We start from the raw sequence: 144,179 nt of genomic DNA, 5'->3' as shown, positions 1-144,179 counted from the left end.
CAACTAGGCTAATAACACTCTACATTTTAAATTTAATACAAAATTTGATGAACGCAGAACATTTTTAACTAACTAATATATATATATATATAATGATACATAATTTTGAAAATGTCCAGATTGTCGGGTCGAGACTGTGGTTAATTTGGATATATATGTGAGAGTAAATAGATACTTGGGTCGGATTATGGGTTGACCCGCCCATAAACTTAAAACGGTTAAAAGTAAAATTAAAAATACTATAAGTATGTTTCGAACTCGCAACCTAACAAAACAAGTACAACTCTTTAACCAACTAGGTTAATAACACTTTATATTTTAAATTCAACACTAAATTTTATTAACGCATGACATTTTTAACTAACTAATCTATATATATATAATGATGCTTAATTTTGAAATTGTCCGGATTGTCGGGTCGAGAGTTATGGTTAATTTGGATATATATGTGAGAGTAAATGGATACTTGGGTCGAATTCTGGGTTGACCCACCCATAAACTTAAAACGGTTAAAAATAAAAATAAAATTGCTATAAGTATGTTTCGAACTCGCAACCTAACAAAAATAAGTACAACTCTTTAACCAATTAGGCTAATAACACTTTATAGTTTAAATTCAACACCAAATTTGATTCTGTGTGCATTGCACGGGGATCTTCTTAGTTTAAATATTTATAGCTAATACTTTTTCTTTCGTCTATAAAAAAAGTCATGGTAATAACAAAAATAAGATAAATAAATATTTTTCAATAAAGATCAATTGTGTTCACCTTTTGCTTGTCATTTGTATAAAATTTTAAAATACCAAAAATTAAAAATTAATTTGGTATGATTTATCGTTAAATTAACTTGTATAGCTTGCCTTTTTCATATACAAAATCGATAAAATTTTATCTACATTTATGATTTAAATTATGAAAACTTTAATATATTTAAATAATCTTTACAAATTAAAAGAGTAAAACAATAAATTTTAAAATTGGTCAAACATTTAAAGTAGATACAGTCATTTTGACGGGCACATAGGAGTAAGCGCGAGAGTCATTTTTACGAGTTGAACTATGTCCCGAATCAAAATATAATATCTAACAAACGTTTAATTATGCAAGATATTTTCCTAATTTTCTAAAAAAATAGATGGTGACTCTATTTTAAGAACTAAAAATCTACACATCAATTTATAAAATTAAAATAATTATTTTAATTTATTTTCAAATAAATAAAATCGAAATAATGAACCCCAAGGACAAAACTAAATTAAAACAATTAATTAGATTAATTATTGTGATAATTAAAGCCTAATTAATTAAGGAAAATGAACAAAATAAAAAAAAAATATATTTGGGATAAATATTGTACTCATTTTATCTTAAAATAATTTTAAAAATATAAAGGGAATTAAATAAATAATTAATGATGTAATGTGGTACCCATTTCATTTCCCAAAATTATTTATTTAACCATAAAATATACCCCAAAAAAATAAATGGTAAAATATTTCCCTTTTTTATTTTAATATTTTGTGTATTTAAAAAGATCAAAATTAAAGTCAAAAGGGTGAAAGAAAAATCAATTATAAACAATTCTTTAAAGTTTTAATAAGTTGGATATTCATCAAACACCCTAGACACGCCCATGGAACCCCCTGCAACTGAAAGATTGTGTGCCCGCGAAGCAGCGAACCCACTAACGCGGAAGTTAGCTTAGTCACCTGGAACGCGACGGAATGGACAAAATGCTCAACGTCTGCGTTTACACTCCAAATAGCGTCGTTTTGACATCGTTTTCATCGCGGTGCCGAAGAAGATAAGAACAAAGTCTCATCTTTGATTTTTCAAAGATGAAACTTTCACCACAGGCCATCTTTGCGGTTGATTCAAAAGGTGAAATGATCACTCTGTTGGAATTATTTCCAATATTTAGGTACATATATTATTTAATAATTGTATATTATTTGTTATTATAATAAAGATTAAAGCCCAATTAAAATGATATATTAAAGTATAAAGATTATGGGTTTATTTAGACATCTATAATAAATGTGGGGATATATTTGTGTAGAAGTGGTAATATCATTTATTATTTCGTTGATGGGCCGAATAATAAATGGATATATTAGGGCTAGGTTCTCAACACATATAGATAGTCTACCAATTTGTTTCTCTCATCAGACAATAAGGTTTTTGCTCATTTCTCAAGAACACTCAAGAGGGCTATCAATATAGGGTTGGAAGACTTAAACCCCACTCACAAGATGTTAGATAAAATTGGACCGGTTCACAAAACTTAACAAATAAACCTTCCATGCAGGAACAAAGGAACCGGACCGGTCAAACATATAAACAGGCTAAAGAAGAATAACCGGTCAAGTAGTAAACCGACCAGGACATTCGGAACATGACCACACAAAGGAAGGATCGGCCAGAACTAAAAACCGGAAACATCAGACAGCCGATCAGCCATAAGGCGAAGGAATAACCGGAAGCTGTCCAGTTAAACCAATCACACCGGAAGCCATTCGGTTAAGACAAATGACCGACCAGTATAAGAAGACAATTCGGGTATCTGTTGAGAATGATACCAAAGGAACAGACTGAACATTTCCATATTCATACAAGTCTGAGGAAAGTCTGCAGGCTGCAAAAAACAGGCCTACAAGATCTTTCCACTTTCAGGATAAATTAGAAGCAATCTTCCAAGTACAGACAACTGTCTAGCCAACAGTTACCACATTGAGTAAAAGACAAACCTAGCAGGTTTGTCTTACACACCGGAAGAACAGACTGCAAAGTCTGCAGAGTTGACCGCCAGGTCTGAACAGATTACCGGCAGGTCTGAAAAGGTGATCGCAGGGTCTGAATCACTGAATCACTGAACCTCTGCTCAGCCAATCAAATTCAAGGAAGTGAAATATGACCGTTGACATATTTCACCTATAAAAAGGAGCAGGTGAAGAAGAGTAAATGCGGGACAAGTGAGATATACGTGACACACAGCGAGACATAAGTGATACAGCGAGCATTTAATTCACAAGTGATAAGATTGTATTCCATCTCTAAGAGAAAGCCTAAGGGCTAAAGTTAAAGTGTGTATTTTACAATTTCGGTGTAAATTATAAGAGTGTTATCGAGCAGAAAATAAGCCTCGATCAGTTGTATTTGTATTCCTTAGTGAATATCCTTCTCGCGGTTTCGAGAGGAAGGGGTGACGTAGGAGTTTTATCTCCGAACATCCATAAAATCTGTCTTGTTATTTACTTTCTGCCGGTTCCATTCTCAAACCAACCTACACTAACCTACTTACACCGCTCTAATCTACCTAACTATATCCAAACCGGATCACCAGGTTACAAGAACCGACCCATCAATTTTCAAACCTTCATCATCCAAAACCGATTCTGTGTATCATACAAGTGTGCAGCTTCAAACTGAAACAAACCTCTTCAGCGCTTGAACCTAGTTCAAGGGTTTGTGACAGTTTGTGTAGTATTGAAACCCCGGTGTTAATCTCTAACAGGATTAATCACCACCCTTCGAGTGAGACCCGCTAACCGGCCCAACCCCGGTCCTCCAGCGGCTACCTAGATCCTAACAATTGTTATCAGAGCAGTTAGTTTCAATACTCAAGCAAGCATGTCTTTCGATAGGCCTCCAATGCTAGAAGGTGATGACTTCGTCAACTGGAAGGCACGCATGCACCTACACTTAATCACCTTGGATGATGAGATGGAGTCCATTTTGGCCGAAAGACCGATTATCATTGATAAAGACAGAAAGGAATGGACAGCTGAAGATAGGAGAAGAAATAACCTGGATAACCATGCTAGAAACCGGATCTCCAACAGTGTGGATAGAAACACATACTGCAAGATTAGAGACTGTAAAACCGCAAAGGAGACATGGGACACGGTTATTCAGATCTTTGAGGGAATTGAAAGAACAAAGGAAAACAAGGTGATGGTAGCTACTCAGAAATTTGAAAGCATCAAGATGAAACCGGGAGAAACAATGAAGGAGTACAGTGACCGGTTCACTGGTGTGTTAGATGAGCTAACAACTCTTGGCAAGAGGTATGACAACAAGGAGGTCATTATGAAAGCTTTAAGATCTCTTCCAAGTGCATGGGACATAAAGACAATGGTGATGAGGGAATCAAACTGCCTAGGTAAGATGAAGCTACACGATGTATTCGAAGATCTTAAAGCATATGAGTTCGAAATGAGATCTAGGAATGAAGAAGAAGTCTCGGCCTCAACCTCAACCAGAGCACTGATCACGTCCACAGAACCGGCTATACCTGCACCAGCACCTACACCGATCAGAACCGCCGAACAGTTCACCGAGGATGCCATGGCAATGCTTGCACAGAAGTTTGGGAGGTTCATGAAAAGAAGTCAGCCAACAAACTACAACTATGGTGATAAATCCATTATAAGGTGTTATAACTGCAACTGTTTGGGACATTTCAAGTGGGAATGCAGAAAACCGAGGAGGGATGACCGGAAACCGGACTACCAAAATAACCGAAATAACTATCAACAAACCGGTGAAGGAAGTGAGGTTCAGAAAGCACTGATAGCCGATGATGGAGGAAGTCTATGGGCTCACAGTGACAGTGACGATGAACTCACATGTCTCATGGCAAATGAGGAACAGGTATTTGACTCTCCCTGTGAAGAATTTACTAAAGATGAGTTATACAATGCATTAAATGATATGGTAGAAGAGTATAAGAACCTGTTAGCCTTACTGCCTAAGCAACTCAACATTAGAACCGACCTTATAGTACCCATTCCGACAGAACCAGAAGTACCCGTCATAACCGAACCAGAGGTCATAGAACCTGATGAAATCCCTACCGTAGAAACCGAGTCAAAACCTGAACCACCATTTACGACCGAACAGTCTAGTGAACCAGCTAGAGAACTGACCAAGGAAGAAAATGCCCGACTCCAGTATAAGTTGGCCGCATATAAGAGATCTAGTGACATGGTAAAGAAAATGTGTAGTCATTACAGACATCCTTTTTGCATGTTCGGCTTAGGATACACAAAGGATAAATCCAAAGACCAAAAACCCGTAGAGAAAGTAAAGATTACAAGGAGTAAACTTCCTCTTATAAGATTCATTAAAAGCTCCTTGACCGCTGAAGAAGAGTTGACCGCATATTATACGGAAGAAAGACTAAACTACAACTATGTTGGTCCAACTGACTTTGAGAAGTGGCTAGACCCTGAGAAAAGAAACGCCGAACTGCTCAAAAATAGGAGAACCAATCCTCAACCGCATAGGTCAAAACAAAGATCACCCTCATGTAAGACTTTTGTAGAAAAACCGAGTCACCCAAAACCGAGTGCCAAAAGAACGGCTAAAACCTTAGCAAAGAAGGCCGTCCGGTTTGTCAAGGTTTGGATACCCAAGGGACTAATCGCATGTGGACCCAAGTGAATGTGGGTACCAAGTAGTTTTAAATATGTACTTCTTGCAGAATTTAAAGAAACGGCTAGGAAACTCTAAATGGTACTTGGATAGCGGTTGCTCCAGGCATATGACCGGGAACAACAACCTGTTAACCGACATCAGAATAGAAACCGGTGCTCTAATCACCTTCGGTGACAACTCAAAGGTAGAACTGTGGGCAAGGGTAAGATTGTCCATGGTAACCTAACTATTGATAATGTGCTCTTAGTAGAAAACTTACGTTTTAACTTGTTAAGCATTAGTCAAATGTGTGATGCTGGATACACGGTAGAATTTCTCAAACATGCATGCTTAGTTAAGAACTCCCAAGGTACCATACTACTAACCGGAAATAGGCTAGGAAACATCTACAAGGTAGACTGGAAAACTAAGGTAGAATATCCTGTATGCATGATAGCTAAGACTGATCAAACCTAGTTATGGCATAAGAGACTAAACCATCTGAACATGAAAACATTAAACTACATTCGCGGTAAAAAGCTAGTTGAAGGTATTCCTGACATAGTATTTAACAAGGATAAGGTTTGTTCAGCATGTCAAATGGGTAAACAAACTAAGCCAACCTTTAAAAGTAAAGGAAATATTCAATCTAGCAGATGCTTAGATCTTCTTCACATGAATTTATTTAGACCGATTCAGGTCATTAGCCTAGGAGGTATGCTTTATACCATGGTAGTTATTGATGATTATTCTAAGTTTACATGGGTAATATTTTTACCATCCAAACGTAAAACTGCATCAAACTTGATTACACTGCTTAAACGTTTGCAAAATGAAAAACCAACTCGCATTAACAGCATTAGAAGTGATCGAGGTACCGAATTTACCAATAGTACCTTAACCGTATTTCTTGATGAATCCGGTATTAGACACGAGTTGTCTAGTGCTAGGACTCCTCAACAAAATGGCCTGGCCGAGAGAAGAAACCGGACTCTCAAGGAAGTCGCACGGTCCATGATAGCTGATTCGGGTATTGCTCAGAAATTCTGGGCTGAGGCTATCAATACTGTATGTTACACACAAAACCGGTCTTTGATTAACAAATTTCACAACAAAACACCTTATGAGGTTTATTTTAACAGAGTTCCCAACCTTTAATACCTCAAGATCTTCGGTTGTAAATGTTACATTCATATAAATGGTAAAACCTATCTTTCTGCTTTTGATGCAAAAATCGACACTGGGATCATGTTAGGTTACTCGGCAGTAAGTAAAGCATATAGAGTGTATAACAATAGAACTTTAACCACGGAGGAATCACTTCACGTGGTTTTCGATGAATCGGTTGAAAGTAACACTGCATCACGCTTTGATCTGCACAATAGATTGGAAAATACCAATATCCATTCTGATAGTGAAGATGAAGCTCCGGTTTTTAGGCGGTTTGTCCATGACCAAATGGGTAATAATGAAACCCAATCGGATCAAGCTGTTCCACAACAGGAAGCTAACACTTCGGTCCAAACCGAGGAAATCGGTCAGTCTGACAACCCTGTTCAGCCTACTGATATGTCTAGCCTTGATCAAGGAAACGGTAATTTGGTAGACACCGCTGAAACAAATTTCAAAAGGAACACTAAGCATCCTCCTGAGAAAATTATAGGTGACCCTTCGGAACCTGTTCGAACTAGGCGTCAAATTCTGGAGGAATACTTTAATTCCGCTTTCATATCCCAGATTGAGCCGAAAAGAATAGATGAAGCACTGTCAGATCCGGATTGGATCTTGGGAATGCAAGAAGAGCTAAACCAGTTCGAGAGTAACAAAGTCTGGTACCTAGTCCCTAGACCGAAAGATCAACCGGTTATAGGAACAAGATGGGTATTTAGAAATAAACTCAATGAAGACGGTTTGGTCACAAGGAACAAAGTCAGATTAGTGGCACAAGGTTACAAACAGGAAGAATGCATTGATTTTGAAGAATCATTTGCCCATGTAGCTAGAATTGAAGCTATTAGGATTTTTCTAGCTTTTGCTGCTTTAAAAAACTTTAAGGTTTTTCAAATGGATGTAAAAAGTGCATTTTTGAATGGTGACCTACGTGAAGAGGTGTATGTTGAACAACCATCCGGTTTCAAAAGTGCTGAATTTCCAAACCATGTATACCGGTTAAACAAAGCTTTATACGGTCTAAAGCAAGCACCTAGAGCCTGGTATGACACGCTAACCGCATTTTTGTTAAACCATGACTTCACCATCGGTTCGGTGGATAAAACTCTTTTTAAATTTAAAAAGAAGGAACATATACTACTTGTTCAAATCTATGTAGATGATATCATCTTTGGTTCGACCGATCCTAAGTTGTGTGATAAATTTTCAACCTTGATGACTAACAAGTTTGAAATGAGTATTATGGGAGAATTAAGTTTCTTCCTAGGTCTTCAGGTTAAACAACTCGAAGAAGGAACGTTCATAAGCCAACCTAAGTACACCAAGGAGCTCCTAAAGAAATTTGGGATTTACCGGGGCATCATCGGTTCTCTTCTCTACCTGACAGCAAGTAGACCGGATATTCTATTTGCAGTCGGTGTGTGTGGAAGGTTCCAAGCCAATCCAAAACAATCTCACTACACAGCCGCAAAGAGGATCTTAAAATATCTAAAGGGAACACCTGACGTCGGCCTATGGTATCCAAAGGATTCATCCTTTAACCTAACGAGTTATTCAGATGCAGATTATGCAGGTTGCAATGTTGATAGAAAAAGCACCAGCGGAACATGTCAGTTCCTAGGTGACCGGCTTGTTTCATGGCATAGCAAGAAACAAACATCAGTGGCCACATCCACCGCAGAAGCTGAGTACCTGGCGGCCGGAAGATGTTGCTCACAACTCCTTTGGATCCAACAACAACTAACGGACTTCGGTGTAATAGCCGAAGAGTCTCTGATCTTTTGCGACAACACAAGTGCCATAGCAATCACTTACAATCCGGTTCTACACTCCAGAACCAAGCACATTGACATAAGGCACCACTTCATTCGGGAACATGTCATGCTGAAGCATATCCGGCTGGAATACGTACCGACAGATCAACAAGTAGCCGATATCTTCACCAAGCCTCTACAGGAAGCTAAGTTTTCTCAATTCAGACTTACTCTCGGTTTAACCGATATTAGTCAGATCCTTCCTAAGGATGCTTAAAGGAAACCGGTTCGGACAGACAAAACCGGTAGTTCTTCCTAAACTGTTGGATTTCAAATTTTCAAGGTATCTATGGAAGAACCGCCTGATATATCAGAAAAAGTAAACCGACCGGTTATTTAGTGCATGCACCAAATAACCGCCTCGGGACGAACAACTGATAACTGACCGGTTCGGAAGTAGGTTATCTTAGATTATTTGAATTTCAAACAAAAGTGGAATAATTATCTATGTTTAAGCTTATATGTTCTGCAACATTTCCTTTTCAAAGTAAAATGGTCACACCTAAAAAGACGTGAAGATTTGATATCTTTCATGGTCCAGGTCTATGACCAACACCCCTAGGCTGTAGACATGCTTATTTTATGCAAAACTTTTTCCCCTTTGGATAATAGACATCATCTCCTGTGATACTTGGATAATAGAGTTCTCTCTCCACTAGTATAAGATGAACAAATCTTAATCAAAACAATCACAAGTCATAACCTCTCCTCTCACTAAGACAAAAATGTCTAAGTTTTCAAACATCTTCCAAGTAGACTTCAGATCTGCGAAAAACACTGAACACTATGATGTGTTCAAGATGATAAAATCACTCGAAGACACAGGTCTTTGATACTTCTTGGATGACAAGCACGTCATCTATCCAGATTCTGTTCTGGAATTCTTGTACAATGCAAGGATCTTCAGAGGAACACCGCATTTTGACACTCACATCCAATCTCAGGTGGGCGGTGTAGTATTCGACTTCACGGAAAGCGACTTTGGGCGGTGCTTTGGCTTGCCAAAGCAAGGTTTGACAGATCTCAACGTTCCGGCCGACTTAAAGGCCGAGATCTCCCTAACTTTTGCCCAGTCTAACGAACCCGTTAGTGACCATGGCACAAAATCACTTCTGAGGGCTAAATATCAGCTCCTCAATGATGTCATAGGTCGAAGCATCCTAGGGAGGGATGTGACGAATACTTACTGCACCGCCTCTTTCAACATGATGGCAGCAATCACCACTGGGACCCCGGTTAACTGGTCACGAGTACTGTTCGACGTTCTAATCTAGATGATTAGCGTTCGAACAGTCGGCCTCGTTCCCCAGCTGAGTTGTCTGCTCGTTGAGCTTGGTGTACCGACCTGTCCAGGCGAGGGTCTAAATCAAGCTCAGGTGCTAACAAAGGAAATAACTGACTCCTTCTACGAGCGGTTTGAAAGAGATTAAAGGAGGAGGAACCGCCGCAACAACCCCAACGGTGCTGTCTCCTCCAGCGGTCGTTAAGTCACTCCTTCCTACACCCGGTCATTTTGCTGCACGCACCGGGTGTATCTTCACTCAACCTACCTATGATCGCTTCGGTTTTATCAATGTTCTCTTCGGCTTTATTTACGTTCTCTTCGGCTTTATCCATGTCTCTTTCGGTTTCCCTTGATTACTTTCCATTGTGTTGGTGCATTAATGAAAAAGGAATATTTAATTAATGAAGTAACTCCCAACCACCTGAGTAATCAATACCCAACTAACTTGGTTACTTCTCAACCAAATCTCACCTCGAGCTCCGCAATAAATTAAAAGTAACTCCTTTCCAATGCGTTTTGGAAACATAAATATTCTCTTCCTTAATAAGACAAAACTAACATTCAATGCTAATATTTTCCCTCCAAAATCGACCATATATAAAGGGACATTCTCTGATCAAATCAACACATCCTGAAACATATAAGTCTCTTGAAATCTCTTGAACCTTCCTCCCCATCTTAGCAAACGTTATAATCATGCCGAGCCGAACCTTAGGAAACTTTTTGAGCATTAACTTCGATTCATGCATGGAACAATGGGACGGAAATAATGCAAAGAAATTCATATTTGAATCTCTAATTGACACCGGACTTCGAACATTCCTCGAAGAATCCGGTCCCATTCTGATTGAGGATGTTAAGACCTTCTTTCGAAGCGCTTGCATCAGGGGCAATTAGATCGTCTCTACGGTAAGAGACCATACTTTCTGGCTCGATGAAGCCGAATTCGCCCACCTATTCAACTTGCCCACAGAAGGGTTTTCTGACTTTCCAACCCAGGAGGGAAGTGCTGCATTTGAACACGCACTATACCTCTCTGGAACCATTGTTCCGGTGGAAAACTATGGGTTAAAAACCCGCCTCGGTCATCACGCCCAACTGCTTCTTGAGATTGTGACCCGGTCTATCTTTTGTCAATCTCCAAATCAGCGGTACTCCAAGAACACTTACAACATGATGACCCATATTGTTAGCAAAACGGCCATCAACTGGTCAACGATCATCTTTCAAAACCTGAAAAACATGGTGATAACCAAGAAAGGTCTCGGTTATGCCCCTTACATCAGTAAGCTCATTCTCAAGTACCGGCCAGAATTTGGACCGGGCACACCGGCATCCCCCTCGAACATCCTTGACATGAATGCAGTGGAAGACAGGCTTTCTAAAGTGGTTATTACATAAGCTGTATCTTTCCTTCTTATGTATGTCTGTTCTTACACCGATCTATCTTTCGGTTTCTAGTCTTTTATGTCTCTTCAATACAATTCTATTTCAGTTTAAATGACCGGGTCATCTTAATATTTTGATTATCTATCTAAGTAACCGGTTAACATTGTCAAAATAACCGGGATCCTATCCGGTCTCAAAGAAAACCGCTTAAACTCAAAAGATTGCAAATAGTCTGCTTGTTCAAAATAACCGGTTAACTTTCGATAATCAATCTCTCCGGTTAAGTTAAGAAAACTGCAGCATCAAACGGTTTCAAAAGAGAGATCACGTCATCAAAGTCGAAATCAATAGTTTTGGAGGGAAATTTCCCGCCCAAAACTTCCGCTCAAAACTTCCCACCTCCTGACATACCACCTATTGAATTGCCGCCTTTTCGATAGCCGCCCTTTGGCTTCCCGCCCACGGTTTACCGCTCATTCGGCTTGGAGGGAAAACTCCCGCCAAATGTTGATGGGATGGTTGGGTTTCCAAACCGCACCTATAAAAGGGGCTCTTGGCCATTTCATTCCATTCTCACGCGAAAAGGCTTTCTCTCTCTAAGCTCTCAAATTCTCTCAGCGGTTATTTTCTCTCGGGTTTTTCAAACTCTCTCAATCATCTCAAATGGGGCGCGATTCGGTTTTGTTCAAGCACATAACTCAGGTGGATTTCGAGGAAATCCGACAGAAGGGTACGCCTACAGCAAAGGGAGTTATTGACCGGGTAACAGAAGCTGGTCTTGAGTATTTTCTCGGCGGTCCCCATGTCTTATACAAAGAAGCGGTTGAAAAATTCTTCAACACCGCAACTCTATCCGGCGACAAGATCACCGCGACTGTCAGCGGTACCGAATTCGAGCTAACCGAAGAATCAGTTGCGGAGAGCCTACGCCTTCCAACAGCCGGCCGAGATGCAGCGGCGGATCTAGAACTAAAAACATTCGAGGCAGCATGCCAGATTCTCTCAGCAACCAAGGAACCGGTAAAAGTATTCGGTAACAAAGCAACACTACGACCGGAGTACATACCGCTTTGTGACATCTTCACAAAGGCGGTTCAGGCGAGAGGAGGAAATTACAATAGTCTCACCAAGGCCAAAATCGGGATGCTAGTCGGCTTAATAGAAGGTACGAAAGTAAACTGGGCGAAGGAAATATTCAACAACCTGAAGGATATGGTGAAACCGGATTCAACCCGGTCATGGGGATACGCCATTCCCCTTGGAAAAATCTTGCTCCATCATAACATCAACACCGGTCCTGGTGTCACTATCCGATCAAGATGGTTAATCAGATCCAAACACTTCCTGGAGAGGAAGCAGCCGGCACCCGGCTCCACAGGTGGCCGAAAGAAGACATCCGCCAAGAAATCGGCACCGGCAAAAGAAAAGACCGGAAGCAAGGGTAAGGAGAAGATAGTCTTCTCGGAACCGCCATCACAAACAAGGGATGAGGAAGAGTCGGCTTCCACATCCGAACGAACCGATTCGGAGAAAACCGATGAAGAAAGACCGAATGATGAAGAGCATTCGGGTACAAGTCCCATCAATACCGGTGCGGCCGGTAGCCCTGAGAACGTCGAGGCCGGTGGAGAAAGCAGTGAGGAAGAGGAGGCCTCCCCTGAAGATGATCAGAAGAAGGCCGACATCATAGCGCGCAATATCCTAGAGGCCATTGCACTGCGAGCTGAAAAGGTTGGCGAGTTATACCGGGAATGGCACGAGCACTGATTCGACAGACGTTACAAACACATGTTACCGGGCCTAACCGACGAAGAATGTTTCCAAAGGGTGAAGGAAATAGAGGAAATAGTCATGAACCTCACAAACACCGAAATTATTCACGAAGCCTTGGGGCGAACCGCCATCATAAGACCGCGAGCACGGCTACAGAAGTTAACCGTACGGATCCGGAAGATTAAGGAAAAGTACGAAGAGGGAACACCGGAAGCCAACTTAACGCTCTTGGTGTTAGAAAGACTTGAGAAAGCGAGAGGAGAATTAGAGGAAAAAATAAAGCGGCTGTAAGCGGTGTGCGGACAGCGAGGAAAACAGCACTCTCTAGCTTCTGAGACCGATCATGGGGCAACCCCTCCTCGGGCGGATTCGGTGATAAACGAAACCAATGAAGGGACGGAGACTCCTCTCACCAGGCAACTTCAAAATGAACAACCTGGGGTTTCAGAACTGGGCATTACAGAAGAAAGGGTTAGGTTCCTCTTTCAAGAATTTGCAGACTCAACGGTTCACCCATTAGAGGAGAAAATGAAGAGAACCGTAAGCCTGGCACTCCGGTTCGCCAACAATACAAGGCATACTCTGTTAAGGGCAGATGACCGGATCTCACAATTCGAAGTTGACTACCGGGAAGAAGCGGTTTTGCGCAGCAACCATCTTCAGCGAACCGAGGCTCTGGAAGAAAAGACCTCCGAGATAAAGGATGACTTGGATCAGCTTGAAAGGGAAACCGACCAACGATTAACAGAGGTCACTAAGGATCTGGTCGGCACAACACTTGATAGGGTCTCGGAACTTGAAAAGAAGAATGCGGGTCTTGAAGACCGCAACGACAAACTCGAGGCCGACCTCAAGGCGCTCACCGCACAAGTTGATGAATTACTCAAGGCTAAGATGAATGCGGATATTGCGGTTGTGGAAGCAAACGAACGAGCGGCTAAGGAGGTCCAGGATGCGCTGGACGAAGAAGCAAGATTAGCAAAGGAGACACCGCGACTAACTGAGGAAGAAAGAGCCGAGCGCGAACGAAGGACAGTGGCCAAGTATTCGGGACTGGCAGAGTTCATAGCCGCTCAAGCTGTAGAGGATGAAGAGCGGTTAAATACTAAGAGACAAAGGCTTGAAGGATTTGCAACCGCTCACAAGAAGAAGACAACGGCGGCCCCTCCCTCTTCGGTTCCGGCAAAAAGGAAAAGAAAAACATCAAAGAAGGCTCAAGTGGCCGGGGTGCTGGATGGGATCACTGACATGGTTATAGAAAGTCAACCGGACCAGGCTACTCACACCGACGATGAAGAGGAAGAACATCTGGTGGGGCGTTCCACTAGACAACGAGTCTCCACTACGGCCAGTCAACCGCAACCGGTTAAGAGAAAACGGACCAAGGACATGATGGCCGCCTTCGACTTCTCCGACTCAAATTAGGGGCTTACCTTTCTTAACTATGTTTATTTCAGTGTTTATATAATATTTCCCCTTTTCGGTCATTTCTATATATATACAAAGTTATTTTTGAAACCGGCATACGTTTGCAAACTTACATGGTTTTGATAATTTTAAATAAAATAATCAAAAAGGGAGAAATTGATAAGATAAAAGATAAGACTTTTCCAAAAAATTTCCTCAAAACTTCTTTCAAATTTTTCGAAAAATTCTCCCAAGTCAGTTTCAAAAATCCGGTCAAAACAAAGAACCGGCCTACGTCTGCAAACTTACATGATTTTGATAATTTTAAATAAAATAATCAAAAAGGGAGAAATTGTTAGATAAAATTGGACTGGTTCACAAAACTTAACAAATAAACCTTCCATGCAGGAACAAAGGAACCGGACCGGTCAAACATATGAACAGGCTAAAGAAGATTAACCGGTCAAGTCAGTAAACCGACCAGGACATTCGGAACATGACCACACAAAGGAAGGATCGGCCAGAACTAAAAACCGGAAACATCAGACAGCCGATCAGCCACAAGGCGAAGGAATAACCGGAAGCTGTCCGGTTAAACCAATCACACCGGAAGCCATTCGGTTAAGACAAATGACCGACCAGTATAAGAAGACAATTCGGGTATCTGTTGAGAATGATACCAAAGGAACAGACTGAACATTTTCATATTCATACAAGTCTGAGGAAAGTCTGCAGGCTGCAGAAAACAGTCCTACATGATCTTTCCACTTTCAGGATAAATCATAAGCAATCTTCCAAGTACAGACAACTTTTTAGCCAACAGTTACCACATTGAGTAAAAGACAAACCTAGCAGGTTTGTCTTACACACCGGAAGAACAGACTGCAAAGTCTGCAGAGTTGACCGCCAGGTCTGAACAGATGACCGGCAGGTCTGAACAGATGACCGGCAGGTCTGAAAAGGTGACCGCAGGGTCTGAATCACTGAACCTCTGCTCAGCCAATCAAATTCAAGGAAGTGAAATATGACCGTTGGCATATTTCACCTATAAAAAGGAGCAGGTGAAGAAGAGTAAATGCGGGACAAGTGAGATATACGTGACACACAACGAGACATAAGTGATACAGCGAGCATTTAATTCACAAGTGATAAGATTGTATTCCATCTCTAAGAGAAAGCCTAAGGGCTAAAGTTGAAGTGTGTATTTTACAATTTCGGTGTAAATTGTAAGAGTGTTATCGAGCAGAAAATAAGCCTCGATCGGTTGTATTTGTATTCCTTAGTGAATATCCTTCTCGCGGTTTCGAGAGGAAGGGGTGACGTAGGAGTTTTATCTCCGAACATCCATAAAATCTGTCTTATTATTTACTTTCTGCCGGTTCCATTCTCTAACCGACCTACACTAACCTACCTACACCGCTCTAATCTACCTAACTATATCCAAACCGGATCACCAGGTTACAAAAACCGACCCATCAATTTTCAAACCTTCATCATCCAAAACCGATTCTGTGTATCATACAAGTGTGCCGCTTCAAACTGAAACAAACCTCTTCTGCGCTTGAACCTAGTTCAAGGGTTTGTGACAGTTTGTGTAGTATTAAAACCCCGGTGTTAATCTCTAACAGGATTAATCACCACCCTTCGAGTGAGACCCGCTAACCGGCCCAACCCCGGTCCTCCAGTGGCTACCTAGATCCTAACACAAGATATTCCAGATTCAGATATTCCGATCCAGGTTTAGATCTAAAACAAGAAAATCCAAGATCAAGAGAAGATCAAGAAAACGACTTAATGAATCATTCTTCATTCTAGATTCAGGTACGTTTCCGCAATTGCAGTTTATCTCAATTTATTGACATAGAGTATAATGATTATAGACTTAAGAAATAAATATCTAGATTAAAGAATTCTAACACACCCTACCACGATGATCATTTTTTATACAAAAATGAGATGAATCATCCATATTCCGGTCAGTTGACTCAAGAACTGCCAAAACATCATTAATAGTTTTTGACTGATTTGATCCACTTGGATGGATGAACCAAATCCTCACTGAACAAATCTGAAAAAAATATATCCACTCTTTAGCTTCAAATCAACAAAATTTAGAAATTCGACATTAAAGTTTCAAGTTTTCGAATATTTTAAAATTTTCGTTTAAGGCATTAAAACTTGGATATGAGCATCCGAAAACTTTCCTAAGGTCTTAGGAGTGTTCTCCAATCCTTAGTATAATTCCAATCACACTCTAATTCATATTTATAATTAAATTAATTTTTTTATTTCAAATTTCATAAGCTTGTATGTTATCTATTTTTGGTGTTTTATGGTTAGAAGGCAATCTTAAGATCATTTATAAACTTTTTATATAGGTAGAGACAATCAATAAACTTTAAACAGAATAACCCAAATTTGAATTTTAAAAATCATAAAAACGGGTTTGTTGTTCTTGGGCTAATGTTTGAAGATCACAACCCATAAAGCTTTCCAACATGAGTGTAATCATGTTGAGCGAATGTTTGGATCATGTTTGATTAAAATCAAAATAATTTTAAAAAAAAAATAGTTCTTAATTTGGTCAAAATGAACCGCTAGAGTTCTTGATAGTTGATAGCTTATTTCTCCTCAAAACAGTTTTAAAACCAAAAATCCAATTTTTGATCACAAACTGTTTTGAACGATTTGATTATCATCCAGGTCGATTGATACCTTGAGATGATGATCAACATGTATTTGGGAGCTTTGTGAAGCTACCCAAGCTCTTGGATTAAAAAATCCAAGCTTAAATCAAATTATAAAACATGCAACTTTTGTGTTCTTGATGACCGAGAGGTCCAAGCTAGGACCGAGAGGTCCGACCGACAATTATTTGTTCGGACTGAGACCTAGGACCGAGAAATTTAAACTTAGGACCGAGAGTTCTGACCGATGTTCTTAAGTTAAGACCGAGAGGTCCGACCGGTCTTCTTCACCTAGGACCGAGAATTTCTATATTTAGAACCGAGAGATCTAACCTAGGATCGACAAGTCTAAACTTAGGACCGATGAATTTTGACCTCGACCGAGAATTCCCAAACTTAATATTGATGAGGTTAGACCAAGGCGAACTCAACACTTGTGGGTTTATGCACCCCGACCGATTAGTTTAGACAAGGACCAAGAGTCTATATCACCTCGACCGAAGGGCTTCGGCACCCTGACCGAAAATCCCGAGCCCCGACCGAAAGGATCCTTGACCTAGACCGACAAAAAGGAACCTAAGGCCTAGGACTCTGGTCCTAAGGCATGTTTGGTTCCACTTTTAAAAACCCAAATTTATTTTTGTTATTTTGGAACACCAAACCATTTTTTAAAAATTCCAAGTGATTAGAAAATGATTTCAAACTATTTTTGGAATATTTCCACAAAATAATATTTTGACTAAGACATGTTAAAACCCTAACACCCTTAAAATGACTAATATTTTTCAAGTATACTCCTCTATAATTATCATCAGCAACAAGTACCAACATTTGAATATTGTTGTTTCAATATTTTAAATAACGCTAAAACTTAGAAGCATGATTAGGATCGAAAAAATAATCGGTTAAAGCTTAAACATTATACAATCGATTTTCAAAAAGCCAACTTTATGAGTAGAAACCGTTTTTAAAATGGGTACGAAGGATGAAGCGCGAAAGTCCTTTTCCGAGTATCACCAAACTACAAACTATAAGAAATTCTGATCAATACGTTTTTCGACTCTATTTCAAATAAATAATCTTTTAAATTAATTATTTTTAATTAATTTAAATAAAGGATTTCTAAAAAATCAAATTGTAATTTGATTATCGTAAACCCCCATATTATTTAAAATTGAACACAAATTAATTATTTTTAATTAATTTCAAAAGCTGTTAGGGATCATTTATTTTAAATTTTTATATAATGTTTTATTTTAAAAGAAGATTACTAACACGTAAACCGAGGTTGAAATTCTCGAACATTGAGCTTTTCCGAAACCAAGAATTTTCCGGAAGTTACAGGTTATATTCTGAAATGGTCGATATGAGAGCCATTATAACCCAAATAACTACTTTGTTGGTTGCGCTAACAATTAAATTTGAGTGTATTGCCAAAATTAACACGTTTTCTCAAAATCCGAACAAACACAATAAAATAACAAAGGTCAAGAGACATTTTGAATATGACATTCGGGTTATCACAAATACAACAACAAAAAAGTCATATCTAGGTCAAACAAAATTTTGTACTACAATATAAGTGTGGGGAACCAAAACTAATGAAATGTTCCCGGTCTAAAAAATGTATTTTGTAAAAAAATATTTTTATAAAAGTTTTACCTAACGTAACTACATACCGACTTGATTCTTCCATAATCGAATATACGTAGACTGGTTGTTCTCGTGTTTAGTTAGATATTTATAAAACTTTTAAGTTTTATAAGAAAGATCGAGACATGACCCCTCTTACAATAAAAAAAAGAATAAAATAAGAATTTTAGAAAACAAATAAGATTAGAGTCAAGATTATTACTTTAAAGTGAATGTCTCAAAAGAAATTCGATTTTTTTACTAAAACTCGATTAAATGATATCAATTTTAATTATTTCTCGTGTTTAATAAATATTTAAGAAAAGTTATTTCTTGAAGGAAATTTTATAAACAAGATAAAATAAAATAAATAAAGACCGAACTGAAAACCAGAGAAAGATTATTTCATCTTTTTTAATATAAATATGTTTAAAATCTCAAGGCTTTTAAGGAAAAAAATAGCAAAGTACTTTTGTTGGTTGAGATATTGAAATCACTGCATCTTGTTCACTTAGACTCTAGTCTTGATTGCTAGGAAAAGAGCATGAGTAAATTGATTGTATCATATATACCCTAAAGTACAATAAAGGTTCTATGTAGGTACTTACATTTAAATATTATTTTATCATTTAAATCCAAAAAAATCATAAATGTTTAAAATTTAAAAAATAATTGATTAAATATAACTAAATAAAACCAAATTATAAACAAATAGACAAAATTTTATAAATTAGAGAAGGTTCTTCAACGGGTAAAGAGGATACAGTGCGCGAAAACTTTTTCCCGAATATTATCAAATATCGAACTTAACAGAATCTCTATTAAAATTATGTTTTTAAACGTATACAAATATTTTTATTTATTTTTTAAATAAAAATCAATTGAGGACTCTTTAATAAATGAATAATTCTTTAAAATTAATTATTTTAATTAATTTAAAATAAAGATTTATTTTAATCAAATTTTAGTTTGATTATTTCAAATGTAAAAGATCGGTTAAATTTAATAAAAAAAATAATTATTGTTATAATTAATTTTAAATATCAAAATACATTTTTGTATAAAAAATTTTAAATAAAAATTTTTTCTCACAAATCAAGGTTAAATAAATTTCGAGATAAACTCTTTTTCAAAAACTCTCTAAGAACATAGTCAATTCTTTTATATATATATATATATATATAATTAGTTTATATTATTTTCATAATTTTAGCTATGTAGGGATGTCAATGGGACGGTTCGGAGCGGGAAATGCATGTAACATCCTTGTTCCGTTTTTATTTTGGGATTTTTTTAATATCATTCATGTCCCGTTCAGTTTTGTTCGGTTTTAAGGAATCCTCGCGGGGTACCGTTAATTAAATATTAAAAAAAAATTATAAAATAATATTATATAAACGAATTTTTTTATATAATATATATTGTAATATATTAAAATAAAATTTTATATTAATATAAATAAATAAATTTACCACTCTTATAAAATATAGTAAATAAATAAATATATTGGTAATTTGATATATTTAATTATATTTTATAGTGTTCGGGGTGAGATCGGGGCAGGAGACATAAATATCATCCCCGTCCCGCCCCATCCCCGTTTGGTTTTAATGAAAAATCGTTCCAAACGGTATAATTCGGTTCGGTTTTTGAATGGCGGTTTTAAATTGTCATCCTTAATTATATGTCACAATTTTAAGAAAATTTATTGTAAATTATGTTGAATTGGTTTTGGAATATTTAAAATTATTTAAATTTAAAAAATAAGTTAAGGTTTATTTGATTAATTATTTTTATTAAAGAAAAGAAAAAAAACATATTACAAGAACTTCACCATTATGAAAAATTGGTCGACTGTAAACATGATATCATTTTTGTAATCACACATCACACATTTCAATTATATATCATTATTTTGATTGTGATTTTGTAAAAATTGGTTGAGTGTAAACATGATATCATTTTTGAAAATTGGTTGATTCGTCACATTATATATCTCAATTATATATGTGACGAATTAGTTATAAAAAATTGATACAAAGTTTGTAAATAATATGATATACATTTTTGTTAACTTGTGACAAAGTTTTGTAATTTCTTATCTTTATAAATATATATTTTTTAAAAGTAAATAGTTTGATTGTATTTGTTAAATTAATTTTATAATCAATGTATACAAAATTCCTGAAAAAATGGTCCACGCACGGAAGATTTAATATTTTTACATTTTTAATGACATTTTGAAGGAAAACTTACAATTCCATATTTCAATTGCCTTAAGCTAACAACTTTCACATTAAAATTATCATTATCATTAGTTTATACTATGATACTTTTCAAGTATCAAGAATTTTACTTAAAAAATCAAAGATCTAAAGTTTGAGAACATTAATACTATCTTTCTATATTATAAAAACAATAGATAAAAAATAAAAATTTGATATTACTTTTGCTTCCTTTCTTGACATGGTGAAACAAATTTATGCCACCAATAAAGGACATACTCATGGTCAAAGTCATCATATGTACTTAGTTTTGTTTGCTTCATATAAACTTCTAAATAACTTTTTGAATAGCTAAGATCCATGTTGATTGCTATAGACAACAAATTGTGATTTTGCATCATCTTGTGGGTCCTTAAATTGCTGCAATCTTAAGACTTCTTCTTCCTAAAAAAGTGAGAATTCTAATTATGATCATGTTGGGGCTGAATTTCATTCCTAACAATATGATGATAAACAAGACCAAGAAAAAAAAATAAAGTTATAAGTCATTGATGGTTACTCCAAAACATCTTTTTAATACAAATATTGAAATTCTGAAATCATGGGATTTTGAGAAGCACATATATATGATGCCTCAATGTAGATTGACCAAATTCAGTGAATCAATTTTTTATGTATTATTTCATTGTTCATCTACTTCATTTTCGGTTGTTTATCATGTTTTTTATTAAATATCTTTTCTAAAAATAAATAAATAAAAGGAGAAAGATGAAGACTAAAGGTGTAGGTTAGGTCAGCAAAAAAAGTGATTGAAGGTTTCATATTCTTCTCCATTAAAAGTAAAGACTATCCAAAGTGCTATTATTATTGATTCCATATTAATTTTTTATTTTTATTTTTGTTTGTTATTTTTATCATTTTTTGTTTTCAATATTTTTTTATCAAGATTACCTACCTTTCAACTTAAAATGTTATAAATGAAAGTAGAACCATAAATTTTGATCTTTTATTCTTATTCGTACTTGACCTAACTTAAGTTCTTATTATTTTCATAATCGAAATTAACATCTTTTACCAGTTATTTTCTTATTATAGCTACATCATTTAGTTACATTATTTTTATTACAAATTATTATTTTTATTGTGATTTATATTTATTTTCGAGATAATTAGTGTGAACTATTTTAAATATAACACTATTATTATTTGTTTTATTAATTTTTTTAATAAAAGAAATTAGCATAACAACACAGTCATACCATTCACTTCAGCTTAAAATGTTCTAAATAAGAATTGAATACGTGATATTTGGTTTCTTAAAAATTACTATTCACACGTGAACTTCCTTAATGAGTTTTTATCATTTGTTTTAATATAATTTATTATTTTATAAAATTAAAATTTGAAATATTTTAATTTATTTTTAAAACGCTTTACAGTTGTATATTTAGAATCAATCTATGTCTTAGTTTATTTCCCACTAGATTAATTTAAATTTTGGAATCAATCTAAAGCCTACTTTACCTCCCACTAGTAATACTGTGCAGCAGAATTATTTGTTTCTCATTAGTTACGATTAAATATAATAATAATAATAATAATAAGTCTATAAAATTTTGTATATATTTATCATATATTTTAAGTATTATTTTAATTATTTGAGATTAATTTGAAATAAATATAATTGTAGAAAATTTATAATTCATATTATTTATATAATCAACTAAATTAAAGATCAAATATTCTATTTACAAAAAAAACAATATTTCATTATATATATTTATATCAATTAACTTTTTATTTAAATAACTTATTTATTATAATATATTCTATTTGCAATTGAACTACTTCCATTTTACTCAAAATACACTAAAATCAAGAATATTTGGTAAGCATTAATTTTTTACACTCACTTTCAGCATTAATTTTCACTATCATGCAGATTTTAATTCTTAAATCACCATATTATTAATTTATATTATAATTTACCGAAGATCAGTAAATAAATAAATATACATTTACAAAGTGATTATCCATACATACTTTATATTCAGTGAAAATTCAAATTACCAAGAATTGAAGAACTATAAAATATATATCACCCAAATACAAAAATGCTGAAATTTTTACTCATTTTTCTTTCTTTTTTTTACTTTAATACTGCTACTCAAAATAAAATAAAAAAACTACAATCTTTTGGTTTCCTAATTCCAAACTAAACTCCCAAACAAAAAAACATTTCAGTAAAGAACAACATCACTATAACCTATCTCATCGGAAATTAACGCCGGCGTAGATTCCTCCGGCCATGCATCCCTAACTAACTTCAACAACATCTGCGCTTTCCTCTTCGCCCTCTCTGTACAATCACTCTGTACAAGTAACAAAAGTTGCGTCCAAACTCCGGCAATAATCGCCTCTTTCCGACAAATCTCCGACGCCGAACACAACGACAACAACGCCCCCGCCGCATATTCAGTCGCCCTATCCGATATCTTCAATATAATCTTAACCAATATAGGAACAGTCATCATAGCATTCCTCTCAAAAACAGAACATCCATTAGGTATTCTACATAATAGTTCAACCGTAGCTAGTGCTCTTTCAGAATCACATTTATCAAGATCAGGTAACCTACCCACAATAGCTTCCGCCGCACCCGCCTCCACCGCCTTGAATCGATGTTGTTTTACTAAACACAAAGCGAATATCGTTTTGATTCCGATCTTAATCGCACGTTGATTCGCTTCTGTTGAATTTAATATCCCGATTATTCCTCTGTATATCTCGTCTACTGTAATCATCTCTGATCTTGTTCCTGCTACAACTGTTTCAATCAATGCAGCTGAATTCACTCTCACTTCGAAGCATGAATGGAATAGAAGTGATATGAGGTACTCTAATCTGTTACAATCGGAAAGGATGAAGGCGGTTTCGGATTCGCCAAGAGTGAGATGGGTTGCGAGAATGGCAATTGATTGGTGAATCAATTCTGATGAGGATGACGACTCATTATCGAAGATGATTGAGAGGAGAATTTTGTGGGTATTGAGATGGGTGAAAACAGTTCGATTCTTTTCTGATTCTTTAACGAGGGTTTTGATTCGTTTGAGTGCGGATAAACGGGAATTGAAGGAATTGGTTTTGTTTGAAATTTGGTTAAGAAAGGAGCGAACGGCGGCCGGTTCTACTGGTTGTTTGGGTGTTGGAATCCGTTGGATGCCGGAAGAGTGGTTGGCGACACACCATTGTTGAATGAGGCGGCGGAGGGTGTGATTTGGGATTAGGTTTAAGTCGGTTATGGGTGAACGGGTAACGGGACAAGTTGTGGCGGTGGAGGTGGAGGTGGAGATCCATGATTCTATACTTGAACGGTCGTAGGTCTGACCGGTGGAGATGGTGACTGGATCTTGCATGAGTTCTAAGGAGATTGGACACCTGAAATGATATGGGATTTGGATGGTTATGTCAATTTGCATATTTCTTTCTCTCATTCTCTCTCTAATGTTTTGCTAAATTAGATGATATGCTTAAGCTCTTCTATGCAAATCAACTCTCTTATAAGAGAAAATATGAAGAAAAAAAAATATTTACTTTTTAACTTTAATTCAATTTAATCATAGATTCTATACTAAATACTAGGAGGGGCTGGAATGGGGATGCATTTAATTTTATATAAAAATTTATATTATTATAAAAAATAAACTTGAAATTTTTACAAAATATATTTGTAATTTTATATATTTAATTATGTTTATAGTGTTAAAGGCAGAATTAAGGTGAGGGCGATTACACAAATATCGTCCCTGTTAACTACCGATCAAATCTAGATAAAAAACCTCTCAAACAGAGAATTCGGTTTGATTATCGTGGGGCGTTTCATATTGTTATCCTTACTAAATATAAATAACATCATTTTTACTTTATAACGTTGTGAATTTTTAAAAGAGAAATGATATGGGTGTAACAAAAAAAACACTTTTATGAGTAAATTAAAAATTTTAAAATTTTATTTTTATTAAATTTTAATTCACTTCTCAAATTTTCTTGTTTTTATTATTATTATTATTTGGAATGATTATTATGATGAAATAAAAACATATGAAGAGTTATTTATACGTGTACATATTACTATGTCGTATTTGTTTTATACGAAGATGTCAAAAATTATTTGGTGCTTGGATGGTTTGTTACTTGTAAGAATCTAGAAAATAATTAAATTAGATCTTAAACTATATTAATTGTTATGATAGTTTGTGTGTTATTGGATGGTTTATTATTAGTTTATTTGTATTACCTTTATTTTCATTTTATGTTTTTGTTTTTATTGTTACACTTGTTATTTTTATTATTTCAATGATTTTGTTTAGTTCATTTTACAATGAGGTATTTTTTTTCTATAGATTTTTAATAAAAAATACAAATAAATTATACAAAGAGAGGCCAAGGACTAGAGTGACAATTTTGGACCCAACAGGAAAATACGGTCCGAATCGAACATAAAAAATATTATGTTGACTGGTTTAACTTGATTAATTAACCGGTCATAATCGAGTCTATCTTATAGGATCGAAAATAGACAATGAATCTTCGAAAAAAAATAGGTTGACCTATTTACCATTTGTTTTTGATTGAGTTTTGTGTTTTATTTTAATATTCACTCACACATTTTTTTTATAAACACATTTATAATTTAGTTTATTTTTGTTTTACTTTGTTAATTTAAAATAGAGAAATGTGAATTAATTACCTCGGGTTAAATTGAGTCGGGTTTGGGTCAATTAAACATTTCAAATTATGTTAGATATTTTGGTCCGAAATATTTAACAAGTGGTTTAGGTTAGTATTGGCGGAAAATTGACTCATTGTTCAAGTGCCCACTGGACTCCCCTCTCTATCACTCAACTCGTTAACCAACAAATCTGAAATAAAAAATAATAATAATTTATTTGAATCAAATTTCAAATAAACTTATCTTTTTATATAAAATATTTTTATGATTTTTTTTTAAAATTAATTTTTTTTTTAAATGATATGAGATCTAAGTGGCGCACGTGTGTTAGTGTAAACCCTAACCATGGTTAATTAGGAGGATAGATAAGGGTTAGGTTAAAAAGATGGTGAGAGAGAGTTTTCGGTCAAAAACGGAGACTAGCTTTAGGTTTAGGTGGGGACCCACATGACCCGGGGCATATGAAATCTTGTTCTTGTGCTTATCCAAGCTGTCAATAATATTGCTTCTACTCCACCCTACTATTTTCTCTTTTTTCATTCATTACTTTACTAACCCCATTTTTCTTATTCCTTATCTCAAAATTTCTAATCAAATAAAATACATTTAGAAATAAAATAAAACTCTCACTAAAAGCATTATAATTAAGATTATATGGAATCATGTAAATTTTCTACATAAAATATATTAATTTTAAAATAAAATTAATTTATATAAATCTCAAAAAAGTCAAAGTACATCATAATATATAGATAGAGTAAACTCTACCAAAATAGCCCAACGGTAAAAGTCGATTTAAAAAACCAAAATGTTATAAATTCGATTTTATTTGGAAATGTTTTGAGTTTAAGCGGAGAACCAATAATGGTGAGGTGTTATGTTAATTTTTCTTTAATTCCAAAAAATATAGATAAGGAATAAGGAAATATTTTAATATGATTAAATGTTGGAATTCTATCAATAAATATTTAAGTTAAAATTAGAAGATCAAATTAAAAAAATAATTTTTCCTAATTAATAATTCTACTCTTCCTACAGCTTATAAAAAAATAACTAATTAAAAAAAATAAAATTTACATGAGTCCCCAAAGATACCAAACTCTCAAGGCGACCCTAAATGAAGTAGGGCATAGGCTTATTTCATGGACCGTGATAACTTTTTTTGAAAAAAAAAAAAGAATAAATAAATTACTAAAATATCAAATATTTCAAAGTCTTGCTATTTCACCTAACAATTAATTTGATCACATGATAGAAAATAGTATCATAACACTAGGAGAGTCAATACTATTGATCTTATCTCCATTGATTTGTCGTGTTTTAGCTTTAGTTTCTCTTTATCTGACTTACAATTGATTAATTATAATTTAGAATTAACTCGTTAAAATAATTGAAGTTACAAGTTACGAGTTGGATTTTCATTAAAAATAACAAGTTATGTTAGTTTTTTAAATTAGAAGAGTGCTTTTTAAGATTGAACATAAGTAAATGAGTTTAAAATATTTTGTAAATATACGAGAGGGGCCAAAGAGTTGAATTTAATTAGTAGCATATATATTGAATATATAGGAGATTGAATTAATTAATTACGGTGGCAGTAAGAATAAATCCAAAATGTTTACTATATCATCAAGCCTTTGTCCTTTCGCATATTATACAGCAAAACTGTGAAAGACATAACTCACCGATGAAATTCCAACAGTGAGGGAATTCAATTCTTATCCATTCACTTTGTTTTTTTTTGGTCAAACGTGAACAGATCAAACACAACAACAAGTTCTTGTTTGATATCACATTATTCATCATCGTCGTCATTTGGTTCTCATTCAAAACCGTATTATTTAAAAGGGTTATGCTAACCTATACATGTGTATTCAATATCTGGTCTAAATATCCGACCAAATTAAAATTTCATTTTTAGTTCGGTTTTTGAATTAATTTATAAAAATAAAAATTCGAAAAGCTCAAATAACTCGAAAACTCAACGGATGAATGCAAAATTATAATTTTTTAAGTAAATCAAGATCTCTTAAAATTTGTCTCTCTGCATCATGCATTTGGGAATGGATAACACATGACTAGATGCAATACTACTATATTATATTATAATATCAATATATTAATTTAATCAAGATTACTGCTGTGGAAAATTAAAAGAGTCCCACCTCAACAGAATTGTTTTAATTTTTCATGAAAATGGAAAAATATTTTTTTTATTTATTTAATGTCTTCACAGTATTTTGTTAAAGTTATTTGCATGGTGAATTAATCCCATGGTTGAATCAAATCCATTGGTTGACAGCTGTCTGACTACTATTGATCAGAATCTCTCATGACGTGGCGGCCTGTGTCCCATTGAAGACACTTTTGAGGGTTTTATTTTTGTTATATATATATGGACGGTGATTTATTTTTAGAAATAATTTAGTTTAGTGAAGATTATTTTTCACTTAAATTTGATTAATTTTAATAAAAATGAAGTATTTACATTGAAATAAGTATGGATGATCAAGTTCGCCTAGATGGTTCACTTAATGGACAAATCATTGCATCGTTATAGCAATTTGGAAAGCATTTCAGGGTTTTAAAATGTTTTCTGGATGAGTTTGGGCAATGCAATATTTGTATAGAGGCATTGGTCGTGAAATGTTTATCTATACGAGTCAAAACTTTAATAGTAATTAATATTAGATATATCAAACGTCTCAAAATCTTCGAAAATAAGTCTCACTCTAATATCGTTTTTTTGGTGAGCCGATTAAGACTCAACGCGAACACTAAGACACGTTAGATGGAGATATACTAATTTTTTCATAAGTTAATTTACATACATAAAAGTTATTTATAATTATAATTATTTTAAAATATTATCATTGTTTCAAATATTCTAATAAAACAAAGATATTAAAAAAATGTAATTTAGGAAAAATAAAATGTGGCCACAAGGAATTAAGCATGTAACCCGACAAAAACACATGATCATGACGTAGAACTTGTCAAATAATGGGCTCGAATTCAAGACCTCTCTTATTGAGACTATCGATATTCAACTCCTCTTGTTGCCGCTAGTATAGAGGAGGATAAGAAAAAAAAGGTAATTTAAAAATGAGCATTTCAGGGTTTTAACATGTTTTTCGGATGAGTTTGGCCAACGCAATATTTGTATAGAGACATCGGTCAGTGAAATGTTTATCTATACGAGTCAAAACTTCAATAATAATTAATATTAGATATATCAAACGTCTCAAGATCTTCGAAAATATGTCTCACTCTAATCTCGTTTCTTTGGTGAGCCGATTAAGACTCAACGCGAACACTAGGACACGTTAGAGGGAGAGATACTAATTTTTTCATAAATTAATTTATATACATAAAAGTTATTTATAATTATAGTCATTTTAAAATATTATCATCGTTTCAAATATTCTAATAAAACAAAGATACTAGAAAAATGTAATTTAAAAAAAAAAAAAATGTGGGCACAAGGAAAAATAAAATGTGGACACAAGGAATTAAGAATTAAGCACGTAATCCGGAAAAACACTTAATCATGACGTAGAACTTGTCGAATAACGGGTTCGAATCCAAGACCTCTCTTGTTGAGACTATCGATATTCAACTCCTCTGGTTGCCGCTAGTAAAGAGGAGTGATAAAAAAAATTTAATTTAAAAATTTGGATTTAGTATTTTGTGTCGGTTAAGGGAAAAAGAAAGAGCAAAAATTAACCATTCCTCCACCGGCGACTGTGCTAGCTGTCTCCGGTCAACCATGCATTCTTTTTTGGCCGTTCCAACCTTTGCAAAACCAACGCACGTGTTGTTGGACTATCACCGCACGTGTTCCCAGCTAAGAACCAAAATTTCCTATATTGTTGACTTGACCGGTCTTCATTTACTCTGCCATCCTTGGTTTGGTTTCAAGTGAACAAAATAACTTTTTTATATTTACAATCTATAAATAAATAATTATCAGAATGCTCTTTTTCTTTTCTTTTTGTTTTATAAACTTTTTATAAATATTTAGATATTTAACGGAGATTTAGAGCGACAAATCAACTGTTTCAGGGGAGTGTATTGTATCGTTAATGTTTAGAAAGATTTTTGAAAAAAATAATAGATGGGTAATGGCTAAAAGTTAATATTTTGTGTCATTTATTTTGATGTTTTCTTATTTTGTCATATTATTTTTATGTTTTTTTCCTTTCATTTTTGTTATATATATATATATTATTTATTATATTCATTAATACCTTAATATTTATAATTCACTAAGACAACTCAAGTGACAAGAGTAATTCTTAAGACAAAAAGTTACGGATTCAATCCACATTTAAAATAATAACTCAATCTAATAAAATATTATTTCACATTAAAATACATTTAATTTTAAATTATTATTTTTATTTATTAAATATTAATATATTTTAAGTTTTAAAAAAAAAATAATAATCTTACACCCTTTAAAATTATCAATAATAATTATGTTTTAGATAACACAAACTATTTAAAAATTCAAAAAGCCCCATATGATTGTCTAGGACTAATTCATTTCTTTCCAAACAAATATATTTAGAAAATAAATACTAATGATATTTGATCATTTTTCTTATTAAACCAAATACATTAAATTATTTTTTAATGTTATAATATTATATAACATATTATTTAATTTTCCTATAAAATACAAAATTATATTACAATTTAAATAAAAACAAAAGATCTCTTAAAAATATACCCAACCATAGGGTGATACTAAATTTTAACAAGAAAGAAATGTTTTTTAAGTCAAAATTAAAATTAATAAGCTAAAAAGTTTTTTTTTTTTTATTATTACTACAAGATATAACATTATGATTAATCAAGTGAAAAAAATATTAATTAAAAAATATGAAAGTCATTGCTCTTAGAAGTCATGTTAAATTAAAACATGATTGAAAGATTAAAAAAAAATAATAATAAATAATAATCAAATGGGTGACGTAGAATAAAAAGGAAATTAAAGAATGAGAATATAACTTTGAAGTAATACGTATGATTGAAATTGATTTGTTGAAAAATATCAAACAAAATTGATGCCAAAAAAAAAAAGAAAAAAAAAAAGGTGACAATGGAGGGAGAAGGAATAAATTCTTGATGTTAACAACAATATCCATTAAATTAATTAATATCTTTATCCACATCGATCGGATGACAAATTAATAAGTATATTATAAAGTTTAATAATTATGGCATTATGCTACAATATAATAATTAATGAACAACATTAAAAGATTAAAAGGTATATGCCGAACGAATCTTTTTTAGTGGAACAAATCATTTGACTTTTTTCCCTCATTACCCAACCAACTTATGTCTTGTTTAATGTAATTATATTTGTCTTCATTTTATTATTTTTTAAATTAATTATTTTTGTTTGTAATACTTATGTCTTTTTAGACAATGTTCACTTAGATTGAGGTGATTTTTTTTTTTAAAAAGTTTAAATGAATAATATATATATATATATATATATATATTTTAAAGAAAATAGAAGATAATTTAATATTTTGATCAGTGAATTAAATAATATAATTAATGAGAAAATTAATAAAATAAAAAACATCTAGACTCAATTATTTCAAAATCTATTATCATTTTAAGTGCTTGAAAAGATGATAAAATGGTGTGTTATGTATTCTCTTAAAGGAAGTTATTGATATTAAATAGTAAAAATAAACACGAATGCCCTAAATTTAAAAATAAAATAAAAAGTTATGTATTTAGATCTAGCCTTATTTTATTTAGAAAATTTACACACTAATATAAATAATAGTTTAGAAAAATTAAAGTAAATATTATTTAGCTAGAATTGAATCACTATGATAAAGTGGTTAAAAAATTAAAAATTTAATTATTTATTTAAAACATCATTAAGTTAAAATATGAATGATAATAAAATTTCAAGTTAAATTTTAAAATAAATAACAAAATGATATTGGAAGTAAAAAAAACTAATAATTGAGCGCCTTCCACGTGTGCTGTCTCCAAATAGGGCACGTTTTGCAATAGGTCTTGTTTGGAATCTAAATTATGATCATAATCATATTTCAAATGAATTTGAGTTTTAATAAGAATGAAAGAAAATATATGGATAAAATATGGTAAATATATATGTATATATTGAATGGAGTTTTATAAACATTTTTTTTTTAAATTGAGTAACTAGCATAACTTTTTTGAATTAAGTAAATCATGGTTATATTTATTATCATATTAGTCTCAAATATAAAAACAAGAACACACTAAAATTTATGCTAAATTATAAAGAACATGCATTGTTAAAGAAATTAGTGGAAAAACTCTTGTACATCCATTATTAACATTAAGAAGTGGGAGATTTTACAAGATATTAAAACTTTTGTATGAAAAAAAGGAAATTAATTAAGTTAGTAGGTATATCTTTAATGAGATCTAACTTTTTGACCAAATAGCACTAAAAGGCTCTTTAGAATTCAAAGTTGAAACCCACCAACCTAAATCAAATTCTATCACCAACATGCTTCAATATTAATTAAAGTAGTTTATAGAGTGTTTGCCTTTATTTGGAAATGATTATTAACTTTACATAATCTTAATTATTATTTTTCTTTTCTTAATAGCTCATATATAAAATTAAAAATATTGAATTCTCAAGAACTTGCTTAATGGTTTTTTTTTTTTTTTTCAAAAAACATTTTTTAATAGTATATTGAAATTGACTTGATATGAGGTGATTTATTTTAGTTATTTAAATTAAATAATTAAAATTTCTTTTGAATTTCAAAAGGTCAGTGTATTAATATATGAAAAGGGAAAATTACAGAAAAAAAATGATTGCTAAGGTTTTTTATTTTTAAATAAGTAAAGTTTAGTAGTAAAGTAAGTTATTGCTTATTAAATATATCACATGTGAACTCAACCAACAAGATGAGAATCTAGCTCAAGGTGGACATATCAAGAATTGTTTGTAAAATCTCTACTACATTTCAAACAAATCATTTAACACAAGGTCTAAACTACTTTATTTCAAACAAATCATTTAATCCAAGTCTAAACGGTTTGGTTGGTCGGTTTGAGAAAATCTTGAATCATTAATTTCGGTTTATTGATTAGTTAGAATATCAGTTAAGTCAGTTCGAATGTCGTAAAAAAAATATTATTCAATAATATAATTATAAATTAATTTTTTTTTGAAAACTTATATCAACCATCTATATTAATTTTAGAATATAAATAAAATTAGTTAAAGAGTTGAATATTTAATTATTAAAAAATATTTAGATACTAACTATAAATTTGTAACTAAATTATATATATTTTTTAAATTTTAATTATGTTTGGTAGATTGGTTTGACGGTTTGACCGTTACTAAACCAAGTAACTAAACCGTTGGATTCGGTTTGTCCTTTTTATAAACCGTTGATTATTCAATTTAGTCAGTTTGGTTCGATTCTGTTAGTTTTGCTTATTTTCTCGCAATGGAGTTCATGCACTTTTTATGAAATAATTGAAATCTTGTGTAGACCTATAATAGATGGAGACATTAAATTGTTTCAAATTGAAAGTTATAGTTCCAACCAAAAAGTTCAATAAACGATAATTTGAATCATGATTCATTTTGATATCGATTACAAATTTTGTACGAAACTCGAATAGATATTTTACAATGTAACTAAAAAAAATAGATGTGATTCAAATTTTAAAACCTCATCACAAATGTGGCAACCATTATGACTCCCTTTTTTTATTAGTTGGGAGAGTACTATTGGAGGCTCGAGGCAATCACAAGGGTGTGTGTTAATTCATATGATTGTCCAATGGGCATCTTATAATTAATAAATAATGGAGTGGTGATTTGAATTTTGTGTTCATGAATTAACACAAGATTCCGCAGGGTTAATTCATGTGGGTGTATAAAGTAATAACCTCTCTAAACCCTAAATCTTATATAGGTGGCGGACGGCTTCTTGAGCCTTGAACTTTTCATTAATGTTTATTTAGCTAGTCTTATGAACAAGAATAACTTCCTTTTCCTTTTCTAACATAATTTTTTTCTTATCCGAGACCTCACTTCAATTTATATGTTATTATTGAAAATTGAATTTAAATCTTTAACTTTTTTTTTAGACAAAAATATTTTATTTGAACTACCCTATTAGACTAGAATAAAAGAAAATCGAAACATTACTTAACTAACATAAGTTAACCGAGTCCTATAAAAAAATGTAATGTAAATTAAACTAGAAATATTGGAAGTTGTAACTACAATTTGAAGTTCCCAAATGAGAACAGGTGAAATTAAGTTAACCAAGTTCTTTTTAAAAAATTACCATCTTAGATGGGAAATTTGATGAAATGGCCCTGATGAAGGGCCTAATTCCAAAAAAGAACCCGCCTGATAAATTTTGCAAAAAGGATTTTTTTGCCCTGCGAAATATCTGTATTGATCCTCGCGCGCCCACTTTACCGCTCAAAAACGCGACATACTACTCTTGCGTTTTCATCTAAAACGCATGAGTGATATTTCGCGTTAATAAAAAGACGTGAAATATTACTCTTGCGTTTTTATCTAAAACGCGTTTATGAACTCACGCGTTTTAGAGAAAAGTGCGAGAGTGATATTTCGCGTCTTTCATCGTATATATATATATACATAATTTGCCCCCTCATTTAAAAAAAACTCTTTCCATTCACGACTCTCGACTCTCTCACTTTCCATTCACGACAATTCAACTTCCAACTTTGTATTTACAACTCTCGACTTTCCATTATAACTTCCAACTTCCTTCATCATCATCATCGTTCGTTGTCCGCCTCTTCGATCATATATTCAGGTGAGTTTATGGTTTAGAGTTTAGGTTTAATCTGTAATGTTCTTATTATTCTGTCGTTTATATTGATGTATAATCCTTAGCTTTTAGGGTTTATGTGTGTATATGATATTGATTATCCAATGTTCTTCACTCACGAGTATTATATTAGTGTTCTTATTCTGCATGCATGGTTTAGGGTTTATAATAACAGTGAATTATTATTTCACGAGCATTGTACCTATATACTGTTTATTCAATTTCCTCGTGTATTCTTTGATGTTGCTTACTTGAGTTCTGGAGTTGCTTACTCCAATGTTGTTCCTCTTTTATATGAAGTCCACCATAATTCCTGAGTTTGCTGGTATGGTCTAATGGAAAACCAATTTCTCAAACATTGTCACGAAGTTTGCTGTAATGGATCTAATGGAAAGGTAGAGCAAACTCAATTCCGATTTTTATTTAAAGGATCCACGTTACTGCGGTTCTTAGTAACGATAATACATCGAATGCTCCTCATGAAAAGCAACTCAAATTCTATGGAGATGAAGTTTCTCGTGAATGGAGAGGAGCTGTGCTTCGGGATGAAGGAGTTTGCCTTGGTCACAGGCCTCAATTTTTGGAGATTTCCTGCGGTGGAAACCATTTTCAATCAAGTTGAAGAATGTTCACCTTTGGTTGTCAAATATTTTAAAAGTAATATGATTGTTAGAACAATAGACCTTCACTCAAAATTTGTGTCCTGCTCTGATAAAGAAGATGCATGGAAATTGGGGATGGTATACCTGGTTTGCCAATATCTCTTCGCCTTTGACCAAAGAGGATAATAAATATCAAACTCCTCAGCATGGTCGAGGACATCGATATTTTCCTCTAATTTCTATGGAGAAAGTTGTCCTTTAGAGCAACCCTGAAGGGTTTGAACAGGGACCTGAAACACTATAAGTCGCTATATCTGGAGAAGAAGAAAGTCATGGGGAAGAAGAACAAAAACAAGAATATCGATATTTCTTATACCGTATATGAGTTTGCACTAGCCTTACAAGTGTGGACCTATATGAGGCTATCAAAACTTTTGTCCCCAAACTTGCAAGGAATACGATGCTTCAAGCGCATGAGCTTGTCTACCCAAGGATAATACAACACAAATCCAGCAGGAAGAGCATCGCCTTTGATCTTCACACTGCCTTGCAAGGCAAGATTGTCAAGAAGATGAAATTGTCTGAAGAGGAGAAGATCTTATATACTGGGGAGAACTTTGAAGATATAAGAGGTAATTTTTATGATTCCTTATTTGAACTTGATTGCAGAAGGAGGAAATTTGGAGATATTGAAGATGCAGTTCCTCCTAAACCTGACATGAGGAAGAAAAGACAAATTACTCACCCCAACACCTCTCATTATGTTCCTGCCAAACTTCCACGAGTAGAAGAACCCGCATCCCTACCCTCAGCCCTAACAACTCTTATTCTGTCGAGAGCGCCACCAGGACTCAAGAAGATGATGATGCCTCTAAAATGACTCCATCATCAATAGATCTCCATGATGATGATGGCCCTCAAATGACTCCAACAACAACAACTCCCCAAAATAGATGTAGATTGGATCAACTGACGAAAGAGCTAAATGAACAAAAAACTAAAATGAGAACTGAAATAAATCTCATAAAAGAGATGTTAAACCAACTACAAGAACAGTTTGGCATATTATCAGCCACACTAGGGTAGGAAGAGAGAAGGAGAAGATTGGATGAGAATATGTGGATGTGCTTGTGGAGAAAAAGAAGTTGAATGAGGAAGATTTGGAGAAGGTGAATGTGTTGATTGAGGATCTGTGAATGAGAATATTGAGCTATGTCTAATTCAAGCATTTGTCTTTTTTTAGGATGGGCTTGTGGAGTTAAAGAATGAGGATGTACTGGTGTAGAGGGAAGACAAGTAGAAGAATGAGGTATGTTTAATTCGAGCATTTGGTCTTTTTTTTAGGATGTGAATGAGAAGGTGGAGGATGTGAATGATATAGACAAGAAAGACAAGCAAGGAGTGGAGGAGGATGTGTTTGTGGAGAAGGTTGAGAAGAAGGAAGACACTGTACAGAAGGTGGAGGAGGATGTGTTTGTGGAGAAGGTTGAGAAGAAGGAAGACAATGTGTTTATGAACTCACGTGTTTTAGATGAAAACGCGAGAGTGATATGTCGCGTCTTTGAGCGGTAAAGTGAGCGCGCGAGGGACAATACAGAAATTTCGTAGGGCGAAAATGCCCTTTTTGCAAGATTTATCAAACAGGGTCCTTTTTTGGAATTAGACCCTTTATTAGGGCCATTTTATCAAATTTCCCTCTTAGATGGTTGATTCAATTCACAATTTTCATTTTTACAAGATGTGTCATATATTTGATATATTTTCACATGTTTTTGAATGAGATACAACACTTAAACACGATCTTATGTACTTGAATGCTTAGACGAGAGTAGATTGCAAGCCTGTAAATGAGTAAAGTTGATCGTGAACGCTCGTGAGCCGCTCGGTCAAAACTCGACTTGAGTTTGACTTTGACCAAGTTCGACTCGAACGAGCCGACTCGTTTAATATTCGAGTCAAACTCGAGCTCATATAATATCTGTTCGTTGACTTCTCTCGAGTTTTTTCGAACCTGATAATAAATAATTTTTTTATTTTAATAATAAAACCTAAAATTTAAATAATTTTTTTTTCTTTACAAATATTTGAAAATTTAATTTTAGTTTAAGTTTTTGAGTCGAACTGCTTATAGGTAAATAGTCTAGTCCATCTTGAGCTCGAATTTATAACCTGTTCGAGATCGAAATCACTATACGATAGTAGTGATGTATGAAAATGCCCTGCCATCAAGAAGTTATGGGTGAAAAACTATGGCCCAAACCAAACAACCTGTCATCGGACCGGAATTATATGTATGACCCAAGCCCATAGTATTAATATAACGGCAGACAAATTAAAACACATTCAATATATGGTGTGGAAACATTCATATATGCATAAAATTAAAACGTCATTAAATTTATGAATATATGCATAATTAATTTGTGTTTTATAATGTTAATTCAAATAGATTAATATCCATCGTAAGACATCTCACAAATAAAAAAATTGATTTCCATTGATAAATTCTTTATTACAATATTCTTTTTTATTATGTTAATCCTTTATCAAATTTATGCTCATTATCTTTTTGATAAATAAAAAATATGTTAGTCAATAAATTTAACAAAAATAATTAAAGTTAATATTGGAAATGAAATTCAATGTATATTCATATAGTTTAAGGGTAATAATCTTAATTTTTAGTCATTTTAGTCATACGTGTCTGTCTATATATGAAAAAGATTAAAAGTTTTTTAGATTATATTTCATTTTTCTATTGGAGTTTTCCAACATGGGTTTCCTTATAGGGAGGGCAATGGTACCCATATGCCCGATACCCGTGGGTACCCAATAGTCGGGTTCGGATATTTTAAATCGGGTATGTGGTCGGGGTCGGGCATGGGGTATGAGAGAAGATACCCGATCGGGTACAGAATCGGGGATGAAGAGTGTGTGAAACCCAAATCAGAGAACTAATTTATGTCCTATCCACCTTTTAAATTCACTGATTACTTTATTTTATAAATACAAATATATATAATTAAAATTAATAATATATATTAAATAAAATATATTATATAAATATTAAAATAACACATATATTTTATTTTTACTTAATTTTATAAATATAATATATAATTAAAAATAAACATTATAAATTAAATAATACAAATAAATATTATAAACTAAAACAAAAATCATTACTTACACCTTTAATATTATATATTAAAATAAAATATATTATATTATATAAATATTAAAATAACACATATATTACATTAAATATTAAAATAACACATATATTTTATTTCTACTTAATTTTATAAATATAATATATATAATTAAAACTAAACCTACTAAATTAAATATCAAAATAAATATTATAAACTAAAATTAAATAAATAACATAAACTTTAAATAAAATAAACCTTAAAATAAATTACCTAAATCGTAAAATATTTATAAAAGTATTAATTTAAAAAACCTTAAAATTACAATAAACTTTAAAATATACATGTTATTTTAATATTTATGTAATATATGTATTATTTTAATATTTATATAATATAATATGATATATTTTATTTTATTTTAATAAATAATATAATATTAAAATTTTATGTAATGTAATTTATTTTAATGTATAATATTTTATTTTAGTTTATAATACTTATTTGAATTATATTTATAATGTTTAATTTTAATTATATATATTAAAATATATATATATATATATTTATAAAATAAAGTAATTAGTGAATTTAATATTAAAAGATGGGTAATTAAAAAGTTGATTAATGATTTAGAGAGAGAAAGGTGGGTAGTTTAGGAATGTGAATGAAAGGGTGGGTAGTTTGGGAAAAATTGTTTGAAAGGTGGTAGGACAGGAATTGGTTCCAAACCCGATACCCGATTATATTAATATTAAAAATAAAATATTTTTTATTATAGTTTAATGTGACATTTCAAATATCTCATTATTACAAATATCATCATTAATATTTTGCTCTTATCCATACTCCACTCAAACATTATTTCTTTGTATTTCCCAAAAGACATTATTTTCTTTATATTCCCCAAAAAGTTATTTCTCTTATCATCTTTAAATTTTCTTTTAATAACAAGATGTATTTCAATCTCAACACTCTTCATATTCAATCTTTAACTTTCTTTTAATATTCATTATATTTTCTTTACTCTAGCACAACCAAGTTCTTATTTTTTCAAGATTTTCAACATAAATAATAGGTAAGTAATGTTTTTGTTTATTTTTTTAACATTCATTCTAATTTTTCTTCACTTTAGCAACAACAAAGTTCTTATTTCTTTCAAGGTCTTCAACATAAGTCAATATTTTTTTTACATTTATTCTAACTTTTCTTCACTTAGCAACAACAAACAACAAAGTTTTTTTTTATTGTTTTTCAAGATCTATAACATAAATACTTATATAAGTAATGTTTTTGTTTATATTTTTAACATTTCGTTATTAATAATTTTATTATTTATTATTATAGTTATTATGTTTCTTTTTCTTCAACTTCTACAATTTTTAAGTTTTTAATCGGATAATGGGGTACTCGTTGGGGATCGGGTACCCGATGAATCGGGGATGATGATAAAATTAGATATACCCGTCGGGTTCGGGGTCGGGTAGTAAAATAAAAATCGGGTTCGGGGATGGGTACTTTACTACCCGACGGGTAGAGTACCCGTTGCCATCCCTATTTCCTTGTAATTGAAATTATTTGAATAATTCATAAAATTGTTTAAATAAATATATATATATTAAAAAAATAAATAATATAACCCAATGAATTGATAGATGATTAATGAGTTGTCCCATCTCATTGTGGGCATATCATTACATGGACCCATGGTACACTTGGGCATAGTTTGGTTATAAATATTATATATTAATTTATTTGTTAATATTCTCACTTTTTATTTAAAATTAATTAAATTATTTTAATAATAATAATAAATTTGTGATAATTAACTTATTTTTTTATTCTAGATAAATCTATCAAACACTATTACTAATATGATGGAAATGTAGACATTTTTTTTAGATATCACTATGTCACTTCAAAAAAATCAATATCCTTAAACAAATTTTATATATTATGAATCATAATTAAATTTAAATAATAAAATAAGTTGATAATATTTTATATAAAAAAATAAAAATAATTATATATTTTATTATGGACGTCATTTAATCAATGTTATTTAAATTAAATAAAAAAAGATAGTATCATAAACTTCTAAAAAAAACATTCATATTTGTAAAAATAGTTCCAAATTTCCAACTTTTGTATTAATCAATATTTAAACTAATTTTCATTGTTGCAATGAAGATTTTAACTATAATTTATAATTTTGACTAACAAAATATTAATTAGTAGAAAGTGTACATATTTTGTAACTTTTTTTTTTAATTTCCAAAGTTCAATTGAAACAACTTTTATCTCTTAAAACCCTTTTATTTTATTATTAACAACTAAATGTATGCTGTCAAGTATGAGACTAAAAAATAATTAAACTAAAAAAGCACTCAATTAATATATGAATAGCTTAACACATATTATTAATAAACTATACATCTAAGCAATAAATATAGTATGTTTTGACCTGTTATTAAAATTCTTACCAAGAGATCACTTAAAAAAGTATCAATAATAATAGATTGATTATAAAGATATGGTAAATTACTTCTTTTGGTATAGCTATATATTGGTCTTATAATTTGTAAATTTTGATCTAACAACGAGGTTGAGTACGAGGTTGAGTCGATACAACTCTAATATGAACAAAGGTGTTTAAGTGCTGTTTGAGATAGTTAGCCACTAAAAATTGAAAAGTTGTGTTAACATTAATGAGCTTGTTTTGAGTTTATGAAAAATAAAATAAAATAGTCCATTAATATTTTAAGATAATATTTAGTCTCAAATTTGTTTACATGTTATCTAGAATACATAATTTAATCTTTAACTATTTTAATATTACTTTTAATTTCGATTATATTGTTTTTAGAAAACACTTATTTATCGATTTTATATTAGAAAGCAAACTTAATCTAAAAAATTAAAAAGATATTTTGAATAAAAATAAGTAAATATGAACATGTTTCTTTTATATGGAATTGAATTAAATAAAAAAAAAATACATTTCAAAGTGGCAGGTTAAGTCAATATACATGTTTTTGACTAATATGAATGGTAAGTTATTGAACACCTTTATTAATGACTCATTAATGTAATTGAAATTGTTTTTGTGACATTTGAAAATGTATTGTATAGATTTTTAATAAGACGAAGTTTTAATTTGTTTACTAAATAATTATTGTAAGCACTTATTCTTTACCTTTTCTAATTTATAAATTTTAATTCAGACATATTTTTATTGTTTAATTATACTTGATAAAATTTTAAATTAATTTGGATATAATGTATTAACAATTTCCTACGTTTCAATTAATTATCAAACATTTTTAAAAAAAAAATATTTTTTAAATAATATTACAAAGAAATTGAATAAAATACAATATATGAAGAACGGTATCTCCGAATAAGAACTTGATTCGAGACATGTGCTAAACACATTTTTCTTAAAACAATTTCACCGTCTCCCTTAATTTGTGCTGGAACTTAATTATCGCAGATGATTGTCTCCTGGAGTATAATAAATTTAGTAGTGATTCAGCACTAGAATCACTACGCAGCGAACTTGACAATGATCGAAAATTTCAAAGAACACTCCAAACAAACAAAGAAAAGATTATTCGAATTCTAGAGATTTAATTAAATGAATGAATAAATGATTAACTTAGTGGTGAAATGTTGGTTGAATCCTACCTATGATAAGTAAGGATAACTCTTTGAACATTCGTTTATTAAAATATATAACTTCACTAACTGTAGACTCGATGCCCTTGAACTATTATGTCTTTTGTATAAATGTTTACACACTTTCATATAGAATTATTTCTGATACATGTCTAACTCTCATGGTTGTGTCCGTTTTAGCCATAAAACACGCGCTTGATTCTGTGAGAGAGTCTAAATTTGAGTATTGTAATTTTTCAAAGCGTCTCACTTCTCTCCGCTGCTCGGAAAAAGTCATTAAAAATGATATGACTATCTTTATCATAATATATATTGTTTGTTATAAAATTAATCTTCAAGAAATAATCTTCCAAATCAGTACAATTAGATTGTCTCACTGAACCTAGTCTCGGGATCTCCAGTCTGCATAATTTGGGGAATCCTTCATACCAACTTATAGTAGGCTCGTGTCTTAAAAGACTTCAAATCAACTCTCTATTCAATAGTTTGACAATAGATTAACAATGTTATCTTTGACTAATATAATCAAATGGGACAACTCTATTAGAGAGTATAGTCTAATAACATTATGTTTAAGACGTCTATGTTTAAATTTGTCATTCACTTTAAACTTGTCCAATTTCAAATTACCAACACAATAATTAGAAATTTCCACTAGTACATTCTTAGATAATTTTGAAATATTTTCTAATAAAAAACATAATTTTTCGTAAATACTTTTCATTTAAACATTTTTATGAAAAATATTATTTGCTTGACTAACTAGTAGACAAAATGTCTTTGAACTATTCTGTCACCGTGTAAACAATTACATATTTTAATAAAAAAATTTTTTTTTCGCACAAATCAAAATTATAAATTATATCGTTTAATCTATCAATCATCATTTTTTAAAAGATTTTATAAAATGATGTTACAAAATATTTAAATAAAATACAATATATATGAATACCGATATCACCGAATAATAGATTGATTAGAGGCATGTGTTTAATACATTTCACTTAAAATAATTTTTCCGTTTATACTTTTGTTGGAGTTTATTTCAAATAACTATCTCTTAGGGTACAACGAATCTAATAATGATTCAACACTGAATCATTGCGCAACGAATTTGATAAAATACCTAAATTAATCACATTCATTTGAGTAAACCACTCAAAAAAAACTAGGTTGATCGAAGATTTAAAAAACACCCGCAACAAATAAAGAAAAGACTTTAAAAATTTAGGGAGTTAATTAAATGAATAAAGAAATGATACGAGATTAACAATAGTCAGGTAATATATATATATATATATATATATATATATATATATATATATATATATAACTAAAAATTAAATCATTAAAAACAATTATTTAAGAATCTAATTGTTAATAATTAATTCAATGAGTAATGATATTTGTAATAAAAATGAGAGAATATATTTAGCTTTGCAAATTAAATCATTACAATAAATTAATTTAAGAATTAATTAATTCAATGAGTAATAATATTCGTAGGGAAATGGTAGGATATGAAATGATGATTAGATTTGACTAAGTATAATTTAAAATATTTATTTTTTTCTTTTATCTTTATTAACATTTGTTTTTATTATTTATAATTTATCTCTTCTCTATTAATAATTTCTCTCTTTATCTATTAATTTATAAATATATATTTATATATTTTTCTAATTAATTTATTAATTTATAACTTTTTAAAAATAATAATAAGGAGAATAAATAAATCAAATAACAAAATATATAAATATATATATTTAAAAATATATATTATATTTTTCAAAATAATAACATTCTTAATGAATAATTCAAATAATATATATATATATATATATTATATTTAATAAATATATATAAGAGAATAAAAAATTAAATAAAAAATTATTATTATTGTTTTAATTCAATTAATTATTTCTCTCATCTATTAATTTAATTAATTATATATATATTAAGTTAATAATTAATTTAATAGATTAGAGAAATAATTAATTGAATGATTCGTGAAAACTACTGGAAGATGATTAAGTGAAGATGATTAAGTGAAGATGATTAAGTACAATTTGTTTCGATTATATTATATAAAAGTAGATTTGATGATACACTTTTAAACTATATGAATGTATAATATTTTTGTAAGTTTATTTCATTGGATTCTTTAATTAGATTGTACAATTTATAACTGCGGCATGGCATGTACGAGGAAATTATTAAGTGTTTTTTTAATAATAAAGTTTGAGGAAAGAGAAATTATTAAATAAAAATTAAAGAGGGAAATTATTAAGTGTTTTTTTAATAATAAAGTTTGAAGAAAGAAAAAATATTAAATGAGTGGGTGACATTTACAATTTTAAATAGAATATAGAGAAAATAATATACATCTTATTTATAAGGTGATGTACTATAAATATTTTGCTCCCCATATCATTAATTTTAATTCAATAATGGTCCTTCTTAGTCTTATAATATTTATAGACTTTGACATTTAATTTTATACATTAACATCAAAAATTTATTGTGAATTTATATTTATTTGAATTAAATTATATTTATTTAAATTAAATTATTTATTTAATTAATAAAATTATTTTAAAATTCTAAACATAGAAATGATTGGAAAAGAGAATTTGAGGAAGAAATGGGGGAGAAAATGATTTGCCGTAATTTGATTAGCCAAAAAAATAACAAAATTTCTCTCTCTTCTCTCTTCTCACTTTTTATCTTTTTTCTAATCGCGCAGTGACACATCATGTCCTCCCTCATTCCCTTTTTCAAATTCTCTCTCTATCACTTCTCCATATATAAATAAAGAGGAATGATAGAGAGCGCAACTCTGAGACAGCGACTCTGAGACAGCGACTGGGACAGCGATGCCTACGTGGGTTGACAGGTGGAATTAATAAATAAATAAAAATATAATAATAATTAAAACACGTTTTGTAGAATATTATCTCTCCTCTTATTAATTAATTTCTCTCTCCTTTTATTAAATAATTTCTCTCTTTTATTAAACCCTAAATCCTAAATCCTAAACCCTAAACCCTAAACTCTAAACTCTAAACTCTAAAACTTAAATCCTAAATACTAAATTCTAAACCCTAAACCTAATTAATATAACTGATTAGTGATATTATGAATTTATCTCTTTTATTTTTATTTTATTTTTATGACTTTTCAATTATTTTATTTATCAAATATTTTTTATGACTTTTTTTTTCTTTTTTTAATTATTTTTTTTATTGACTTATTAATATATTTTAGTTTTATTACTTATAAATAAATTATAAATAAATGTTTATTTAATATTTTTATTCTCACGATTAATAAGAGAGAGAAAATAATTAATAATAAGAGAGAGAAAATAATTAATAATAGGAGAGAGAATGTTCCACATGTCAACCCACGTAGGCATCGCTCTCCCAGTCGCTGTCTCAAGTCGCGCTCTCTATCATTTTTCATAAATAAATAAGGCACGAAATATGTGAAATACTAATTAATAGGACAATTATCTCAAATTAAATTAAATTAATTTTATCTTAAATTAATTAATTTTATCTTTTGGAATGACTTGATACCAAAATATTGTTTGAAGAAAGTTTGGTCTCTTAGAATTTAAAATTTTAAAAAAAAAAATAGTATCTACAAATATTTTTTGTTGGATGAACTCTAATTTGTTTGTAGTTTTAATCATTATTATCATTAGATTAGAACTTTTTAATCAAACAAGACAAATATTGTCAAGACATGCAAATCAAGTGTTCTAAAGATAATAGAAGTTTATTAGTCAAATGATGAGGGTAGAGTTGCTTAGTTCATTATAACATTATTTATTTTATCCATTAAAATACCTTTAATATTTGTTTTCTCATTTTTTTATTTCATCTTTTAAGAGGGTATAATAGTCATTAAACTTTAATATTTTCTCTTAGCATGCTATGACTATGTGCAAAGAGTGCAAAATTGTTGCATATAATATATGACTAAACAAATTACATGTAACTATGTAAGTATCAATAAATATTTTCCCCAAAATACAGCCTCAAAAATAGTTGTTTTTATTTCAAATGTAAACTAGTATGACAATAAATATCTTCCATTTCTTTAGTTTGTGTTTTTCTTGGACTTCATTACTGCAATATTTTATTTGATCGTAAAATCTTGACGGACTTGTTCTCATCAATAGACACAAGAAGATTGTTATATATTGTGCGCAAATATTTCAATTTTGTGAAAAGTTGAAGAACTCGAGGATTCACAAAATCATAGAAACAACAATCTCATTTTTATTAATAACAAGATGTAGAATAAAGGAATGAAGATCAAAGATTAATTTTTTTAATAAGAAAACTAAATCAATATATTACATTGTCGTTTGAATATCCTACAAATCTTCTTCCAATGTATAAAGTTTCTCTTAAGATAGTCGACATCTAACCTAATATACCACAATTACAATACACACTAAACTCAAGGATGAATCTATATTGTGATTGCGTTTGAGTGACACACAAAAAATCATATTAAATCATTTCAAAATTAATAAGAGTTCATTTGAAAAAGTTATGAATATATTAAGAAAAATTATCATGACACCTTAACGTCACACCCTGATTCAACTCAACTAATAACAACGAGATAAAAAAAATTATACAAACCTTAAACTTTACCAACCTTGAACATTTTGTAAATGTATTTATTTTTAACTTTAAATACTAATCTTTAGCCTAATTTTTAGTTAACAAAAGTAACCAGCTCAGTTGCAAATTCTAACTACCCAAATCAATAGCAAATTCTAATACTACCTAAACAAAACTAAATTACCGCCTTAAATGGAATTAACAATTTTGTAATTATAATAACCCAAACTTGACAAACTAAAAACACTAAATTCAATTTAAAAAACTAAAATCATGATTAATTTGACAAACATGATAGTAATAGTGATTTCACCCCGAAAAAGTAACAATTTTAGAAATCTTTATTTCACCATGACTTAAATTAGTGACATATATATTTTATTTATTTATTTATAAATATACATAAATAATGTTAAATGCGTTTTATATATATTTATTTATTTATTTATAAATATACATAAATAATGTTAACTGCGTTTAAAACTTTAAAACCGTTAAAACAGTTTTGACCAATGTTTAAAAAAAAACTCAATACAAAATCAACTTTCTAATCAATCACTTATAATCAAACACATCACTCATTTTATTAACCAAAATAACACTCTATATTTAAATTATTATTTTTTATTTTATTTATATATATCAACACCCTTTAAGTTTTTTTTACTAAAAATAATCATCACATTCTAAAAATCATCCACCATCATTATTTTTTTCTCTTTCTAAGTTATTCAAATAACCCATTTCAAACCGACCTTAAGATGTGAAGTTTGAAAAAACACTTCAAATTTACTCCTCAATTTGACAATTTGGTCAATTATTTGTTGTCTATTAAAATAACAAAATTATTTTTTTTATCTAACTCCTAAAAAAGAAAAAAAAAATATAAAAATATTTTAATACATTAACCAAAAATAATAATTTCTTTTAAACTTTTATCTTATTCTTTTTAAACAAAAAACTTTAAAAAACCAAAAAAAATATCACTTTCTTAAACGAATAGAAATTTTGACATTCAAATTAGAATCATATTATTATTGTATGTTTTTGAATAGACATAATCATAACAAAATTGATGAAAACAAAGATGATTGTGAGTTCAAAATGATCCATTCAAAAAAGAACTAAATTTGAAGAAGAAGAAGGTGGGAAGACAATTTAAATGAAAAAGGTAGAAATTTGAGTCTTCTGACATCAAAGCACGAAAAAGAACCCACCTTTTTCTCTCTCACACACAACAGTATAAGATTCATCAGTCCACGTGATCTACAGTGTATATTGAGTAGTCTAGTTCAGTCGTGCCTTCCCATTTTCCAAAACCCCCATGCTAGTTTCTTCAGTTTTCTCTCAAACTAAAAGCTTCCATCTTCTTCTTCTTCTTCCTCTGAACCCTCCTAGATCCTACAGTCTTTACTCTTCAGGATCTCCACCATCATGATGATTTCTTACTGAACAAATCAATCCACCCAAAAGAAAGAACATAGTAATCTCCGGCTTCTTCTTCGATCTGTCCTCCCAGGCCAAGGTACGATACCCTTTGCCTGTTTTTACTTCATCTTCTTCCTGGGTTTCTATTTTCAAACTTCTAATTCATGTCGTACCAATTCCTAAACGTGATTCATCTCTTACATTTAGTCCATTTCTCTTGATCCCTTTGTACGAACAGTAAACTATGGGTGTAATTTCAAGGAAGATATTCCCAGCTTGCGAGAGTATGTGTATATGCTGCCCTGCACTTAGGTCAAGATCTCGACAACCCGTCAAACGCTACAAGAAATTACTGGCTGAAATTTTCCCCAAATCAAATGTGAGAGTTTTTTTTGTATATATGACTCGTTTCTTGTTCATTTTACTGACACTGCTAGTTTGAATGACTCTGATTATGCAGGATGAGCTTCCAAATGAGAGGAAGATCGTCAAGCTTTGTGAATATGCAGCCAAAAATCCTTTTAGAATTCCAAAGGTAGTTCTTTTTTTAAGCCCATTAGTCCTTGCACCCATTATTTGAATTACACATTCAATGGATCTGTTTGTATTATTTCATAGATTGCAGAATATCTTGAAGAAAGGTGTTATAAGGAACTGCGAAATGATCATGTTAAATTTATTACCATTGTTGGGGAAACTTATAACAAGTTAATTTCCATGTGTAGAGAGCAAATGTAAGTCATCTTTATTTGGAATTTTACACTTAAAAAACTATTGAATATTCATATTAATTATCTTTTTTTGTCAGGGTGTATTTTGTTGTCAGTTTGCTGAATGTTGTAACCCAACTCTTGGATAGCCCTAAACAAAATGTTGTAAGGATAATTGGTTGCCAAACCCTAACCAGGTTCATTTATAGTCAGGTAATGTTATAGTCTTATAGATAAATGTCAAGCTTATTCATGCTCAAGAAATAGTTGGAAGCACTCTTTTCTGTTGCAATGTTCTTGATTTTAATATCTTGTCTATGAAAAAAGACCATGATCGGTTGATTAGAGGAGTTTGTGTTCACTCATTTTCATTTGATGTAGATTCTGGATTAGAGGTCTAGTTTTTACGTTTTTCTATCATTTTCCTATATCCTCATTCTTTTCAGGTCTCACTGTTACATTTGAGTTTTTTCGCTGAAATGATTGTGTTTATTTATGTTGATTAGGGGATTTTTGCTTTTCAAAAAATCTATGGCTTGTATGATCTGGTTTATTTGGATTTACTATCCCATTATCCACCAAATCATCTACCTTACTTTATTCTTTATAGTATTTTAAAATGTTCAATATTAAGAAAATTTGGTCATTTTACCTAAATAACCACTCTTTACATAAGACAAGCTCAATTAAATGTGGTGTTTCTTGTTAATGCTAACTTTTCAAAATTGTTATTGCATCCACATCTATGTTAAACAGGTGGATGGAACTTACACCCATAATATCGAGAACATGGTTCAAAAAGTATGTATGCTAGCTCGTGAGACTGGGCAAGATAGTGAAAAATGCAGCTTGAGAGCCTCAAGCATGCAATGCCTTTCAGCAATGGTAATTCTATTTGATTCCACTTCTCGATTATTCATATTAGTGGAAGTCGGCCTACTTATTTGTTTCCCCTTGTATGTTCTTGCAGATGTGGTTCATGGTGGAGTTCTCATATGTTTTTGATGATCTTGACGAGGTACATTTTTCTTGTATTTGTTAACAAAAATTTAAACCAGGGTTTATCCATGAAGGAAACTATCACTAACCCCCACTTCCAACAAAACGTTTTTAGTGAGAATCAAACCTGAGACCTTTAGGACTTTATTTATTTATTTATTATTATTATTGTTGTTGTTTTCTCATTTCTGCTTGTTTTCTTTATGGAATTCGATGTGAGGTTCGTTTCATGTTGTAGATTGTGTCTGTCACTTTGGATAACTATGAGCCAAATACGCAAAGTGAAAATGACGATGAAAAAGGTGAACCACATCACAATTGGGTGGATGAGGTTGTGAGATGTGAAGCAAGGAATGGCGGTGTGGCTGGTAGTGAGTTGATGATCACTAGCTCTATAATCACCAGACTTCGACCTGAAAAGAAAGATGCTTCCCTTTTAACCAGGTTATTTTGCGATTATTCAAATGTAAAAAAGAAATCCTTCCCTTTAATTCTACTTTTTAAATAATGGAAACAAAAAGAAAATTTTGAATATGTATCTGACTGAATTTAGTTTTCAAATGTTTCTGGATCTCAAAATACAAAAAGCAATAAGTGTTTTCAAATGGGTCAAATGTTTGTTGTTATCTATTGTAGGGAGGAGATTGAGGATCCTAAAGTATGGGCACAGATATGCATACAAAGAATGGTGGAATTGGCGAAAGAAAGTTCAACAATGCGTCGGGTACTAGACCCGATATTCGTTTGCTTAGATACTAAACGACAGTGGATTCCTCGTCAGAGTTTGTCTACGACGGTTTTGTCTGACATGTGCTATTTTACAGATAATACAGGTGACTTTCTGTACAGATTCCATTTAGAAACACTTATTGTTTCTGCATATGTACAAAAATAATTTTTTGATCTCTAACTAATTTAGTTTCTACGTTTTAAAAAATAATAAGTGTTTCCAAATGAAAATTTAATATGGATGCTTAGAATATTGCTGACTTTCTTTTTTGTTTAATTTTGATTTCAGTGAGTAGGCAATTAGTTCTAGCTCTTCTTGTTCATCACTTGGACCACAAAAATGTTTACCACGATCCACAAATTAAGTCGAATATAATCCAAATCGCCACTGGTTTGGTTCAGCAAATCAGATCTGAGGGTGTGATAACCGATATTGGATTTGTCAGCGATCTCTGTAGGCATTTGAGAAAGAGTCTTCAAGCAACGTCTGACTCTGTTGGAGAGCAAGAACTAAACATGAATATCACACTGCAGAATGCTATTGAAAATTGCTTGCTGGAGACTGCCAAAGGGGTAAAAATAAGTACATTTCATTTATCTTCTGTTAGTTTTGTTGTAGCATGGATGACTTGACACCTTTTCATTTGGTGTTTAGATTGTTGATGCACGGCCTCTCTTTGACATGATGGCGTTAACTATGGAGAAACTCCCATCCGTTAGAGATGTGGCCCGATCTACCATAGGATCTATGATCATTCTTGCTCACACGTTTTCTTTGGTGTCTTCCAACTTACTTTCTCAGCAGGTATGCTGATCATGGCTCATTTGGAAACACTTTTCTGTGAGATATCGTATCTGGATGTGAATTCAGATGAGATCATGTTTGGAAACAGAGCTTTCGAACACAGATTCAGAAATTTAGTGGCGGGTTTTTAGAAAGTGTTTCCATTTTCTTATAATAAATTTGTACTTGTTTCTAGATCTTACCGAGAATTTGTCAACTTTTTTTCTTTAGAGAAGGAAATTCCTTTTATTAAAATTGGCACAAATGAACATTTTAGAACATTTGAAAAGGAAACTATAACTTCTAATTACATCCACAATGATTTTGTATTTAGCATTTTTTTTTCTTCAATCTCCTTTCTTCACATCATCATCTTTGAAGGACAATACTCAAGTTATTGCATAATGACTCATTTTGGAACAAGTTTGCTATTTTGCTCCTGATTCCACTTTGAACAATAACATATTCTTGGACCTCTTTCCATATTTCTTTGTTGTTTCATTCGTGCTCCCAAAAGCTATTGAGTTCCTTTCCTTCCAATTTCATAAGTGCATGCTGCAAACTTGCACTAAATAGATTTGAAAGAAAATTTTCCTTGATATTGATCCTTTGTTTAAGGGCACCATTAATTTGTAGTTGTACCAAGTTAAATTTGAACTAGATATTTATCTGATCGTTTGGCATTCTGAATTTTGTTGATAAAACACAATGACATTCTACAGGTTTTTCCCGAAGCACTTCTTGTTCAACTTCTGAAAGCGATGTTACATCCAGACCCTCAAGTATGTGCGGGCGCTCATCAAATATTTTCTGCTCTAATCATCCCGAACTCCAATCATACAAAGAAATGGCAATCACACGAAACATCTGCATATGCCTCCGTCACCGTTCTTCTCGAAAGGCTTCGCAAAGAAACAGATGGAACCAAAATCGAGAAACAAGGGATAACAACCCAAGATGATTCTAATAAGGACATTGAATCTGCCGAGGAGGAATGGAAGAACGGTCGAGCTCATAGAAGTTCGCCTAGTTTTCTCAAACTAAGTTCAATTGTTGACAAGACTAGCGGAATGACTAACTCGACTGAGGTTGGTTGTAGATTCGCTACCGTTTATGTTTTTGACTATTGTTACTTGTTATTGATTTTTTACACGATTGGCCACAGGGGGGACCATCTGTTATGAAATTTAATGAAGACCAGATAGCCCAGTTATTGTCTGCCTTCTGGGTACAAGCTAACTGTCCAGATAATCTTCCTTCAAACATTGAAGCCATTGCTCACTCTTTCTGCTTAACGCTTATTTCAGTGCGGCTTAAGGTAACAAACTATCTAGTATTGCTGTTCTTCTTTCATAAACCCTATTTCTCTAAAGGGAACCAACAAACTACTTTTCTTTTCTTTTTTGGAAAATACCCACAAACTACTCTCTTTTTTTTTCGAGAAAAGGATGAACCTTTTATTAATAAAGAAAAGAAAATAAATGTTGTGCACAAATAAATAAAAACTATTATTGCCTAGTTACATTTCTCAAATAAAAGAAAACACTAGAAACTAAACTCATGCAACAAAGCTAGTTAAGCAACATTTTTGAATCGTTGATACCCCATTTCATGCAAAGTAACAAACTTTGAGTGGAGTTAGCAAATTTGTTCCATATTCCATTTTGAGTAATTGCACATTCTTGAATCTCCTTTCAAACTACTTTCTCGTTTCTATGTTTGGAACCAATAAATCTTGCATTTCTCTCCTTCCAGATTTCATAAACACAAGCTGTAAGCCTGTAAACGGATATTTGTATTGAGTTGAAAAAGTTTTTTTTCCGTTTGTACTTGTAATCATTCATTCTTTAACATACTTTACATGTTGCAAAAATTGCAGAGTCCAAATAACAATTTAGTTGTTCGCTTCTTTCAACTTCCTCTGTCACTTAGGAACATGGCACTGGACCCTAACTATGGTAAGTAAGCAATGATTTTCCTTTAAGAGCGGTTATCATAAAGATGGAGAAAACTTCGAATGTTCTAAACATTATTTGGAACTTGGTTGTTTGCAGATACTTGGTCTCCGTCATACAGAAGACTTGTTCTTGTATTATCAACTGCAATGTTGATGTTTGCAGCAAAAAATTATCAGATTTCTGACTTGCCTTTGGTGGAATCTGATGTGAGTTTTGAAATTCTTGCATATTTTTCTTTCTATTGTGGCACTCAACCTGTGTCTACGGTACAGATTGATCCGTATGTTGGCATCAGTGGTGATTACCAACTATACTTGAAGCCTCGAGCAAATCTGAAGAAATTTGGCTCTGATGCTGATAATCAAGTAGCTTTGGCTTCGTTATCTGAATTAGGAGATAAATTATGTGATTCAGACGAGGTTCTTGTGAATGCAATAGCTCAGAGCTTGTCATGCACATTTGAGGTATGGTTTTGTAGGTTCATTGATTGATTGATTGATGTCCCCCCATTTATAAACACTTTTTTCTATCAGATATTTCATGTCGATGTGGATTCAGATGAGATCACGTTTAGAACATATTCAAAAATTCATTGATGATTTCTCATTTGGATCCATAAACATGAAGTGTTTCTAGATGGGGCACGATCTTTATGTTTATACATTTTAAGCTAAAAAGTCTTTTGTTGTTACCTCCTTAAGCTGGAGGTAAGTGATCTCGTTGGACAACTTTTGGAGGCCTTCACACCCGACGATGCTTTCGTGTTTGGTCCACATTCCTTGGTTGATTTTAGTTACCTTGAGGATATTATGAATTCTAGTGAATCTCTGTCTTCTGACATGGTATGGTTTCTAAAATCTTCATAATTTTTTTCTTTAAAACTTTTCTGTTCTTAGTTTAGCAATTGAGAAACCCAAAAATGGTGTTAATTTTTGCAGGATTTTGCAACAAATTCCGCAATTGATGACGCACAGAGTGAATCCTCTGTTACTGATCTTTCTCGCTTCATTCCCAAATTGCCTGTATCCCCTTTGACGTCTCATGTCATTGGCGTTGGGCAGCTTTTGGAATCGGTTAGGCTTTGTTTAATCCAAATAACCCTTTATCTGATCATCATTCAAATAACCTCAATCCATGCCAATTTGCACTTAAATGGTTGTTTGCTTTTGTGGGGGTAGGCACTTGAAGTTGCAGGTCACGTGGCTGGATCATCTGTTTCAACTTCCCCACTTCCATACAGCATAATGGCTAACCAATGTGAGACTTTCGGCACATGTTCAAGGCAAAAGCTGTGTAGTTGGTTGTCCTATGAAAGCAATCACTACTCGACAACTTTATCTTCAAATACAAACTCGGAATCTATGAAGGTAATCCCTAGTTTCTAACTTACATATAAAAAACAAGAAAAGAAATGTAGTTTTTACTATTTGGTGACTGATATTTTGTTGGTTGGATCTAGATGAGCGACGGTGGTGATGACGACGACGAAAGGGAGAGTGGGCAGCCAGCAGAACCGTGGTTGGCTCTGAGGCTCCCGCCAGCTAGCCCGTTTGATAACTTCCTCAGAGCAGCCAGATTCTAGAATGTAGCCATTATTGTATGTATTTGTATTGCAGAAGACACCACTTATTCGGATCTTTAGGTTTAGGTTTCTTGTATGTTGTACTCTAATCTTCTTTAGTTTCTTTGTGTGGATTTTGAATATGAAATTAAGCATTTTGATGTTTTTTAATTAAATTTAACTACGGATATATTTGTAGGCGGGATAATGTATTAATATGGTTTTATTATGTTGGTTATACTGTATTTACATAATTTATTTTATTGAATAAAGACACAATTATCAAATTTAAAGATTTTGTCTTGTTGATTAAAAGACTAAACAATAATTAAAAGATAAAGAGAATAAAATATTTAAATTATTTAACAAATAAAGTATTCAACAATAATCTAAAAATAATTAAAAGTATAATATTTTATATAATAATAAAAATCTAATATTTAACCAGTTAAATAATATGAATATTAATTGAAAATTTAAATAAATAAATAGTTTAGTTTTTGAATAAATTTTAAGAAATGGGCTTTTATTATATTAAAATCATATACCAGACCTATCATATTAAAAACAATTCAAATTGGATCATACAGCAATTGATCAATTAGTAGTGAGGATAGAAATGAGGACGACAACTATAATCCTCGAACACTAAGAATATTGATAGGAGAGAGAATTTAAGAAAGAAAATAAGAGAATAAATGATGTGATATTATATTATTTGTGGAAAAATAAAAAAATGTGAAAAAAAAATTATTTTTTCAACCAATTAGATTATATTAAGTCATTAACAAACTACCACAACCAACCTCATATTCCCGAGTTTCGGATTAAGGGAATCTTTCCGAATTGTTTTGGGTAGCTAAATTGGCCAAGGGTTTTTTGAACTAGGATTAGGTATGAGTTTGAACAAAATGACTAAATTATTCTAACCGAATCAATTAATTTTTTGTTTTTATTTTTTTTTTCTGAATGGACTAATTATTTATATAAAATTACAACAATAACTCAATTTTTAACTAGAGTTGATAAGTCTTATATTATGACTATTAGGATACAACAAACATTTTAAATAAAAATAATGTGGAAGGACCATAAGCATAAAATTATTGTTAACATCTAACACATATATTAACCAACTTAATGTCAAGATATTTAACTAATATGTAGGTTGATATTCAGCAAGAAAAAGAAGATTAGTGTAATCTAATTGTACATTGGAGAGTGAAATTTATTTTAATTTACTAAATCTTATAATTTATGACATTGATCATATAAATATTCATGAGATTTTACATGAATGAATTGTGTTTAGTACATCTTATTCATGATAGATCATGAATTGTTTTATTATACATGGTTAGATATTTTTTTTTTATATAAAATAACAATATATATATATATATATATATATATATATATATATAATATTACAAATAAATTAAATAAACTAGAATATATAAAAAATTACCATAATACAATATTGATTCGGCATGTGTTTAACACATTTTCTTAAAACAGTTTTACCGTCTCCCCTTGTGCTGAAGCTTATCGTAGATGGATGTCTTCTAGAGTACAACGAATCTAGTAGTGATTCGCACTGGAATCACTCATCAGCGAACTTGACAAAATATTTGAATCGATCATCGGGTTTTAACGGAAATACGACGAGTCAAGAACTCGAAGAACACTCGGTTGAGTAAAATCACAATAAATTCATTTATCAATTCAACGGTTGATAATTCATGGTTGATAATTCATCTAAATGCGGTTATTCCTAAACTCTTAACATTTCTAGATTCTTGACATTCGATCTTATCCATTACCATTATATTTCAAAAAAAAATTTAAATTTAAATTTGATATGAATTTATATTTATTTGAATTAAATTAAATTAAATTTATTTATTTAAATTCTTATTTTCATTTAATCATTGGAGTTAGTTTAAAATTCCTACCATTTGGTTTCTAATATATCAAATTTTACTAATTGAGTTATGTCCTAATATTATTATTTGTTTAATACATCTTATTCATTATTGACATGGAATTTTACTATTTGAGTTACTATAATGAGTTATGTACGGATTGTTATTGGTTTATTTTGTTTGATAAATTTGTCAGCGAATGAATCTGATAAATCGGCGATATAAAATTTAGTAACTCGACATCAACAATTTAGATGTGCATTTCGGTAAATCAACCAAACTAAATCACTTATATTTTTAACTAAGTTGTATTTTGTAACACTATTTTATATAAATCACTGTTACTAGATTTTTCAAGAAAAAAATATTTTAAAGAAACTATTTGTAAAAAATGTCTTGTGGATGTACAATAATAATAATAATAATAATAATTCCTAATGCAATGAAAAATAATTATAAAATTACTTTGTTAAATAGCAAGTTAAGATGGAATGTTCGAATCAACAAGGAATATTCTATTGACATGCTTTAGTGTGTATAAGAAGGTCCTTCACTCCCTTAATATTTTAAAAAAGAATAAATATTTATAATAGTACATTGTTAGATAATTTTGAAAAGGAATATTACATTGTTAAATAGTGAATTATTTAATTGAATAAGATAATTTTTTTTTGTTGTAATAGTTTTTAAGATTAACTCATTATTGAAAACATGAAAAACAATTCAAAATTCGATAATTTTGTCTCATTTGCTGCTTAAAATAGACGAATACAGATTTGAAAAGCATCACCAACACAATCGGAGGATATGAGTAGAAAAAAACCTACCGAAGATTAAGAGAATTATTGAATCACAAAAATTCGGGATAAAAAATTCGATCCGACAAAATAACTCAAATCTGAGTGATGACACCTCCAATAATAAAACCATCTGAAAAATTAAGAATAATATCTTTTCAAATCTTTGAATATTTTTTTACTAAAAATGTTTAACTATTTGTTTAATTAATTTGAATACATCAATTATTTAGGAGTTATTTGTCTCGCCTATTGCTAAATTTGTTCAAATAATTTCTTTATAAAAATTATTATTTTGCATTTTTGTTTACATTTGCTGAATTTAAGCAAAGTTACATAAATACCTTTAAAATGTTCAACTAATTGTTCAGTATGGTTGTGGTTATTTACATTTAATAAATTTGATTGATTTGGACTATAGTTGAGTATTCCAAAGATATATGAATATTTCAATTATTATACCAATTCAATTTGAACTGAAAATTGATCGATTATATGGTGGAACGTATGGTCTAGATTAAATACTCGCAAGATGACATAATATAGAGTTTATTCAAATAACATTCAAAAAATAATAATTTATTACTTATTCTACCCCAATTGTTTTTGGAGCAACCGTAATTCTATTTATTAGATTTGTCCCTAACGACGTTGGGTAAATTAAGGGTATGTACTCATTAAATATTTTACGCTTTTTTAATAAAAGAATTGTTTGAAATTTTTATTATATTAATGTCCTCTACTTGATTTTATAAATTAATTATTTTAAATTTAGTTAAAAAATGTCAAATTTGATATATAAAGTTGAATATTCAAATAATTTGTCAAACCGACTCAATATTTGATATATCAATTTTGTTGGAATATAAGTTCGATGTAAGATCTTAATCGAATTTAAATTCATTTAAAGGCCCACACAAACCACAATCACCCAATACTGGACTATGCATTTTTAGTTATCTGATAAATTGATTGTAGAAACTTTATTAGATTCAACAAATATGGCAAAACCAATGAAATATTATGGGAAAAATGTTTAGCTAAATACATAATCAATCAAACTTGATGTGGCATAACTTATTTTGAATATCTTTTTTATGATTCAATAACAAATTTACTAAATCTCATTTTTAAATAGACTCAAAAATTTTCTGTTCTGTTTTTATGATGTCTGTCACATTTCTATTGATATTTAGTATTATTATTATTTTCACAATTTATTTGATTTTGGGTTATTTGAAATAAAAGAATTATGAAACTGAATTTTATTTATAAAAATTGAAGTATTTGAGTTAAATTATTAAATTATTTTATATATATTTAATAATTTTTTTAAAATCTTCATTTATTATGAGTGACTTGATTATTAAAAAAATTAATATGACAAGAGATTATTTAAAAACAATTTAAATAATGAGATCAAAGAAGATCTCAATCAAAAAGCTAAAAAAAAAATGAGTTATTATGGGAAACAATCTCATTTTAGTTGAAAATATCTCAAAAGTTTTTGAATGAATCAAAGTTTAAATAATATTTTATTTAAATAAAATTACATGTATTAATAAATTATGTATGAAATAATAATAAAATACTAAAAACAAAAAAGAAAAAATAGGAAATAAGGCCGTTTCTCTTTCCGCCAAATGCTGATTTACAAGCGGGTATTCTCGTAAAATACGTTAACTAATTCCAGCTCTGCCACGTCATACATTACCCCAGTCGTCTACCATCTCCAATCATATTTCGCCACGTATACTCCATGACAAAGTAATCTGACATGTACATTTCTAATTGGTCCATGTCATTAATAAGTCCAGCTCTGACGTCTGTAAACTCTTAAATTACAATTTTATCCCTCTTCATCAAATTGGTAACTATATAATATATCTCCATTTCGTCTCTTCTTCTCCAGCTTCACTCTCTCTCTCTCTCTCTCTACAGCCATGGGTCGAAACCCTACTTTGATCACTCTCTCTCTTCTCTCTCTCCTCTCGATCGCCACTGCTGCAGTGTTCTTTGAAGAACGATTCGAAGGTATGTAACAGTGTTTGATGAATCACGTTCGATTTTCATGTTTTTGTTTGTTAATGTTGGATTGTGATTGAATTTATACCGTATGATCCATTTTCATGGCGAGATTTGATCTTACGTTGTAGATCTGTTCATCGATTAGTGAATTGGTTAATTGTTGATAGTTTTTGTCTGAATTACTCAACATTACTGCTTATGAAATGTAACGAGATGTCTATTTAGGTTTGTATCGCATTTCTTAAGTTTTTAGCATATGACGGTATAGGTTAAGATGTTATAATCATATTCTTTATTAATCTAGCTATCGATTAAGTGAATTGTTATTTGTCTGAATTACTCAACATTATAGGTCTGTAAAGCATTTCTTATGTTTTAAGCATATGACGGTATAGGTTATGATGTTATGATTATCTTCTTTAATAATCTAGCCATCGATTAGTGAATTTGTAATGCATTTCTAATGGTAATTCGTGTTTTGTATTTGACTAGATGGATGGGAGAATCGTTGGGTGAAATCTGAATGGAAGAAGGATGAAGGAGTTGCTGGAGAATGGAACTTTACATCTGGAAAATGGAACGGTGATGCTAATGATAAAGGTGAAAACATATGTTGATATTTTTCATTTTGTGTAAGATGTTATAAAAAGAAAAATAACTTATATGAAAAGAAAATGTTATATGATTCTAGGTATTCAAACCAGTGAAGATTACAGGTTCTATGCTATATCAGCTAAGTTTCCTGAATTTAGCAACAAGGACAAGGTTTTAGTTTTCCAATTCTCAGTTAAGCATGAACAAAAGCTTGACTGTGGTGGTGGATACATGAAATTGCTTAGTGGTGATGTTGATCAGAAGAAATTTGGTGGTGAAACCCCATATAGTATTATGTTTGGTCCTGATATTTGCGGTTATACAACCAAGAAAGTTCATGCTATTCTAACATACAATGATACTAATCATTTGATCAAGAAGGATGTTCCATGTGAGACTGATCAGCTTACTCATGTTTACACATTTATCCTCCGCCCTGATGTTACTTACAGCATCTTGGTTGATAATGTGGAGAAACAATCTGGTAGCTTACATGCTGATTGGGATCTTTTGCCCCCTAGGCAAATCAAGGACCCAAACTCAAAGAAAGTAAGAGATTATGGTTTGATTTGTAGTATAATTAATTTGTTTTGTATCAATCAATTGATGAATATTTGATTTACAGCCTGAGGACTGGGATGACAATGAGTTCATTGCTGACCCTGAAGACAAGAAACCAGAGGTAATAATTAATGAATTCATGGATACTTTTTTTCTTACAGATTTCTTATTTGTATTTTGAATTTGAATTGTTCTTTCAATCAACAAAAGGGATATGATGATATTCCCAAGGAGGTCGTTGACCCTGAAGCCAAGAAGGTATGTATGATCAGAAATTCAGAATTAAACACAGAATCCTTACATTTTTAACCCATCTAAAGAAACATTTTTAAAATTTCAGCCTGAAGATTGGGATGAGGAAGAAGATGGTGAGTGGACAGTCCCCACCATTCCTAACCCTGACTACACTGGTCCATGGGAGGCAAAGGTTTGTAATTTATAAAAGCACTCTCTGAATGTAAATTGTAAATTGACAGTTTGGGATTTATTTATAAAATAAAATCCTATTTTTTTCTTATTGCAGCAAATCAAGAACCCTAACTACAAGGGCAAGTGGAAGACACCAAAGATTGACAACCCAGGTTGGTTATAATTATAATTTTTTATGTTTAGAAATTACATTTGGAAACCAATTTTTAAAATGTTTTCCCTTTTCTTTCTTAAACAGACTTTAAGGAGGATCCTGATTTGTATGTTTATCCTAAGTTGAGCCATGTTGGAATTGAGTTGTGGCAGGTACTAAAACACTAACTAATGGAGCTTTCATTAACTAAACTAAAATGGGTGAATGAATGAATGTTAACAACTGTGTTTCGTTTTGTTTCTGGCAGGTGAAATCTGGAACTCTATTCGACAACGTTTTGATTACCGACGAACCTGAATATGCAAAGAAAGTGGCTGAAGAAACATGGGGAAAACAAAAAGATGTAATCAATTTTGGAAACATGGATAGAACTGTTTGAGTCTTTTATATATCATAGAACTGATTGTGGTTTGTGATCTGTTTGCAGGCTGAGAAGGCTGCATTTGATGAACTTGAGAAGAAGAGGGAAGAGGAGGAATCAAAGAATCCCCCAGCTGATTCTGATGTAAGTCATTTATAATCTTTAACAATAATAATAATAATACAATTAATTGAAATTTGTAATTTTATTAATTGAATTGAAATGAAATTAGGCCGAAGGAGAAGATGGTGACAGTGATAGTGAGGAAGCCAAAATTGATGCTGATATTAACAAAGATGTTGAAAGTGAAGATGAAGGTGATGCTGCTGCTTCACATCATCATGTAAGTTTAATTTTTTATTTTTTTTATTTCTGTATTATTTATAATAATAATAATAAATAACTTGGGTTTTATTTATCTATTTATTTGCAGGATGAACTATAAACTGGAGAAACAAATACCATGTTTGTTTTTATTTAGCTTTTATTGAGTAGCCAAAGATGGGGGGCCATATTATTAGACCATAGTTTTTTTTTTTTCATTTATGAATGACTATTATTACTCTTTTTAATTTTTGTTCTTGGTGAAGAATTTTGTCTCCAGAATTGACATTATGAATCTTAGAAAAGGCAGGCAATACATGGTCATTGATTGAGATCTTACATTATGGTGTTATTATTTGAAAATTAATATCTTCAATTGGATTATTTTGTGGTCATCTTCCTCTTGACAACTAAAACAGGGCATTTGAGATTCTGTGCACAATGGTTGCTCACACTCCCCAACAATGTTCTGCAAATATTATGTTTTCTTATAAAAATTATTTGAAAATGCATTATACATATATTTATATGAATGAAAACAAACCTCTTGATGATGCCATAGCCATGGCTACCCATGACCACCATGTCTACTTGCAGCTTCTCAGCAGTGTTGCAGATCACATCCCTTGCATCTCCAATTTCCCACATGGTCTCTACTTTCACCTTCAATTGATAAATCAACAAAGAAAAAAGTTACCTATATCCATGAATCTAAGGATGTCAACAATGCGGGTTCGGAAAAGGTAGTGGTTCGGTTTTAAGGATAACAATGAGACGGTTTGAAATAGGAAGTTAAGAGACTTATTAAGATTTGATTAGAGTTGTAATGCAAATAATATGTATAATGATATTATTGTAATTTTATACATATATTCCACATGTTTATATTTTAAAATAAATAATCAAAATAAAATAAAATATAAATTATCAACATAATAACAATTATTCTTATTAAACAAAGTTAATTAATATTAGTAAATAATAATGGTTTGAAATAAGATTTTTAATTAAAAATAACGCAAAGGAAGAACAAAATAAAAGAAAAGTGTTTTATTTTATATTTATAAAATACTTCTTCTCATATTTAAAATAATTTCTTTTATAATATAATAATAAAAAAAAATATTTAACAAATTAAAAAAAATGTTACTATTTTTATTTAAAAGAAAAAATTTAAACTTCTATAGTTTATATCAAAACTTACAAAAACTTCTTTAGGTTTAAGTTTGATAACAATTTATTTATAAAATTAATTAATTAATTAATATATTTATGAGTCTATTAATTGAATATAATCCATAATACACCAGAAATCTCAATATAATGAACTCATATTAATTAAGTAATTTGTTTTAAGATTAATATAACAATTTTAAATTCAAAACTCAATCTATGAGTTCCTTGTTTAAAAAAAGAAAGTGAAATGATCTAATAAATTCATAATATAGATTATTTGAAAATCTTACATTTTGAAGATCCTTGCAAACCATCTTAGCCTTTTCTATGACACTCTTAACCATCTCCTTTTTGTGTCTCTCCATTATATGCATGATGTCCGATGATAACAAATACCCTATAGGACAAACAAACAAATAAGAACATATATTATAATTCAAAATGTCCAAAATACCCCTCCCTTAAATTTAAGGGTTACCTGTTCCATCCATGGCCCCATACACAACCGGAGGAGGACTAGCATAGAGAAGGACAAGGGTATCTTTGGAACCATTATTCTGATCGTTGACAATGTTCTTTAAGCACCATTCTAGGGCATAGATGCTCTCTTCTCCATCATCAACGGCCACTAGAATCTTCCTTTTGGGTTGTTCTACGGCTGTCATCGGAGTTAATAGTTGGTCGGAAAGTTGTAAGAATTCTGGTCGGAAAAATTATATCAAATATAATTTATTGATAACTCTACCAAATGTACAAAACCAAAAAGCTATATTTATTGACAAGATGGAAGGGTAATAACGTAATTAGCTGCTGTTGAATTGGCTGATCTGATTAAAAATAAAAACAATTGGCTATTCCTGTTTTTGTATACTGATTTGGCCTATGGTTTTTAAAGATTAGGGCTTGTTTGTTTAGTTATAACTATTTTAGGAGTTGAAGTTATGGTGAATTTAAAATTTATTTGGAAAATTATAAATAAAACGGGTAGATTAATTAGGGTTTTGCTTAAATATTAGAATAAAATGAATAAATAATGTATTAAATTAAAAAAATTAAAAATTAGGAGGTTATGTAAAATTTTTTTAGCATAAATGTAAATATTATCGGGATGAGTTTGAGCCCACCTCAGCCTAACGTAAATCCGCAAATGGTTACAACTTTGTTTATTTTTAAATGTATTATTTTAAAAAATAAATAATTAAAATAAGACAAATATGATAAAACAAATAAAATTTAATTAGAAAAAAAATATCATTTCTTCTTTTGGACAAGTAAATTAAAAGTATATTATTCAAAACTTAACTTGATAAACACTCATTCCTTACTGGATGATTTGTCTTGTCCACGTTGGAGATAGAATCTATTATTTTTTTAATATTATTAATAAAAGACTATGAAACAAAATTGATTTTAGATAATGATGTCTTTGTATAATGTTTTCAATGTATATTTTTAAACTTAATTTAATCAAAAATTTCATACCAAATATGCAATGTCAAAGTTACCTTTGACTTCTTGTTTGGACAATTTAAAAAATTGACTGTGATTTCAAAGAAACTCGTTATAATATATATTTGGATGTATTCTTTAATGAAAAAACTAATTCAATCAAACCATACATATCTCTACATATTTATTCTCTTTTATCGAACACTTCTTTAATTTTGTGATGATTTTAACTCTAAGAAATTGACTGAATAACTCAGATAATATGAGTTTTTTTTTCTTCTAAAATATTAGACATGTTAAGTTCAATTTTTATTAAGAACCTTTTAAAAATTACCTTCAATACTGAAAAAAATTAATAGACTTTCATATAACTAGGAAGATCCCTGTGTGATGCACACGGATAAAAATATATTGTTATAACGTCTCGCGTTCATCAAATTTGGTGTTGAATTTAAATTATAAAGTGTTATTAGTTTAGTTGGTTAAGAAATTATACATATTTTGTTAGGTTGCAAGTTCGAAACATATTTATAACATTTTAATTTTATTTTTAACCGTTTTAAGTTTATGGGCGGGTCAACCCAGAATCCGACCCAAATATCTATCTACTCTCACATATATATCCAAATTAACCACAACTATCGACCCGACAATTCGGACACTTTCAAAATTAAACAGCATTATATATATATATATATATATATATTATGCTATATTTGTTTCACATTTATCATTCTTTTCCTCAAAATAGATTATAAGACGAGAAATAATATAGAGCGATAATATAGGGGAAATTGGACGAAATGACCCTAAAGATGGGGGCATTTGCCTCCGTGGTCACCCGATAATTAAAATTGATCTGGTGACCACTTTATTTTTTTAGACGAAATTACCCTTTTCGCGTAACGCGAAGTGAATTAGGTTTAATATAAATACTCAAATTTTTTCATTTCTTTTATTTCGTTTCTCTCTCTTCTCTCTCTTCTCTCTCTGTTATTGTTCGTCGGCGACGGCGAAAACTTTGGCGACGGCGACTACGACTATGCCCTGAATCTACAAAGATAAGAAAACCTTAACCCTGAATCGATGTTTATAATACAGATTTATGTTCTTATTTCCATATCTTCATTTCAAACCCTATTCCTAACTCAAATCGATTTATGTTCATGTTTCAAGTATCTCCATCTGAAAACCCTAAATCAATTTATGTTCTTATTGTCTATTATCTTCATTTCAAACGATTTATGTTGTTCTTAATTAAACCCTAACCCTAAATCAATTAAATCTGTTCATATTGGTTCATATTGGTTCATACTGGTTCATATTGGTTCATTTTTTTGTTCATCTTATTGTTCTTATGTCGATGATGATATTTGCAGATCATATGGGTTCCGTTTCGCGAAGGGCTTCTCGTTACGCGAAGGGCTTCTCGTTACGCGAAGGGCTTCCCTTTATGCATTCATAGAGTATGTGCACACAAGAGACATGAAAGGTCTGCCTGTAATTTGTATAGATCGATGTTATATTTTATATATGTGTGTTTATTTCTTTTCCTGACTCCTAGCCCTACATGTGTTTCCTATAGCCGCATATAAACAAGCTGATGGAACAAAAATTGATAACAGAAGAGTGCTTGTCGATGTTGAACGATGTAGAACAATTCCACACTAGAAACCTCGTCGACTTGGTGGGGGTCTAGGAACAACCATGATTGGAGGTGAAGATGTAAATCAAAAACAATTGGGGAGGTAATTGATTAGGATGCCTTTTACTTTCACAAGCCTCTTTAGAAACTCTATGTGAATTTTTTCCTTATATGTTTCCTTCTCAATGTATTTGCTGAACAACTTGAGTTAAATTTTGAAGAGGAAAGAATGCAATGATGATTGTATATCTAATAGAGCTTGCATCCACTACCTATAACAAGTAGACAATAGGAGATCTTTTAATCTGCATAATTTTTATAATTTTCTTCACTTTCATTTCCTGAAATTTTACTAGGCGTCCCCTAATTTCATTGTGTTAGCCGAACTGCTATTAAACATGCATATATGATGAATAATTTTGAAATATGTCCTGTATCAGAAGATTCATAACATTTTTTTTCTTGCTTTGTTTTCCCCTTCCCCCTCTTCAGATTTCTTTTGTTTGTTACTTTACTATAGATCAATTCATAGGTTCTGGATGGAATACCTTTTATCTTGTTTCTCGATTGTATACTTTTACTACATCGGATATTGTGAGTTTTAGAGAAAGATTTGGTGAGGGATTTTAAAGTCCTCTGATCTTTTTTTATAAAAACTATGAAGATAGTACGTTTATATACTAAAAATACTAAATACTAGTGGGTTATTACCATTGTCTAGTTTAGTTTGACTATTTCCATCGATATTGTATTATTTTTCTAGTTAATTACTATATTTATGAACAGTTTTACTGATTTGCCTGTTTCTCACAATATCAGAGAGCAACAACTGCAATCTGGAGGGCCACCAAGATCAGAGGAGCCACCAAGGGCACGCGATGATCGTCATGCAGACCGGTAATACTACATACACCCTTGGTGCTTTCATTTGAATTCTTAGTTATAAATTGTTAAACAAACAAAAGAATTGGAATTGTACCTCTCCCAAACACAGTTAGTGTTTTTTGAATCTGAATTTCATTTTGTGCATTTTGATATGAATGATTCTGATGTTCACCCTATCAAGTGTAGGGAAAAATCCCGTGAAAAGGAAAGAGATAGAGAGGGTGATAGGGAGAAATCTCGTGAGCGATCTTATGAGAAGCCAAAGGATCGTGATGAACCGGAGGATGAAGTGGAGAGATTGTATGAACATGAACGTCGTCGACGACACCATAAGCACTACGAAGAAGACTATGAAAAGATTAGGTGAATGATTAGGTGAATGAGAACAATTCTTCATTTCCATAATAGACTACCACCAATATCCAAAAAAAAGATATATCTTGTTATTTGTTCAAATAATAACTAAACTGGTCCTCCATTTTTTGTTTTTTTATAGCTATATATATGATAATTCTCTAGTTTAGTTTGAAACTTCTTGGTGAGTATGAATGATAAAAACATTCCATTTTGGTGAGTTTTGTCTTAAATTTCTATCCCAAATTGTAAATAACAAAAATATGTTTATCATTTGATTTCTTTAGGTGACAAGATGAAAGTACAATATTACATTAATAATTAGAAAAGCTTCATGTATATCTGATTATAAAAATAAAACAGACAAAAGAAATGAAGCTTCCTTTTAATTAGAGAATCTGAGGAAATACATTATTAATTGTTCAAGAATTCATATAACATTGGTGCAATTTTCAAATTTTATTTGCCACGGCAAAGTATTTAGTATGACGGACCTGAGCAATAATCTTCCCACTTTGTTTCTTTCTGAACTCAACAATAATGACAACAATGGCCTTCCCAACCCGTAATGTCTTCGCTTCTATCTCAATCTCTTCCTGAAACAAATGTGAAGCAAAGTCGTGAAAGAAAATCTTGTAATTCTATTAACAATAGACCAATTGAACAAACAAATTGAACATTATCTAGTAAAAGATTATCAAACTAGGTATTAGAAGATTGCTAACTTAGAATCAATGAAAGCAAATGACACCTCTAAGCTTTTCTACTAACAAGAAAATAAGAGTTGATATGAAATAGAGATTATGGTTTTGATAGGTCGATCATTAGTAGTACTTAGGATAATTATGTTAGTTTTATTATAGCTTATTTTAATTTCCATTAGAATTAGGTTTAATAATGCAAATTGGATTAAAGTCCCTTAATATGAAGGGAAGTTTATCCAAGTCCAATCTCAATTTCTCTATGTCTCCCCCTTTCAAAATGCAATTCTACAAACAAACCCTTTAACATATAATTATAGAACACCTAAATGAAAACAATTCAATTGTATTGACTATTGAGAAAACCCTATCTGCAAAATGAAATCAAAAAGGAGAAAAATCTAACTACTCACATCAACATAAGCAAAATCCAAGTATGAAACACTGATCTCAACAGACACTCCGGTATGAGATGTACCGATGGTGCATATAACAGCTGAACCGACCACATCAACAAGAGCAACAATAGCTTCTCCGTGCAAGAAATTCCTAGTGTTTTTCATTAATAATAAATGAAGAATCGATCAATCTAAACGGAGATAAGGAAACACCAAATTACATATTTAAGAAGTCGTACCAACAAATGAGGGAATACTTTCTTGGAGCAGACGATTCATCCGGCCTCTACAAGATCGAGATGGAGACCTTGCATAATGAAGAGCTCGATGAATTTTGGTGGGACACCATCTATAACGTCGACACTTAGCCGGTTTCCGTCTTGTTGTAAGTACTTCTTCACTAAATCTAGACCCATTTCTTTCAATATCTTCACCCAAGATTGGATTCGTGAAGCCCTTCGCGAAACGTGAAGCCTTTCGCAAAACGTGAAACTCTTCGCGAAACGTGAAGCCCTTCGCAAAACGTGAAGTCTCATCGGATAAACAATAAACAACAACAGTGATTCGAAAATGCAGAAACAAACAACAATAAACTTCAAGTATCATATGATACTTACCAAGTGGAACAGTGCTCGTGCTCGTTGTGGAGCTCATTGTGTGTATCGCCGCCGTTCGCCGCCGTCGCCGGCGAGTTTAGAGAGAAAGAGGAGAAGAGCGGGAGGGAAGAAAGAGAGAAGGAGAAGAAAAGAAATGAAAAAAAAGGCCGAGGTTATATTAAATAGTAAGAGTATTCTGGACTTTTCACACTGTTCCACTTCGCGAAACGCAAAGTCTCTTCACGTTATGCGAAAAGGATAATTTCGTCCAAAAAAATTAAAGTGGTGAACAGTACAATATAATTTTGCCAGTGACCACGGAGGCAAATGCCCCCATCTTTAGGGTCATTTCGTCCAATTTCCCTAATATAGTGCAAGAATATTGACGAAAATGACCTAACAACAAACTTGTCAAATGTTTTAGAAACTTGTTTAAGCTTTGAGTTTGTCCAAAAAAAAAATTTCAATTTTATTTTTGTCAGAAATAGAAGTTCAAAGTATTAAACACTCACAATGTGATTCTTCCCATCTTCAACCTCCGCGGGTCACCTCTAAATTTATTCATGTCTCCAACCTCCTTCATTTGCTCCTTCACAATTTAACACTCAAAAGTTTATCTCTTCGTCAACAACCTTTGTCGTTCAACCCTTCACAATTTTGTGTCTCGATCTTCCGCCGTTCTCGCGCGGATCGCTTTTCTTGTTTCTCTCGAACCTCTGTCTTTCGACTGTATGATACCCGTCATCCACCTGAGCCGGTATTAGGCCTGCCCTAAGAATTAGGGATCCCATTCAAAAACAAAATTTGAGACTCACAAAGTTAAAATAAATGATACTAATCATAATTTTAATACAATTAAAATATATAAATAAATTAAATATATAATTAGAATATCTACTGTATAAGAAAAATATTCAAATACAAAAAAAAAAAAAAAGTATTAATGAAATTGAGAGAAACATATATTAATTAATTTGTGATATAAATTTATAAATTAATTAAATAACTAATAATAGTATGTTTTAGAGAAATTTGGGGCCTATAAGGTTCCCTTACCCTCAGGTTGTGCCGGGCCGTTCTCCCTGCCCAATCTGAAATGTAACATTTTATTTTTATTTTTTAGTCTATTTTGAAAAATTATTTTATGTTGATTTTTTTTTTTAATCTGAAATGTGTTATGGTAATTTTTTTTTGAATAGATTATAATGTATTGTGATATTGTTGTTGATTTGGAGTAGATTGTCCAGATTTTTAATCTTGATTTGGGGAGTAGAACAATTTTGTTCATGTGAAACTTGAAATAACTTTGTTTTATATATTTTGATAGATAGATTGCTCTGTGAATTTATTGGGATTTAATATAAAATTCTTAAATATTCTTCGATCCTAGTGTATTTGGAAGCAATATTTCTATTGTGAGCTAGATCTTATTTATTTATTTTGTGTATTATTCTAAAAGATTTATTTGTGTTAATGTGTTAATTCCATCAAATTCAAAACTACCAAATCAAACGTTGATGAATCTCTATTTTTGTAAACGTTGTTGAATCTCTATTCTTGATTTGGTGCCAATATTTGTAATATGTTATTTTGTTGTAAAAAATGTAGCAAAAGTAGGTCTTTGGTACATGTAAATAGCATAAACAAGTATCAAGGCATAACTTTTTAAAATTCACTGCAAATTGTAGTCTCTAGACATTTTGAATTTGAATATGGATTTTGAACCATATCTAAAATAAAGTAGGATTTGAATTTGGATCAATGACTCGCAACATTTGATATTTCAAAGTATTGTAAATCTGAATTTTATATTTCATAGTATTGTAAGTCTGAATGTTACCGTTCTAAATCATGACTATCAAAATTATTGCATTAATGATCCCAACACTGCATTATGAATATTCATGTCTCATATTATCATATATAATTGAGTGGATGATTATGAGTGATACCTTATTAAATGTGTTTTGTGTTTTCGTAATTATGTTTGTGAAGTAATGAATTTGTGTTTTCTACCGTCAAAATATTTCATTGGTAAAATGTAGTATGGACTGTTATATAACTTTTATGGTGAAAACTATCATTTTTAGAATGAAAGTGGAATAATAGTAACAATAGTAGAATGCAAAACAATTAAATAAAAGTAAGAAAGAACGGAATAACGACACAAAAGTTTTATCCAGTTTCGGACCAACAATGTTCTACGTCTTACTTTAGGAGAATTAATTAAATAGAGTTATAATAGAGATTACAAACTCTAACTCTCTATTTGTTCTAGATTTAGTCTCACACTCTTTTCTCGTTTACAATGTATATATAGGCTTTTAGAATTCATAATTAGGGTAAAGATCATGTGATATCTTTATATCTCCACAATGATATGATCTCGTGGCGATTTAGTTGACATTTCCATAGTAATACAATTTGATTGACATATTTACCATTATGTGATTTTATGCATTTTTGAATCCAACAAATAATCGCATATATCTTCCTTCCTCTTTTTGTACCTAACATTGAGGCACACCAAATGGGCCTCAAAATCCTAGGGCATTTTCCACAAATTCTCCAAATTGCCTATATGTCTATTGTCAAACGAATGAGCCTCATCACCAAGAACACCCTAAAATTGATCCTCTTACTTCTCCGATTATGTTCCAACCTTTATGACGTGAATCAAGTCGCAAAATTTTTGAAACTTGATTCTCGTCACCACCTTCGTGGCCATATCTACGGAATTTTCATCTATGTGAATTTTCTCCACAACTACCGCTCCACTCGTTATGACATCTCGAATGTAGTGAAGTCAAATGTCGATGTGCTTTGTGTTCTAGTGAAACATCGAGTTCTTGGACAAGTGTATGACGCTTTGGTTATCGCAAAACAATTACACTTTATCGGGTTTCACCCCAAATTCACCCACGAGACCCTTCAACCAAAGTGCTTCCTTGACGCCCTCTGTCACAACGATATACTCAACCTCCGTGTTGTTGAAAGGGCAACTACTGTATACACTCATTTTTTGATCCATAAATTTTATTATTATTTTTTAATAATTTCGAGTCTATAAAAATAATTAAAAATAATCCGAAATTTAAACGTTGAAAAAAATGGAAAAAAAAATTGATAAATATATCCATGTTATTTTGTTTAAAATATATATATATTGGAGAATAATATAAAATTAATTAATGAATTTAGTTTAAATAAATTAAACTCATTATTAATTAGGTATTATTTAGATATTTTTGGAATAAAATAATAATAAAAATAATAATTAAGGTAAATGCACCGATTGTTATTTATTATAGTTTAATTTATGAAATAAATAAAATCCAAACAAATAATATATATTGATATTATTATCATGACTATTTTATTTTGCAGAAAAGGAAAGGGATAAGTCCAAACAAAGCAAGTCCAGTCAGAACAGTTCAATTCAAAAAGGTCCAGACCAAGATGAAATAACCTAGCGTGAAAGATAATTAAAAAGGATTTTTTCTTTTATTCTTTGATTTCCGCTCCAAAGGGAGAGCGCCTTCCAAAGGGAGAGCGAAGAGACTCTCGCCTCTCTCTAACATTTTCTCAAAAATGTTCGGCGACAAAAAAGGCAGAAAGATCTCTCATGTTCGTCGACTGGATCTGGTCTCCCAATGCCCGCCGAGAAGACCGCATCGTCCCCTGTTCGTGGACTGGATCTAGTCTCCCCTATGACCGCCGAGATGATTAATATGATTATTACGTCTAAACATGTTTGAATGACATCTCTTAAAAATTATCGGCGGTCATAGGGGAGACTAGATCCAGTCGACGAATAAGGGACGATGCGGTCTTCTTGGCAGGCATTGGGAGACCAAATCTAGTCGACGAATAGGGGAGATCCTTCTACCTTTTTTGTCGCCGAACATTTTTGAGAAAAATGTTAGAGAGAGGCGAGAGTCTCTTCGCTCTCCCTTTGGAATGCGCTCTCCCTTTGGAAGGAGTCAGTAGTGAAGGGGCAGAAATCAAAGAATAAAGGAAAACAAATCATTTTTAATTATCTTTCACGCTAGGTTGTTTCATCTTAGTCTGGACCTTTTTGAATTGGGCCTATTTTGACTGGGCTTGCTTCGTTTGGGCTTATCCTTTTTTGCAAAATAGTCATGATAATAATATCAATAAATATATATATTATTTGTTTGATTTTATTTATTTCTCAAATTAAACAATAATAAATAACAATTGGTGCATTTACCTTAATTATTATTCTATTCCAAAAATATCTAAATAATACCTAATTAATAATGAGTTTAATTTATTTAAACTAAACTCATTAATTAACTTTATATTATTCTCCAATATATATATTTTAAACAAAATAAAATGATATGGATATATTTATCAAATTTTCTTTTCCAATTTTTTCAACGTTTATATTTCGGATTATTTTTAATTATTTTTATAGACTCGGAATTATTAAAAAAAATAAAATGAGGAGTGATAGAGTGAGGGAATTTGGTGAGGGAATTTGGTGAGGGAATTTGGTGAGGGAATGACGTGTCATCACCTTCATTGGTTGGAAAATGTAAAAGTGGGAGGAAAGAGAGAAAATAGAGAAATTATTTGATTTTTCAGCGAATAAGATTATGCCACGTCATTCCCTCACCAAATTCCCTCACCAAATTCCCTCACCAAATTCGCTCACCTAATCATTTCTCAAATAAAATAATAAAATTTGGGGATCAAAAAATGAGTGTCTACAAGTATGGTGCAATGACTTCCTCACATAGAAGAAAAACATGTATGCGAAGGATGTGCATTTGGAAAGCAACATCGACTTCCTTTCCCAAAAGGAGTATCATGGAGAGTTAAAGAAAAACTAGAACTTGTCCACACCGATGTTTGCGGACCATTGGACTCCCTTTCTCATGCTCAAAATAGGTATTTTGTTCTATTCATCGATGACCACACTCGTATGAATTGAGTCTATTTAATGAGACAAAAGTTCAAAGTATTTACGATATTCAAAAAGTTCAAGACTCTTGTTGAAAAATAAAGTGGATGCTTCATTAAAACCCTACAAAATGATAAAGGCAAGGAATACACTTTTAAGGAGTTTCACAAGTTTTGTGAAGACGAAAGAGTAGAATGACAACTAATAGTGAGGTACACTCCTCAATAAAATGGTGTTACGAAGGGGAAAAATCAGACGTTCGTTGAAATAGAAAAATCAATGATTCACGAGAAAGGTTTACCCAAAACCTTTGGGCTTAAGCAGTTTACATCGTCGTTTACGTATTTAATCGATGTCCAACCATAGTCATACCAAATAAGACTTCGTTTGATGCATTGAATGGTATAAAACCATCGGTAAACTATCTCAAAATATTCAGAAGTATGTGTTATTCTCAAATTTCAAAATTGAAACAAAGTAAATTTGACGAATTGAGCGAAAGATGTATTTTGTTGGATACAGTACCATGCGTAAAGGCTATAGAGTGTTTAGCCTAAAAGAATGTTAAATTATTATCAACCAAGATGTCCAAGTTGATGAATATTCTTCGTAGAATTAGGAAGAAAATAAGGTTGAGAAAAATGACATTTTAATCAGCACTAACAATGATGAACATATTTCATCAGTGTCAAGTATACCAGATCCAAGTTTAGATCAATTCAATTAAGAAAGTCATAGCTTAACTGATCCGACTACATCAAACTCTTCATCCATGAGTTCAACTCCAAAGAGGTACAAATCAATAGAAATGTATATGATATAGGCAACTATTGTTTAGTTGAGCCTGAAAAATTCTTCGTAGAATTAGGAAGAAAATAAGGTTGAGAAAAATGACATTTTAATCAGCACTAACAATGATGAACATATTTCATCAGTGTCAAGTATACCAGATCCAAGTTTAGATCAATTCAATTAAGAGAGTCATAGCTTAACTGATCCGACTACATCAAACTCTTCATCCCTGAGTTCAACTCCAAAGAGGTACAAATCAATAGAAATGTATATGATATAGGCAACTATTGTTTAGTTGAGCCAGAAAACTTTGACGAAATAATCAAAGAAGAATCGTGGAGAAAAGCAAAAAAGAGGAGGAAAATCATTTGATCATGAAGAATCAGACATAACATCTCGTTGACAAGCCAACCGATAAAAAAGTTATTGGTGACAAATGGATCTACAAAGACAAACATCATTTTATTCGACAAACAATAGAATATAAAGAAATTCAACATGAATTATGTCGATCTAAAGAATATTTATCTGACATTCTCACCAAAACACTTTAAAGAGAAAGGTTTCAAGAATATCGAGCTAAACTTGAAATCCGACAACATATTAAGGGGGAGTATTAAAATTAATGTGGTGTAACCTCCACCAAATTGATTAAATATTATTAGAATATTAACAATCAATTACATTATTTCTTTCTCTTTTATTTTAAATCAAGTATGAGCAAAATGTTAGAATCCTCATATTGATTAGTAAGATTGTTCAATTATTTTTTAACGTATAGAAGGCTTTGTAATTCAAGTCAAATGATAAAAACAATAATAAAATACCATTCTATTAAAGCCTCTCTTCAAAATATTGTAAAAGAGTTCGACCTCCCATGCATATCAGCCACAATTTAAATAATCAAATAAAACTTTATGAATCTTATTTCAAAATCAAAGCACAACCAAGTAACACAGATTCATCATTGATGATTTTCATGTAAAGAGAAACGAAGACAAAAAGAAATGAATTGCTTCTTAAGCTTGCTCCAACAAATGTAACAAAATGAAAATCATATGCATTAGTCAAAAAGTAGTATCAAATGTACTAACATATGAAAAATACTCATATATAACCCTACATCTTGCATCAATCAAAAATATATTTAACATTCGACTATCATCAACTACATCAATCCTATTAAATTAATTTGAATTTTTATTTTGCATACGAGAAAAATAATTATTCAAGAATTCCGCATCACCATGCCTAAGTCTCAATCGACATTCTTCAATCACATGGTTTTGACACTTTCTCTTCATTTTAAAATCTGGTAATTTATTATACCTAAAATGTCTTGACTTCCTTGAACTTAATGAATGATTGTGTTCAAGTTGCATAGTCAATTTTAAATAAGTCATCTCTCTTGAGCGTAATATTAACATGTACTTTACAATCCATTCTATTAAAAGGTATATGATAAAAAAGATTTTTTTCCTTATTAACAAACTTACATTGTTTAGAGCATCCTAAGCATAAATACATCGGTTGTTCATCATCTTCTTTTTGAAACTCTTTAGAAATTTAAAAACCAAGACTTTGGGTGTAGGACTTATAAAAATCACGAACTTTTTCTTTGAATGAATAGAGCATCCCAAGTTGTGGAGTTTCAACTTGATTTGTTGTCGACGAATCACCTACCTTGCGCATCACTTTCATTCAATGTCATGCTTGAGTTGTTTGTTCCTTGCTCCATAGTAACTTTAAGCCTACACTCAAACACAATATTTTTATTTGCAAAGATAAAAAAATAGAAAACAAAAATATAAATGGGTGAAAAATGTGAAAAGAGAATAAGACTGTGGATTCATTTGGGACTGCATTTCTCAAAGCAACAAATACAATCATCATTCAGGCTAGTTTGTGAATTTAGTTTAAATCGGGTAGAACAAAGGGGAGAGAGAAAGAGAGATTTACATCGTCTGATGAATAAACTTGCACTTTAGTTTGTAAATTTACTATGAAATATAGTTGCATTCTAATATATAAAAAAATATATATAATTATAATTAGTACTAGTGCACCCAAGTAATGAAAAGTAATGAAAATGAAGGTAGAACATGCAAAATGGAATGATATAAATCCATCAATTTTTCTTACCTAAGTAATTGCACACTTTTGAACATATATCATGCATTTTTGCTCCTCTAGTTTTCATAGCATATTGTCACGGCCCATTGGTATGGGGTGCACATGGCAAGCCCACAAGGTGCATTTTCTAGAATATTCTGGGGTTTTGTGGTCATTTCTGGAACTCTCTAGAATCCTCTAGGAGTTCCTGGGTTTTGGTTGGTCATGGAACTCTATAGATTTCTCTAGGAGTTCCCTTTTTGTAAGCGAGGTCATGGAACTCTCTATAATTCTCTAGGAGTTCCCTTTTGTAAGTGAGGTCATGGAACTCTCTAGAATTCTCTAGGAGTTCCTCTTTTGTATGTAAGGTAGGAGAACTCTTTAAAATTCTCTAGGAGTTCTCAAGTATAGGTGTTAGTAGAATTCTCTAGAAGTCTCTATGAATTCTTAGGTCTATATTAGTAATAGAAGAGTCTAGAAATATCTAGGACAAGGAAGATCTAAAATGATCTTTCCACTTGTATATAAACAAGTCTTGACCATAAACCAAGACACTCAACCATGTACAATACCTCACTCTTGTAAGCAATAAACAAGATATTCTTCAAGTTCTTTCTCTCTCAAGTATTCCATCTTCTTGCATACTTTAAATAGGCTGACTAGCTAGGATTGTGGCAATCTAGCCTAGTGTCACGCGGGACGAGAAAATATTTGGCGACCGATTTTCTGCCCATGATAAATGGTATCAGAGCCTAAGTGGTATCAGAGCCAAAGTGGTATTAGAGCGAAGTGGTATCGCATCCACGTTTGTGCTTCCGCATTTGAAAGAAGAGATGGATTCAAATTCCAAAGTCACAAAGGTTTTAACCGACAAACAAAAGGACAAGAGGTTCAAGAGGGACAAGTCTGTCCAGAAGAGTGTCGACATGGAAGCGCGAGTGACCCGACTTGAGGAAAGCATGTGCGAGCACCAGGAGGCTCTCGAAGTGTTTAGCACGATGGCCGAGAGGGTGACGACGTTGGATGAGGCTAGTGAAAAGTTGGAGAACGAGGTGATGGGGATCATTAACAATATGAATCGGAGCATTCACGACGAAGTGCTGGGATCGGTTTAAGGGGAGGTTAATGATATCCTCCATGAAGTGCTCGAGACAATCCGGGGAGAAGTCCATGCGATGATCGAGGCCCTCAGGAGGGAGATCTTGGGGAGATTAGAATCGATGGAAAGGAGGATTGGGAGAAATGGAGGGGAACATAGAGGTGTGGCACCTCAACGGATGAATGTTCCTAAGCCAACTCCATTCAAAGGCTCGAGGAGTGCAAGGGAAGTGGAGGACATCCTTTGGAACATGGAGAGGTATTTTCGGGCATCAAACATACTAGATGATCGTGGCAAATTGGAGATAGAACCTTTCTTCCTGCAAGAGATGGCACTACTGTGGTGGAGGAGGCAAGAAGTAGACATTGAACGAGAGACCTTGAGGATGGAAATATGGGAAGACTTCAAGACCGAGTTTGAGGCTAGGAAAATGTTGAATCAACTTGTGCACAACAGGAGCATCAAGGAGTATGTGAAGGAGTTCCAAGAGTTGATGCTCGAGTTACCTAGTCTAACGGAACAGGAGGCCCTGTTTGCGTTTGTGAATGGCCTTAAGAATTATGCTCAGTTAGAGCTACAAAGGGCCAAGTTGCGGGACGTCTCCGAGGCAATCACGGTTGCAGAAAGACTGTTAGATCTCAAAGTGTATGTGGATAGGCCGAAGATCCTCAGGGACGAGGAGGAAAATCGTGGGGAGACCGCTCACGTGACCAGGAGAAAGGTGGGGGAGACCGCCCACCTAGGAAGGGAATGCACATAACAACTCTGTGGGGACAACCGACGACTCGGGTAAGCCAAGAGTGTGTCATATTTGTGGTGCCCATAATCACATAAAGTTTATGTGCCCATTCAAGGGGGAAAATGTTGTAGCAGTTAAAGAAACTGAGTCTTCCGAGGAAGAGGAAGGGACTCGAGTGGGATCCTTGAGACTGCTTAACGCTGCGAAGACTAGTGTTGCGAAGGCGATCAATGAAGCAAAGAGTGGCTCTTTGTTCGTGGAAGCTTGGATCGGGGGAAGACGCATTAAGGCACTAGTGGATACAGGGGCTACACACAACTTCATGCGAGAAGGAGTAGCCAAGGCGTTGGGTCTGCGGATCAGCCCAACAAGAGGGACGGTGAAGTCCTTCGATGTAGCTAGGTCGGTGGCTGGGGAGGCTAAGAAAGTGCACACTAGGATCGGAGACTGGTATGGGACAATCTCGTTTACCTTGGTCCCAATGGAAGACTACGACGTAGTGTTGGGACTATAATGGTGCGATCAGGTACGTGCTTGCATAATTCCTTATTCTGATTTCTTAATCATTTTGGATCACGGAAAGTCTAGCGTGATTCCAACAAGGAGAGAATTAGAGGGAATATGCATGGTCTTGGCAATGCGATTAAGCCGAGGTCGCAAATGTGATAACGGGGCTTTTACCACTTTTGCTAGGGTGGATGATGGGGACAATTCCAAGGGGAAAGGACAAGTACCTAAGGAAGTCCAAAGGAGGTGCAAGGTCTTCAAGCGGCTCAAGACTAAAGACACGAAATCATCAGATCCACAAGACTTGGCCATAGACAACGAGGGCCAAAGTCAGTCCGTCTTCACTCGCACCAAGTCCGTGGGAAAGGAAGCGGGGCGTGCAGTCAGGAAAGGGGACGGTGGAAGGGGGAAATTGCCCCTATAATGGTTGAAGTCTCTATGGTCTGTGCTCAAGGGGCTTGTGCACAAATTCGAGGGACCGTTTTCAATCGAGAGACGTGTGAGAAACGTCTCATATCGGTTGGAGTTGGCGGCCATAAGCGCACCCAATGTCATGCTATGCAAAGAGGAGCAAGAGCACTCAGGGGACGTCGGGAAGAAGATAACCATGCATCGTTCTAAGGTCATGTTGAGGTCGGCCACGACTTGGGTGGGGGAGAATGTCACGGTCAATTGGTATGGAGTGCACATGGTAAACCCACAAGGTGCATTTTCTAGAATATTTCGGAGTTTTGTGGTCATTTCTGGAACTCTCTAGAATCCTCTAGGAGTTCCTAGGTTTTTGTTGGTCATGGAACTCTCTAGATTTCTCTAGGAGTTCCCTTTTTGTAAGTGAGGTCATGGAACTCTCTAGAATTCTCTAGGAGTTTCTTTTTTGTATGTAAGGTAGGAGAACTCTTTAGAATTCTCTAGAAGTTCTCAAGTATAAGTGTTAGTAGAATTCTCTAGAAGTCTCTAGGAATTCTTAGGTCTATATTAGTAATAGAAGAGTCTAGAAATATCTAGGACAAGGAAGATCTAGAATAATCTTCCCACTTTTATATAAACAAGTCTTGGCCATAAACTAAGACACTCAACGAATGTTCTAAACACTCAACCATGTACAATACCTTACTCTTGTAAGCAATAAACAATATATTTTTCAAGCTCTTTCACTCTAAGTATTCCATCTTCTTGCATATTTTAAAGAGTCTGACTAGCTAGGATTGTGGCAATCTAGCCTAGTGCCGCGCGGGACGAGAAAATATTCGGCGACCGAGTTTCTGCCCGTGACAATATTGACACAAATGAAGCTTTTTGGACAATACACAAAATCAAAACCGAAAATATGATTTAGCTCACAACAGAAATATTGCTTTCGGAGTACACTAGGATCAAAGAATATTTTAAAAAATTATATTAGACCCAAAAAAACTCAAAGACCATGCCTAAGTTAATTCCATTGATACTCCCAATCAACAATAATATCATATCACCTTATACTACATTCAAAATAAAATTACTAAGACACTTTTCAGATTCACACACAAAAAAAAACAAAAGATCCACACAAAAAAGATTTCTCAAAATGGACAAAAGAAATACAAATAAAATGTTACCTTTCAAATCGGGCAGCTAAACGGCGAGATCGAGCTCAGGTGGATGACGAGTTTTATCCTGTTAAACAACGAAGGTCCGAGATAAGGGAATCATTGTTTAAGTATCAACGATAGATTTAAAGAATTTACAAAATTGATGATTGAATTTTTGTAGTGGAATTTCCAAATCCATCAAACCGTTTCAATTTTTCACCTTAGATGAAAATAGAAATCATCATTTTAGATAATCATGTTAGTTTTTTATATTAAAAAAAAATGGTTCCAAACTTTTATATCATTTTGTGGTGTTTGATTGTAAATCAAACAAGACCCACGAATTGGTAAAATGAAAAAGAAAAAGAGAAATGCCACCTGCTAAGCTTTTCTTTCTCTCTAGGGTTTGCTTTCACAATATTATAAAGAAACAATCAAATAATCTCTTCATCGAGAAATTGCGAGCGAACCTCTTTCTCTTTCTCTCTCTCTCTTTGTGGATCGATCAATTCGTTTCTTGCTTCAATTCGATTTCGCCATTAAATTTATTCGGATCGGAAAGCTAGATTAGTAATCTACAATCATGTTTTTGGTTGATTGGTTCTATGGAGTCCTCGCATCACTTGGTTTATGGCAGAAGGAAGCTAAGATCTTGTTCCTCGGTCTCGATAATGCCGGCAAGACAACTCTGCTCCATATGTTGAAGGACGAGGTTCGTTTCCTCTACCCTTGTTTCTCGTTAATCTTTTACGGATCTCCTTGTGTTATTGATGAAATCAATGAAACGCGAATCAATTTTATTAGGTTGTTAGTCAATTTGAATGTAGAGATGCAATTGATTGTTTTTCTTTGTTCAATCTAGCGTAGCTTATTGATTGTAAATTTTTAGAGTGGAATTCTTGTTCATCTAATCAAATGTATATCTGTTTATGTTGGATTTGAACAGAGATTGGTTCAGCACCAACCTACTCAATATCCAACATCAGAGGAGTTGAGTATTGGTAAGATCAAGTTTAAGGCTTTTGATTTGGGAGGACATCAAATTGCTCGAAGGGTGTGGAAAGATTACTATGCTAAGGTAAACTTTCTCTGTCATTTCCAGACTTCCTAAGCTGTTTCAATCCTAGTTAGATGAGTTTGAATCTTTCATTAGTTTATAGAGAGAGTTTACTAAACACATCTCTTGATTGTCAATGATGGCAATATTGAAAACAAATGTAGTAATCCTACCAGTTGCATATGGGAAGTGTTGGTTTGTGGCCATATTTTTGCATGAATTAGAAAATAAGTGCAATTGTATATCCTTCAGTTTGTCTTCTTTGTTCTTGTGCTCGCTGTTTAAGGTTTAGCATTTCTTTTTTGAAAACAAAAACATTGTATTATATGCCACAGTTAAAGGTCTTTTCAACTCTTGTTTCGGTAAACTCAAACTCATCTTCATCGCCTTTAAAACCAAGATAAAACTTCCCACCCAGATGAATTTGTCTTCACAATGCAAATGTCTCTCATTCAATAAGCAACACATGTATCTGCTCATATGAGGTTAATAATACTTGGCAATTAGCATTGTAGTCTATATTCTCTTTGAATTTGAATTTCTGTTCAGATAATTGGGTTTGTCTCCACCATTAATTACCTTTTGGTTGGACATATTTAGTTTGGTATCCACCCTAAAGGTTTCCATATTTTTCCCACCAAATTTGAGATCTGAGAAACAACTACAAATCTAGTAAATAATATGCATTTACAAAATGTTTTTCCTTCTGCAATACATGTACACTGGTTTTTTTCTTTGTAGGTTTTTAGTGTTATTAATCACAATCCCATTCAATAATCACTAAAGTGAACTTTTTATTACCATGATCCATGTTTTGCTTAATTTTGTATAAAGTTTATTTTATGCAATATGATAATATTATAGTGTATTATTGGCTGCATTTGTTGCAAACAGTACTCTTTTTAATCATAATCGAGATTATACATAGTTTTTTTCTGGATCATGAGACAAATGTGAATGTGATAGAGAAACAACAACAAATTAGTAAAAAGTGCAGTTAAGAAGTGTTATTTTGTCACTATTTCTGTCATATTCACGGTCCCAGTTATTCCTTTTCGTATGGTGTAATAATTTCCCCCCCTAATCTTTATATAACTGCAATATGATTAGATTATAGTGTAATTTTTTGGCTTCATTCTGTACAAAGAGTACCTTTTCAATCATAATCCAGATTATATTCCTGATCATGTACCAAAAGAACTCAATGCATGGTTAGTTTGTTGATGATTTTCGATATGGTTGATACGAAGGTTGATGCTGTGGTGTACTTAGTGGATGCTTACGATAAAGAGAGATTTGCTGAGTCAAAGAAGGAACTAGACGCACTCCTCTCAGACGAGTCTTTAGCGACTGTACCTTTCTTGATTTTGGGTAACAAAATCGATATTCCTTATGCTGCTTCGGAAGAAGAGCTTCAATACCATATGGGTCTGGCTGGAGTCACGACTGGCAAAGGAAAGGTAAATTTGGCAGAGTCGGCTGTTCGTCCATTGGAGGTTTTCATGTGCAGCATCGTTCGTAAAATGGGGTATGGCGATGGATTCAAATGGGTTTCTCAGTATATCAAATAAGAAGAAGAAATGGAATAAATAATAATAATAGAGTAATATCTTTAGATCATTCTTGTTTGTTAGACTTTGCATTGATTCATGTTTTTTCGTTTCTGTTATTCGATATAGAACCGATATTTTCAGTCTTGTAAGGGGAATTGATCGAGTAATGAACATGATGACGAGTTCATACTCTGTTTTTCGTGTTTTGTTGGTGGACTGAATCGATCATGCTCCTAATTGCTCTTTAGGTTTTGAATTGTCTTATATAACCAAAAAACAATAAATAATTTTGAAGATTTTTCTATAGAATTGTAATTGTCTAAAACATGGTGATGAAAATATGAAATGTTGTTATTTATTTTTACATATCAAAACATTATTATAGTTTTATTTCCTTGAAAAAAGATCAAGGGTATATTAGTTTTAAATATAATATACCACCATTCTTTTAAATTTAATGAAAAAAAATTCAATTAAATGAGCTTCTAATTAAGATTACTTTTAGCTAAAAAGTCAATAAGTTAATTGTTTATTATTTTAATTTTTCTTATTTTTCTCAAAAAAATAAATAAATTTAATCATTAAATCACTTTATTTATCAATTAAAACATAGAAATATCATTTTTATTTTATAATTTTAAATCATAAAAATATGTTAATAAAGTAACTTAAAAGAAAACATTTAAAAAAAAAAAAAACATCCCAACTAAGTTTTTATTTTTAAACCATAATCAAATAAGTTTTGTTTGATTTTTTTTAAAACTTTTTTTATATATTTTTTTTTAGATTTTACTAGACATCAACAAATGGATAAATAATAAATTAAAAATTAATTATCTTTAATAATCAGTCTTAATACAAATACAATTTTATCATCTCTAAATTTACTATAAAAATCCTTATTTAACAATGAATTTATTTTAAAAAATAAAATGATTTTATGAGTCAATTTGTTGACAAATTTGGAAAAGTTGATCACCTACTAAAAAATAGAATTTTATTTTATTTAATCTAATATAAAACAATATTTTTTAATTAAGTCTTTTGACTTATTTTGAATATTAGATTTGTTTTATCAATGTGATAATAATTAAATAATACTAAAGACAAATTTAAAGAAAATTCTTGGAAATACATGTAAATTCTAAATTTTAAATTAAATAAGTTTTTCTAAAAAAAAAAAAAAAAGTCCCACTATAAATTGGAGATTTCTCTTTGAGCTCTGAACTTGATAGAATCGGAGCTACAGGGGAACTGAATTTGGAAAGAGATAAACATGGCGAATCCATCGATGTATATAATGATTGCAGTTTTAGCTATGATCTTGGCTTCATTGGCCTCCGCCGATGATGTTATCGTACTCACGGAGGATAATTTCGACAAGGAGGTTGGTCAAGATCGTGGTGCTCTTGTAGAGTTTTACGCTCCTTGGTACGTTATTCTTGTACAATTTATATTTATATATATCTGATTGAAGTGACAGTTTGTTTACTGGTTCAATTATCTGTATGAATAGAAACTGGATCTAGTGATTAGTGTCGCCACTCGCCACTAGATCTCTATTTTATCGATATTGATGTTTGGATTGTTCTTATAATTTAATCGATCTGGATCCTTAAATGATAGGTTATATGCTTAGAAACTGTTTGTCAGATGTGTGATTTGTATGGTAATAGGTAGAAGTTTGTCGACGGTTATCCTTGTTGTTTACTGCTAGATCTGTATTTCTGGACGATGATGTTTGAGTTGTTTTTGTATAATTTGATAGATTTGATGAGAGTACGATAGATTTACTTCCAGATCTACATTTAGCATTACTGATTTCTTTGATCTACAATTGCATTAAAATCTTGCTACAGGTGTGGCCACTGTAAAAAACTAGCTCCTGAATATGAGAAGCTTGGTGCAAGTTTCAAGAAAGCAAAGTCTGTGTTGATTGGAAAGGTTAGTTTGTATATCTTGAAAATTGGAGAATCATTATTCATATTGCACTATTGATAGTTTTATCAGAAGATAGTTTACATTTGAAAATAAACTTGCTACTGTAGGTTGATTGCGATGAACACAAGACAGTTTGTAGCAAATATGGTGTTTCTGGATACCCAACAATTCAATGGTTTCCCAAGGGTTCTTTGGAACCAAAAAAGTAAGTATGTTCATTTAGAAGCTGGTTGATAATTTATCTATCTGATAAGGAGATGCATATCTTCTTTTGAACTTTATTGAACCATGTGTACTATTTGCTAGGTATGAGGGTGCACGAAATGCTGAAGCCCTTGTTTCTTATATTAACAAGGAGGGAGGTAATCTTGTTATTTCAAAACTTGTATATAGCGATCCTTTAGTGGTTTTTGGGCTGCCTTATTTTGTAGTTCGGAAGTTTTTCTTTTAATATTAAAAACTTCTATTAATAAGCGAGTTATATAATATCTCGCTAAGAAATACAATAAAATTTGATAAGTTAAAGAGTAGAAATCAAGAAATTATTACAAATCCAAAGAAAAATGAAATCATCAACTTGACCAAGAATAGATAGATGTCAAGAGCTCATTTGACAAGAAAACTGCTACGAAGAATTTCAATCTTAACCTAGAAATGAATGAATTTGTTAGCCAGAAGTTGACGAGAATGTTGATTCACACTTCCAACTTTATAAACCCTTTCGTAATACTAATCTTCTATTATTTATACTTCTATTATCTAACTATATGTTCTTAACTTTCTTGGACTAGGTTCTGATACTACTGAAATGAAGAATTTCCTTAACCTACAATTTAAGGAATTCATAATATCCAGAAGTAGATGAGGATGAAGAAAAACCCTTCCAACTTTATTCACCCTTTTCAAAATATTTAATCTTTTACTATTTACACTAATATTGTCTAACTATCTTCTTGACTTTCTTGGACTAGGCCTATAACCACATAACCAGTCCAATTCAATTTTCAGCCCACTAAAATACTGAAAATATCATAACATTGTATCATAAACATTGTTCATTGAGGATATCCACTAACAAAAACCAGAACAAGTCACACTATCTATCCTCCAAAATCATCACCAGCTAACTATTCAAATCAAGGTTCTTGATATGATCGCTTTAGTTTTCTCCGTGACGTTCTCATCAAAAGATCAATTTCATGCTCTTCTTATTCTAGTTCTGATGTATCGTGTTACCATGTTTATAGTAGGATACATATGGTTATTAGTAAGCTTTAAAAGTTCAAGGGTATAATAGTAAATGTTAGGTATTTGAAGTTTATAAATAGTTAGAGATCATGTAATTAGCATTTATGAGTTCAATATTGAATGGAACAGCTACAAATTCTGATTCTATTTTTGAAAACCCGAAATACTAATCTATTTCTTATCATATGGGTTCAAGATGCTATAATATATTTTGAAAATTTAAATGTAATCTTCATTTGAGCTCCTTTAAACATGATGTTTTGTCTGGTTTAATTGATTAATGAAATTAATTTTTTTCCCTTTCCATCAGGCACTAATGTGAAGTTAGCTGTTATTCCCTCCAGTGTTGTGATACTCACATCTGACAATTTTGACGATATTGTCCTTAATGAGAAGAAGAATGTGTTGGTTGAGTTCTACGCACCCTGGTAATTTTATATTCATCAATGAACTAAAATTTGAAATTCCATTATGTTCTCTTTTCACTCTTTAACGCTCTACTCTCGTGTTTAACAGGTGCGGTCATTGCAAGAGCCTTGCACCTGTGAGTAGAAAACTAGTTTGTAGCCTTTAAAATTGTTTTATTGTTATGCCAAGTGTAATAACAATTGATCCTTCTTTTTTTCCCATTTAGATCTATGAAAAGGTTGGCACTGTATTTAATTTGGAAGAAGACGTGGTGATTGCTAATCTAGATGCCGATACTCACAAGGATCTTGCAGGGAAGTAAGTAACTGCAAATCCAAGTTATTTTCTATGTGCTTGGCTATATTAATCTGCATTTGAGATATCCGAGTTCTTATGGTGAAATTGTGAAGAATTATTAGAGAATTGTGGATGAAAGGAGGTAGACTAACCCATTTGGAAACACTTTCTGGAGATGGATCCGAGTCTGGGTTTCATAATATTATCTCATCTAAATCAAAATCTGGATGAGGTACTTGACAAAAAAAAAGTGTTCTCAAAGAAATTTAGCGATGTTTTCTCGTCTGAACTCAGACTCAGCTCCAGATCCAACTCCAGAAAGCGTTTCCAAATGGAAGTGCTCTGGGCCTATATTTAAAAAAATGTTAATAATTATCTGAATTTGTGTCTTGATAGAGTTCTATTTCCAATTGTGATCTCATCTGGATCCACATTTAGATGAGGTACCTGAGACTCAGATAAAAATGTTTACAAACAAATTTATTGACAGTTTCTCATCTAGATATGGATGCAGATCTAGAAAGTGTTTCCAAGTATGCATGATACACAAGTTTATCCAAATGAGCATACATATCCTTTAATGCATATCCTGGATACAAGTTTATTATCATCTGTTTATAAACATGGTTAATCAAGAACACCAATAGTAATTCCAACTAACTTGTATATTCTATTTATCTGCTCAAAATATTACATACTTTACTATTAATAAGCTACTAATCCACACACTTAATCTACTAATTACCATACTATCCTTGTACAATTACTGATTATCAATTTATCATACCACCCTTCTACAATTCTACAGTTACAATCTCATTCCATATCAACCCTCTATTGGACCTAAACCTAATACTTGTTAACATTGCTTTGATATTTATTTGTTTTGGTTTAGTGTCTTTAATCATGATTATTATATATCTAGGTATGGTGTTAGTGGATATCCTACGTTGAAGTTCTTTCCAAAGGGTAACAAAGCCGGGGAAGATTATAATGGTGGACGTGATTTAGATGATTTCGTGACTTTCATCAATGAGAAGTGTGGAACCAGCCGTGATGCAAAAGGACAACTAACCGATAAAGTTAGTGGTCGATTTACTTACATTTCCTTCTCTTTTTCTTTTCTTTTTCCTGTGGAAGTTTTTGCTGATGCATGATTCTGTGGTTCATTTAGGCTGGTAGAGTTGAGAAATTGGATGCTCTGGTTAAGGAACTCATTAATGCAGGGGAGAATGAGAATGAGAAGAAGGAAGTTTACGGTAAGATAGAGGACGAAGTTGAAAAGCTAGACGGTTCTTCTGCAAGGTAATTGTCTTGAGTATATAATTTTGTAAGTTAAATCGTTCATATTTTCTACCAATTCTTCGATTATCCATATCAATGAGTTGTTCAAAAATTAAAAATATTCCTATTTTATGGTATCAAAAGACAAAATGACATTGGACACTACTAATAGCTTGTTTGATGTATGGTTGAAAATAAGGGTAATTTAGTATTTTGATTCAATTAAGAACTTGTTTGATGTAGGATTATTTTTGGGAATGTCTTGATGAGAAAAAGTATATTATTTGGGTTAAGTCATCGAACATTCTTTATTACAAAAAAGAAGAAAAAAGGTCAAGGTAATTTGGTATTTTGGCTTAAAGTTTATTGTCATTCGTTTTCAGGTATGGAAAAATTTACTTGAAAGCTGTAAAGAACTATATGAATAAAGGCACAGATTATGCCAAGAATGAGATCCAAAGACTTGAACGCATTCTCGATAAGGTAAAAATTCTTCATTCTTTCCTCGTTATTTAATATTGTAGTGGTCTTAGTTATAGGTATTTTAAAACCAATATCGATAGCCCTTTAATTTGTGTTTAATATGAATCTGTTTTTAAACGTGATCTCATCCAGATGAAAAAATGATAAAAAAAAGAAAAGTGTTTCCAAAGAAATATCGATTGTTTCTTATCTAGATCTAAATTTTAATAATATTTTCAGATGAGACTGACCAGTTGAACCTATTTGAAAAGACTTATAATTTTGTTTCTGGTTCCAGGTTCATATGAGAAACCATTAATAAAATTTTAAACTAAAGTTTATGTTATTTATATAGCTCGGGAACCTAACCTTAGCTATCAAAGACTCAAAGTGCTCAACTACTATTTTGTTTATAATACTTTTTCTAGAATAAGTTATCCTAAAGATCACTTTTTTATTTTGTATGATGCAGTCCATCAGCCCAGCAAAGGCTGACGAATTCACGCTGAAGAAGAATATCTTATCGGCTTTCGCTTGAATTTTCGATAGAAGATGAGGCCGATTTAACCTGGCTAGCACACGACGGTATTGAATCAACTTTTTTTTTGTGTGTGTTCAAAGTGAGAAATGCTAGATCACATAAGTTAGGGTGGGATTGGACATTCTGTTTTACAACTAGAAATAAATGGGAGTTAAATGGAAGATGTGAATTAGTCTATAAGACAGTTTTTATGTGATTTTTTTTCTCCTTAGAAACAAAGGCTGCAAGCCTGCAAGCCAACTTGTCTTTAGACAATCTTGAGTGTTTGTTACAAGAATTAATTCTCATATTGGATTTTTATAAATAACTATTTCAAAGTTAAAAAAATTGCTCAATCATTAAGTTAAAATTGAGAACTTCAAAAAAATAAAAAAAAGTTTAAATGTATAAATGAAATTATAATTTATTTAAATAAAGTAATTAAAAAATATATTATTATTATTATTATTTGTTTCTAAATTAAATTTTAAACTTAAAAAAATGTTTCTAGTGGGCCCACATCTTTTTGGGTGTTATCATTATCATTTCTATTTTCTTATTCTTCTATCTAGTTAAAATAAATACAATTAGCAAGTTATAAAAAAAATAGATTTGAATAAGCATAATTAATATTTTAGATTTAGTAAAGAAATATTATTCATATTATTATATTTTAATATTTTTTTATTATATTTATTTAATTAAAAATATAAAATATTATTTTTTTTAAAAGAAAAATGATTGTGTGAAAATTTGAAAGAGAATTTGATTGACGCAGACTTATTAAAAAGGGAACAAATTTTTTTTATTTTCTCTCTTTACTCTTTATATTTTTTATATTTCTAAAGCTAGTGTCTGACATGACACGATGCTCTCTTCCAAATTTCCTTCCTTCGTCAATCTTTTTAAAATATAAAATATTTAAATACGTTATAATTTAATAAAATACAAACACCTAATTATATTAATTATAATTTTTCATGCAAAATAAAATATTTTCAATAAAAATGATTTTTTTTTAATAAATTACAAATAAAAATTTATCGAACATAAATAATATAAGATAAAGTAACCCATTATAAAAATAAAAATTTATAAAAAGTTGAATAATATTATTATAAAAATATATTATAAAATAATTATAATTTCTTCATTTTCTAGTTTTAAAATAACTCAAATAAAATTAATTTTTTAATGAATTAAATCACTAATTTCATTAATCAAATTACAAAAAAAAAATACCTTATATTTTAAATTATTATTTTTTCTCTTTATATTTTAAAAAAAACCTAATCCAAATCAGACTTATAATTAATTAGGCATGACATTTTAGTCCAGGTGGGTCGGGTAATTTGCTTGCTTTTCGGTTCCGGATAATTACGGGTGAGAATTGATCGGTTCATTTCGGGTCCGATTCTGGGTACCCAAAATAAATTTTAATAATTAAAAATATTTTTTCTACTTTCTCCCACGTCCATTTCCATAATTCCATTCTTTCAACTATATTTAACATAGGATGAAAAAAATGAAGAAGAAATGGAAAATATTATTTATTTGTAGACTGTATATTTAATATTATAATTATAATTGTTTTTATTAAATATTTTTTAAAGCTTAAAAAATATGAATTATTTTTTTTAATGTATCATTTAATATTTTAAAATATTAAAATTTGTTTATTAAATTTCATCAAAATTATGTTTAAACATAGGTAAAAACTAAAAATATTTAACTTGTAATTTCGGGTGGAGTATCCATCGGTTCCGAACCGATATTTTAAATAATTTAAATATTCATTTTTTTTGGACAAAATTAAATTCGGTTTGGATCGGGTCCGGTCCCTCAAAACCCAGAAATTTACCATGCGAACTTATAATAGAGAAAATGGACCCACCTTCCTCCCTATTTAGCATTTAGAGAGGATTCATTAGTACCGTAATCAAACCTTAGTACCCAAATAGTCAAATCAAAGATAGATAACAATGATATTTGTATTTATCTTATTCATGAATAAATATAATTAAATATAATAATATATTTGTTTGTTTTTTATAATTTATTGAAGTTTTAAAGTTATTTTTTTACAATAATATAAAATTTTAATTTATTATCTTATATATAATATATAAAAGTATCATTTTATTTAAATATTTTAGACATTTTATTTAAATATTTTAGAAAATATATAACGTGCCTACATAGGCACCATGTATTCTCCAAAAACAGAACATGGAAATTGTGAGGCACCGTATCTTCTCCAACAGAAATGATACTATATATCATTATATATCATTGTCGTCCCTACTCTCACAGTTATATTAAAATAATAATATCATGTTTTTTTTATTCGTTCTGTCAATAATAAAATGAATAATGATTTAAAATATAATCTTTTTATTATAACTATTTTTTTAATAATTTTTTAAAATAATTTTTTAATAATTTAAATTTATAAAATATATTATTTTTAAGCTTTTTAGTAAAATATATATTACTTTTAAAAAATATATTTAAAATTTAATTTTTTTTAAATATTATTATATAATAATATAATTTAAAAATAAGACTTTATACAATTATATTATTTTATAAAAAAAACATTATTTTAAATAACATCAAATATTAATGGTCAAATATTCTAAATTTTTTAAATATATATATATATAAATTTAATAATAAGTAAAAACATATTATAAATTATATATTTTATAAATTTAAATAAATTATAATTTTTTGAAAAATTAAATTATAAAGAAACAAATACAGTTATATTATTAAAAAAATAAATTTTAAATAATTAGATAAGATTTTGAGTTCAAACATAGATATTAACAAATTTTAATATTAAAAAAAAAGGAAAAACTACAAGTAAATAAAATAAATAATTATATTTTTTTAGTATGTTTGTTTGGTAAATATGATTTAATTTACAAATAATATATATATAATGTTTGAAGCTAAACCGATCTATAATTTTCATTTTGAATTTGAAGTGAAAATTTAGCCTGTGACACAAATAATATATTTGTAGGTGATTGATATTTAGTAATTTAGTTATTTTTATATTTTGTATTCCAGTCATAAGACATATCATATCAAACAAGGCTTAACTAGATTCCCCACGTGGCTCATAGTGGTGATACCGTAATTTAGAGAAAGGTTAAGGTTATTCTATATTATATGTTTTGTTTCTTCTTAAATGTTATTTCTCGAACCTTCTTTAGGTGGTCAGCCTTTCACCCCCTTTCGATTTTATAAAATATCTTGCTTCGTTTATTTCTCAATTCTCTCGAACCTTCTTCTTTAAAGGGGCAAAGTCTTTCAGTTTCATCTCTATCCTAAACCAAACCCTCTTTCTCTTCTTCTTCATCTTTGTTCTTCCGCTGTTGTAGCTGTATCTTCTTCTGAATCTATCAATATCTAATGATTTGATCGTTTCAATCATTCTGCCGTGTTTGACCGTGCAACTGCTTCAATTCGCGGTTTGATCGACGGACGACACGGCCACTACCCACCACCACCGCCGCCATGGATAGGAACGGAGGATCCGATGGATCTTGTCATTACGCAGTTCTCGGGATTAGAAAGGACGCTTCTCACTCGGACATTCGTGCTGCTTACCGCAAGCTTGCTCTGGTATGAGTATATACTTGCTTATATTGTTGTTGAGTTGTTAGATATATATTTATATTTGTTTGTTTGTTTGGAGAAGAAATGGCATCCGGACCGATTGTCGAAGAATCCTTCATTGACTGGGAACGCCAATCATCATCAGCGGTTTCAGAGGATTCAAGAGGCTTATTCAGGTAAAGAAATAAAAAGCATATTGATGTTGGTAGATTGGTGTTGAAATCTGATGGTGTTATTTTTTTCTGGGTTTGTGATATATAGTGTTGTCTGATGAAAAGAAGAGATCAATGTATGATTCAGGGACTCTGAATCTATTTGATGATGATGAAGATGATGAGGTTAGATAGATAGATAGATAAATATAATTAATTAATATTGTGCACCGAAAGTATATATATGATAATAATGATGGATGTGGGGACAGGGAATGGGAGAATTCATGCATGATTTGTTTAAGATGATGGATAACAACAACAGAGTAGCTGCTGCTGCTGCTTGTGCTGCTGGTAGAGGAGGAGGAGGAGGAGAGGTAATTATTATTAATATCTGATTGATGATTCAATTTTGTTTGTTTTGAGAATTGAAACTTGAAAGGTTGGATGATGAATGAATGGATGCATGCAGGTGAGAAAGGAGGAGAGTTTGGAAGATTTGCAGAGAAGTTTCATGGAGACATTTGGTGCAGATCTAGCTAGCTATCTAACTGCTCAGGATCATCATCATCAATCAAAGACCAGCTCTTCTAGGTCAAGAACCACACCCTATGATAGAGCCACCCCAAAACGAACAACCAATTCAACTTCAACAACCTCAAACTCTAGAGCAGCTAGATGCTAGCTTAGCTAGGTCTAGGTCTAGGTCCAATCAATAAACTCTTCTACCTTACCTTGTTTTATTTTATGTGCTTCTTTCTATACTCTCACTCTTTCTTTCTTTCTTCATTATTATTTTCTTTATTCTCTTAAATATAATATAATCAACATTACCTTTTTCTTATTTAATTCAACTTATCTTTTCTTCAATCACCTTTAGTTGCTAATAGGTGAACTTATACTTGCATTTCAATATATATATCAGCAAAGACTACTATTTGTAGATAGATATATAATACCATTGAGATTACAAGGATTAAGTTTAAATTAATAATTATTTATTATTATATTAAATGAACATAAAAACAGTTTAAGAAACTAGAGAAATTTTTCTAGTTTTAACATGTTTTAACTTCCTCAATTACTGAGAATTAATACTTTGTATAATTATTAACAAAATATTATTAATTAATCACATCAAATTTAACTTTATTATGTATTTAAAAATAAAAAATATTTATTTTATTCTTTATAAAATAAAATTATACAAACAGTCCAAGACTATAAAAACGAGTACGCAACTGAATAAAACAAGGACGGTCACGGGTATGTATGTAGTTTTGGACGTTTTCTGTAATTCAAACTCATTTCACCATTTCTTTTTACTTTTTCAACATCCTAGCTTTATAAATATATATACAATTAGAAAATGGATAAGTCTCCTAATTAATTATTTACCTACCTCAAATTTCTATTTTAACTAACAAACAAATATTAATTAAAAATATTAATATAATAAATTAAATTATTTTTAATTTTAATATTTTATTTTTCATCATTTTAATATTTTTTAAATAATATAAAAAAATTTAAACAATAACATTATTTTTATTTAATAATAATAACATAATATTAAAATATTTTATATAAAATTATAAATTAAAATAATAACTATTTAAAAAAACATATGAAAAAATAGTATTAAATATATTAATTATTTTTATTTATATATATTTATAAAAATATTTAATAATTTTAAATCATAATTAAACAAATATTAAATATATTAATTTTATTTAAATATTTATTAAATAATTAGTTACAAATATAATTATACACATTTATTATAAAATATATTTCTCATTTTAAAAAATATATAATTAATAATAATTAAATAAAAAGCTAATTAAATTATTATTTAAAAAGAAATAGTTTAATATAAAGTTTTAAAATTACAAAATTGAAATTAAAAAATTAAATTTAAAAACTGAAAAATAAAACAATAAATTAATATTTAAATTAAAAAACAGATTTAACTAATTATATTAACTTTTAAAACTAAAAAAAAACTATTTTATTTGTTAATATATAAAATAAAATTAGACATTAAATACTTTAAAGAATATTAAAAAAAATCATAATAATTTTTTTATAATATAAATGTGTAATAATTAAATTAAAAAAAGTCAAAATAATTTATATTTTGCTATTTGTATTACATGATTAATTTAAATGGGTAGAGATTCATTGGATAGTGAAAAAATAAAAATATAAAAAAATAAGAGATTATTATTATTATGTAGTGCTGATTTTCTTTAGAAAGAAATTATATTAGTATTATTGGTAAGACTATATTATATGGAGGAGTTGACCCAACTAGACCCAAGATAAATATATATTTTTTAATCACCGCCCTCTATTTAAATATTAAACCCCTAATAATTATCTTGAATATGTATATCAAACAAAACACGGCCTAAAAATATATTATAAATAAGCAAAATATAAAAAATCAAACCTGTCTCCTATTATCATTATTCAGGGCTTCAAGTTAGACCACTTTTGTTATGCATTTTTGGTTAAACAAATAACAACCGACACCACCGATAACCTAATATTATATTCATACACATGACTAAAAATGTTAAAATTCAAAAATTGGTAAAATCAAATTTAATCTTATATATTATACGGTTATATCATAGACACATAGATCAACTTCAAAATAAAATTGTAAAAATTCAGGTTAGTTAAACTAGCAAATTTCAGCACAAGATATAAATAATAACAAGCCATGAGAATGTGGTTCAATTCGGGCTCATAAGTGTGTGCTTTTAAAGGGTTGGGGGAAAAAGAGAATAAAAATAGTTTAAAACAAATTCAGATCTAGAAAGTTTACGAACTAAAACACTCTTACTATATAAAGAAGCAATTGGTCTAACCTCGTTGTTTATAGGATTGATATTACGGTTTGTTCTTCTTCAAATACAATCAACCAGCCTCATATGGATTTTTTAGATCTGAATTTTAATTCTTCACTGGAACAATCCTTCTCCTGTTTAAATTCAAAACATGCAGGGCGAGAATATTCACTTTTCGTATTCTCATATATAGTTTTCTAACTCATTCAACATTTATCTCCCTTTCGGGATCGCTTTCCTTGATATTTGCTAAAATGGATATTGTTGACCCAATTGGGAACATTTATTGTTTTGTTTCTGAATCTGAATCTAAATTCAGATCCACATTGGGTGTATTAGTCATTTATCTCTTAAGGGAAGGGTATTTTTGTCTTTGCACATTATGCCCTTGAAATCTTTTGAACGCCAACTTACGAGGTTATCGGCACTATTATTAGCCCCGATCCATCGATAAATCTTGTGTTCATTCATTTACTCTTTTATTTCTATTGTTTAATATTAAAGTTTGTGATTACTCAACATCATGAATGGATTAGAAAGAAGACTTACGCAACTCATCAATGGAGATCTTGTTGATGCTTTCCCCAGATTTTACAAGTCGAATTCTTCCTGCAAAAAAAAACCATAAGAAAAAGGTTTACGGCTCTAGAGGTTTAGATTTTCAAATGCAATAATACAACAAATAAGTCATACCATCGTGTCGCACACAAATCTCGGGCACATTTTTAACTTCACCGCTGATGCTGTCATTGTACACTCTGGTTTCAATGTCACCCTCAACATAGACAGATGAACTGTAAATGTTCAGATTCAATCAATAAGGAAACAAACAAACAAAAATGATAATCACTGTTAAGTTATACATTTTTTTTGTTAGTTAGGTTGTTCATGATCCCAAAAAAATCTATGTTTTCCAAATCACAATCATGCTAAATAAAACAAAAAAGAAAACACACTATAATTTGGATCATTGTCTAGAAAATAATTTGTATATAAAGTGAAGCAACAAAGATCACACTAGAATCTAGATCATGATCCAAGGCCCTTGAGCCTCTAATCAGTCAAGAATCTCTCTCAACAGGGTTAACTTCGAGTTAAGATTTAGGCCAAAAATCTTATACCAAATCGGTGAAAAGAAAAATGACATTCAGTTTTAATGAGATGTGACACAATACCAAGGCCTTGATTGATGTGGGTTATTCGGAATTATTCATCAATCCCTCTACTTTTGATCAAAAAACTTAATTTTTAACAACCCACATCAAATAAAGTTATTTGAAAATAACCACTTAATCAAATAACCCTAAATAGGCACAATTAATATGTAAATTGTCTCAAGAATGATTATTCACCATACTTTTTTGTCAGTTGTTGAACTGCATAAGTTCCAAGATGCTCACTGTGGATAGCAACCCGATGCCATTGAGCTGGCTTAGGAAGGTCAGTAGAATTGGAATGTCTTTGGTCATACAAGCCCCCAGTTCCAACCGTAAGGATTGTTACAGTTCGCCCATTTCTAAGGATCTTCTGCATAGGTGCTTGACCAACACTTCCACATATGATTGCCTGCAAACTTAGAATAACTTTTTTTAAATGACAAAGTGCTCAAAGTGTTGTATCTAGCTTGTAAAATGAATAGGTATGCTTTTAGCCCAAATTGGTGTTCACTGTAGTTGCCTATATAAATATTAGTTGGTTTCTCACCTAGGTCATTTATCCGAGTGTATCTCATTTTATGCTATATAATTTCTCTTCCAGATGGAGGCAGTGTCCAATTGGGCTTGGTGAGAGCTCAAAATATTCATTTGAAAGAGATTTACAAACTGTCCAAATTCCTATGTAATGTTTGAAGGTCATTGTCACATATTCAGATTCAGATCCAAACACGAATTATGTTTATGCACAAGATAATTGTTAAGTAACAAGGTATGATACAAGAAAAGGATATATAATCCCTTGATTTTCATCTCCATTGGCAACCTCTATCTAAATGATCTGTCTACAGATAATGGAGCAAATTCAATGAAATGGACTAAAATTTTATAGATTGTAAGAAGAAATACCTTGTGAACACCACGGAAACCCCAACCTCTCCTGGGATCAACACCATGCGGCTGTGGATCGCGTTTTTGGGCGATAAAATCTCCACCATCAGAGACTTCAGTGTCGGAGTTCTTTTCATCACTATCATCATCGCTATTGGAGGTTGATGTTGAATAGCAAGACCTTGATGTAGTTCGTATGCCATCTGTTATACATAATTTGCAAATTTTTACCAAGAATGTGACAATTAGTGAATCGATTGAAGTGTGCTTATCCTAGCTAGCTCTCTAAGTAGTGATGAGTTTCGTGTTATTCTAACATTAAATTCATAGAAATAAAATTCGTAGTTCGTCAATTCTACAACTGTATAAGAACAAAGAGAGAGACTCACAAATCAGTTCGGATTCTTTCCGGTGATTGGAAACAGTATCAGTTGTGAGAATAAGGTTCCTTCCTCGATTATTGAACGATGAAGAGTCGGCAGTTGGTGATCGATGGAGAGTTGTGAATGTGGAGAAGAAGCGAGAATCTCCAGCGGCAAGAGAATAAAGTCGTTGTGGTAACTTACATTCGCGAAGAAGGTGCAAATGTTCCGTTTGTTGTGACCTATTCCGCCATAAGCCGACACAATCTGTGGCGCCTCCGTTCAATGACCAGGACCGAAGAGGAAGACGATATGCTTTCCGGCATAGGAAAGTTCCTGCCGCTACCATATCTTTGAATGGAGAGAAAGAGAGAGAGATGAACTGTTGTTGCGCTTCGATTCGCCCTTTACTGCTCTGAGCTTGAACAGAAAAAGAAGAAGAAGAAGAAGAAATGGAGGGAGAAAGGAGGAAGGAGGCATAACTAAACCGACTGTAACTATTCGAATCGACCCGACCCGACCCATTTCAGATTCACCTATTCTTGCCAAACTAGTTAAAATCAATATTTTCAGATTCACCTATTCTTGCCAAACTAGTTAAAATCAATATTTTTATTTTTATTAGAACGTTGTTTGGCATCTCCTATTGAGTGCAACTAATTCCTGTGGGGTAAATAATAGCCCGCAAACACACTTAACAATTTAACCAAACGCAGAATTTGTCGTCTGATGGGCTCGAACCCAAAACCTAAGGGAGACTGGGGATATTCATCTCTTATTATCGTTAAATTAGAAGAGGGATCGATATTTAAATATAACTAAAACATCAAAAAAGTTTGTTTCATCTAAATTTATCATTTTCTTGACAAGCCCCGAGGACGATAAATTTGTTATCATAGTTTTTTTAACTTTTACTACCTAAGAAAAGAACTCGACTTCAAAAAGCATAAGATTGATCGTTTCGCCCCTAAGTTAGCTCCCTCTTTCTTCCACGAAAGCAAATCCTAAATTTTAGGTCGAATAATTGAAACCAGAAGCTAAGGGCTTTGTTCGAGTGGTTTATCAATCCATTCTTCTATATACAAAGCGAGATCCACTCGTGAGGAGAGAAATAATTTTCTTTTAATCTCTCTCAGTCATTTTTTTAGTATTAAAAGGTGTTTCGTTTCTTTCTTCACTACTTAAAATTGATTTGATTTTATATTTGTTCTGTTTGACATGTTTGTTTAGTTTGATTGAATTTATCGATTTTTGGTGGTCGTTTGTTGTTCATATCGGTCAATGTCAATTGTTTGATGATTCTTTTTTAAGTATGTTGTCTATCCAATTTTTAATAGCAAATGAGATTAAACTATAGATCTAGAGTTGTTTCTCTTTTGTTTAATAAAGAATTATTTAAAATGATCTTTCATTTGGAAACACTCTTAAAAATATTTTATCTTTGTATAAATTTCTCATTATTTTGACTATATACAATTAGTAATTTGCATAACTTTTTTAGGCATTATTTATCAACCTTACATGTAAGGACAATTTTAGTTGTCGCTCAAAATATTTAGTAGGATTCTTTCAACACCATTTGATTGGTTTGTTCGACTTATTTTACTTCCTCATCGTTATGGAACTCAAACAAATTTGACTCTCAAGAAATTTTAAACTTATTGGATCTTCTTTATTGGAATTTTATTTAGTTATTTTAATTTTTTAGATGTTATTTTTTATTATTTGTAAATAATATTTTATTTATAAATTCTTATTTTAATTAATTTTAGCCATGTATAAAAAATATTATTATTACGATTTTAATCCATTCTCCAATTCAATTTTCCTAATTCGATTAGACTTTATTTTTTTACTTTCATCAATAGTTGACCGGAATTGACTGTCCAATTCCGACAAGAGAAACTAAGATATAATAATATCACAAATATTTCTCATTTCAACTTAAAGGATTCGTAACGACAATCGAATTTGTGATATTTACTTTTGTACTTGATTTTTTGTTGTGTCTTAAGTTACGAGTTTCTCTTCATTAAATGTATTTGTGATATTATAAATTTACTATATTTTTATTAATAATTTGTTACGAGAGATTATTAAGGTTAGGTTTTTTAATCCTAAAATAAGCTGAAAGGTAAACGTAACCGTTATTAATAAGACAATTAGCCAAAATATAGAACAGTTAATTGATTAATAATAAATAATTATTTATATGGAAATAAATAATTATTAATAAGGTAATAGCCAAAATGTGAGATTAACGAGAAATTGATTATTGTAGCTGAAAAGTATATATAAGGAAGAAAATATAATCTACAACGAAGAAATGTATCAATCTCCAATTAGACTGTCGAAGATAGATTTTTCAAAGTTTAACGACGAAGAAGTTGATGATTGAATTTACGAAGTCGAGATGTTTTTTCAAATATACCGAACATCAGTAGAGCCGAAGATGGATTATGTATGTGCTCATCTAACTGGTTAAGCACGTTGTTGGTTCAACTCATATTTACAACACCGACTTCCAAGACGATCTATGATATGGAACGAACTAAAGCAGTTAGTTTTCAAAAAAACCGTCCCAAACAAATTGGACAATCCACTGGAAGAATGGAAGGATTTGAAGTAGACGACAACAGTTAAGGAATTCGGTAAAAAAATATCTCGATATTACATATAAATTGTCATCTCTCCCATTGATACATTCACAATCGACGCCTTCCATATTGACATATTCAGCTCCAAACAAAGACGAAACCTTTTTTGATAATGATTGTTCTAAAGTGAAAGACGCACCTCTTGTTGACAACTTTTGTTATAGAAAAGAAATGGAACTCCACACACTCATGATATAAAACACGACAATCTCGGACTCGATGAAGAAATCTACGATAATTCAAGTTCTTCGATTATTTATTTGCAAGTCTTTCAAGTGTACGACGATAGGGAGAATGCAAAGGTAACCTACGTTGAAAAATATGATTATTATCGGGTTAAATTGAGAGAAGTAAATTTAATATTTGAAGATCTTTTCCAACATAGGTTGCCTTCGCATTCTCTCTGTCGTCGTACAGTTGAGAGACTTGTAAATAAATAATTGAAGAACTTAAATTATAGTAGATTTCTTCATCGAGACCGAAATTGTCATGTTTTATATCATAAGTATATGGAGTCTCTATTTCGTTTCCATAACAAAAGTCGTCAATAGGATGTGCGTATTCCACTTTACAACAATCATCATCAAAAGATGTTTCGTCTTTGTTTGGAGTTGAATATGTCAATAGTGAAAGCGTCGATTGTGAATGTGTCAATGGGAGAGTTGACAATTTATATGTAATATCGAGATAGTTTTTACTGAATTCCTTAATTGTTGTCGTCTGCTTGAAATCCTTCCATTCGTCCAGTGAATCATCAAATTTGCTTTAGCCGAATTCTTTCAAAATTAATTGCTTTAGTTCGTCCATATCACAACTCGCCCTGGAAGTCAGTGTTGTAAATATGAGTTGAACCAGCAACGCACTCGACCGGTCAGATGAGCACATTCATAATCCATTTTCGACTCTTCTGATGTTCAGTCTATTTGAAAAAAACATCTCGACTCCATAAATCTAATCATTCACTTCTTCATCGTTAAACATTGGAAAATCTATCTTCGATAGTCTAGTTGGAGGTTTATACATTTCCCCGTTATAAACTTCTCGATATCTGACATCTTCGCCTCGTCTGCGATCACTCTAATTATCATCTCTGAGGTTTTGACCTTCATTTTGTGGTTCTTGATTATTTCGTAGTTGTTGGACTTAGTCGGTTGATCACATCACTCATTGAAGTCATCATAGCTTCCATCCTTTCAAATTGGGCCTCTTGAGCCATCAGTCGTTTGTTATGCGCTTGATTACGGCTGCGGATTTCATTCAGCTCCCCATCGATACGTGTTTTCACCATATTTCCAAAAACGTTGCTCTGATACCAATGATATATCTTAAACTAGAATTAGGTATATATCTTGAAATTACATTAACCAGAGAGCTAAAATTATGAACGAAGAGATGATAAAAATTAAGGGCGGGAGAGATAGAACCCTAAGAGCTATGGGTGAATACAGTGAAGGGAAGAATGAAGAAGATAGAAAGAAGTTGATCTTGAGAGATTTCTTCAATAATGTTTGGAGTGTTTTCTACATATTAGGATCTTTTCCTTATATAGCTTCCACTTACCATAATTAATTCATTAGCCGAATATTTTATATTATATTTTCTTCCTTATATACTCGCCAGCTGTCAAAATCAATTTTCCATTATTCTCATATTTTTTACTACTACCTTATTAATAATTATTTATTTTTATATAAATAATTATTTTATTCTTAATCAATTAAGAATTCCATATTTTTGCTAATCGCCTTATTAATAACGATTATGTTCTACCTATCAACTTATTTTAAAGTTAAGAAACATAACCCTAATAATCTATCAACCCTGAACGGATACAAATATAATTTAGTGTTAAACTGAAAAATACAATTTGCACTAAACAACACAACATATCAAAACTACTTAGATAAATTAAAATATCCAATATACTATTTTTAGATAAAACTAATAGTCATTAGAAAGAAAAAAATGAAACCAATAATACTCTTTATATTTTTCTTTTTCTTTTTTAATCAGGTTCACCGTATAGGAAGAGAATGAATCAGGAACGGATCTCAAATTTGACGATATCATCGACAAACTTCTTACAAACTTTTAGGGTGTGTTTGATGAGGGGGAATTGGAATTGGAATTGGCATTGGAATTCTAATTCCAATTCCTATGTTTGAGAAAATGATAGAATTGTAATTCAATTCTAATTCCAATGTTTGTAAAATAAAATATCGGTTCAAAATGTTAACTTTTAAAATATGTTTTCACGTTTTGGCACGTTTAATACGTTTTTGACATTTTTTGACATTTTCACACGTTTTTCACGTTTTTCACATGTTCTCACACGTTTTTCACATTTTCACACGTTTTTCACGTTTTTCACACATTTTAACACGTTTTTCAAACGTTTTTCACGTTTTCACACATTTTTCACGTTTTCACGTCCTTCACACGTTTTAACACGTTTTTCACGTTTTTCACGTTTTCCACATTTTTTTACACGTTTTAACATGTTTTTTACACGTTTTTCACACATTTTCACACGTTTTTCACATTTTCACACGTTTTTCACATTTTTCACACATTTTAACATGTTTTTCACATTTTTCAAACGTTTTTCACGTTTTTCAAACATATATCACGTTTTTCACACGTTTTAACACGTTTTTCACGTTTTTCACATAACTCACACGTTTTAACACGTTTTTTACACGTTTTCACACTTTTTTCACATTTTCACACGTTTTAACACGTTTTTCACGTTTTCAAACGTTTTTCACGTTTTTCACATGTTTTTCACGTTTTTCACACGTTTTTCACAATTATCACACATTTTAACACGTTTTTTTACACGTTTTTACACGTTTTCACGTTTTTTACACGTTTTAACACATTTTCACGTTTTTCACACATTCAAACACGTTTTTCACGTTTTCACACATTATCACGTTTTTCACACATATTTCACGTTTTTCACACATATTTCACGTTTTTCACACATTTTTCACGTTTTCACGTTTTTTCACACGTTTTAACACGTTTTGCACGTTTTACACGTTTTTCACGTTTTTCACGTTTTACACGTTTTTCGCGTTTTTCACACGTTTTAACACGTTTTAACACGTTTTTTTACACGTTTACACACGTTTTTCACATTTTCACACGTTTTTCACATTTTTCACACATTTTAACACGTTTTTCACATTTTTCAAACGTTTTTCACGTTTTTCACACATCTTTCACGTTTTCACGTTTTAACACGTTTTTCACATTTTTCACACGTTTTTTACACGTTTTTCACACGTTTTCACGTTTTTCACACGTTTTAACACGTTTTTCACGTTTTTCAAACGTTTTTCACGTTTTTCACATGTTTTTCACGTTTTTCACACGTTTTAACACGTTTTTCATGTTTTTCACAATTATCACACGTTTTTTACACGTTTTCACACGTTTTCACGTTTTTTACACGTTTTAACACGTTTTCACGTTTTACACACATTTAAACACGTTTTTCACGTTTTCAGACATTTTCACGTTTTTCACACATATTTCACGTTTTTCACGTTTTTCACACGTTTTAACACGTTTTTCACGTTTTAACATGTTTTTTATGTTTAACACGTGTTTTAACGAGTTTTTCACATCTTCACACATCATTCATGTTTTTTAACACGTTTTTTACGTTTTACACGCGTTTTAACGAGTTTTTCACATCTTCACACATCATTCATTTTTTTTACACGTTTTCACACGTTTTCACGTTTTCCACACGTTTTTACATGTTTTAACACGTTTTCACACGTTTTTTCACACGTTTTCCACATTTTTGGCACATTTAACATGTTTTTGACATTTTTAATATGTTTAACATGTTTTCACACGTTTTGATAAGTTTAAAACGTGTTAAACCTATCAAAAACGTAAAAACGTATCAAAATGTGTTAAATCTGTCAAATAAGTGAAAAACTTGTTAAACGTGCCAAAACGTGAAAAATGTGTTAAACGTGTTAAAACGTGTTAAATGTGTTAAATGTGTTAAAAATGTGTCAAACGTGTCAAAAACGTATAAAACATGTGAAACGTGTCAACAACGTGTTAAACGTGTTAAAAACGTTTTAAACGTGTTACAAACATGAAAACGTGTCAAATAATGTTAAACGTTCCAAACATGTGAAAAACTTGTTAAACATGCCAAAACGTGAAAAACGTGTTAAACGTGTCAAAAATGTGGTAAACGTGTTAAAAACGTAAAAAAATGTTAAATGTGTTAAAAACGTGAAAACATGTTAAACGTGTCAAAAATGTGGTAAACGTGTCAAAAACGTAAAAAATGTGTTAAATGTGTCAAAAACGTGAAAACGTGTTAAACGTGTCAAAAATGTGTTAAATATGTGAAAAACTTGTTAAACGTGCCAAAACGTGAAAAACGTGTCAAAAACGTAAAAAAAACGTGTTAAATGTGTCAAAAACATGAAAACGCGTTAAAATGTCAAAACGTAAAAAAACGTGTTAAATGTGTCAAAAATGTGAAAACGTGTTAAACGCGTCAAAAACGTGTTAAATATGTGAAAAACTTGTTAAACGTGCCAAAACGTGCAAAATGTGCCTAAATATAAAAAACGTGTTAAACGTGTCAAAAACATGTTAAAAGTGTTAAAAACGTGAAAATCATGTTAAACGTGTCAAAAACGTGTTAAACGTGTCAAAGACGTGAAAAACGTGTTAAATGTGTCAAAAACGTGTTAAACATGTCAAGGACGTGAAAAACGTGTTAAATGTGTCAAAACGTCTTAAACGTGACAAAAACGTATTAAACGTGCCAAAAACGTGTTAAACGTGTTAAAAACGTGAAAATCATGTTAAACGTGTCAAAAACGTGTTAAACGTGTTAAAAACGTGAAAATCATGTTAAACGTGTTAAACGTGTCAAAGACGTGAAAAATGTGTTAAATGTGTCAAAAACGTGTTAAACATGTCAAGGACGTGAAAAACGTGTTAGATGTGTCAAAACGTGTTAAACGTGACAAAAACGTGTTAAACGTGCCAAAAACGTGTTAAACGTATTAAAAACATGAAAATCATGTTAAACGTGTCAAAAACGTATTAGACGTGTCAAGGACGTGAAAAACGTGTTAAATGTGTCAAAAACGTGTTAAACGTGTCAAAAACGTGTTAAACGTGCCAAAAACGTGTTAAACGTGCCAAAATATGAAAATATGTTAAACGTGTAAAAAACGTGTGAAAAACGTGTAAAACGTGTTAAAATGTCAAAAACATGAAAAACGTGTTAATTTGGAATTACAATTCCGACTTAAAAAGATAGGAATTGAGAACTATCAAATTACACTATATTGAATTCCATTGGAATTCTAATTCCAATTCCAATTCTTAATATTAAAGTGTCTAACAAACATAAGAATTGGAATTGGACCCTCCAATTCCAATTCCAATACCAATTCCAGGGTTATCAAACACACCCTTAATATAATTCATTATTTTTTCATTTACTTATTAAAGAAAATAATAAAAGTTACTTTTATCCAATAATTTTATTCCGACGTTATTTTGTTATGTTCATTCAAAAAAAATTAAAGCCCACCATATCCCTATATTTTAGGTTGGACCTGTAATAAATATAATTTGAAGTTGGAACATGAGATATTTTATTTAAATAGGTTCGAACTTTGAATTTTATAATATTAAGTTTGAACTATTACAGTTTTAATTATTTACGATTTTCTCTTAAATGGACGAATATTTGTATTCTTAGTTGAACGTAGTATTATTTTCTAATTAATTTTTTATTTTTATAGAAGAAAAAAATAACAATCCTCTTTTTTAATTTTATTTTTCAACTTAAACATCACACATTCTTTAACATATTTTAACTGTATTAGACAAATTATAAGGCATATATCTCAAAAAAAAAATTATTAATTTAAAAACAAACACATCAAAATTTAAAATTGCTGAAATTATATAAGTAGTTCCAAACTTCTTTTGCCTTGGAAGAGAATCCTGGCAAGCCTCGCATTGAAGCAAGTTCTATAACTGGATCGCAGGCATAAACACTGGAAGGCGATGGAACTAAACTAGCTTAGGCTCTTTCCCTTGCGGCAGGTTCGAGAGACCTCTTTTCATAAGTTCTTTTTTTAAGTAAGAAGAGGTATAAAATCACTCTACTCGAGGGAGAGGCAACCATGGAATAATCCAAAGTTAATCGCAAAACAAAGATGGGCAAGGGCAAAATCTTAATACCTCACAACTGGATCAATGGCTGGCCTTAGGACTGCAAATGCGGAACCCCTACGTTGAGTAAATTAAGAGGCAGGTACTGCTTAAAGTAAAGGTTTAAAAGGCAATCCTCTTCCTGAAGAAGAGATATCTTCAACTGTATTAGGTAAGTTTAAGTTAGAAGATAAAATAAAAAAAAAGTATAAAAAGAAATACAATATTTATCTCTTCTTCGTTCGAATTTTCTAAGATCACACATTATTTTAGTCACCCAAATCACATACGACAAATTAAACTGCGTAAATTTTGAAAATAAATATTCAGTTTTGAAAAGTAAATACTTTCAAGACGTTTTAAATATTAATTCATTTACAAACCTGACAAATTAATTAAAAACAATACGTTATAAATTATGTTGTTTCAAACTTCTATGAAAAATAAATACAAAATATTTCTCTTCTATAAGATCACACATTATTTTAGTCCCCTAAATCCCATTCGACAAATTAAAATGCGTAAATTTCAAAAAAATCTTTCAAAACCTTTTTAAATATCAATTCATGTATAAACGTAATAAATTAATTAAAAAGAAAATATATTAAAAATAAGAAGACGAACATTTTGTTCATTTAAAAGTCTTAAATAGTTAAAATTGTGATAGTTCAATATAATAATCTCATTTGATACAAAAACAACCTATATTCCAATCTCAAATTGTGCAAATAGTACATTTTTTTTTTTGTTTTTGATAAAACACCATTCAAGTACAATAATCTACTTAATTATAATAAAGAAAAAATCAAATAACCCCTTCATCAAACAAGCTCTAGAATTTGATACTGAATGTAGCTTGTCCAAAATGGGCCTAAACCACCCATAAGAAATATCTTACATATCTCATTCTGATATCATATTTTGCTATTTTGTATGTTGAACAAATTGGACATAATAATAATAATATGCTAAATATTTTCATACAATATATATATATATATGCATAACCGTGACTGACAAACAGTTAATAAGAACAAATTGAATACTATATATATAACCTGAGCTTACAACCAAATTATGCTATAATATCAGTGTTCTACAATTCTTGTCTGCAATGTTTTCTGCTTTTTCAAATAAAAAATAAAATTAAGTGCAGCAAAATACAAAGAGATCGAAGAAGAAAGATCTTCATTCATCTTTGACCTTGATCAGGAGTGTGATGATTGTTGCTTGTGTTCGACGATGATCCAGCCCGAACATTACCATTATTATTATTATTATTATTACGACTATTGTTATCAGCATCTGTTGGAGGAGCCGATCCCCACTTCGCCTCTGCTTCCAACGGTTCAAGAACTTTAACCGACCCATCGCTCAGCCCGATTGCAAATTGATTTGGATCCTGTGGATGTGCCGCCACAGCTATTGGGTACACACCTTGATTACTGCAAAAATAACAAATCCCAATAATCGGTTTAGACATTAGGACCTTGTTTGATATTTGAAGAAGGGTTGTTTGGATTTATATCTCATCGTTATTCAAATCAACAACAAAATTACCCTCATAGTGAGAAATGAATCGGAAATTCCCTTACCCATTCAAGACTGTTGGTGACAAGTATACAGAAGGAGCAACGCGACAACGTAGTCTAAGGCTATCTGCATCAAAAACTCCGATGTTTCCATCACAGAATGAGGCGTAAACTAGTTGGCTGTTGCAAGAATATGTGGCGTAAGATATGGGAGCAGGAAGGACATCTTGGGCGATCCACTGCAGCAAAAAATTAAAATCGAATAAAAAAGAAATGAGTTATTAGAAACGGTTGAATTGAATTGCTCTCCCATATAACTTGAGGTATCAATCAGAAGTTTTTTAAACCTGACGAATGCGTTCCATCTTTGAAGCGTCGTATATAGCCAGCTGTGTTTCATGTGATACTAACAGACGGATTTGATCAGAATGGAACTGCACTCCAGTATCACCACCAGTAGGAGATTTCCCTCCAGGCAGTTGTAGTTGAACAGATTTCCTCTTCTCCCATGCATCAATGCTCCAGATGCAGAGCTGCGAAAAAATAAACAATTCATTTCATTGACCACATATCATATTGGCCCTAATTTCGAAACACTTCTGTTTGTAGATCCCGATCTAGCTCAAAAACCCGTCAATAAATTTGGAACATTATGTACATATCTTATAGACAATATTTTTTAGGTTTGGATCTGGGCAAGACTAAGTTCAGAAACACCCCATTTCCAAACATGATCCTATCTTAATGAGAAACCTGGCCCAGAAAATTGTGTTTCCAAATGAAGCATGGTAATCAAGTGACCTTACATAATATCATTCTATTCCAATAACCCCAAATAACTTGGTTTTTCATAGCCTACATCAGACGGGGTTATTTGAAAATAGCTTACCTAGTTATTCAAATAACCCCAGATCAAACAAGGCCAAGTTTCAATGGACATTATTAAATTAGTAAGCTCCATATTCATAGCAGCAGTACTTATACACACCCCAATGGTGCAGCAAGAAAACATGAACATTATCGTAATTTGGGACAAAGTAAATTCAGCAAAACTTAATCAATTATAGCTTCTGCAGGTCTTGACAGAGGAAAATAAAGAAAGAAAAGGTCGCCTCCATTCCCCAATAAATAGACCATTAGACAGTACCTGTGCATCACTCCCAGATGAAACCAATATGTTGAGAAGGGTCGAAAAGGCTAATCCAGTTATCCGCTTTTGATGACCTTTAAGTTTCGACTTCACCTATAAAAGTTAAAATTAAAAACAAAAGTAACATATTTCTGTGACTGATTTAAGAAAGATCTGATGGATTCGACTAAACAAGAATAATTAATTACCTCATCCACCCTAACATTGTATATGTGGATGGTGGAATCCTCCATTCCTATGGCTATAATATTATTATCTTGTGGATGAAATGCTAAGAAAGTTGAAGTAGGTGGAGGTGGCATAAACGTCGTCATTACCTACATCACGTTAACAGATATCAAGCCTTATCTACAATGTTTATTTACTTCGATATTTGCAAATTATTCTTGCAGCAAAATTACCTTGAAGGTCATCATGTTAAATAACGAAACTCTCCCCCCACAGGCTGACATTACATAGGAATCATTCTTTGACAACGCTATGCATGGAACTGCTTCATCGATATTAACGCCCGAAACGTCATTTCTCATAAGGAGGCCGCTATTCGGTTGCCAATGCTGTGGAACAACATTTGCAGTCGCCTACAAAACCCATAGCCAAAGTTTAGGCCTTGTTTGATTATAGGTTATTTGGATTTAATCCAAATAACTCTTTATCTCATCATTACCTTCAGAACAAATAATGTTTATTTTTAAAAAATGGATTATTTTTTTACACAATTACCTTTCCACTTGGATTTTGTTCACTGCGTCCCCACTTCCATAACTTCTGAACACCTGAAGACCCAAGTACCAAAAGGCCCACTGCTGAATTTGTATAAAGCAGTCGAGAAACCTGAACAAATATAAAAAATCAGATGGTCATTGCAGAATCAATTGGTGAAATTGGTTGTTATATTGAGAATGAACATTCACCAAACCTTTCTGGGCGCATCAGCACTCTCTGGCATAGTAACAGTCCGGCATTGAACAGGATCTACAATTTCAGTCAACTGCCATGGCTTCGATTTATCAGTTGCATCGTCCAATATTCTTGGTCTTTCCATGCTTCTCGCCATAGCATCAACTCCATTCTAAATTTAAAAAATGACAAAAGACAATTAATTCCTTGTTTGATGTGGATCATATGGGTTAAATCCAAATAAATAAACATCTCATCATCTTTACTTTATGTTTACAACATTTTAACATATTAAATACTAAAAGGACATTTTGGTCATTGACCCATGTACCTAAAAAAATCATTTTTACATCAAACAAGATTCAATCCAAAAAAATGGTATACTGTATCACTACAAACAGACTTAATGGAGTATAAGATATTAACTTGTTCAAAATAATATATTTTGTAACATTCAACATGAGCATCAGCCATATTATCCCTCCAAACAGTCCAGGGAATTAAATGATGTGATTTGTTTTATTGTTTGGAGGTGCGTGAATGAGGAAATAATGTTCTAATGCCATGAGCCTATTTGAAAACTAGAACTTTGTCATAATATGTGTCGGATCTCATTGTAGAATTGACGAAGTTAAAAATGAAAGTGTGTTTTTTTCTGTTTGGTATAAGATTTTCTTGAAATCTACATTGTAGTATGATTTTTGTTACTCATAGTATGCAAGTTAGTTCTAGATCACGATCAAATTGTAGTGTAAATTTTTTGCTTCGATAGCAAAACAGTCCTATATTTCTCATTCCATCTTATATTTCTATTAAATTGTTTTCCTTCTGTGTGTTAGGTTCAAAAGGAGAAATAAAGAGCTTGCTGACATACGAGAACAGATGAAGGCCTAGCTGGAGAGCTTCTTTCAACTTTGCAGTTCACTGGATTGATGTTAACAGCAGAAGACCCAGAAACCTGATAGACAAACATAGTAAGTAGAGATTCAATCGCATCAGCACTTCTATCCACAAAAAGAAATTCCATGAACTGGTGAAATGGATTACCTTTATCATGTTAGAGTCCATTGGAGATCTTAATGCTTCAAAAGATGAGGCTTCAACTACCCTTAAAGATCTAAGGCCAGCAGCAGTTGCGAGTATTTTAATTCCATTGTCTGCTGTAGTTACAGCAAGAAGATTACCTTCCTTGTTGAACCTCAAGCGAGGAAGGCTCTGCATAAACAAAAATATTACCACAAAGATGAACATAAAAGACCCCCAATGAAACAAAAGGATCAACTCTGAGACAAACCTGAAGCCCACCATCGGCATCTGTGCTGCATAGAACATTGGCATTTTCCATGTCCCAGAACTTGATAAGGTTATCTTCGCCCACAGCTAAAAAGTGATTTTGAGTGGTATCAAATTGCACAACGCCATTTGATTTTTTTCTGAAACCAGTATATGTCCTCTTAATAGCTCCTTCACTCTCATTCCATTCAACCAGAAAGGAATCCCCTTCTTTACTTGTTCCACAGGAGAACAACCTAAAACCGAAGGAAAGATGTCATTAACTTCGTTACAAATCTTAAAAAATGAAATGAAAAAGTAATTCGTTCAAACAAAATGAATAACTGAAGGTGCACTGTACTTTTACATCTTCTGGTATAAGTTAAATCTTAATAAACCTACCTACTGCCATCAGCACTGTAAAGCATAGTTGTGCACCATCGCCCAGGTGCATCATAGTCAACTCTAGATCCCATGTTGTCATACAGCCAAGCCTTAATTTTCCCATCCACGGCAGTTGAAAATATGAACTGTGGATGCACAAGGTCAAGAGAAAATGTCATTCTGCTGGAAGATGGAATATAAAAGGGCAAGTGACAAAAAGGTTCACATATGCAAACAAACAACTGAACAAGTATGAACAGTTAAGCCTCTGTAGAGGCAAGCATCTGATATATGCTCGTCATTAATGAAATGATAATAGAAATAAAATATCATGATGAAAGGTTGCACTAGTTAATAAGGACAACAATAATAGACAGATTAGCAGGCCCACAAGAGAGGAATATAAATCAGCATAGTAGAGAAGGATTATTGGAGGAATTGGTTGGCCAAGGTAAAAGTTAAGAGAAATTGCAGGAAGCATTTAGTGATCCAGGTAAGTGATAAAAACCTTCGGAATTTCTATTGAAAACCTACTATAGTCCTAAACCTATCCAAGTATGTTGTTTATACCTGAATATTCTCCTTTTGATGAGGACAAACAGAATATACAGGTGCTTCATGACCTTCAAAGTTAAACAGCTTTCTGCCAGATAAGTCCCAGACCTGTTTCAAATATTTGCTTGAGAATATAATAATGTCCGAACTGTCCAAACATGTAAAGAAAATTGGGATTTTCTCTCCCACCTTTATTAATTTATCATCTCCACAGGTTACAACACAGAGCTGTTTGTTTGGATGAGCAAAAGCCAAGTCATTAACTTGACCAACATGAGCTTCAACCTGTTAGCAACCAAAAATACAAATCATAAGCACTTAAAAATTCCACTATTTTCAAATAACAAGCAACTTCTGAATTTAGACATACCTCTAAATGCTGACGGAAATCATTGGGCCCATTATAAGCATACAGATGGATCACATGTTTTGTAAAGGCAGCCCCTAAATTATAAAAAGTAAAAATAAAAAAGAGTAAGAAATACCCACATACATCAACTTAAAGCTTGTGACTAGAAATACTTACCCAAGAAATTCCCATCTGGGCTCCATGTGACACGAGTAACAGATACAGAAGTATCTTTCACCATAGAAGCCTGTTCATATTTGCAGTGAAGTTTTAATAAAGGATACTTACACTAAAAGCAAATATAAATAATTCATTGCTTTGATCAATATATTCTTCAGAAAAAAATAGAGAGTGTAAGACTCTCTATAACTTTTACTTTTCCCCGTGAAATTTGTCAAACGAAATGGGCAAGAAAGAACCCTAACAACTGAATGCCACTACAACCAAAAACATTTCACCCAATTGCATGATATCCACTCTCACATTACCAATACACATATGTACATTGACCATTAACAAGAACCTGTAATTGCAGAGAACATGTAGACATATCCCATATCTTGAATGCCCTTGAAACCAGTTTCTCCCGCAAGCCAGCTTCCCATAGTGCCAATTCGCCATTAGCAGAACCAACTGTTAAAATTATTAGAAGAAAAGACAAGGTGAGGTGATAAATACGAAGACAATCGAAGCAGTGGGGTATCAATTAAGCAAAACGGAATCCTACCAAGGAGCAATGTATGATGAGATGGATGGAAATCCATGCTTGTAACAACAGATCCTTGATGCATGGAACAAGCTACAATTCTTGGCAAATCATCCAGGGTCCAACCAGGATGCTGTCGGGGTGGGTATGTAACCTGAACAAAAATGGTCCCTCCATAACATTATGAATCCAAGGAAATCTTGCAAAAAGTTCAATTATACATCTGTTTTCTAGTTTTCATTTTCAAATATTCTGCAAATATCAGATATTGGAGTTACCTCCTCAACAGATTGTAGAGGCCGCAGTCTTTTCATTATCTGCTCATTCTCACCAGTCTGATAATCAACCATACCTAGGGTGGTTGGTGGTGTTATTGGACGCTTCAATAATGAGACTGTTCATGAAAAAGAGTAAGAGTTATTTAAAGCACAAAGAGATATCCATCAAAACTCAACAATCACCTCCCTCATGGACCATTTCTTCATGCCATGCAATTAATTATGTCAAGATTATTCGCGAGTATGAGAGTGAAGCATTATAATGCCTGCAACTAACTACTTAGTGCATGGTTTACTACATGGAAATTTACTGAGGACAGCCACCATCCTCTTACCCTTAAATGAAAAGGCCATGACAACTTGATAGGAATAGAGAAGCATCACATAAATGCAAATGAATTGAAAACAATTAAAGGCCATTAAAGGTTTTGCATTTTCACTAAACCATAAAAAAAATATGAAATTCACTGCATGGTTGTCAGATGAAAACCTTTACCATACATATAGTAGCATCATATATGAAACTCTTCTACATACAAGAAAATAGTTAACCTTGGTTTGGTGGAACGGGTAAAGAGGAAGCTGTAACAACAGCCGCTTGAATAGATGAAGAAGCAGCAGCATTTGCCATCCAACCTGCTAAAGCATTAGCATTACCTGTCGTTGCAGCTGGCATAAATGGCTGCTGGGACAGTACACAAATATTATTCATTTTCCTTAGAAGGATAAGCTATTATACAATAATAAATCATCAAGCATTTATTCTCCTCTTTTTTTTAGCAATTACAGGATACAAATGAAACAATGATATGGAGACTGACATACACTATGTGTTCCCAATGATGAATAAATAGGAGGTTTTCCAAGTGCAGCAGTTTGAATAGTAGCAGGACCAGGTGCAAGAGCTCCATTTTGAGGGTTGCAAGTATGATCGGTGAATAAGGTCTTGATATCTGGGTTAGACTTTGGATTCTTACAGAGCTGATGCTGCCAATTCAGACTGGAAAACCCATAAAACCAACATCAGTTAACAAGAATACAATTAAAGAGCCCAATGAAGAACTTGTGCATGTATACTTAAAGAATGAACAACCTATTGAATTAATAAATCTCGAATAGCAATATAACATTATCAGAGTAATACACATTAGTAATCATAAAACATGAATGAAGTTGTAGAAGAACACACAAAATTGATTTGGAACATTGTATATGCTAACTAAGAAATATTACGAACTCATTATTATGCCTACAAAGACATGCTCTAATTATGTTACAATTAAGAAATGTTATGAATGATTGTCTGCTTATTGTTGAGAATACAGCAGACGGTAACAAACTTGGTCTCAAACATAATACAAGCCCTTTTTGAGCTAAAGAAACAAGATCAAAATCATTAGTAAACAATCACAGAAAAAATTTACCTTTGATTGATTAAAGTCCGCAGTCTTGAAGACCTTAAAGTAGGAAGAACAAGCTTCTCACGAAAAAGAGGATTCGCTTCTATTAGTTTCTTAAGCTCTATCAACATTATGCTTCGAGCTGTCTTGGTATCACCATATTTGGATAACTGTTCATTTTCCCTGACAAAAGAAAAACAGAGATTAAACCCAAGGCGGTGACCAAACTTGATATACACAAATCCTGTGCGAGGTCTTCAAATACTCGTTAAGCTTCTTAACAACAACGTTTTAGTCCTACTTTCATTTTTTGGTAATTGCAACCCTAACCAAATAATTTTCTTTCATTGACACCCCACCCCTCTTACAGTCAAGATTCCTAAGCATAAATACTCTTCCGATAAAACAGTAATGAGAATGTAACGCATAAGGCAAAATCAATTATGTACCTGAAGTTGGTAAGCGTTAAGAGCTGAGTAATTTCCTTATATAAGTCTTCATTAAATGTAGAGAACGCTTTCAAATCACCCACAAGTATATCAACAGCCTTAGCTTTGTCTTGCCTGATCATTTCAAAAACATCATAAGCAAATAAGACAACAGATATCAATCAACCTCTGAAGTTAAATCAAATCTCGATGTTACCTATCAAGTGCTTCTAAATACTTCTGCTTCCTGATTTCAAAGAATATCTTCATGGAGTATCTATTGTCGTCAACTTTCGTAAATCCAGAAAGATACTTCTCCACTTCTTCCCATTCACCAGCTAATACTTTCTCCTCAAAATACTTCATATTGAAGAAAAACCCTGTTTCTTGTTCAAGCCTAACAAAACAAAACAAGCACAACCCAATTCAATTAAAAACATTCAATCTCTAATAGATTTGTTTCATTTCCATTTCCAATCTTAATGAATCTTTATTTTCATGAAAGATTTATATAATAATTCTTCAAAGAACCTGCAACTTTATCAAAATTACAGAAAGATGAAAAAACACACATACCCACCTTCTAAAAAACTTCAAACAACAAATCATAACATGCACTTATAGAGATATGAAGAAACAATATAAAAAAGAGATGATAGAAACTAACTTATGAGCCGATTCTTTAAATTTCTCCTCCTCCAGGAACTGGAGAATGAGAAACACCAATTCTCTACTCAACGACGACATTGCCCACAATCAAAAGTCGAATCTTAACAAAGTAACCGTCGGTCGATTCACCAAACAAGCAGATCCAGAAACTTTGGCTTGAAAACGAAGAAGAATTTGTGTGATTTCTAGGGTTTCTGTATAAAAGCTCTTCTGACGAGAGAGGCTGCGGAAGATGAGAGACAAGATAAAGGAGAGAGAAAAGAGGGAAGAGAATGCGTTTGGCATGACATCAATCTTTTACTACAACTATCCAATAACTTATCAGTAATAAGTATAACTTATCATCTTAGAATCTGATAAGACTGTTTACTTATATATAAGTTATCATGATATGATAACTTACTTATCAAGTAATGGAAGCTAGGGTTTGCGGGAATTCGCGGAACTGAAACCACATAATTAATTCTAGTGAATATTCGGTACTAACGTCCATGACTCTTTTTCAATTTATCGCGAGTGAAATCTCAATTTGTCTTCTTTCTCGTCTTTTTCAATTAATCGCGAGTTAATATATATCGTGTCGTGTCGAGTGCTTATACGATTCTACCTTTATTTCCACGTCAAATGTGCCAGGAAACTTCGGCCATGTTTGAATTGAATTATTTTTATTTAATTTAATGAGACTAATATTAAATTATTATGACCATGTTCAAAATGAATTTGTATCCGAAAATACTATGTTTGGTGTTAAAATAAATTAACATTAAATTTCTAATTAATTGTTTTTTAATAATTATATTATTTATTTTATTAACTAAAATACTAAAATATTTTTATTTTAAATTATTACTTTTTATTTTATTTTTATATATCAATATATTTTAAATTTTTTACTAAAAATAATTATCACTTCTTAAAAATCATCAATTATCGTTATTTTTTCACACTCCAAATTTATTAAAAAATCTTAATTTGAATTGAGCCTTAATAATCTCTTAATTTGAGAATATTGATTAAAAATTTTAATCAGTTTTTTTAGGTTATTTAAATAAGTAATGGTTCAGGATAATTGTTAAGGTGGACAATTTTTAATAAATAATTTAATGTATTAATAAATAATGTATGAAATAATAAATTAAAACTAAGAATATTTTAATAGAGGAGTGAATATTTTAATAGAGGAGTGATAGAGATAGGTAAAAAAGATTAAAAAATAATGAGAGTGATGAGGAAAAAATTTATTTTTTTTAACCTATATTTAGCCCGTCATTCCTTCTCAATTCTCTCCAATTAATTCTCATTTTAATATTTAGTTAAAGAATGAGTGATGTGATAAATAAAAAAATAAGTAAAATAATATTTTTTAGTTTTAATTGTCTTCTGTTTAAATATAATGTGGATTTTATAAAATATTTAAATAAATCTTGCATTATTTAAAAAAATATGGAATTGATTTTGGGAAAGTATATATATTTTTTTATAAAAAATATTTAAGATTATAATATATATATATATTAATAAAATAGTTTGGTTAATAAATTAAGTGAGGTTATATTTGATGGTAATAAGATTCATGTTAGTTTATTGTAATAAAAAAAATATTTAATTAAGTGAAATAATTAAGGAGAAAATTGATGAAATAATATTTGATTATATAAAAAAATTAAAATATATTAATTATTCATTTTAAATAATCTAATTTTTATTATCAACTAAAGAACTACTTCTCATTTTATTTTATTTAAAAACATTTTATTTTGAAATAAATTAATATTACACTTTTTATTTTAATTTTAATTTGTTTATGACTTATATCATTTGCTTTAATGATTGTATTCATATAAATATAAGAGCAAATTATCAAAGAACTTATCTCTATCATTTTAAATTAGAGGAAAGATAATAAAAAAAAGTTGATGTGAACTTCTTGTATTAAAAAAATAATATTCATATATATTCATTCATATATATATATATAAATCATTTATTAAATAAAAATAAATAATTTAGGTTGGACAGGTCTAGTTAGGGGTTCGACCCACTTCAAAACTGAAAAAAAAAATTATTATACAAATGTCACATTTATTCTTTAATTTAAAAAAGAGAGGTGAAGAAATTTGGTGAGGGAATGAGTTGCCATAATCTTATCGCTGAAAAAATCAAATAATTTCTCTATTTTCTTTTTTTTTCTCGCACTTTTACATTTTCCAACCAAAATGAAGTGATGTCAAGTCATTCTCTCACCAAATTTCCTCACCAAATTCACTCTCACTATCACTCCTCTTTAAAAAATAATAATTTAATACACTAATTTTTATCTAATATTTTAAAAAAAAATAAAGACAAAATTTATATTTATTCACTCACTTTTATCTTAACTTCTATTTTTGTTTGTTAAGCACACCCAATTTTATTTTTTAAATTCACCTCATTCAAATACTTAGATCTGGAATACAAAATAAATATTATGGCTGCTTATATTTATTTAAAAAATAATATATCTTTAAAATATTAATTATCTCCAGGTCGCCTTTATAAAATTGAATTTAGTTTTGGACCACTCATCATATATCATATTATTATAATCTCTCAAAGCTTCTCCTTATCTACTACTAAATCTTCTCAATTTATTATTCATGTTTTTTTTTCTTATTTGCAATAAAATTGGTTCAAGAGTTTTGACTTCTAAATGATTATAATTATCTATTGATGTATGTTTATATTTGGATATAATTAATTTGGTTTATTAATTAAAAGATTAAAAAAATTGATCTGAACATTATTGTTTTGAATAATTTTGATGAAATGATCCTAATATTTTTATTATTTAATATTTCAAATATTAAAAATACAAAGTAAGAGTAATTTAATAATTATTAAGTTGAATAATATATAGTTAAATAATGACAATTAATGTGATGGTGATCTGTTCAAACATAATTCCCAATAATCCACATCATATATATACTTTTGAGCTTGTTTGATATGGGTCATTATCTAATCATAAATACTTAATCAATCAAATGAATATAGTTATCAATAAAGTTCAAATCATTTATATTTTATTTATTATAATTCAAATATTAAATTCAAAATATATTTTAAGAATTTAACTAAAATAATTTATTTTTCATAAATAATAATTTAAATTCTATAACCCATCTTTTATTCAAATAACTCCAAATCAAACATATCTTTATTTGTATATAAAGATCTTAGAAATTTCTCATATACATTATTTAGTTCAATTACTATTGGAGGCTCGAACTTGAGATGATTTAATCAAATAGGGTTCAAACTAGGGATGGCAATGGGTACCCGTATACCCGATACCCGTGGGTACCCGATGATCGGGTTCGGTATTTTAAATCGGGTTCGGGGTCGGGGTCGGGGATGGGGAGTGAAAAATGGTACCCGATCGGGGTCGGGGTCGGGGATGGGGAGTGAAAAATGGTACCCGAATCGGGTTCGGGGTCGGGGATGGGGAGTGTTGGAAACCCAAACCCGATACCCGATACCCGAATATATTAAATATTAATATATATTAATAAAATTTAAGTGACTTATCAAATTCCAACTACTAACTATCATTAAATAAATACATTAATTATGTTATCATTACTCCTAACATCATTTTTCTACCTACATTATGCACGCTTAACATAATTTCATTAATTTGTAATAAATATTTCCCTCTCATATATCTCCATTCAACCTTACTTCAAGAGTTCAAGTCTCAACTTCTATCTTCTTCAACTTCTTCTTTTCAACATAAGTTACATAGCTATGCAAGTAAGTAATGTTTTCAGTTTGTTCTTCAACTTTTACAATCTTATATTTATTTGTTTACTTAATCTTCAATATTTATTTTGTAGCTTCTTCTTCCGTTTTAACAGCAACAAAGTTGATTTTTTCTATAAGATCTACATGACTACAAGTCTACAACACAAGTAGGTAAGTAATACTTTCATTATTTTTAAACTTTTTATTTAATATGTGGAATCTCTTCAATACTAAACATAACTGATATATACTACAAGAGATTTATGCATACTTTCATTATATATAATATGTCTATCAGTTATTTGACTTAGATTAAATAAATCGCATCAAACATTATATAAATTTATACAAGTGTTAGATGAATTTTCACAACTAACCACTAGGGTTCTAAATTATAATAGAATATTAATATTATTAAATATTTTTTATGAAATAATTTATAATTTAATAAAGTATACAATAAATAATTTATTTTTTATAAAGAAAAAAATAAAAGGGTCAAAAGAGTTTTTTTAAGGAATATTAAAAGTTCTTTATATTTAGTTCAATGTATCAGTTTAAAAATAAAAGAGTTTTTTTTTTAAATATTATGCTTAACTATATTTAGGGAATAATAGTTCAACATATTAGTTATTTATTTTTATAAATATTTTTGGAAAAATATTAATATATAAGACCAGGTAAAAGAATCATATTAATCCTTATTTTTATTTTCTAAGTAATTAATTGTTTGTCAAAGATTTGAGATATGTTATTAGTATATTTTGTATTTGTTAATGTTGATTGTTTTTTATTGATTTTGTAGGTTGTAATTAAATGTGTTGAAGAAGTGTATTCAAGAAGGGATGTTTTTTGTGAGAACTAATTTGATGATATTTGAAGTTTTGTGTTTAATTAAGAATTATGTTCTATCACTTTTAAGTTTAGTTGTATTAAAGTTTATTTGTATTTTTTAGTATGGATGAATTTATATTATGTAGTAAATGAATTTATATTTATTGTGTGATGATTTTCTGTTAAGGATATTATAATATTTATTAATAGTTTTAGGTTAATTATATTTTGTAGTAACATATTATATTTAATTTATATAATTTTAGTTAATTAAAATATAATTTTTAATATTTAATATCGGGTAATGGGGTACCCGGCGGGGATCGGGTACCCGATGAATCGGGGATGGGGATATAAATAGAGATACCCGTCGGGTTCGGGGTCGGGGTCGGGTAGTAATTTGAAAATCGGGTTCGGGGATGGGTACTTCACTACCCGGCGGGTAGGGTACTCGTTGCCATCCCTAGTTCAAACTTTGAGTTGAGTTATTTGAAGTTCGATAGGGCTCAAACTTTGAGTTGAGCTATTTGAAGTTCGAACTAACAATTATTTTTTTATTTCAGGTTTTTTCACATACCGATATTTACTTCGTTTGTTTTAAATAAAGTGACAATATATATTATTTTTATTTAATTACACCTGACTAATTCAAACAAAAAAATCACTCTAGCCCTCCCATTCTTCCATGACTTTTCCTCCATTAACCCATCTTATTCTTCCCACCTTTCTTCTTCTATCTCATTTTTCAAATAACCACACTCACATATATTATTGTATCAACATTAATCGATGCAGACATAGTTCATATTAGGAGATATTGCAGCAAGCCATGCTTTTTTGTTCACCCAATAGTTAAAAATAGTTTGTGCCCCGAAGATCTAATTGTCTTGATACCGTGTCATTAAGGTTAATTCTTATCAATTGAAGAATTCATATACGTTAAACAATCCAAGATATGATTAATGTTGTTAGAAATGTGATAGTTAATGCTAGTTTTTTATACCAAGAATCATGTTAGATTCTAATACCCGGTTATTCATTGTCCTCAATCTAGTTTTCAGGCAAAATTATATTTATTCATTGCAAATAAATACAATAACATAGAAGCATGAACTATTTCTTTAATTTTCAAGGGTTAGAAAGCAAGAAGTTGAACATGATAGGATTCCTGACTAATTTGTCTATGGTGCAATTCTTAAGAATATTTAATTATGTTTGCATTTGACACAACTGATAAAAAAGTTAACTTATTCTTCAACATATAATATGGAAAAAGAGAAGGATATAGTTCTATAAAGTCTATCAATCTGATAATTAAATGTTATATGTTACAATCAATTTAGGAAGAAATTATTGGTGATTAATATATAGAATTGTAATAAGGAGAAGGGAATATGATTATATGAAGAAATGAATGGAAGAAGATGAGTTTTGTTCGGAGAAGAAGAATGTGTGAAGAGAAAGAAAGAAGAGAGAAGAAGTTTAGTTTACAAAAATACAAACGGAGTAAACTCAATTTTGTAGAAAAGCCTTAAAATCGTAAAATAATTTATAGTTGGAGCTTTAAACGGATTCACTTAAAGTTTCGAGCCTCAAATGATAATTAATCCATATACATGGATACAAAGTGTTTATATATAAGTATAATTAAATTAATTAGTTCTTTTTGTTTAAATTAAATTTTAAGTTAGATAAATAATATTTATAAAAATAATAATTGTCCCAATTTGACACATATATAAAAAGTTAAAACTAATAATAGAGCAACATAACTTTATTGTTAATTAAAGAAGTATATTTGTAATTAGTTCTTGTTTTGATATATTTGTTTATTTGAAAATATAATATTTTAGGTAAAAAATGGATTGTTTAGATTATTTCAATATCAAAATATTCATATATTTTAAAATATTATAAAAAATAAAAGGAAAGTGTTTTTAGTATTTAATTTGATAATATATTGGATGATGAAATTGGAAAAATAATATTTGATGGAATGGTCAATTATTTAGAAATATTCTAAATTTATCAAACAAGCTTTAATATCTATTGAAAATTTGTAAACAAAAGGTCAAAAATTAAAATTCATAAGTTATTTGTTTTTGTTTGTTATAATACAATTGTTTTATAAGTTTATTTGTAATCATCTAGATTATGGTCTTTTTTTTATTTGGTATAAAATTATTTATCGGATAATTAATTATAATAGAAACTGTTGTTTATTTTTTTTTTACCATATAGGTAGATTTTCTGAATCGATAATCTGAATATAAAATGAGATTTCAATTAAGCACAATTATATTTGATATGTTAAATAGTAATATTAACTTAACTGTTTAATATTTTTACCAGAAAAAAAAATAAAGTCAAAGAGCTTTAGGACTTTCATTCATGCCCTAACAAGAGATGCGAAATAATAATTGAATATATAATACAGAAATATCAAATATGACTAGATAAACTTAAGAATTAATATATTTTTTTAAAATCATACAGTTATAAAAATTGGACAATTTATGGTTGAGTGATATACATGATAATTATTGTATTTTGGTCATATACTTAATTGAATAGATAGAAAGAATACTCCTATATCAACTTCTATCATAACTCATGATTGTGATTGTGGAAAGATACTAATTTCATATACAATAAATTTATTTCTTTTTCTTAATCTTATTATAATTTTATATTAAATAATATTATAATAAATTAAAAGACATTTATTTGTTTATTTTGTTTTAACTTCATATTTTGGTGGTAACAAGTGAATTGATCAAAATGGTAAATGTATAAAGTAATGTTAAAGAATATAAAAAGTTCTAATGGAGTTAGAACTAGGGTGAGAATTGGAGTTAGAACTAGGGTGAGAATTGGGTAGATTAATCCAAAATTCGATTCAAATTCGAAATACTAATTTGAATTAGATATTTCGGATTCCATTGAGTTTAGATTTGATTAAATTAGGATTATTCAAATTATTCAAACTATTTAAATAAAAACATTTTTTTAATTTTGATTTTCTTTAAATTTCAGTTTAAATAATATATTTTGACTTATTTTCGCATCACTTGGTCAACATTTTTTAAGAATTTTTTTATTAAATACAAATAAAATAAATGAATTAATTATAAAAACAATTTTATTAAATAATTTTAAGTTAGACCATTTACAAAAATAAAATAAATATATATAAATTTCTTCTAGTTTGGATTGTCCAAATCATATTTAATTCAATACTGTATTAATTAGTGAAATGATTTGAATTACGGATTGATTAATTTAGTTGGATTTAATACGTATCGGACAAAACGGATCGGTTTTACTCGTTTGTTAATCCATAGTTAGAACTTAGAAGACTATTAATAAGAGAAATAGAAATAAAAAAGAGATGATATTTTTTAGGGTATTTTAATTGTCATCCTTAATCATAGCTAAAGTTTGTTTAACTTTGATTTTTGATCCTCCACATTTAGAATTTTTATGAAATGGTTTTAACCGTTTTTCATAAAAATAAATGATAAAATAATTTTATATATAATATTAAAATTTATTATATTCCTAATTACTTTTAAAATTATATTTTTTTTAATAGACAAAAATTAAAAATGGGTCAAATTAGAATGTTTCCCTATAGAATACTCATTAAAATTAACGCAACAAAAGTAAAAATAACAACCGGAACAATTTAGCGGTAATAAAAGGTGGATATCTCCAGTCTCCTTGAGATTCTGGGTTCAAGTCCGTCAGACAACAAATTATGCGTCTGGTTAAATGGTTAAGTGTGTTTGCGGACTATTTGTTTGAACCGTGAGAATTAGTCGCACTCAAAAAAAACGGAACATATGCATAATCATGACTTATAGATGAAGCAATAAATTTGTTTTTGTTTGAGAATACAATTTTCAAGTAATGAAGTAGGTTGTTTTGAATAGGCCAATTCGAATTACATTTAAATGATAAAACATCTAAAACTTTATTTTGAAATAATTTTATTTCAAGCATAATTAAATATGTTGACAATGAATCTTCCAACACAGACTAGATCAACAACAACAAGAAAGTTTTCACAAATGTTTATAGGTCACACTTCTTCTTAGTTGAACCAACTTTTAGACCCTTTTGAGATTTTTTTTCTCTCTAAATAAGAAGAGTAAAATTAAATCACATATAGCCTTTTATCCTTGATTTCACACAAACTAAAGGCAACTACATAGAGTGAAAACACTAAACTATATAGTTAGGCTTATTCAGATTCCAGATTTTTTAAAATAATCTGAATAAATTAAAAGTGACTATTAATTGATAAGGATGTTGAGTATGTATGATGTGAAAACTTAAATAATATTAATACAATAATAAAATCAAAAATAAAATTTTAAAATATAAAAGTATTTTAATATTTTGATTAATAATGAAGTGATGCAATAAATAAGAATGAAATGTTATTTGATTAGGTGATGTAACTAGCATTTGGTGGTTTTGTATGCTGTTACAATAATTTTCAAGCGATTTTGATATCTGACTTTTTTTTTTTTTTTTAAGTTATAAAAAATTAATTCTCATTTAATCAGTTTAATTAGTAAACATACAAACAATTGATTGATAAATATAGTAAATTCATGTATGAACAAATTAAAAAATTAAAATTCTGATTAATAGGAAAAATTCAACAATAATATTTTTTATATTTTAATTGAGTGTCATTTCAATAATAAATTCACTTGAGTTTCTAAATGATAAGTATTGAAGTAGAACAAATCGAACAAATCAATGAAACGATGTTGGAATAATCTCTACCAAATATTATGAGCGGCAATTAAAATTATCTTTAGCCGATGTTAGTAAACAACACTGAAAAAGTTCTGCCAAATGATAATCGACCATTTACCTATACGACCAAAATAGAAAAAACTCATACAAATAATGGAAAGATACATGTAAGAAGGCCTACATATGAAAAATCAAATCAAATAACTCATTATTAAAAATATGAAAACCAACTCGAGATTCGATAATTTCGTATGTTTTGGTGCTAAAAAAGGGAAGGACATAGACTCGATAAAAATCAACAACACAATTTAAGGGTATGAGCAGCAAATGACTCACCAAACACTAAAATATTATTTAAATCAAAAAAATTCAAGATAAAACTTTTGATATAAATAAATAAGATATCACAACGAACAAAACACAATAACAACTTAAATCCAAATAAATGAAAAACAAAATATCTCTTATATTAAAAAAATAATATAAGAAATTGTAAGACGAAAAATGTATTTGAACTTTCCTAACTTTTTCCTCTAAAGAGAGAAGAGAAAGGTAACTTCACATTAAATTTCAGTAGCTAGATATAATGAGGGAACTTTGTGTGTATATATATTAAAAAAAATCTTATATACAAAATAAATAAAGAGTTTGTTCTATTACAATTTATTTACATAAATCTTGATTTATTTAAATAATGTAATGGTTAGGGTGTTTTAGATAAAAAAAAAAACTTATATTAATATATAATGATAAAATGTTTTTTTTAATAAATAATATTTTGTTTGTTAATCAAAATAGTGATGCGAAGTAACTATGGATTATTGTTGAATTAAAAAAAGAAAGAAGCTCATAGTTCAATCAAATTTTAAAATTATTTAAATTATTGATATTTTTTGTTACAAGAGTAGATGAAGTAATAATGGATTATTGCTATGATGGATTGTTGGATTAAAAAAATGAAGAAGCTCATGGTACAATCAAATATTAAAATTATTGAGGAATATTTTTGTTACCAGTTAATTCCTATTAATTTAAAAAGAGCTATATATGCAAAATCAATTTGTAACATCTATACAATCAAAATGATTAAATAATAATTTAAATGTTAAATATATATTAAATTTGTAAAAATTAAAATTATAATAAAATGATTAACCATCTTACATTTTTTTTAAGAAACTTAAAAAACAAACTAATTTGAATTTCATAAAGATGGGTGAATAAATACACTAAATAGACAGTGTCGGAAAAATCTCTACTAAATATTATGTGTGGCAAAATGTAAATTATTTTTTCATGAATTAACAAGTAACGCTAAAAAAAAGTTATGTCAAGTAATAACTAACCATCTATCTATATAGTCAAAATAATAATAAACTCATACAAAAATAAGTGAAAATATTAGTAAAAGAATTCTCAAAATGAATAACAGTTCAAATAACTCATTAGATTTTTTTTTTAAAAAATAAATTAATTTTAATTAATTCAAATAAGGAGTTACTTATTGAAAATTAAATTGCATAATAATTTCAACAAAATTACAACAACTAAATAAAATTTAGGTGTTAAATATGACATATTTACAATAATTAAAATTATAATGATTAAGATCGAACAAACTTGTAATTTTCTTAGAGTGACCCCAAAGATCTGCAACGATGAATGATGAAGTATAGTAAGCCGAACAAATCAATCAAACGGTGTTGAAAGAATCTCTACAAAATATTTTGAGTGACATTGAATTTTGTCCTTGATCGAGGGATGATAAACAACGTCGAAAAGGTCATGCCAAGTGATAACTAACAATATACATATATGGTTAAAAAAATGAAAACTCGTAAAAATAATGGGAGGATACCTGTAATAGGGTCTCCGACTGAAAGATATATTCGATGACTCTTTATTGGGAAAATAAAAATAATTTCAGATCCGGTAACTCCATCTCCTTTGCTGCTAAAAAGGGACGGACACGAACTCGAGAAAACATCAGCAACACAATCGGAAGATATGAGCAGCAAACAATTTACCAAACGGTGTCGAAAGAATCTCTACAAAATATTTTGAGTAACATTAAATTTTGTCCTTGATCGAGGGATGATAAACAACGTCGGAAAAGGTCATGCCAAGTGATAACTAACAATATACATATATGGTTAAAAAAATGAAAACTCGTAAAAATAATGGAAGGATACATGTAATAGGGTCTCCGACTGAAAGATATATTCGATGACTCTTTATTGGGAAAATGAAAAATAATTTCAGATCCGGTAACTCCATCTCCTTTGCTGCTAAAAAGGGACGGACACGAACTCGAGAAAACATCAGCAACACAATCGGAAGATATGAGTAGCAAAACAATTCACCAAAGATGAGAGAATTATTTTAATCAAAAAATTTGGGATAAAAAGTTTGATTCGACTAAATAAGATGTATTATCGAACAAAATACAATATCAACTCAAATATGAGTGGTGTAAAAAAAACAGAATATCCTCCGATGCTAACAAAATTATAAAAATAGAATTCCGATAATAAAGAGCCAAGAAGAGATAATACTAAAAAATCATAAATGAAAATAGTTTTTTTTTAATTCAAATTATCATTTTTTTACTATAAATATTTAATTTAAAACACATTTTAGAAATGAATTTGAGTATACAGTAGTAGTCTTTACGCCAGCTAAAAAAATATTATATATCGAAATATTATTTAATCAATAAAGTAATAATTTATTATTTTACATGTATAATAATAAAATATAATTATATTGAATGTTGTTGAATTTTAAAATTTAAATTTTAAATAGTGGGGTTAATTTATTGTATAAGTTGTTAAAATATAATTAATTATAAAATTTTTCTATTCTCAAAGTTATTTAATTGTAAATTGTGTAATATCCTATATTATAAGATGATTTTCATCTCAAAATATTCATCTTCAAGTACATATATATACATAATCTTCTACTACTCTTCTATCTTTTATTTTTTTTTCTTCTAATTATTCTCTAATCAATTTTACACTACTTTATTCTTTCTTTTTGTATTAATTTCTAATGGCTTTCCATCTCAAAGTGGTGAAGCATACAACTATGACATGTGAAATGCGTAAAGTATTGTGCGAGTATAAAGTAAGAATTCAGTTTCGTCTAAAAAAGAGCTACAAAAATGGATTTATAAAAATTTAACATCTAGATTAGTCAAGCGACAACATAGAATACAATTAAGCGGTCATCAGAATATCTCTTGGTTGATTTGACGAAATCTGATACCAAACGATACAAATCCACAAAATTTCTAATTCTAGAAAATACTTTGTATGAATGGATTCTTCAACATCAAGAGTGGGTAAATATATCGGGAAAGTTAATTCAAGAGAAGGCAAAAGATTTTATGAAAATATTGTATGGTGATAATGGTCCAGAGTTTGATTACTCTTTGGCTGGGTGGAGAGGTTTAAATTACGACATTGTATCAAGTCATTTAAGCGTTTTGGCAAAAGCGAGTCTATCAATATGGGAGATTTGGATAGCAACTTGCCAACAATAAGAGAGAAATAAAGTTGTTTTATAAATTACAAGTTGATCATTCATTGGCTACAAAACAACTTAAGGGAAGAAAAAAGGACAAAGAAAGAATGAGAGTAGTCATTTGTTGCAATGAAGATGGGTCAGAGAAAATGTCATTATGGATCATCGGTAAGTTTGCGAAACCACGTTGCTTCAAAAATGTTAATTTACAAAGTTTAAATTGTCAATATCGTTCCAATAAACGACTGTGGATGACTGGAGTATTGTTTGAAAAATATGTTTGATGGTTCGACAAAAAGATGGATGGACGAAAGGTTTTATTGGTTATCGACAATTGTCCTGCCCATCCAAAGATAATTCAAGGGTTACAAAATATTAAATTGTTCTCCTTAACACCGATACAACTTCAAAAATTCAGTTATATGATGCAGGAATTATAAGAGAATTTAAGATGCATTATCGTAACAGATTTTGTCGTTCTATTTAGAGGGTTTTGAGGTTGGAGAAACAAATCAAAGAAGATCAATGTTCTAGATGCAATCAATATTGCTATCTCAACTTTTAAGAAAACCACAATTACAAATTTCTTTCAACATTGAAAACTTCGTTCGGTAGAAAATGTGGTTTCACAACCTTTAGAAGAAGAAGGAATTAAGGAATTAGGGTCAACAATAAAGGAGTTACACTATCGTAACGCAATGAATGTGGATCAACTCTTGGATTATCCGGGTAAAATCGACACGACTGAGATTTTAACTGATGAAGAAATCATTGAGAGTCTTAGAGAAAACATCAAGATGAAGATAATGTGGATGATAGTCGTGTTTTGGAGTCTGTTTCTCGCAAAGAAGCAATTAGGGCAGCAAATGAACTTGGTGTGTTTGATAACCCAGGAATTGGCATTGGAATTGAAATTGGAGAGTCCAATTCCAATTCTTATTTGTTAGACACTTTAATATCAAGAATTGGAATTCGAATTCCAATTCATGGAATTCAATATAGTGTAATTGTGATAGTTCTCATTCCAATCTTTTTAGGTCGGAATTGTAATTCCAAATTAACACGTTTTTCACGTTTTTAACATGTTTAACACGTTTTCACACAATAAACACGTTTAACACACGTTTAAAAACATGATTCATGTTTTTGGCACATTTAAGAAGTTTTTGACACGTTTAACACGTTTTTGGCACGTTTAACATGTTTTTGACACAGTTAACACGTTTTGACACATTTAACACGTTTTTTTCACGTTCTTGACACGTTTAACACGATTTTCACGTTTTTAACACGTTTTTGACATGTTAAACATGATTTTCACGTTTAAACACGTTTAACACGTTTTTCACATTTTGGCACATTTTGCACGTTTTGGTACGTTTAACAAGTTTTTCACATATTTGACACATTTAACACGTTTTGACATATTTAACATGTTTTCACGTTTTTGACACATTAAACACGTTTATCGTGTTTTTGGCACGTTTAACACGTTTTCATGTTTTTAGCACGTTTAAAACATTTTAACACATTAAACACGTTTAACATGTTGTTGACACTTTTAACATGTTTTTTATATTTTTGACACATTTGACACATTTTTAACATATTTAACATGTTTTTGACACGTTTAACGCATTTTTCACGTTATGACACGTTTAACAAGTTTTTCACTTATTTGGCACGTTTAACACATTTTTGATATGTTTAACACGTTTTTACGTTTTTGACACGTTCTTACATTTTTGATATGTTTAACACATTTTTATGTTTTTGACACGTTTAACATGTTTTTAACATATTAAACACGTTTATCATATTTTTGACACGTTAAACACATTTTTGACATGTTTAGCATGTTTTGGCACGTTTAGTACGTTTTGGTATGTTTAATAGATTTTTGGCACGTTTAACACGTTTGATAAATTTTGGCACATTTACCATATTTTAACATGTTTAATACATTTTGGCCCATTTAACACACTTGTGACATGTTTAAAATGTGTTAAATATGTCAAAATTGTGTTAAACATGCCAAAAATGTATAAAAGTGTTAAACGTGCCAAAATGTGTTAAACTTGTCAAAATGTGTTAAACATACCAAAAACGTGTTGAACATGTTACACATGTTAAAAACGTGCCAAAATGTGTAAAATATGCTAAAAACGTGTTAAACATATCAAAAACGTGTTAAACATATCAAAAACGTGAAAATGTGTTAATTTTATCATATGTGTGAAAAACATGTTAAACATATTAAAAATGTCAAAAATGTATTAAATGTGTCAAAAACGTGAAAATGTATTAAATATGAAAAACATGAAAAACGTACCAAAATGTGAAAAACATGTTAAACGTATGAAAAACGTGTTAAAAATGCCTAAAGCGTGTTTAACGTGCCAATACATGAAAAACATGTTAAACGTGTTAAACGTATTAAAAATGTCAAAATGTGTTAAATGTGCCAAAAACGTGAAAAACATGTTAAACGTGAAAAACGTGCCAAACATATTAAACATGTCAAAAATGTGTAAAACATGTGAAAAATGTTAAACATGCCAAAACGTGAAAAACATGTTAAACGTGTGAAAAATGTGTTAAACATGTTAAACATGCCAAAAACGTGAAAATGTTTAGACTTGTCAAAACATGTGAAAAACATGTTAAACGTATTAAAAATGTCAAAAACGTGTTAAACTTGTCAAAAACGTGAAAAAATATGTTAAACGTGTGAAAATGTGTTTAAGTGTGAAAACGTGTTAAACATGTCCAAAACGTGAAAATGTGTTAAACTTGTCAAAACGTGTGAAAAATGTTAAACGTATTAAAATTATCAAAAACGTGTTAAACTTATCAAAACGTGAAAAAAATGTTAACGTGTGAAAATGTGTTTTAAGTATGAAAACGTGTTTAACATGTCAAAAACGAGTTTAACGTGCCAAAAACATGTTAAACATGTCAAAAACGTGTTAAACATGTCAAAACGTATTAAACGTGTCAAAAACGTGAAAACATATTTAAGAAGTTAACATTTTTAAATATTTTATTTTACAACATAGAAATTGTAATTGAATTTCTATCATTTTCCCAAACATATGAATTGGAATTGAATTACAATTCTATAATTTTTCCAAACATAGGAATTGAATTATTCTCATGGAATTGGAATTAGAATTCCAATGCCAATTCCAATTCCCCCTCATCAAACACACCCTTAATGATTTTCTCATACAATTTGATAGAAGCACTCCACAACTTCATAATGTTTTGTAAAAAGTGAGGGATGAGATTCAAATGGATATAAATTTTCATACAAACAGACAGCGGTGGACTCATATTTCACTAAGGCACTCTAAATTATTAAAAAAATAATAATTATTAATTTATATCGGTTGGAATCGATATGTGTGTCAAAAAAATTATATTACTTAATAAATTTATCAAAATTATTACTTTAGCTATTCGGTCCAAGTGGGACGGTAAAAATTTATTACTTTAACGACATTAAATTTTGTCTAATATTATTTTATCGTAAGTCAATTTATTTATCTGTTATCTCACTTGGGTAAGATCTATATTAATCCACGCCACGTCTACACCTTGGAGATTATTTAAGTTATAGGATGGCAAGTAATGACAGTGATTTGATATTTAAAATCTGAAATTTATAAATATGTGATTAAGCTATATGTTATATCTCATTATTAAATATAAATTAATATCTGGATATTTTATAAAAAATAAAAATGATACATTACAAATTTATCTAACTTATAAGTATACGCTTGGAGCATATTTGATCTTACCTTATTGAACAATCCGAGTTATTAATTTAAAAATATTGTTTTAATATATTTGAATGAAATTATAATTTTTAATATTTTAATTTATAAAAAATGAGTTAATAATTTATAATAATATAACCAAATAATTTATAATAACTACTTTTATCTCCAAAGTTTTCAACTTAAAAATGGTAATTCTAAACCACTCATAATATTCTCAATTATTATTTAGGAAAAAAGTTTGATTTTTTTTTTTTTTTTTTTTTTGCTTTATGTAGTATATTTTTATAAATTATTTTATAATTATTCCATAAAACAAATAATAATAATAATATACCAAAACAGGGTCAGTGAGAGGATAGGGTTAGTGAAGGAAGGAGATTAAGAGATCCATTTTCTCACGATAAAATAATATCTCGTATCGATAAAATGGATTTTTTTTCCTAATAAAAGCATGATTTTGAGAAAATAAATAAATAAATATAAAAGCATGACCACTGATAAGCTTTTTATTTATGGTGGGCCCCATTGGCGTCACCTGTAGAGTTATGACACCACTGATAGACTTTTTAGTGTTTTAAAATATGCTTGAGCTTTGTTTGAATGTTTAGATCTAAAAAGAATTATTTTAATAATTTTTTTTCTTACAAATATATTATCTATAAAAAAATCATATTATTTCAAAAAAAATCTTACATCAAACAAGCCTTAATCAATATTCAGATTTGCAAAATAACAAAAAGACATAAGAAGGTGGGAGAAAAGGGGGGTAAGAGTTAAAATTAGGAAAAAGTAGATTAAAAGTGGTGATGTTAATTTTCTTTTTTCCTGAAAATATATTAAAAGCTTGTTTGGACTGATTATTTATATAATTTTGAAGAAAAATAAAATAATGATAATTGATAATTTTAATAAGGTAATAATTATTTTTGATAAAAAAATATAAAATTTATTTATACATATAAATAAAAAAAAATAATAATTTAAAATATAAGATATTTTAATATTTTGGATAATTGATTAAATTATTTGATAAATAAAAATAAAAGTAAAATAATGTTTAAATGGTTTGAATTATTTAAATAACTCATATAAAGACCTAAACCATTGACTTAATTTATCTTTTGTTTCTTCATCCAAACAACTAGAGATTTGGTAAAAAAAATTAATAAAAATATTTTATATAATTTTTCATTTTTTTGTTTTATAAAATGATAAAATAATTTAAAAAGAAATGATTAAAGAAAGAATTTAGAGAGATAATTTGAGAGAGATATGGTGCAATTAATTTGTTGAAAAAATTATACATTTTTTTATCCTCTCTTTTTTCCCTTTTTATCATTTTTTCAGCAGTGAGCCAATGATAAAGTCACACCTCATTTCCTCTCAAAAATTCCATTCATAATTACTCTAATCTAAAATATAAAAAATAATTTATTTGATTTATTTTTTATTTAAAAAAATTTATTATTAAGTGGTTCAAGTTACAAGAAATTTCTCATGTGACTTTATAAAATTAAAAAAGAAAAAATAATCATATCAAATACAAATAAAGTTACTTTACTTATTACTTTAATGCATTTTTAAAAATAATTAAAATTGTAACGATAATTATAACACTCCTAGATAAAATGTACTATTCACATTCTCCTTAATCAAGAAGATTTTTGTTTTTCTATTGTAACATTAGGAAATTTATTATGCTTTGTCTCGTGATAGGTTTTTATATACATAAGATTGTAAGTGTTTTCTTATTAAAAAGATTTGAATCATAATTCATAATTTTTATTTGATTTGTCTATTATATCCTTATCAAAATTAGTTTTTTTTATTATTTAAAGAGAAATAATAGGGTAGGAATTTGGATGAACCAAATGAGATCTGAATTCTGATTGATTTGAAATTTTTTCAAAATTTATCTCTTCTCATATTTTTAATATAATGTCACATCATTCTCTCTTATTTTTTCACCTATCACATCTGGAAAAAAAATATAAGGATTAATTCTTAAATTAAAAAAAAAATTTCTACTAATCATATAATTCAGATTCCATATATAATTAAAAAAATACATACCAAACAGTAAAATAAAGCGTTAATTGAAGAAAGCTACAAATTATTGTTTTTGAGTCCAATACTCCAATGAATGGGCCTTATGTTAAGACATATAGATGAACCACAATTTCATATTACAAATTAGAATATAAAATCCTAATTTGTAAATGAATATACAAAATAGTTTAGTTTTCAGTTAAAAGTTGAAGAGATTAATAAGTTATTACAGATTCTATTGAAATTATAAATTAATTTTCATTTATAATAAATAAGTAAATTTATATTTATAAATTAAAAAATAAGGTATTAACTATCAAATGAATAAACTCTTATGATAAGTTTTGTATTATTTTTTTAAGATTAAATTTTTATTTAAGTATATATAAAAATAATAATATTCTTATAAATTAATTTTTATAACTTTAAATAAATTCTGAATTATACAAATTTATAAGTGATAATTTTGTTTAAGCAAATTATCAAATTTTAATTATATTAGTTTTATGTATTAATAATAATATTTAATGAGAGATTAAGGAATCTAAACATATTATTTTTAAATTATTAATATATCACACTAACCAACTAGTTAATAGTTTTTTATATTTAAATTCAATAATAATAAAAAATAGTTCAATAAACCTGTCACATTAGATTTATAATACCTAACTTTTTTTTATTTATTAATTTAATATTATAAAATGTGATTTTATTTTATTCTTTTAAGACCACGACCCTGTTTTATAAAATATGTTAACATATCATTAACGTTCCATTTTAATTAATGTACTTTTAATTAAGTTATTTTATTAAGTTAATGGAATCACTAGTTGGTAAATATAAATCAGTATGGACAATATATGAATCAACGCGTTGGTAAATAGCTTACTTACACAATATATATATATATATATTATATAGTTAGAATACTCTCTAAGATCAAATATATTTCAAAGTAAACCAGAAATCCAAACGTAAAGACGCATAAAAGAAGACATAAATTTAATATCGGAGTTCAGCCAAATCGGACCTACGTCTCCGTCAAGCTCAACTTAGAGCTTGATTTCACTATAGAAAAAATGTATCAGATTACAATCACGCACACACTATCTTTCCTTTACTGCACACCTTTCTTTGCAAGAATTCTTCACACAACAATCTCTCAAGAAAAGTAATCTCACTCAAAAAAGAAAAACCAGAATACCAAAGACTTAACCACCTATCCTCTTATGAACAACATAAAATGAATGACCCGACTTTTATAATTAATTAAACTGATAAAAAACAGCTCACAACCGGTTCAACCCAAAATCAACATATATATATATTTAACAATTATCAGTAATTTAATGATGAAAGTATTTAATTTTATACCTTAAAATAGAATTCGAATCCCAATTTATTTGAATTTAATTGAGTTATATGTGAATATATTTTCTTAAAAAATAATTTCAGCATATTCATATAAAATGAAGTGTTAATTGTGAAATTTATCAAATTTTTCTTCAAATTCTTGATAATTTTTACAAATAAATCTAGTAGGTTTTCGAATAAATATATATAGTTGAAAATAGTTTCAAAATATTAAATATAGTGAGGTGTTATTTGTGAAATATATTAAATTTCATTTGAAATTTTGGTATATATTTTTTAAATAACAGGGTAGTTTTAAATTAAAATTTTAAAATAAATATTATTAATGGTTAATGGAATGCCACAAAGTTGTACGCTCATAACAATTTGAGTGTAAATAATGAGTCTGGTAATTGATGAGTCATTGTGTGAATAATTTATATACAAAATTAAAAATGAAATTCAAAAATCACAATTAGAATAATGATAGTATATGTCAATACGAATGTGAGAGGATCAATGTTTGAATCATAATTTGTGCGAATTTATTTGAGGGAGTTATTTGATAATTATAAAAATTCAAATGAGACAGTGTGACGATGTTCATAAAAATTTGAGTAAAAAAATTAATAAGTTTAATCTTGAATGGTTATATATCAATTTTCAATTCGAATTTGACATGATAATGGATAAATAATATTTTTATACTTGAAAAAAGTTCTAACCTTGTGAATTGTTAATTGTGAAGTATATTAATTTTCTCTTTATTTACAAATCAATAATGTAGATTTAAATTGCATGTAAGTAATGTTTTATTGTTAAATAATAAATTTATATTTTATAGTTGAAAATTGATATATTTGAGAGACCTATCTTAAAAACTGCCATAGGGGTTGACACATTCTTTTTATTTTTTATTTAAAATTTTGGTAAACTGACATAGATATAGTTGTTATGTAAAAAAAATATTTATAAAAATTTACGTCTTTTAAGAAATATTTAATTAAGAAATTAACATAAGAGAGTTGATTGAGTTTTTACCTTTTAATTTAAAAGATTGTAAACACAATTATTTGATATCCACAATTTTTATAATATTAGTTTCTTATTATCATATATTATTGAAATATTTTAATCTTATATGCACTTATGCACATGGTATTATTATAATAATTTATCATAATAATTTATAATTTGAAAATTTACCCAAATACATGGAGATTAGTGGAGTTTCATTATTTTTATTTTAAAACACCTTATGTACGTTTTGGCACACTTCTTTAATGTCTAATTCCTTGGCAATGTTTTTCATTGTAATTGATTATGCATTAATGTTGTCTTAATCAAAATTAGTTTAATATTAACATGTTTTTAGTGCAACACTATTATTTTGTATCTCTCAACTAATCCAATTTTAAAATTATGAAGTATGAATTGACTTTGCGTGATTATATAATTAATTGAATTATTTAGTTTTTTAAACATAAATAAATTAAGTTGGATTGAAAAACCTATAATTTTTTGACCATGCTTTTCTTGGGGGTTAAATATGTAGATATGTATGGCTTTTTCATAAATATTAAAATTTATAACATAAAAACATTGCTTGTTCTTAAATATTCCACAATTATTTTGAAGGATTAAGTACAGATTTTGCACATGCACAATAAAATTTATATAAAAAAAAGCAGCTTATAATGTTGTTTAAATAATTGTATAAAACTAAATATCATAATTATTAAATTATAATTTACATAATATAACATTATAGCTAAATCTCTAAAATAGCTAAAAATTTCTTAAGTTGAAAGGAACCTGAATAATTATAGAGTCCTTGTTAAAATTTTAAATTCAAAAGAAACATTAGAATATAAAAATATTTTTACAATAAATAATAAAAAAAATATTAACGTACATTGTTGATATTTTGAGACAAAAAAAATCATATAAGATTTGGCCAACAGTGAGAATCAAATCCAATAATTAAATGATCTATAATATTAATAATATTTTGTATGTTTTCCAAACATCAACATCAGACACGAGATAATCTTGTGAACTGGCCTGTCATGGTAATATATATGGCATATTATCAATATTATAATTATTACTATGTTTGATATTTTTTTTAAATAAACACCCTCTTTTTAGTTTAAATTATGATAATAAAGTTGATTTTTTATAATCACCCTTTTTTTTCTTTCTTTTGTAGTAGTTGTCTAAATAATAAGAAATTTAATGGTGGTTGTAGCAGCTTTGTGCACGTCTACATCCTCTAGCTACTTCATCACCATTTTCCTATTTCAAACGATGATAGAGCCAACATATATTTGTGTAAAATAACTTTTAACCTAAAAAGGTTTAGAAATGTTTTAGAATGTTTTTTTATTAAAAAATATTAAATTTAACAAATTGAATAAAAAATACTTCATATACGATTTTGGAAGAGACAATACTCACATCTCCATCGCGTATCTATCATCCTCATCGTCGTCCTCTTATTCGTCATCAACATTTAAGTCTGAATATGAGGAGTTCGGTGATTGGAACAATATCATGTCATCTTCGTTTCCTAAAAAAAAAAAAAGTGAACCATCTCAGTTAATTATAATTTAAAAAAAAAATACAAAAACGACAAATTTAGTCAATTGAATACAAAATACTATATGTATACAAGGTTGAAGAGACGATACCTACATCTTCATCTTCGATGTTATCGAATATGCTTTTAATTTTTTTTTTCAAAAAATAATTATGATCATTTGTTTATCTTAGATTCACACTATTTATTATTATTATCCTTATAATAAATGCCTTAAACTTAATTTTAATATAAAAATATTTATGATAATTTGTTTTTCTAAGATCACATGATGATAATGATTATTATTAATATTATCCTTATCATGAATGCCTTAAAGTTAATTTAAATTAAAATGATTGTAAATCTTATTTAGTTACTATATAATTGGTGCAACTATTGACATTAATGATAACAGTTGTCTTTATATGAAATTTTCTTTTTGGGATTACACATTATTGAGTACAATATATAGGAATTCCATTAAACCAATATTGGATGAACTTTCTAACAATAATATTTTTCAGCACATTTTAGCCGCTTAATTTTTCAAAATAAAATCGAATCAAAACAGTTTAAAATTGTTATTTATTGGATAGTCTGCAAACCAAATAATTATAATTTAACTATTATTTAATGTATACTTAATTGTCTATATATATAAATAAATAACTAAAATCATCTAAAACTTTATTATGAGAAGATTAATTAAAAAGGTTTTATCTTACTCTATAAAATATTAAAGATTAATTTTCTTTACATTATTATTGTAATCATTATTTTGACATGTGACTAAATATTAGAGAAATAATGACAACTAATAATTGACAATTAAAATATATTTAATTTAATTAAATTATATGCAATTGCATAATTAACACGAGAAAAAGAGAGAATAATTATTTATAGGCAAACTGGTCAACACCAAATAATTAGTTTTGGTGGCGTTCCATAAGGTCTAGTTGATTTTTAAAAAATCAAAACAAATATTTGATATAAGACACATGGTATCATTAATTTAAAAATATCAAGCATTTAATATAAGTAGCGTATCAGACATCAATTAATTAAGTGATAATTAGAAAAAAAAAAAAAAAAAAAACTCAGATCTTATTATAGGGTAGAGGTTTCCTATTTTGACTATGATTAATTTATTATGATAGTGATATATTTTATTTATTTATATTTAGAATTGAGTGTTCTCTACCACCAAGATAATTATGTATTTGTTTTTTGATTGGATATACAGTAGTAATTTTTATTTTTATATTTATTTTTGAAAGATACTACTTCAAAAATCAAAATGTAAAGCTTTGATTAGGGCGGACCTATAGGTCATTGTCTCAAAACCCGCCTTAGTGAGTTAATTTTTTTAATATTAATATATATATTATATTTAATATGATGCAAGACTCGCCACTATTTATACTTGCTTAATATGTAACTTGTCAACTATCCGTTTCCATTCCCCATTTGGCCATTTCATAGCCTCAAGGTATCAAACAATTTTAATCCTTCTCAATTTGATCATCTGTTTTAAATTTTATTCGATTCTTCAATTTGTTGATCTTAGTGCTTTATTTGCATTAATATATATATTTTTGTTATATTACAATGAATTTTTAAAAATTTGTAGATGAGAACCTCAAACATCAACACTCATACCAAATAATTATAATAGATGTTCTAATAATTGAAACGATGAAAATACTAGAGTTGGGTACGACAATGAGTCTAACATGAGTGGAAGAGACAAAGGTGTACAAAAATGATTGTTTGAAATAAATTCTAGAGCTTTTTACACACTATGTGGTTGTCATAGTCTTAATTTGGCATTAGTTGATATGGTGGAATGTTGTCCAAAAGTCAAGTCATTCTTTGGAGTGGTGCAACGCATCTATACATTGTCCTCTTCCTCTACAAAGAAATAGATTTTTTTTAAAGATAAGGTGTCTGGTTTGACTGTTAAGCCATTGTCACATTCTCGTTGAAAAAAGTAATGTTGAGAGTGTAAAAACTATAAAACAACAAATTTTACATATAATATAATAGATGCTTTACTTAACTTGGTGTGCGAAAGTTGCTGAAGATTCTAAAGCATTGCTGAGACCTTAGCATTATATGATCTTGAGAGTTTTGAGTTCTTGCTAAATGAGTTAGCAATGTTGTCGATTGAGAAAGAAATAGTCCGTCAATTAGATTATACAAATTTGATCAATATTTTTGTCTATTTTTTGACGTGACATATTTTTTTTTATTTATATATATATATATATTGCATACTGAATTTTACCGTAACAAAATGAGTAATTTTTTTTTCTGGGTTTGATTTCTAATGGGAGTAGTTATTATAATAATACTTAGGCAATGTTTAGTTGGTGGTACAAAGCGTACTATATTATTACATTATGGTAGTGTTTGGTAAGTGGTACAAATTATATAGGTATAAGTTGTATGCAGGTATAAATAATATAGGGTAGTATAAGTTGTATAGGTTATTGATGTTTGTAAGAATTATATAAATGGTATAAGTTGTATATGGTTTATAATTTTTTGTTTGGTATAAGAATGTATAAGTTGTATAATAATAAATATTAATTTAAAATTATTATTAAAATTATTATTAAAATTATAATTTTATTTATTTATTTATAATATAAATATATTGTTTATTATTAAATTATTGTTCTGTTATTATTTAAAAATTAATGTAATTTTAATTAAAAATAAAAAATAATTATAATATAAACAATAATTATGTTTATTTAATTTTTAATATTATTAATAATTTTTTAATAAATAAACTAAACTAAAATATTATTTATAATATAAGTAAATATAGAAATAATAATCTAATAAAATTATCGGTATAAAAATAAATAAAATATTTTTTTTAATTAAAATATTGACTATTAAAAAAATTATATATTATTAAAAATGATTATATATAATAATAATCATATTAAAATTAAATAAAATATTTAATATATTATATAAAAATTAATAAATATATAATTAAAACTTAAATTATACAAGGATTAGTGTTGTACCTAAGGGAGGGACTATTTACTATTTTATACCAGATATGAGGTCTAAATTATATATGGGTCTAATTTATCCTAACAGTATAAATGTAAAAAGAAACACCATAACAAAATGTCAGTCTGGTCAGGGTATATCGGTCCTAATAAAGCTGGACATAGAACACACCGGGTCCTAAAGCTTCTCATAAGCTACTGTTTCTAGCCATTATTGACCATATTAAGCCTGGTCTTGGGACTGTTGATCATGAAATTACTCAAGCTCCAGGACTTGCTACTACAGGTCCCTGATGAAAATGTGCAACCCATTGCTGATCCCGGCTATATAGTCCTAATACTGGCACAAGTCCTATTATTGTGGATGATACTATTGTGGTCCCTAACTCCACCGATCCCAATACTGATCTAAGAACTGGTCTTGATGTAACTACATGTCCTAGTTTCAAAGTTTCTGAAATTCAAAGATTTATGGGAGGGGCATACTTGGCCCATATGAAACAAGCAAAATTGGATCTGAAGGCACTCAATAGGTCGTGAGTCTACTCTTCACAATTCTAGGAATGCAAGCAGTAACCTAAAAAACAATGTCATCAAAATTCGAAATGACCTGACCCTTGGGCTTAGAGCCACCTTTCGAGATGATGAACAGGAGAATCTTGGATAAGTAATAAAGAGCTCTTGAGAATGGACTGGGAAATCTTGGGTTTTGTGAAATCAAAAGATCAAGTGCAGAAGAAGACATTTGGTCTTGATAGGCAGTGAGCCTTAATTCTGAAGTAGGGCAAATAAAAACCCGATAACAAACATGAATCTAGTAGTGAAGAGGTTCAAAGTCAGGAAAAGACCTACTAAAGCAGCACAAGATGAAAATCGAAGACAAAGTAGAAAGATCCTGGATCCAGAAGCTACTAAAATCTATCCGGGTGTGGAGAAGATGAGATCTACATGAGGCAACCCTCACTCAATGGCAATAGTATCCATGTAATCAACTGTAGCCATTGAGGATAGTGAGGCAATGATGCTTATGATTCTCTGATGAAGAGGTCCAGGACAGTCTGGAAAGTCAGGAACCCAACACTTATATTCATTATGAATATAGTGACATGGAACATAAAGGGACTCAATGACCCTCTAAAATGTAAAGAAATCAGGAGGATCATGAGAATCAGAAGATCACTATTATGGGTATTCTTGAGACAAAAGTCAAAAGTCGGAACGTTGAGAAGGTTAGCAAACTGTGTATGATAGTAGCTGGAAATCATTCACAACTCAAATGACAAAAGGGCAGAATCTGGGTTATTTGGGATAACAAAGTTGTTGAGGTGATGACTCTTTTTCGAATGATCAAGCAA

The 144,179-nt window shown here is 30.3% G+C and overlaps 9 protein-coding genes and 2 pseudogenes across 11 annotated transcripts; 6 read left to right on the top strand and 5 right to left on the bottom strand.

The window, feature by feature from the left end:
• Positions 1–22,929: 22,929 nt before the first annotated feature.
• Positions 22,930–24,295, bottom strand: LOC124932597 (U-box domain-containing protein 26-like). Its single transcript, XM_047473253.1, has one exon. The coding sequence runs from the start codon at positions 24,279–24,281 to the stop codon at positions 23,043–23,045; it is 1,239 nt and encodes a 412-aa protein (XP_047329209.1). The 5' UTR covers positions 24,282–24,295; the 3' UTR covers positions 22,930–23,042.
• A 23,434-nt stretch (positions 24,296–47,729) lies between these two features.
• Positions 47,730–54,793, top strand: LOC124929349 (protein SEMI-ROLLED LEAF 2). 2 transcript variants are annotated; one of them, XM_047469692.1, is made up of 20 exons: positions 47,732–48,001; positions 48,143–48,283; positions 48,365–48,439; positions 48,523–48,638; positions 48,713–48,827; positions 49,371–49,499; positions 49,585–49,632; positions 49,852–50,057; positions 50,250–50,446; positions 50,632–50,915; positions 50,998–51,147; positions 51,849–52,214; positions 52,292–52,444; positions 53,006–53,084; positions 53,181–53,290; positions 53,357–53,548; positions 53,786–53,926; positions 54,023–54,157; positions 54,263–54,451; positions 54,544–54,793. In XM_047469692.1, the coding sequence occupies exons 2-20, from the start codon at positions 48,149–48,151 to the stop codon at positions 54,664–54,666; spliced, it is 2,943 nt and encodes a 980-aa protein (XP_047325648.1). In that variant the 5' UTR covers positions 47,732–48,001; positions 48,143–48,148; the 3' UTR covers positions 54,667–54,793. The 2 variants fall into 2 exon arrangements, with proteins under 2 accessions (XP_047325647.1, XP_047325648.1); XM_047469691.1 differs by having other exon boundaries at positions 47,730–48,001; positions 53,181–53,548.
• Positions 54,794–59,260: 4,467 nt separating this feature from the next.
• Positions 59,261–62,200, top strand: LOC124930424 (calreticulin-like). The gene is made up of 12 exons (XM_047470766.1): positions 59,261–59,401; positions 59,888–59,995; positions 60,087–60,538; positions 60,615–60,671; positions 60,761–60,808; positions 60,891–60,977; positions 61,074–61,131; positions 61,218–61,285; positions 61,381–61,476; positions 61,561–61,638; positions 61,727–61,837; positions 61,928–62,200. The coding sequence occupies exons 1-12, from the start codon at positions 59,311–59,313 to the stop codon at positions 61,937–61,939; spliced, it is 1,266 nt and encodes a 421-aa protein (XP_047326722.1). The 5' UTR covers positions 59,261–59,310; the 3' UTR covers positions 61,940–62,200.
• Positions 61,954–63,722, bottom strand: LOC124930425 (universal stress protein YxiE-like). The gene is made up of 4 exons (XM_047470768.1): positions 63,473–63,722; positions 63,285–63,391; positions 62,363–62,481; positions 61,954–62,287 (listed from the first exon to the last, which is right to left on the bottom strand). The coding sequence occupies exons 1-4, from the start codon at positions 63,657–63,659 to the stop codon at positions 62,200–62,202; spliced, it is 501 nt and encodes a 166-aa protein (XP_047326724.1). The 5' UTR covers positions 63,660–63,722; the 3' UTR covers positions 61,954–62,199.
• A 55-nt stretch (positions 63,723–63,777) lies between these two features.
• LOC124930383 lies at positions 63,778–67,340 on the top strand (annotated as a pseudogene).
• A 439-nt stretch (positions 67,341–67,779) lies between these two features.
• Positions 67,780–68,842, bottom strand: LOC124928745 (annotated as a pseudogene).
• Positions 68,843–81,229: 12,387 nt separating this feature from the next.
• On the top strand, positions 81,230–83,632 carry LOC124932559 (GTP-binding protein SAR1A-like). Its single transcript, XM_047473209.1, has 3 exons — positions 81,230–81,487; positions 81,722–81,853; positions 83,083–83,632. Exons 1-3 carry the CDS (start codon positions 81,359–81,361, stop codon positions 83,401–83,403), a joined length of 582 nt encoding a protein of 193 aa, XP_047329165.1. The 5' UTR covers positions 81,230–81,358; the 3' UTR covers positions 83,404–83,632.
• Positions 83,633–84,617: 985 nt separating this feature from the next.
• On the top strand, positions 84,618–89,722 carry LOC124930676 (protein disulfide-isomerase like 2-1-like). The gene is made up of 11 exons (XM_047471011.1): positions 84,618–84,816; positions 85,245–85,329; positions 85,434–85,531; positions 85,633–85,688; positions 86,885–87,002; positions 87,091–87,118; positions 87,209–87,300; positions 88,205–88,361; positions 88,454–88,584; positions 88,947–89,046; positions 89,498–89,722. Exons 1-11 carry the CDS (start codon positions 84,662–84,664, stop codon positions 89,561–89,563), a joined length of 1,086 nt encoding a protein of 361 aa, XP_047326967.1. The 5' UTR covers positions 84,618–84,661; the 3' UTR covers positions 89,564–89,722.
• Positions 89,723–92,844: 3,122 nt separating this feature from the next.
• Positions 92,845–94,216, top strand: LOC124932478 (chaperone protein DnaJ-like). The gene is made up of 5 exons (XM_047473113.1): positions 92,845–93,181; positions 93,258–93,351; positions 93,437–93,513; positions 93,600–93,704; positions 93,800–94,216. The coding sequence occupies exons 1-5, from the start codon at positions 93,074–93,076 to the stop codon at positions 94,010–94,012; spliced, it is 597 nt and encodes a 198-aa protein (XP_047329069.1). The 5' UTR covers positions 92,845–93,073; the 3' UTR covers positions 94,013–94,216.
• A 1,757-nt stretch (positions 94,217–95,973) lies between these two features.
• Positions 95,974–99,009, bottom strand: LOC124932025 (single-stranded DNA-binding protein, mitochondrial-like). The gene is made up of 6 exons (XM_047472625.1): positions 98,623–99,009; positions 98,252–98,436; positions 97,546–97,754; positions 96,882–96,982; positions 96,738–96,797; positions 95,974–96,322 (listed from the first exon to the last, which is right to left on the bottom strand). The coding sequence occupies exons 1-6, from the start codon at positions 98,942–98,944 to the stop codon at positions 96,303–96,305; spliced, it is 897 nt and encodes a 298-aa protein (XP_047328581.1). The 5' UTR covers positions 98,945–99,009; the 3' UTR covers positions 95,974–96,302.
• Positions 99,010–108,426: 9,417 nt separating this feature from the next.
• Positions 108,427–117,352, bottom strand: LOC124928733 (topless-related protein 3-like). Of its 2 annotated transcripts, XM_047468980.1 has the most exons (25): positions 117,093–117,351; positions 116,643–116,822; positions 116,447–116,560; positions 116,022–116,180; positions 115,423–115,597; positions 115,150–115,279; positions 114,598–114,713; positions 114,341–114,473; positions 114,137–114,246; positions 113,791–113,860; positions 113,635–113,708; positions 113,454–113,549; positions 113,280–113,372; positions 112,728–112,855; positions 112,348–112,582; positions 112,101–112,268; positions 111,928–112,011; positions 111,073–111,225; positions 110,877–110,987; positions 110,555–110,734; positions 110,342–110,470; positions 110,151–110,246; positions 109,351–109,536; positions 109,067–109,242; positions 108,500–108,916 (listed from the first exon to the last, which is right to left on the bottom strand). In XM_047468980.1, the coding sequence occupies exons 1-25, from the start codon at positions 117,170–117,172 to the stop codon at positions 108,664–108,666; spliced, it is 3,429 nt and encodes a 1,142-aa protein (XP_047324936.1). In that variant the 5' UTR covers positions 117,173–117,351; the 3' UTR covers positions 108,500–108,663. The 2 variants fall into 2 exon arrangements, with proteins under 2 accessions (XP_047324935.1, XP_047324936.1); XM_047468979.1 differs by having other exon boundaries at positions 108,427–108,916; positions 113,280–113,549; positions 117,093–117,352.
• Between the last annotated feature and the right edge of the window lie 26,827 nt (positions 117,353–144,179).

Source organism: Impatiens glandulifera, chromosome 3 (genome assembly GCF_907164915.1).
Source record: "Impatiens glandulifera chromosome 3, dImpGla2.1, whole genome shotgun sequence".
Taxonomy (NCBI): domain Eukaryota; kingdom Viridiplantae; phylum Streptophyta; class Magnoliopsida; order Ericales; family Balsaminaceae; genus Impatiens; species Impatiens glandulifera.
This window is presented reverse-complemented; position numbering and strand designations above follow the sequence as displayed.

Excerpts from the sequence above, each read along its gene's own strand:
- LOC124932597 (XM_047473253.1), bottom strand. The coding sequence starts at position 24,281 with ATGCAAATTGACATAACCATCCAAATCCCATATCATTTCAGGTGTCCA.
- LOC124929349 (XM_047469691.1), top strand. The coding sequence starts at position 48,149 with ATGGGTGTAATTTCAAGGAAGATATTCCCAGCTTGCGAGAGTATGTGT. Across the intron at positions 48,284-48,364 it reads AAATTTTCCCCAAATCAAAT|GATGAGCTTCCAAATGAGAG; the intron begins GTGAGAGTTTTT and ends CTGATTATGCAG. Across the intron at positions 49,500-49,584 it reads TGCAATGCCTTTCAGCAATG|ATGTGGTTCATGGTGGAGTT; the intron begins GTAATTCTATTT and ends ATGTTCTTGCAG.
- LOC124930424 (XM_047470766.1), top strand. The coding sequence starts at position 59,311 with ATGGGTCGAAACCCTACTTTGATCACTCTCTCTCTTCTCTCTCTCCTC. Across the intron at positions 60,539-60,614 it reads AGGACCCAAACTCAAAGAAA|CCTGAGGACTGGGATGACAA; the intron begins GTAAGAGATTAT and ends TTTGATTTACAG. Across the intron at positions 61,639-61,726 it reads ATCCCCCAGCTGATTCTGAT|GCCGAAGGAGAAGATGGTGA; the intron begins GTAAGTCATTTA and ends AAATGAAATTAG.
- LOC124930425 (XM_047470768.1), bottom strand. The coding sequence starts at position 63,659 with ATGACAGCCGTAGAACAACCCAAAAGGAAGATTCTAGTGGCCGTTGAT. Across the intron at positions 62,482-63,284 it reads TTTGCAAGGATCTTCAAAAT|GTGAAAGTAGAGACCATGTG; the intron begins GTAAGATTTTCA and ends TATCAATTGAAG. Across the intron at positions 62,288-62,362 it reads GGCTATGGCATCATCAAGAG|AACATTGTTGGGGAGTGTGA; the intron begins GTTTGTTTTCAT and ends TAATATTTGCAG.
- LOC124932559 (XM_047473209.1), top strand. The coding sequence starts at position 81,359 with ATGTTTTTGGTTGATTGGTTCTATGGAGTCCTCGCATCACTTGGTTTA. Across the intron at positions 81,488-81,721 it reads TCCATATGTTGAAGGACGAG|AGATTGGTTCAGCACCAACC; the intron begins GTTCGTTTCCTC and ends GGATTTGAACAG. Across the intron at positions 81,854-83,082 it reads GGAAAGATTACTATGCTAAG|GTTGATGCTGTGGTGTACTT; the intron begins GTAAACTTTCTC and ends GTTGATACGAAG.
- LOC124930676 (XM_047471011.1), top strand. The coding sequence starts at position 84,662 with ATGGCGAATCCATCGATGTATATAATGATTGCAGTTTTAGCTATGATC. Across the intron at positions 87,003-87,090 it reads GTTGAGTTCTACGCACCCTG|GTGCGGTCATTGCAAGAGCC; the intron begins GTAATTTTATAT and ends CGTGTTTAACAG. Across the intron at positions 89,047-89,497 it reads TTGAACGCATTCTCGATAAG|TCCATCAGCCCAGCAAAGGC; the intron begins GTAAAAATTCTT and ends TGTATGATGCAG.
- LOC124932478 (XM_047473113.1), top strand. The coding sequence starts at position 93,074 with ATGGATAGGAACGGAGGATCCGATGGATCTTGTCATTACGCAGTTCTC. Across the intron at positions 93,182-93,257 it reads CTTACCGCAAGCTTGCTCTG|AAATGGCATCCGGACCGATT; the intron begins GTATGAGTATAT and ends TGTTTGGAGAAG. Across the intron at positions 93,705-93,799 it reads GAGGAGGAGGAGGAGGAGAG|GTGAGAAAGGAGGAGAGTTT; the intron begins GTAATTATTATT and ends GGATGCATGCAG.
- LOC124932025 (XM_047472625.1), bottom strand. The coding sequence starts at position 98,944 with ATGGTAGCGGCAGGAACTTTCCTATGCCGGAAAGCATATCGTCTTCCT. Across the intron at positions 97,755-98,251 it reads GTTTCCGTGGTGTTCACAAG|GCAATCATATGTGGAAGTGT; the intron begins GTATTTCTTCTT and ends CTAAGTTTGCAG. Across the intron at positions 96,983-97,545 it reads GTTCAACAACTGACAAAAAA|TTCATCTGTCTATGTTGAGG; the intron begins GTATGGTGAATA and ends GAACATTTACAG.
- LOC124928733 (XM_047468979.1), bottom strand. The coding sequence starts at position 117,172 with ATGTCGTCGTTGAGTAGAGAATTGGTGTTTCTCATTCTCCAGTTCCTG. Across the intron at positions 116,823-117,092 it reads TTTAAAGAATCGGCTCATAA|GCTTGAACAAGAAACAGGGT; the intron begins GTTAGTTTCTAT and ends TTGTTTTGTTAG. Across the intron at positions 110,471-110,554 it reads TTAACATGATGACCTTCAAG|GTAATGACGACGTTTATGCC; the intron begins GTAATTTTGCTG and ends AACGTGATGTAG.